The 135,939-nt window shown below is 58.1% G+C and overlaps 11 protein-coding genes across 14 annotated transcripts; 7 read left to right on the forward strand and 4 right to left on the reverse strand.

Annotated features, from left to right (window-relative positions):
• Positions 1–1,852: 1,852 nt before the first annotated feature.
• Positions 1,853–34,124, reverse strand: LOC117645729 (hornerin-like). Of its 2 annotated transcripts, none has more exons than XM_034386088.1 (4): positions 34,005–34,124; positions 26,530–26,620; positions 10,102–10,165; positions 1,853–4,981 (listed from the first exon to the last, which is right to left on the reverse strand). In XM_034386088.1, the coding sequence occupies exons 2-4, from the start codon at positions 26,611–26,613 to the stop codon at positions 2,088–2,090; spliced, it is 3,042 nt and encodes a 1,013-aa protein (XP_034241979.1). In that variant the 5' UTR covers positions 26,614–26,620; positions 34,005–34,124; the 3' UTR covers positions 1,853–2,087. The 2 variants fall into 2 exon arrangements, with proteins under 2 accessions (XP_034241979.1, XP_034241978.1); XM_034386087.1 differs by lacking the exon at positions 34,005–34,124 and adding an exon at positions 30,668–30,803.
• Positions 34,125–37,914: 3,790 nt separating this feature from the next.
• Positions 37,915–40,665, reverse strand: LOC117645730 (palmitoyltransferase ZDHHC7). The gene is made up of 5 exons (XM_034386090.1): positions 40,547–40,665; positions 40,139–40,278; positions 39,929–40,058; positions 39,691–39,849; positions 37,915–39,608 (listed from the first exon to the last, which is right to left on the reverse strand). The coding sequence occupies exons 1-5, from the start codon at positions 40,663–40,665 to the stop codon at positions 39,332–39,334; spliced, it is 825 nt and encodes a 274-aa protein (XP_034241981.1). The 3' UTR covers positions 37,915–39,331.
• Positions 40,666–40,707: 42 nt separating this feature from the next.
• Positions 40,708–42,810, forward strand: LOC117645731 (dysbindin protein homolog). Of its 2 annotated transcripts, XM_034386092.1 has the most exons (8): positions 40,708–40,828; positions 40,912–41,067; positions 41,154–41,198; positions 41,315–41,462; positions 41,595–41,727; positions 41,807–41,962; positions 42,046–42,186; positions 42,283–42,810. In XM_034386092.1, the coding sequence occupies exons 2-8, from the start codon at positions 41,060–41,062 to the stop codon at positions 42,384–42,386; spliced, it is 735 nt and encodes a 244-aa protein (XP_034241983.1). In that variant the 5' UTR covers positions 40,708–40,828; positions 40,912–41,059; the 3' UTR covers positions 42,387–42,810. The 2 variants fall into 2 exon arrangements, with proteins under 2 accessions (XP_034241983.1, XP_034241982.1); XM_034386091.1 differs by lacking the exon at positions 40,708–40,828 and having other exon boundaries at positions 41,059–41,198.
• Positions 42,811–46,963: 4,153 nt separating this feature from the next.
• Positions 46,964–55,586, forward strand: LOC117646584. The gene is made up of 9 exons (XM_034387627.1): positions 46,964–47,305; positions 48,015–48,161; positions 48,254–48,750; positions 48,839–48,934; positions 49,006–49,285; positions 49,365–49,525; positions 49,604–49,778; positions 49,854–50,067; positions 50,152–55,586. Exons 1-9 carry the CDS (start codon positions 47,168–47,170, stop codon positions 50,556–50,558), a joined length of 2,115 nt encoding a protein of 704 aa, XP_034243518.1. The 5' UTR covers positions 46,964–47,167; the 3' UTR covers positions 50,559–55,586.
• Positions 55,587–55,886: 300 nt separating this feature from the next.
• LOC117646587 (gem-associated protein 8-like) lies at positions 55,887–57,199 on the forward strand. The gene is made up of 5 exons (XM_034387630.1): positions 55,887–56,102; positions 56,192–56,237; positions 56,318–56,467; positions 56,589–56,639; positions 56,991–57,199. The coding sequence occupies exons 1-5, from the start codon at positions 55,956–55,958 to the stop codon at positions 57,173–57,175; spliced, it is 579 nt and encodes a 192-aa protein (XP_034243521.1). The 5' UTR covers positions 55,887–55,955; the 3' UTR covers positions 57,176–57,199.
• Positions 57,200–57,303: 104 nt separating this feature from the next.
• LOC117646585 (TBC1 domain family member 15) lies at positions 57,304–61,098 on the reverse strand. Its single transcript, XM_034387628.1, has 11 exons — positions 60,771–61,098; positions 60,304–60,384; positions 60,100–60,217; positions 59,803–59,995; positions 59,525–59,721; positions 59,175–59,443; positions 58,872–59,070; positions 58,572–58,789; positions 58,287–58,484; positions 58,063–58,179; positions 57,304–57,974 (listed from the first exon to the last, which is right to left on the reverse strand). Exons 1-11 carry the CDS (start codon positions 60,849–60,851, stop codon positions 57,681–57,683), a joined length of 1,965 nt encoding a protein of 654 aa, XP_034243519.1. The 5' UTR covers positions 60,852–61,098; the 3' UTR covers positions 57,304–57,680.
• A 384-nt stretch (positions 61,099–61,482) lies between these two features.
• On the forward strand, positions 61,483–62,693 carry LOC117646588. 2 transcript variants are annotated; one of them, XM_034387632.1, is made up of 3 exons: positions 61,483–61,705; positions 62,051–62,095; positions 62,557–62,693. In XM_034387632.1, exons 1-3 carry the CDS (start codon positions 61,540–61,542, stop codon positions 62,583–62,585), a joined length of 240 nt encoding a protein of 79 aa, XP_034243523.1. In that variant the 5' UTR covers positions 61,483–61,539; the 3' UTR covers positions 62,586–62,693. The 2 variants fall into 2 exon arrangements, with proteins under 2 accessions (XP_034243523.1, XP_034243522.1); XM_034387631.1 differs by lacking the exon at positions 62,557–62,693 and adding an exon at positions 62,184–62,368 and having other exon boundaries at positions 61,486–61,705.
• An 18-nt stretch (positions 62,694–62,711) lies between these two features.
• On the forward strand, positions 62,712–63,775 carry LOC117646586 (tubulin-specific chaperone C). Its single transcript, XM_034387629.1, has one exon. It carries the CDS (start codon positions 62,742–62,744, stop codon positions 63,717–63,719), a length of 978 nt encoding a protein of 325 aa, XP_034243520.1. The 5' UTR covers positions 62,712–62,741; the 3' UTR covers positions 63,720–63,775.
• A 590-nt stretch (positions 63,776–64,365) lies between these two features.
• LOC117646282 (sex peptide receptor-like) lies at positions 64,366–98,686 on the forward strand. The gene is made up of 7 exons (XM_034387125.1): positions 64,366–64,787; positions 86,296–86,500; positions 88,503–88,849; positions 89,959–90,231; positions 92,298–92,511; positions 98,116–98,354; positions 98,464–98,686. Exons 2-7 carry the CDS (start codon positions 86,363–86,365, stop codon positions 98,684–98,686), a joined length of 1,434 nt encoding a protein of 477 aa, XP_034243016.1. The 5' UTR covers positions 64,366–64,787; positions 86,296–86,362.
• LOC117646281 lies at positions 76,474–77,332 on the forward strand. Its single transcript, XM_034387124.1, has 2 exons — positions 76,474–76,788; positions 77,027–77,332. Exons 1-2 carry the CDS (start codon positions 76,474–76,476, stop codon positions 77,330–77,332), a joined length of 621 nt encoding a protein of 206 aa, XP_034243015.1.
• A 24,066-nt stretch (positions 98,687–122,752) lies between the features above and the next one.
• On the reverse strand, positions 122,753–128,254 carry LOC117646283. The gene is made up of 10 exons (XM_034387126.1): positions 128,074–128,254; positions 127,713–127,999; positions 127,361–127,584; positions 126,537–127,270; positions 126,064–126,185; positions 125,419–125,438; positions 124,951–125,116; positions 124,381–124,667; positions 124,005–124,292; positions 122,753–123,800 (listed from the first exon to the last, which is right to left on the reverse strand). Exons 1-10 carry the CDS (start codon positions 128,252–128,254, stop codon positions 123,467–123,469), a joined length of 2,643 nt encoding a protein of 880 aa, XP_034243017.1. The 3' UTR covers positions 122,753–123,466.
• Between the last annotated feature and the right edge of the window lie 7,685 nt (positions 128,255–135,939).

Raw genomic sequence — 135,939 nt, forward strand, 5'->3', positions numbered from 1 at the left:
GGCCGCGCGGCGTGGAGTATCGGCAGCTAGTGCGTCGCGGCAGAACGGATGCGAGGAACAGAAAGAGTTGCGACCGGAAGCGAAGGCGAGGGTCGGCCGAGGCACACCCCACGGAGACAACAGGGGACAGGGAAGGGGGACGGGACTACGAAGCGCTTCAGGGCTGCTCCTGCTCCTGGAGGTGGTGCAGGCGCGCGGCCAGCCCCATGCCGTACAGCGGCCTCTCCAGGTCGTCCAGCTCGGGCATGGCCACCGGGTTGCGCTTCACGAAGCTGTCGAAGCCCGCGCGGTCGATCTCGTCGAAGTTCTTCTTGGTGAAGCTGTTGAAGGAGGTGCGGTCGATCTCGTCGAAGTTGCGCTTGTTGGTGCCAAAAGTGCCTCCACTGCGAACACAAATGCAAAACGTTACCTTGGCCAAGGCCTTCAAGTGAGAGGAGCAGGAGCGCGTCCAACGACCAAAACGGGAAGACTTCTGCACTGTAGGCCAGAAGACCGGTGGCGGCGGTCAAATTGGGCCGATGTCTAATGGGGTAATATTCGGGTTTATCAAGTATGACACGAATGTGATAATGTTGAAAAGAGGTCCCAAAGAGGGTTGACGCAGGATGCCATAAGCACCCAGAGCGCCTGCAAGGTTGCGCGTAGGCTGTACTGCTACACACGCGTGCCTTGCGGACTGGCCTAACTCACAGGCGCTCCGAGCGCACAGGAGGCGGCAGTAGCCCTCCTCAGAGGTCTCCCCATTTTAGTCGGAGAAAAGTTGTTGTTCATTCTGGTTCTCACTTGAGGGAGTTGAAGCGCTTCTTGGCGCCGCCGAAGGTGACGCCGGACAGAGAGTCCAGGCCGCGGCGCTGCCGGCAGGGCAGCTGGGCCTGCTGCTGCGCGAGGTGCTGCAGCTGCTCCAGGCCCCAGGTGTCCCTCAGCAGATGGCCTCCACCTGCAACAGCGCGGCAGCGCAGCCAGACGGCGGTCAGGCCCGGCGATGGTGGCGCACCAGATGGCCCCTCCGCCGCCCCCTGGTTCCCCTCAGCTTTTTACAAAGCGCTTCAAATACCACTGCTGGAGCGTAGACGTAGTAATGCGTATATAGTACAGAATACAGTAACACCAACGGTCCGCAACGCTCTTTGGAGAACAACTTGGCCTGCGCGTCCACCCGTTTCTTGCATTGCACCCTCACTTTCCAACTTTGCATTCTGACATTCTGATTCTACAAAGAAATTGAAGCCGCACCGTCAACAAGCTTTGCTTACTGTTTAAATATGCGGCCGTTGTATACGCTTTCATCGTCACCATTTTGTAAGTACTCGTCTTCAGAAACTTTACCGCAAACAAGGCAGCCAACGGCATAATGTTTTTTTACAAGCAGCCATCACCAATACAGTAGAAAAGGAGAGAAAAATGGAGAGGGCACACGAAAAGACAAAGTGGCGATGTATAAATTTTACCTCCTTGCGGATAATCTTGCTGCTCAAAGAAGTACTCAACGCCGTCTTCCGGACCTGTATAACACATTGTATAGCCAGGTGAGTGGGGATTGATTGGTGGGCGAGGGCGAGGCTGTTGACAGTGTTGACACACCGTCGGGCCGCCTCCGTTTTTCAAGCCTCTTTGTGACGTCTAGACTGCCGCCGCGGGGGCTGTGCCTGGCTGTGCCGGGCTGTGCCGCGCCGTGGTCGCTCTTTAGTTGCGCCTTATTGGGCTGACCCCGTGACCCCCCGTGGCTCCCGAATTGTTGGTGCCTGGGCCGAGGCTAGAGACGCATCTGACGTCATGCGGAGAATTCGGTGACGTGGAAAGAAACGAGGGTCGTTGCCGTCGAGAAAAGAAGAAGAAAAAAAAAGCAGAAAAGTCGAAGCGTTTTGGTCGAAGCCTTTATTCGAGATGCCAATACATAATAACATGTACGTGACTGACAAAGACAATGCAGTGGTGACAGAGATGAAACAAAATAAGTGATGAGTGTGCTGATGATGATGGATGAAAATTTGGTTTAACAACAAATGGGGGGTTCTGTTTGTCCGATGCGTGTTGTCGATCTGAGACCGCCATGAGAGAGATCAGAGGCGATGGGGAACTACGCTGCACTACGCAGTGCCGTCGCAGTCGGGAGCCTGCTGGCCCCGCGTCATCCGCTGCCCCTTGACCCCCTCGCTGCCGTACGACGAGCCGAACGACGAGCCGGGCGTGCCCGAGGAGTAGGTGGAGTGCGAGGACCAGGACGCGCTGTGCGAGGACACCGGCGCGCTGGACGCGTACTGGCGGCTGTAGGCCCTGGAGCCGCTGTCGTGTCCGGAAACGGAAGACCCGAAGCCGCTACCAGTGGCACCGTAGCCGCTACCAGTGGCGCCGTAGCCGCTGCCTGACGCGCCGTGCGAACTCGACGACTGGTACCGGCTGCTGCTGCTGTACCCGCTGGCCGAGTTGTACCCAGAGCTACCCGACGAGTACCCCGCACCACCCGCGCCGTAGCCGCTGTCGCTGGTTTGTGAGACCTGCTGCTGCGTGGAGCCGCTGCTTCCGGCCGGCAGGATGCCGATGTCCATCAAGGAGACGGTGAGCTTGCCCCCGCGGGGGGCGTCCGGGGACGCGGCGGGGGCAGGGGGGCCGCCGTAGCCGCCGTTACCGGTGCCGTAGCCCAGCTTGATGCTGGGGGTGGCGGGGGTGGCGGGGCCGAGCGGGGGGAACTCGTCGTCGCGCGTCTCCTGCACGTCGGCCCACTCCGTCCTGCTGCCGTACGCCGAGCCGGTCCCGGACACCGTGCCGGACGACGAGGTGCCGCGCACGGGGACCACGACGGTGCCGGTGGGGGCCGCGGGGTTGACGCCGCTCACTCCGGAGCCGGCCACCCTCTGGTAGGACGACGAGGACGACGAGAAGTAGCTGCCGGAGGCCTCCGGGATGCGTCCGCCGCTCTGCTCCGCCGCGATGAAGGCCGCGTTGCCGCCCACGTCGGTCTGCGCGCGCTGCACGTCGCCGGGGACGCCGCGGATGAGGTGGCCGCCGCCGAGGCGGTCCACGTCACGCTCCTCGTTGAGGCCGCTGCTGCCGCTGGTGCTGCCGGAGCTGCTGTACGTGACGACCTTCTTGTACGTCGACGACGACGACGTCCTCGACGAGCCGTCCGACGACACTGCGGCGCCGTCGGCGACGCCCGCCTGCTGCCCGGCCGCGCCACTAGCGTAGCCACCGCTGCCGCCGCTCTGGAACGTGGAGTAGTACTTGCTGGTGCCCCCGTAGGTGGGCACGCCGGCGTCCACGGGGACGTCTTCCTTGCGGTAGCCGGGCATCTGCGACACGCTCATGGTCTCCTGCGTGGGCTGGCCGTAGGTGTCGGTCTCGCGGAGCAGGTGGCCGCCGCCCAGGGCGTCCACGCGGCGCGTGCCCTTGAACTCCGAGCCCGAGGAGGCGGCGCCGTACGAGCTCGCTCCGTACCTGGACGAGCTGGAGCCGTACTGGGAGGACTGTGTGCCGGCGCCGTACTGAGAAGACTGAGAGCTGGCGCCATCCGTGTCGCGGATGAGGTGGCCGCCGCCGAGGGCGTCCACGCGGCGCGTCTCCTTGAGCGTGGAGCTGCCCGACGAGTAGGTCGCGGAGCCGTAGCCGCCAGCGCTGCCGCTGTCGCGGATGAGGTGGCCGCCGCCCAGCGCGTCCACGCGGCGCGTGCCCTTCAGGCCGCCGTCCACGAGGTGGTCGCCGCTGCCGCTGCTGCCCTCCGAGCTGTACGACGAGACGGAAGTCACGTTCCTGGAGTGCGTGTTGGTCAGCAGGTTGCCGCCGCCGAGGTGGTCCACGTGTTGCGGCGCGCGGCCGCCCGACGACCACGAGCTGTGCGTCGTCCTGGACACGCTGCGCGAACCACCGCCGGTGCTCTGGCCGAGGTCAAGCTGGCCGGCGCCGAGCCCGAGCCTCGCCGCGTCCTCTCCGAGCGTTTCCAAGGCGGACGCGTCGAAGCCGTCGCGCACGTAGGTGTTCTTCTTGACGACGGGGGGGCCGCCGTTGACCGAGGACGACTCGACGACGGTGGTCACGGTCTTGCCGGCCTGGGTCTTCCCCGAGCGGAGGTCCTCGCGCAGGCCCTTGAGCAGGTCCTCCACCTCGGAGTGGCCGATGGTGAAGGGGCGGCCGAGGCCCAGGTCGGGGGCGCCGGGCACGGGGAGGGCCGCCACGTCCACGACGCCGTCCTTGACGAACGTTTCCTGGCGCGTGACGGGGGGGCTGCCGTTCTCCGACGTGGTGGTGGTGACGGTGGTGACGGTCTTGCCGTTCTGGAAGCGGCCGGCGCGCATGTCGCTGTCGAGGCGGCTGATGATGTCCTCGATGTTGCTGGTGCCGTAGCCCAGGTCCGACAGCTGCCACGACGACTTGGTGACGCGGGTGTCCTTCCGGGAGGACCCCGAGATGCCGTCCGTGCCCGCGGCGTCGACGCCGGTGAACTCCGGGCGCGACGCAGCGCCGCCGTAGCCGGCTGACTCAACGACGCGCGAGGACTGGACCACCCTGCTGCTGCTGGCGCCGCTGCCGCCCAGGGCCGCGTCGGAGCGGACGCCGCCGTAGGCACCCTGGCCGGCGACGTAGGCACCCTGGCCGGCCTGGCCACCCTGGGCCCTGCTGCTGTAGTACCGCTGGCTGGACTGGCTGGACTGCACCTGCTGCACGCCCTGCACGCCGGCCCCGGACTGCTCGCCCGCGTACTCCGCCGCGCTGGCGCCGCCTCCAACCTTCCTGATCCTCATCCTGCAGTTGTGGCAGTTGGTGGCCACGCCGAGCACGCCGTCGCCGCCCTCCAGGGCTTCGCCGGTGATGGTGGCGCGGATGGGCGCGCCGCTGGAGCCGGCCTCGCCGCCGCTGCCGCTCGAGTACTCCGAGTACCTGACGGACCACCGGCCGCTGCCCGTGCCGCCCGCCGACTTGACCTGCTCCTGCATCTGGCGCATGGCCTCCTCCAGCTGGCTGCTGGAGCCCGCCGCCTGCTGCACGCCTGCGGAAGGAACACGGCGGTTAGACGGCTGGGATCGCTATGTCCTCACTCCGCACAGCGGGCCGGGAGACCGGCGGAGGCGGCAAAAACTCTAAGACGCGTTTTGGGTTCCAGAGTCACAGAACAGGACTTGAACCGAACGTGTGACCCCACCAATGGATTCCTCGTGGAGGAGCAATCCATTGGCCATTAATGGTGGGGCACAGGTTCGGTTTGAGTCCCATTTAGCAACTCTGGCGCTCAAACCGCGTCTAGAATTTTGGCCGCCTTCAGCCACCTGTCTTCCGGCCCACTGTGGACCCACCTCGTCTATTATTCTCTCATTATACAGAGTAAAACTAGGTAATGAACAAGCAAGTGAAGTGGTGGGGATCAAGAAAAGCCTCCCTCTCTTCCCCTTCCTACATGCAGGGGAATGCCCGGGACCCCCATGCCTACATGCGCGCCCGTCAGCAACCCTTTGCTTTGTGGCCAGTGAGGAGCGCGGGGACCGCCTCCCTCTCAGCCGGCCCCGCTAAAACGGGTCTCTGCGGCCGGCCCCCCCCCCCCGCCCCCGCCCCCCGCAGTACGCCCTCCAGACCCTGAGCGCCCTCAGGACGGGCGTGGCGTCCCTCCCGCTGCCATGACGCTGGCGACGCTGGCCAGTCTCTTTCGGCTTCCCTTTGTAATTACGGTTGACTGCGCCACGTCGCCACTCCATAGCCCCCCCCCCCCCCCCCCCCGGCCGCAGCACCCCGATGGCGCTGGGATTGCGGCCCGGCCCGGCCAAGTCGCCGGCAAAGCCGCACCCCTGGAGTCCCCGAGGAGAGCGGGAGGGGAAGGGGAAGCCGATCATGTCAGAAAAATTGGCCACGTGTTGCGCGCGAGGTGGCTGCGCCGGGCGGGCCGGGCCAGCCCATCGAGCGCGACGTCTTCACCGCGTTTCGCGAGTCCGCGCACGCCGCCACACTGTAGGTACCGCCTCCCCGGGAAACTCGATCCGCGCGCCGGCCGCGAGAATGGCGCCGGAACGGCGTCGGGAAAGTTCCATCTTGCGGCGCGGAGCGAGCGGAGCCCCCTCTGATGGGCATTACGATACAAAGTAGAGGATCGCCCCTGGCGGGGCCTCCTCCGGCGTGCCTCCGGGACCCTCGGACACTTAACGGGTAACGAGCCACCGTGCATTCCGCGGTCCGACAGCCTGGCCGGCCGGGAACAGCCCTGAGCAGCGGGCAGCGCTGCTGCAGCGTCCTTGAGACATTTCATCGCCCCCGTGCCGGCCGTGCCCCTCGAGGCCGAGACCGAGACGCTCTCGACTGACCTTCCCCCGCACCCTTTCCTCGGCACCCACCTAATAGTGGCCCGCCGTGGCGTGACGCGGTGGTCCGCGCCGTGCCCAGCGAGTGTTGACTCTGCGCCGCCCCCGCCCCGCCGCCCCCATTGGGGCCCAGGGCTTGTTCCCGCCTGGCTGGCCTCGCGTTTTATTCCAGCCTTCGCGGCCGCGCTGTGACCCGCGACGCGCGGCCCGCGACCGACGGCGTGCTGCCCTGAACCGCCACGGCGCCACGCGGCGCGCCATGCTGCCTCCCTCCGCCAGCAGACTGGTTCCGAGAGTCGGTTTTCGTCGCTCCGTCTCTCTCGCGCTCATTGGGCGTCCCGTGAAGGTGCGAGAGAGACAGGCGACGAAAACCGACCCTCGGAATCAGTCTGCAGGCCGTGCCGGGCCACCTTGTCCCTCGCTGCTGTTGGTTTTCCCGGCCGAACAATTCAATTAGAGGCGATCGAAGTGGACCTCCTCCTCCCGAACCCCCCCCCCCCCCCGCGGGGCCTCGCCGAGAGGCTAGACGTCACACTAATTCGTTATGAGAAATTCGGGGCAGACAGAAGCAGAGGAATGCGAAATAATGAGAGGTGGCTTACCTTTGGGATGAACGGACGCAGCACGGCGAAGCAGGCGGTGGGTTAGTTTTGTTAGTGGCGGCAAGCTGGTGGCGTTGATGGTGGAGGCCTGGAGGCCATGTTAGGGGCCTCGTGCATGCGCATTCGGCCTCGACTCACGTCACACTTCACCACAGTGGGCCAGAAGACCGGTGGAGGCGGTCAGAATCCCGGACGCGTTTTGAGCTCCGCGGTGCACCCAACGAAGGTACTGCGTTGCAAAAACCAAAGCGGTCCTCGCGTGCGGGCTCGGCTTTCACCCGCCCGAGGCAATTACTCCCACTAGAAAAAAGCGAGGTAGTGCCTTGGGAACGCGCTTTGGAGAGCTAAAGTGCTCGTCTTTGCGCTGCGGGGATCAAAGGAGCATCGCAGGGAGAGGCTAGGCTCACTTATAGAGAACTCAGGCAAATTAAGGAAGATGCGCCCCGCTCGGCCCCTCGGCCCCGGTGCTCCGGGGCCACGAGAGCGCGCCGCGGAGGCTGGCTGAAGATCGCCAGGTGAGGGGCCAGTTTACTCGCAGCACCACTTTTAAGTTGAAAAACATATTTCAATGAATTTTGATAAGCTTTTTTTTATCGTGTTAATGTTTAAAAAGTGGAGAAATGGATAACTTTAGTTATGAGTGGGTAAATTGAGCAATGCACACAGCTCGCATACGACCAACACTTTTCAGGGAGGTTGGAAAATAAGCTCACGATTTGCTCCAGTCCTCTCCGGCGCCCCTCACGGCATCATTGTTCGACGGCAAGAAGGCACCTTTGCATCAACGCCCCCTACGGAGCCGGAGCCCGTGAGCCATGCATGTTTTAAAGCGTCCGCTTTTCACATCAGCGAACGGGAAACTCTGGTGCGGGCCAAGCCGGGCCGGGGCGCGCGCTTTCACGCTCTTTCGCGCGCCTTTGATGCCTTTGATTTGGATGAATGGAAGGGAACGGGACGGAACGGAACACGCGGTACTACCCGTCGAGCGAGCCACTCCTCCGCGAGGGCTCTGGGGGCACACATGCGCCTCGGCCCGGCCCCGCCCCCGCCCCGCCCCCACCCGCCAGGCCCCATTCGCCCTCCAGTTTCTTTTCCGGCGCCAGACGGGATGGCCCTAGTATGACAAATTCGGCCTTTACGGCCGCCTGGCAGGCCTGGCGGGGTTGGCGGGACTGGCAGCAGCGGGGACGGCGCGTTTACAGCGCGGTGGCCATGTGTGTGCGTCGGCGGCGGTCAGGCCGCCGTCGTCGCGCAGTGGACCAGAAGACCGGTGCCGGCCGAAATCCCGAACCGCTTTGGGCGCGAGAGTCGCTAAACAGCACTCAAAACGAACCTGTGACCCGAACAATGGATTGCTCTCCGAACGAGGAATCCATTGGTGGGGTCACACGCTCGGTTTGAGTCCTGTTTAGCGACTCTGGAGCTCAAAACGCGTTTGGAGTTTGGGCCGCCCCACCGGTCTTCTGGCCCACTGTGCGTCGGTGCGGCGATTGGCCGTCGGGCCGCGCCAATCTGGCGGCGCTTTGTGCTGCCGGGGACGGCGCCACAGGGCCGCGAGGGTCGCGGTGGCAAAGTCCGAGCGCGCGCCGCGACCGCCGGAACGCCTGGCGCGCCAAAGCGCTTAAAAGAGCGATTCGTTGCGGTGCCACGGTCGGCCTGCCGCTACCACCGCCACACAGTGGGCCGGAAGACCGGTGGGGGCGGCCAGAATTCAAGACGCGTTTCGAGCTCCAGAGTCGCTATACGGGACTCAAACCGAGCGTGTGACCCCACCAATGGGTTCCTCGTTCGGAGAGCAATCCATTGGTGGGGTCACACGTTCGATTTGTCTCCCATTCAGCGACTCTGGAGCTCAAAACGCGTCCGGGGTTTGAGCCGCCTCCACCGGTCTTCCGGCCCACTGTGCGCCGCGACGCAATCAACGCGCCGTCGCCGTGCAGCACGCTGCCCGCTAAATCCGGCGCCCCGACGCGACCTTGCCGCGCTGCCCTGCTATATTTGCTCGCCGATGCAAAGAGAGCGCGAACGGCGAATGGAGTGAGATAACCGTCGATATTGCCGCGGACGTCCTGATGGTCCTGATGCACACGGGGCAATAAAGTATTGTGCGTGTGTGTGTCGGACAAATAGCGCCCGCATGATAACGGGATACCGAACGGCACGGTGCACTAGTAAGGCAGCCAGCCAGCCAGCGAGCCAGCCAGCGAGGCAGGCAGCCAGGCGGCAGCCAGCCAGCCCCCCAGCCAGGCAGGCAACTCGGTCGGCGCGGCCCCCGTGCATGACACACGCGTCGCAGCTGCAGGGCCTGTCCCACTCGCTGCTCCTCCCCCCGCTGGTAAGCAGGCCAGGCGACCAAGGCCAGGGTCGAGGGTTCGAAACCGGCCGGGGGTCCATTTATTTTAAGCGCGCGCCCACGTCCACGCGAGGCGACCGTGCTTCGAAAGCAGCCCAGCGACAATTAGTCTTCCATTAGGATGACGGAGTCCAGCGCCACGTCCGCGACACTGTGGACGGACAGTGTGCTGCCGGAGTCCAGCTGGAGGCTCCATGGAGGCCGGCTGGAGGGAAGGCCTGAGTGGCCCGCCGCGGGGGGCGCGCCGCGCGGAGTGCCGGTGGGCGGCCGGACGCAGCAGACGGATTCCGAGAGTCGGTTTCGTCGCGCTGTCCCTCTCGCGCCTTTACGGCAGGTTATGAGAGTGCGAGAGAGACGGAGCGACGAAAACGACTCTCGGAACCAGTCTGCAGGCGGAGCGGACGCACGGACACACAAGGTGCGCGGCGGCAAACCTTCCACCCCGGTCCTGGAGTCAGGGGGTGGTAATGGGATTGCGAAGACCGCCACAAGGCTGGACACACTGCACACGGCGGGGACTCATTCCGAGAGTCCTTTTCGTCGCTCTGTCTCCCTCGCACTCATGGGGCGTGAGGGACACTGCGGAATCTATCCGCTGCCCCCGGCCGAGTTCACAGCGGGTCAGAGCCGAGAATTATTTACGTGACTCGCGCTGAGTTTAGGAGGCCCCCCCCCTCCCCCTGCCCGGCCGCTGTGATTGAACGCGCGTCTCGCAGCCGCGTTGCTTTGGTCCGGGATCGACCGGCCGGAGGAAGGTGCACTGGAAGCCGCCGGATGCTCCGATGAATAGGCATGCTCATGTTAGTATGGATTAGTTGGTTGGTGAGCGAGTGTGACGACACCCAGTGCCGTCGCGCGCCGTACTCACCTAGGCCGTCGATGTGCCTCACGTTCTTCTCGGGCGCCTGGACGTCCCCCTCGTCATGGTAGCCCTGCAACAGGAGGACAGGCGTCGTGAGCCACCGTCCACCACGGCTCAAGTGGGCCAGAGGACCGGTGGAGGCGGTCAAAACCCCGGACGCGTTTTGAGCTCCAGAGTCGCTATGGTCCTAGAACCGAACGAATGACCCAACCAATGGATTGCTCCTCGAACGGGGAATCCATTGGTGGGGTCACACGTTCGGTTCGAGTCCTGTTCGGCGACTCTGGGGCTCAAAACGCGTCTGGAATTTTGGCCGCCTCCACCGGTCTTCTGGCCCACTGCGAGGCGGCGAGCGCGGGGAAATTAAAACAAAACACCGCGGCAGGGGCCAGGGCCGCCCCTCTAGGAATCCCAGGCACTGCTTTCGCCTCGCGGTGAGGGTGCGCGGTGCGCGCGGCGCCGCGGCGGTCGGGTCGGGCTGGTCGGAGCGCCCGACGACGGCCGGGTAGGCCGCCGGGTAGCCGCCGCGTGCAGCGGGTGGTCTACCCGACTCTCGGCGGGCGCTCCAGGCGGTGCGGCGGTGCTGCGGCCGATTCCGAGAGTCGTCTTCGTCGCTCTGTCTCTCTCGCACCTTTACGCCACTCTCAACGAGTGCGAGAGAGACGGAGCGACGTATCCTTCGGTCGGAGGCAGTCTGCTCGCTGGCGGGACGGCGACTCCAGCCATTGTCGCGCGCCGCACTGCGGTCTCCTTATTGCCGGATGTGGAAGCGGGGGGGGGGGGGGTAGTTAGGTAGGTCCGCCAACAAAGGGCAATCGGAGGGATGTCGCTTTGCCGCTGCAGCGGCCTGGATGTGCCTGAATGCGTGATGGCGATGGGGCAGACTGTTGCCGCTGCCCCGCTGCCCCGGCGAGGTCGGCACTCCTCCATTCCACTCCACCGTTATTATTTGATATTGTTGTGGTAATTAGCGAGGCCGGCGGCGCGGCACGGTGACGTGGAGCCGCGGGCCGCAGCAGTGCGCCGCCGAATTTGGGCCGTCGAATCGCGCCACGGCCGTGACAGTGACAGCCGCTGTCGGCTGCCTCCCAAAAGAGCTCTCTCTCTCTCTCTCTCTCTCTCTCTCTCGCACTCGCTGAGGGACGCAGCCGGGCGCGGCGCCGCGGTATTGTGTCGCTCGTAATTCGGCTTGTCCGCTTTCATCTCTGGATGGGCGAAGGCAATAAGGCTTTGATTAGCGCGTCATGCATATACAGTGTAGTCGCCGAGGCACTCCCAGTCATCAATGGTCATCCATTATTTATCGTCATTTCGAGTCGGCCGCCTGCTCTTTCATCGGGACGCACTGAGTGAGCACGGTGGGCCGGGAGACCGGTGCAGGCGGACGAAATTCTAGACGCGTTTTGAGCTCCAGAGTCGCTAAACAGGACTCGAACCGAACGTGTGACCCCACCAATGGATTCCTCGTTCGGAGAGCGATCCATTGGTGGGGTCACACGTTCGGTTCGAGTCCCATTCAGCGACTCTGGAGCTCAAAACGCGTCTAGAGTTGGACCGCCTCCACCGGTCTTCTGGCCCACTGTGCGACGGCAGCCTCCCCCGCCCCTCCCCCGGCCGTGCCGGGTGTCGCGTTATCGCGTCCACTCCCCAGGTGTCGATTCTGTTTGCGCGGCGCCGTGCCTCCAGGACGCGGCCAGCCACCCGGATTTGCTTACACCCACTCACGGCAGCGAGACCCGAAATACAACCGCCGCGGCAGACTGAGAGTCGTTTTCGTCGCTCCGTCTCTGTCACACTCACGGGGCGCTCCGTACAGGTGCGAGAGAGACAGAGCGACGAAAACGACTCTCGGAATCAGTCTGCTGGCTCCAGTGTCCGGCTGGCGCGGGCTGGCGCCGCTCCACTGCGCGGTGTTTACTGCCGCTGATTGGTGGCGCCCGTTTTATCTGGCCCACCACATGAGCGGCCACGGCAGCCACCGCGCCGACGGACGATTTCGCAGTTTAACTGTCAGTGTCGTGTCCTCTGCCGATAAAATTTTGGCGCCGCCGGTCCGGACGGTCCGCTGTGTCGTTTTTGTCGTTTGACCTCTTCTGCCCCGCGGCGCGGCTCTCCGCAGGCTTCGTTGTTTTTATGCCGACGGTAAAATTAAATTTATGACACACCGGTCGATCTCGCTTCGCCTCAGGTGCGTGGACAGGTAAAGTGGGCTTCGGTGTCCGGGCTGCCGGCCAGTGAGCCCGCGCGGTGTGTGTGACAGTGTGACATCGAGTCATGGCGTCGTGTGCGGTTGAAGGGGGTTTTCCCCGTGGGCCGCGCCATGGGCTGTGCCACGCCACCCTCTAATGCGATGACTCGACTCGGCCGATCCGTCCCACTGCCGAGCGAGTGACTCTGCCCGCTTTGCGTCGCTTTGCTCTGTTTCTGCTTTGCAATCCGTCACGGTCCTGTTGTGTCCCCCCCTCTCTCTCATCATTCTCGCGTCGCGCGAGACCACTCCATTTGGCCGGGTCGGGCCGGGTCGTCGGTGACGCCGTTTTCGAGGGGCGAAGACGAGGCGCTCGTTTGGGGTGAACAACGTTTGAAAAAATGCCGGCAATCTTCGTGAGAGAAACAGGCCGACGGGACCTCCCCCTCGGAATCAGCCTGCAGATGGGCACCGTGGCCATCAGCGAACCCGCGGCCCAGCGCGACCAGCGTCCCTCGACGACAGGGCATCAACAATTAATCCCCCATCCCGGGTTTTCCCCGTCTATTTGTCTCCCCTTCCCGGCGCGGCCCTGGAGGTCGGCGCGCGTGGCGCGTGCGCTCCGGGGCCGCCGGCGACGCGATGGAGGCCAAGGTCGGGGGTTCGCTGCCCGCCACCCGCATCTCGCTGCACTGCACTTGAGGTCGGCGGCAGCGTCGCGCCGGGGTGCTGGCCACCCCGCCCCGCCCCGCGCGAGGCTAGCGAGACTTGCGAGGCGCCACGGACGTCATTACGCCGGAGATATGTGAGCCATCCGGACCGGAATGCCACGCTGTGGACGGCCAGGGCAGGGCGCGGCGGGGCGGGGCGCCTGACCTTCAACTTGACATGAATGGACAGGACCCGACGTCCGGCCCCGCCTGCTGCAGAAAAAGCCTCGGAATGGTCGGAGAAAGCAGGAAAGCGGAAAAGCGTCCGCGATGGAATGCCGGGTCGGGGGTCGGCCCGAGGGGGTAAACACTTCACGAAATCGTGTACAGACTACTCCGTATTACGCTGTATTACGGGTGTATTACACGTGTATTACGGCCCTAAAATGCCAAAATTTGGCACATTTGACCCAAAAATGGTATTACGATCACGTGTATTACGCGTAATACACGGTTTTTGTGTACAGGGTATTACGCGAGTGGTTCCCCCCTCGGGTCGGCCGGCCGGGTTGACGAACCCGCCAGGCCGCCACCGACGCGTGGCAGACAACGCCCCGCGTCGTCCGAAGCACCCCCAGCCTCGTCAACGCGCACCTGCACTGCTTTGTCTGGTCGGGGTTCCGATCGCGGCCGGACCTCCCCCCCCCCAAGATGTATTTTTAAATCGTCGCTGCGGAAGGGGCGGCCTGGGGAAAGGGGGAGGCCGGTCGAGCCCTCCGGTCGAAACGCCGCGGACTGTGTATCGCCGCCGCGCCCGAAATGGAACCCCCCCCCCTCCCACGCCCTCCCGGCCACAATCTCGTCTGAAAAGCAGATTTCATTGCCGACAACCAAAGAACGCGGCGGCGCGGCGGGGCAACGAGCTAATTGGCCAATTCCAGAGCGACGAGGCCCGACACGGGAAGGCGCAGGAACTACCTCAAAAAATGAGAACCGTTAAGGACCTTGAGGGACGCGTTTGACCGCAGCCTGATTAGACGCAGTGGCCGCCCTCAACAGCTTTACGTCAGCTGCAACATTTTGACAACGGCCGCAACGCACGCAACACGCGCCACGATTCAATGCGCGAGGGCCACATCATTAATGAAGCATCCCGGTTCGAATGGGCATTATCAGGGCCACCCCGCCCCATCGGGCCCGCCCCGCCCCGCCCCGCCCCGCCCCGCCCCGCCCCGCCCCGCCCCGCCCGCACGCGCCGCCGCTCGACACTCCGGCACTGTTGGCACAGCCAGGCGGGCAGGCCGGGCACAGCGCTGCCGTTAACGCCTCGCCGTAAACCGGCATCCGACACGGATGCGGTCGACTCTGTGTGCGTGTGTGTGTGTGCGTGTGTGTGTTCGTGTGCATGTGTGTGCGTGTGCGTGCGTGTGCGGTTTCGTTGTCGCAGTAAAGCACGGAGGCGTGATTTTTACGGCGGTCAGGGCGCGAGCGTGGCGTGAGCGTGGCGCGAGCGTGCGGACGTGTGAAACGCCTCTCTGCGGAGCGTGGCGGGTTGCGCCCTCGTGGCGTTTGGCGTGGGGGGCGCTGGACCGCGACATGCCGGGCGTGCGCTAGGCCCCGCGGGGTGCAGGCGGACAAAGGAGTCCGGTGGGGCTGCCAGTCGCGCTCTCTCTCTCTCGCACTCATGGCTCGTGGCACGTTCTATAGGTGCGAGGGAGACAGAGCGACGAGCACGACTGGCGGAATCAGTCTGCCTGCATCGTGCCACGCCTCGCCGCACTCAACAGGCTCCGCGCATGGCGTAGCGTGGCGTGGCGTGCCCCGCTGCTCACTGCCCGGCCGGCCACGCAATTGTGCTCCTCCTCCCCTAATGGGACTCGGACTCGGTCGCCAGAGTCACGACGCCGAGATGCAGCGAGGACTCCACGAGCCGCCCCGCCCCTCGCCTCCCCTTTTCGGGGTTCATTTCGCCATCTCGGCCGTCATAAGCAAGATTTATTCGCGAGACGTTCGTCCAGTCACGGCGAAACAAAGAAGTGGAGGGCGAGGCGGCCAGGCGAATCTGTCCGAGCGACTGTCAGAGTGAGCGAGCGAAGATGATGACGAAGTGCGAAGAGCGAAGCACGCGAAGCACGCGCCAGTGGACTGACGCCGGGGGTCGATTTAGTCGCTGTCTCTCTCGCACCTCATCGAGACGCCCCACGAGTGCGAGAGGGACAGAGCGATGAAGACGACCCTCAAGGCTGCGGGAAAACTGAAGAACACTAGAGTTTGGGCGTTCGACGAACCCTCCGCGGCGCGCGCGAGGCATCTTTCCGCATCTTTCCAACTTGCTCGCGGCGAGCAGTGGGGAAGCCGAGGGGAAGCGAGTCGACTAATAGTCCGGCACGAGGGGGGCGATCACGGCGGAGCGGAGCGAGCGGGGCAAGCGGGGCGCAAACATGCCCATGTTCCCCGCCCGGCCGACGCCGAGGGGCGCGTCTCTCGCTCGCACTCGCGGCGGGTCGCGTCTCGGTGCGAGAGAGACAGACCGACGACGGCAGCGCCCGCTCGGAATCGGGTCCTGGAACGCAACGCAGCCACAGCCAGGGACGTGTTTGCTAATCAGTGGAGCAGGCCGAGCAAGCCGAGCGGCTGACCGACCGCCGGGCTGCGCCTGCCCAAGACCCGGTGCCAGGAAAAAAACAAACAACGCCACTGGATGTGAGGCGCAGTGGGCCAGAAGACCGGTGGAGGCGGCCAAAACTCCGGAGCTCAAAACGCGTCTAGAGTTTTGGCCGCCCCACCGGTCTTCTAGTCCACTGCGGCACGCCGCGCACGCGCCTCGCAGCCGAGAGGTTGGTGGGCGTGCATTTCTTTCCGTGGCGCTGCTTCTCGCCGGCGTGTTGGTACCGCTCGCTGATGAGGCAAGGTTGCAGGGATTGGGCGGCGGCCTGGCCATGGCCTGGCGGGTCGGCTCATCCTAGGCGAGTCCTGGACGAGGTCCTGGAGCCTCCAGCCCGCACGTTGGAAGTCAAGGCGGTTAAGCCCCTGGAGCGACCCTCCTTACCTTCCCGTGCGAGGGGCCGCGTTCGGAAAGCCCCCGGGACTCTGCCGCTCTCGCTCTCGCCTGGAGAGGGCCGAGGCTTTCCGAACGCCCTCCAGAGGACTCCGGGCCGGGGTGCTTCGCCCCGCTTCGCCACCAGGCTCTGGCGACGTGTCACTTTGAATCTCCCCGGCCGGGCGGTGTGGTCGGCGACCAGGGAAGCAGCGACGCCGCTTCGTCGAGGAGGTGGCCGTGGAGGGAGGTGGTCGTGGAGGTGGTCGTGGAGGTGGTCCCCACCCCGGCTCCACAACGACCTGCTTTTTGCGCGGCCAGTCAGTTGGTTAAAGTGGCATGAGCCTAGAGGTGTTGGCGGGCCGTAATCGCCCTGGGAATGCCATCGGCCTGTTTTTGTTGCGCCGGGTTCGCGTTGCTGCCGCCGGTTCCCGTTGTTCCCGTCGGTATGAATATTCACCCGGCCACTGTGAAAGGCCCTGTGTTTACCCGCGCGCGGTCCGTCTCCGACTGGCGGCGCACAGTGGGCACGTTCGGTGCGAGTCCCATTCAGCGACTCTGGAGCTCAAAACGCGTCCCGAGTTTCGGCCGCCTCCACCGGTCCTGTGGCCCACTGTGCGTGCGCGGCGCGCGCGGCCAGGTGCAGGCTAACGGGCCAACGGGGACAGGATAAAGGACAAGATGGAGTGGCCCGCATCGGTCCTGGCGCGCCTCGCGCGGCGCATCGAGCGCCAGGCAGGGTTGCCACTCGGCTCCGTTTTAAAAAAAAAAAACGGAAATACAAGATAATTTTGTGAGTGACGTTTACGGCTAAGAGCACCAACCTCATTGTTTAAGTTGGATTTTTTCCCCTCAATTCTTGTTTGACCATTTGAATGATGAAAGTTGGCGTCGATATTGGGGCAAGGTGGCGAGGGACCTGAGAGAGTGTCCGCGACGAAACCCGCTCTGTTGTTCGACCACGCTCGACATACAATTGATTTTAACTTGAGGTTCAATCTGTTGATTGCGCCTGCTCTGATTAATTCATTGATTTAAGCCAGGCGGTGTGTGGCTCATCAACAAGTCCACCCCGTTTCCGACAGTGCCTGCCAGCCGGCGGTCCCATCTCCGGCGGGGCGGCCTTGGCGGAGGAGTGGAGAGGGATCCCTCACTCTACATAAGCTGCGAGATAAGCCTGCGAAAATGAGGACCGTCTTCGGCGTGGGCAGAGCGCGGCCGGGCGGCGGCAGCGCGCCGCGGCAAAAGGAAACCGATCGCAGCCAATAAGACTCTAAACGGCAACACAACAACGAGGCAACGCCCGCTGGTGGAGAGTCTTCTGGACGCGCGTTCAAAAGATCTCCCACCGCAGCGAGGTGCGCGGCCCCGGCCGGTTGATTCCGACGGATCGCTTCTTCGCTCTGTCTCTCTCTCACTCATGGGGCGTCGCGTAGGGGTGCGAGAGAGACAGAGTGAGGGGGCGCGGCAGGGCTTCGTGCCGACTCTCGTCGCCTGGGGGCGAGCCTGGGGGGCGCCCTGAAGGCCGCCAAGTTTGACCACACGCCGCCGCGCCGCGCCCCGCCATGCACGCGCCCAGGCCGAGGAACAGAGTGTCCGCCGCTTCCTCGGGGAGGCGCGGCGCAAGTTGGCCGGGGCGAGAAACAAAGCGAGTGCCGTGCCGCCGAGGAGGGCGACAAAAGTTTGCTGCCACTGACCGCCGCGCCGCCAGCGACGTCGTCTCCTCACTCATACGCCCGGCGTGTGTGTGTGAGTCTCTGTGTGAGTGAGTGAGTGAGTGAGTGAGTGAGTGAGTGAGTGAGTGAGTGAGTGAGTGAGTGAGTGAGTGAGTGAGTGAGTGAGTGAGTGAGTGAGTGAGTGAGTGAGTGAGTGAGTGAGTGAGTGTGTGTGTGTGTGTGGCGGAGTGCCTGACGCGCAGCCAGTAGCTGGTTGAGTGGCTCTCGAACGGTCTAGTAGTACGGACACACAGTATGGCCAGCCGGGAGTCACGCACACACACTCACACTCGCTCACTCACACACACACACACTATTGATTGTCACGCCAGAGTGGACCGACACGGGCCACCCATCTGTCGCCCGGTTTAACGGGGGAGATCGGCGCTGATAGAGATAAGCCCATCAGGCGCTTGATAAGACGCGCAAATAGCGTCCCGGCGGGGCGGGGCGGGGCGGGGGGCGGGGCGGGGCGGGGGGGGCGGGGCGGGGCGGGGTGGGGTGGGTCGAGACGAGACGCGTCGCCTCTATATCATATTTCGGGAACACTGGCGCGCATTAAAAGTCGGGCCTTGATGAGCTTCTCGGCGCTCCTCGGTGACCTCATCCACGCCGGTAATTGTCGCCCGTCTGGCCCCGGCCTCGCTAGGCCTCGCCCCTGCTGCAGGTCGACCAGGTCGGCCTGGCCGACGGCCTGGAGGGCGGGGCGGGGCGGGGCGGGGCGGCACGTGGAGGATGATCCGCTCATGTTACTCTGAGTGCCCCGCGAGCTGGGCCGCGAGTGCATGCTTTGCAAGGCAACGACGCGATGCCGTGACGTGTGCACCTGGCGAGGCGGGGCGGGGCTGGCGCCTCCACTGCTCCGCGGCCCCCTCGCGGAGGTCACGGCCGCCAGCGGCACGCGGCAGCGCCGCCTCATCTTTATTCGGAAACTACGTCGTCGAGTTGGCCGCGCCGAACTGGCGGCAGAACCGCGAGACGAAGGTGACACGCGAGTTTCAGTTTCGGCGTCCCTCGCGCGGCCCGGCGGTGAGTCTGGCCATGAGGTCTGGCGGCGACGTGGTGAGGCCCGTCGGCAGCAGCCCGCGCCACGCGCCGAGCCACCTGGCCGCCTGCGGACTGATTCCGAAAGTCGCTGTCTCTCTCGCACTCATGGGGCGTCCCGTCACGTTCCGTGCAGGTGCGAGAGAGGCGGAGCGACGAAAGCGACTCTCGGAATCAGTCCGCTGGACGCCAACAACTTCGCGCGCGCCAAGTTTGGCCGCCCCCCAGAAGGAGAAGGCACGGGCCGGGCGGCGGCATGACGGCGTGCTCGTGGTCCGGCCCGCCGAACACCGCACACCCCGCCGGCCGCCACGCGTCTCCATTCCGCGGCGGCGCGGGCCAGCGGCGCACAGTGTGCCGCGGATGAGGGAAACTTTGGCCGCGCTGCCGGAGATTTTCCGCCACTCTGAGCGAATTACAGCCGAACAAACTACAACGGGGCGGGCCGCGCGTGTCCGTCGTCCGTGCGGGAAGAGGCCCCGCTGCCCCGGGCTGCCCCGCCGAGCACCGAGCGGCGTGCTCCATGGCGGGGAGCTCGGCGTGCTAGTACGGCCGGCCGGCCGGCGGGACGCGTTCAAAAATTCACGACGGCGACCACTCTGCGAAATTAGCGGCGCCCCCTCCCCCTCCCCCGCATCGGCTGCAAAGCGGATGTTTTTAGCGGGGGCACTAGGATCGCAGTAGTAAAAGGCAGGCTGAACTATCTCCGGGTGAGGGGGGGGACACGCACTCCCAGGAGGACGACCTGCGCCACGACCGAGTCCATTCTACTGCACACACTCCATCCGGTGGCTGTAGGGACCGACGGGATAAACGACGGCAACGACGGAGACAAAACTCTGAACAGAAAGCGAAAAACTTTTGTTCGAACGAGACAGGCGTCGCTACGGGAGGGAATCGAATCCGAGCCACAATAGCAAACTGTCTACTTAATGCCCTTCGCGCTGTCACGCTGTCACACCTGAGGCTGAGGCCGATTCAGTGGCAAGCCCAGCATGCGGCATGGCCTTGGGGTTGTCGGTCCTGCTGGCTCGCGAGGTCTCCTCCCCCCCCCCCTTCCCCCGCCGTGGGAACCGGCGGCTCGCGTGTGCCAAGCTGCTGCGGGGCCTTCTCTTTGAAGGGGTGCGCTCGGCCGAGCGCGCCGGCAGCGGCAGCGAGGCGGGGCGGGGGCGGGCCGAGGCGTGTGCAGCAAGCCCGAAAACGATGTCATCGCCAAGTTTTCGTCGCCGAGCACCGTCGCCCCGCCCCGCCACGCCCTGCCACGCCCCGCCCTGCCGGTGCCGGTCCACGCCGAGAGTGTGTATACACGACCAGACTCGTCGCGCGCGCGAATGCGAGCATCGCGCCTCGCCGGCGGGCTGCTTAATCGCATTTCCCGGCTGCAGAGGGTACTTTCCTCTCTCTAATGACGCCGACCTGCACCCCCCCCCTCTCTCTCTCTCTCTATGCACTCTCTCACACATGCACACGCGATTCCCGCCAGGCCGATAATCACTCAAAGCGAATCGCACGTTGATGACCCAAATGGGTGTCGGAGTGAATGCATGCGTGCATGTGCGAGCATGCGTGAGAGAGAGAGAGAGATTGAGGGGGTGGGGGAGGTGTTGGACTCTAGGGCAGTTGATGCGCCGCTACCCCTTTCAACCTCCTTTTCCAGGAAAGCCCCCTGGCTTTGCCGCCACACACGTGGCGCCACCACGCCGCCACGAACACAAAATAGACTGATTCCGAGAGCCGCTTTCGTCGCTCTGTCTCTCTCGCACTCATGAGGCACTCCCGTACAGGTACGAGAGAGACAGAGATAGAGAGACTCTGCATCAGTGTGCTGGGCGCGGCGCGGTGCGACTGTCTCTGTCTCCGTCTGTCTAACGTAACGAGGTGCGCCGCTAGTTTTCCAGCTTCCCGGCGGCATGTCGCAGTAATCAAGTCAAGTCCCTCTTATTCCTAACTTTGCTCCACTCCGGCCTCCTCGCCTTGCCTCACCTCGCACAGAGCATCGCCCAGCCTCGTCGGGAAAGTTGCCGCCGCCAGCCGCGAGGCGACGCGCCAATCCCACTGGAGGTGGCGGAGTGCGTCACCGCGGCGTGGGCGCGCCTATGACGGCCAGGGTGCCCGTCGTCGCGCACCTCCAGCAGACTCATTCCGAGAGTCGTTTTCGTCGCTCTGTCCCTCTCGCACCTGCACGGGGCGCCCCATGAGTGCGAGAGAGACGGAGCGACGGAAACGACTCTCAGTGTGCAGGCCGTCGTGGCGCGAAAATGGCCGCGGATTCAATGCCAGAGCCGAGTCACCCGCGTTCTGTCACGCGCGGGGATGAGGACCAGAGTCAACGCAACGCGCACTTTTTCGGTTTTTTTTTTGTTTTTTTTTTTTTTTTTTTTTGCGGAGGCGGCGCTCGCTACGAACTGCGAGTGTCACAACATGTGCCAACTAGGCGACCTGCAGACTGATTCCGAGAGTCGTTTTCGTCGCTCTGTCTCTCTCGCACCTGTACGGCACGCCCCGTGAGTGCGAGAGAGACAGAGCGACGCTGCCGGGCGAGGAGCAACAGCAGCGAGCGAGGCAAACGCTGGAATAACACGAAGACGGCACGCCAGATGGGGACAGCGATAGGGCCGAGGCGACAGGCGCCCCGCCGCCCAGCCCGAGCAGCCAGCACAGACAGACGCGGGGGAAATAATTAAGTTACGATCCCGGCGGCCTATGCGCGGGCAGGCGGCGGCGTCCGACGCGACCGCGGCGCGTCCGTCCAAGTGTCCGAGTCTCGGCGGCGCAGGCGGCGCAGGCGGCAGACGTGGATGTCGCCGTCCTTGTCGGAGAGGGAGAGCAGCACGACTTGGGGCTCCTTATCGTGGCGCTAATAAAACGGCAGGGTGAGCAAGATGCAGGGGGGAGGGGGGGGACAGGTGCAGGCCGCTGTATCCATGTCGGCCACCGCTGCTCCAGTATCTCCCCCTCTGCTGCGCCGCCACTCAGCTCATCAATTTTCTGCTGCTGCTGCTGTGCCGAGCCGAGCCAACGTGATCCCGTTATACGGCAATCACAATCAGAGTAACGGCGGGGTCACCTGGGCCCGGCCTGGGCCCGGCCTGGGCCCGCCGGCCGGCCGCCAGACGGCGCGTTATTGCATCGCCCGCTTTATGGAGTGATGAAGCGGCGAGGCGGCCGTGCCGGAGAAGAAGAAGCGAGGCGAGGGGTACCTCACTTCGTCTAGTCAGTGTACACCCCTGACTCCAGTCACTGCCTTGTTTCAGTCTAGTCACTGAAAAAGTCGGCAAAACCACGTAATTTTTAGTATTTTTGCAACGCATTTCGTGATATTTTCAGTCTAGTCAAAGTGGAAATTGAGTATAGTCACCAGTCAGTGTACACCTGTTTTCGAAGTGAGGTACCCCTCGAAGCGAGGGCACGCTGACGAGATGTCAGAATGTCAGAGGCGAGGCGCGTGGGGCGACGCCAGAGAGGCTTTGGTCCGCCCGGCGGACTGACGCCGTCCTCGCGACGCCGTCCTCGCGACGCCGTCCTCGCGACGCCGTCCTCGCGACGCCGTCCTCGCGACGCCGTCCTCGCGACGCCGTCCTCGCGACGCCGTCCTCGCGACGCCGTCCTCGCGACGCCGTCCTCGCGACGCCGTCCTCGCGACGCCGGCGACGCCAGCATCCGGCCGGGGTGGCGGCACTAGGCGGCGCGCCGCGGCGAGGCGAGCAGACGGATGCGCGGTCCCGAGACACAGCCTGCCAGGCCAGGCCCGCCAGATGAACCCAGCTAGAGATGTGCGAACATGTTCGGCTCCGAACGAACACGAACGAACCGAACACATAATTAGTTCGATCGGTAACGAACACTTAGTGCTCGCACACGAAATGTTCGTAAAATTATTGTAAGGTGCGTTCGAGTCTGAACAACGACCCGATACGCTACGGACACGTGTGAACAAGCAGCGCAGAACCAGGATTCTATGCATGTCGCTCGACAAGTTTCGTGTCCCTTCTAAAAAAATTATAATGATAAAGACAAATCATAGCGATTTTTTTGCGGAAGCATATGAGAACTGAAATGAACCAATATTTACATTTGAGTCCACATTGTAGTATTTCTTGTTAAGAGGACTGTTCGAGCCTTGATCGTTCGGATTCGAACAACATTGTGTTCGGTTCGGTTCGTTCGAAAAAAATAGTGACGTGTTCGGTTCGGTTCGAATTAAGTTTTAAATTTCCTGTTCGTGTTCGTTCGGATTCAAACACAGCCTGTTCGCACGTCTCTAAACCCAGCCAAGGCCGCGGCGGGGACGAGCAAGAGGACAAGCCACAGTGGGCCAGAAGACCGGCGGAGGCGGCCAGAACGCCAGCCGCGTTTTGAGCTCCGGTCGCTGAATAAGACTCAAACCGAACGTGTGACCCCACCAATGGATTCCCCGTTCGGAGAGCAATCCATTGGTGGGGTCACACGTTCGGTTCGAGTCCCATCTAGCGACTCTGGAGCTCTAAACGCGTCTAGAATTTTGGCCGCCTCCACCGGTCTTCTGGCCCACTGCGGCCCACGCGCGTAGCGGCGGCGCCTCCGCCGCCAGGTGCCTCGGCGCGCCTTGGCGCCTGCAGAGCGCAGGGTAGGCCCGCCCGCAGCACTCGCGTGTCTGGCGGGCCGTGGCACGCAGGTGCCTCCAGGGGCTCGCCGCCGGGACGCCGCCCGGGCTGCCCGCGCGCCTCGCCTCCACAAAGGGCACAATGGTGGACGCACGGCGGGAAAAAATGGTCGACACGGACGCGCCAGTGCGGAGGGCACCACACGCATGGCGTGGCGGAGGACAGCACCTTGTCGCCATGGCCCTCTGTGCGGGTGCGAGCGCAGGTGGCCTCTGCCCACAAAATCAGTTACTTGGAAGGGCCTTGTGGCCGGCAGAGTCCCCCCACCCTGGAGCCTGGACGCTGGACCCTGGCGGCCGGCGGCCCCCCGCGCCGATTTCGCGCCCCCTATTCGGGCCCCCCACAGGGCCCCCCACGGGGCGGCACGTGGACCTACGCTAAGGCGCAAGACCATCGGCAGGAAAAGATTGGGGTGGCCGAAAAGCCTCGCACTCACACACACGGCGCGAGTAAGCCAGGCGGCCCGGGAAACGAACACGACGCCGGCCACAAACAGGACGCGGGGGAGGACGAAAATCCCCGCTTTCAGCTCTCGGATCCACTCGCACCGAAACCCCCGGCACTCCGTCCGGCTGCAGCAGCAATGCAGCCGGCCCGACAAGAATGTTGCACAACAATATCGCGCGGAATGGAGTGCGCACTGCCGCGCTGCCGACTGTCTCTCTCGCACCCCGACGCGGCCGGCACGGCAGTGCGAGGGAGAGGGAGAGGCGGCAGCGCTCGGCTCGGAGCGCGACGCGCGCGGGCAATGCGGGCAACGCGCTCGCCAGGTTTAATAACCAATGGCGATGATGTACACCGCGAGGCACTGCAGGGGGGAGCCGGGAACGGCATATTAAGCGGCGCGCTGTTTATGGAAGCCTTCGCCCTCGCCGTCCTGGAGGTCCTGAAGGGCCAGAAGACCGGTGGAGGCGGTCGGAATTCCGAACCGGTTCTGAGCTCCAGAGTCGCTAAATGGGACTCGAACCGAACGTGTGACCCCACCAATGGATTCCTCGTTCGGAGAGAAATCCATTGGTGGGGTCACATGTTCGGTTCGAGTCCCATTTAGCGACTGAGCTTAAAACGCGTCTAGAGTTTTGGCCGCTAGCGGCCTTCTGGCCCACTGTGGCCTGGCGGCCCTGGCGGCCCTGGCGGCCCCTCTCCGCGGCGGGGCGAACACGGCCATCACCGCGATGGGCACGACGCACGCCGCTTCCGCCATTTCAAACTTTCCCGCGCACACGTCAATTAGGCCCGCATTATCCGGCGCGCCCCGAAAAGTGCCAAAAAGCGCCCAAAAGTCCCGAAAGTTGGAGGCGAAAATAAAATGAAACAAAACAAAATCGATACGGTAATTAATAAGGCCGCGGCCCTCCTCGCTTCGTCCAATTAGGACGCGAGGAAAAATCCCAAAGCAAAAGCCAAAAGCGGGACGGAATCCGAAAAAATGAAATAAAATAAAGCGAAACGCCGCGCGTCTGTCTGTCTCTGTGAATGGCAATGAATGGCCCTGAATTGTAACAAAACGGCCGGACGGCAGGAGAGGGGAGCCCCGTCCGAGGCCGCGGCGCACCTCCACTGTTTGTGTTTCTGTTTCACGGTGGCGTACTCGACGGCTTGATTAGAAAATTTTGTGTCGTGATAACGCTTTGGGCGACGTCTACAAACAAACCAACAAACAAACAAACAAGCAGACGCGGTAGGAGAGCAGCGCTTATTTGAACAACTGGCTCCTCTCGTCCTACATCAGGACCGGCTTGGCGAACCAGAGCACCAGAGCAGTCGTGCGAGGGTCTCTCGGCAGGACTGCGTTGCACGAACGTGATCCCCCCGTCTGCCGCGTCGCCCCGGTGTTTGACTCGGGTTCGATTACAGAGCAGGGGGATGCTTTTTTGCTCCTGGTTTGTTTCCGTCTAGCTTTATTCTCCGCGACGCTGCAGGATAGGAGTCGTCCCGGGCGGGTTCCCACGCGCGGACGACGGCGGCGTGCTTCGCGTCGCCGGTCGGTTCGTGTATCCCTGAATGCGATACCACTGTCTGTTTTTCCGCGGCCCGGACCGAACCGTCCCGACGACGCCAAGGCTGCGGCTTAGCCCAGGGCCCAGGGCAGTGCCGGCGGAGCGGAGCGGACCGGACCGGGCGCCCTCCGCCAGGCCGCAGGGCGCTAAGAAGCCCCCCGCGCCGCCAAACCGTTTTCGGGACGTGCCGGGCGCCGTCCGCCCCGCCGTGCCTCCCGGACCCGCAGACTGATTCCGAGAGTCGTTTTCGTCGCTCTGTCTCTCTCGCACCTGCGCGGGACGCCCCGTGAGTGCGAGGGAGACAGAGCGACGAGAACGACTCTCGGAATCAGTCTGCGGGTCCGAGCCGAGGGACTGGCAGACTGGCCCTCTGGTCGGCGCGGCAAGGGCAGGGTGGCAGGGCGGCAGGGCGGCCAGGGAAAAGATTGAAAGCAAATACATTTATTGGTGTGAAAGGCTCTGACATGGCTGCCATGGTGTTGCGGGCCGGCGGCCACGCCCCACCCCCACCCCACCCCTCGCCTCCAAGCTTGCCTTGCCCTTGGACTTGGCCCTCGCCTCGGACTGGCCCTTCTTGTGGACACAGCGGCACGGAATAAGCGGTGTCGGAGTGTCTGGCCGCCCAGGCTGCTGATTTGTACACCAGCTAAGACGATTCAGATGCGGTGATGGGATCGGGGTGGGGCGTGGACAAGCATGTGGGGGAGTTGCTCTGTCTCTCTCACACCCCTGCGGAGACCCTTACCCTACACGAGTGCGAGAGAGACGCAGAGCCCTTTGGGATCATTCCGCTCTGGAGACTAGTACACGTCTTGAGGGAGACGGACCCAAAAACCGGAACGATTTGAAGAGAAACTTTTCCTCCTGAGATTATATAGAACTTTGATCTCGCAGTGTGTACGCGATCGCTCGAGACGCGAAACTACGGACGGGGAATTCCGGGGCCTTCCGCCGTGTGTGACATCAGGTCAGGAAGTTGTACACACACACGCAGACACACACAGACACAGATACACACGGACACACACACGGACACACACACACACACACACACACACACTAACACAGGCGCGCGCGGCACGTGCCTTCCTGACGCGCCTGACGCGGCTGACGCGCCCACTTGGGCCGATTGGACAGATAGGACGTCATGGACTCACCCTGTGTGGGTACGCGGTCGCCAGCCCCAGCATCAGCGACACCGAGAGCAGCAGGACCACGGCGGATTCCTTGATGGGTGCCATGCTGAGCCTGGAACGCGAGACCGAAATTGAAAACGAGCAACAACAAAAACAACAACAACAGGAAAACGAATGGAAACGTGCCGCCAGATCGCCATCGCCGGCCAAGTCCGCCAATTATTTTCCGGCGCCCCAGAGCCGCAGAGCGCGCAAAGCCGCCCAGAGCCCCCGGACTGGCGGGCTGCCCCTGCCTGGTGGCGCCGCGCTGCGCCGCGACGTGCCGCCAGCGCTGTCGCCCCGTCTCTCTCGCACTCACGGCGCGGCCCGTGGGGGTGCGAGAGAGCGAGAGAGACGGAGTGACAGCGCGCGGGGGCAGAGCGACCGACGGGGCCGCGCCGCCCTGGAGGACACCGTGCTGCTGGTCACTCTGATAGGGGCCTCGGACCCCACTCGCGGGGACGCGTCGCTGTCGATCAGGAAGCGTCCCCAGAGCCCCCGGGGCTGTCTCTCTCGCACCCAGACCGGACGCCCCACGAGTGCGACAGAGACAAGCGGCGAAAACGACCCTCGGAATCGGTCTGCCGGAGCTCGCCGTCGACGCGGCCAAGACTCGGCAGTCGGCATGGCTCCACGATCCGGAGGGCGTGCGGAGGGCGGCACCAAAGACTCCGCAAACACTGGCGCCAAGTGGGCCGCCCGGCGATTGTCACGTCAGCGTGGACCAATGACGTCGTCGATGACGTCACCGATGACGTCACGCGGCGGAAAGGAACGGGCCGTTCAAAACGGCCGGCTGCGCTGAAGCGAGCAGCGCCTGGTCGGCGACCAAGTGGTGGTCAGTGCCTCCAATCGGCAAATGGACGAAGGGGCCCGAAGGGGCATCGGTGTCCTGGATGTGCCCTGCCGAGGCCGCCGCCGAGGCCACCGGCCGCCGGGGCAGAGGTCCATTAGGGGGGCCATCTTGGGGGACGGCCAGCCGAGCGGCCAGCAGAGCGGCCAGCGCGCCGAGGCGGACCAGGCCAGAGCGCGCACTGCGCTCAGCTCATCCCCTTCATATACGGCATCATTTGGCTCATTCAAAGGCCATTGCCGGTCGCTTTGCCGGCCCTACATGCCCGGTGGGGCCTGCCCTGCCGCGCCCTGCCCTGCCCTGCGCGCCCCGTCCACTGGCCGGCCGTGGCCTCCTGATGGCGGGCTGAGTGGGTTGTTCCACTAGCCGGCCAACATTGCCAATGAGTATGGGTCGCAGCCAGCAGCACCAGCAGCGAGCACTACACCGCGATGTGCAGGAAAAAGTCGGCGAGCGGGGAGTCGGTCACCGGGGAAAAAATAGCAGCCCCATATAGTGGAGCCCCCCGCACACTACACCCTAAATAACGGGGCCGCGGGTGCGCCTAGGCGGCCTAGGCCTCTGGGTGGGGGAGGCGCACTGGCGGAGAACGAGCACCCCGTCGGGCGTTCTGCTTTTTGCACTCCTTCATGACGGAGAGGACGCCGTCGGCCGGGGCGCCTCGCTCACGGCGCACCACCTTGGCGACGCCCTCCACGTCCACGCGCTGCTGCAGACTGACTCCGAAGGTCGTTTTCGTCACTGTCTCTCTCGCACCCATGGGGCGTTCCCCTTAGGTGCGAGAGAGACAGAGCGACGACTCTCGGAATCAGTCTGCTGCACAGCTCCGGGGAAATCCAGACGCGCTGCCACGGCCAGTCCCTGGCCTGCCGAAGCCTAAACGGACCGCCCCCGCGCCCTCGCGCCCTCGCGCCCCGCCGTGCGGTATCTGAGTTTGTTCACCGCTGGCTCCATACATCTTGTCTAACGGCAACACGCCCCCGCTGCCCCCGCCCCGCGCGCGCCCCGAGGACCCGCAGGACCCGGAGGGGCCGTGCGTCTATTTCGCGTGGCGTCGGCGGCGTGGCTGGCAAAGTATGTTGTGCTGGTTTCATTTTTTCGGCCAGGGAATGGACGCGCGGCGCCACGAGAACAAAGGTTCAGCGGGGGGAAAAAAACTGCGGTGGGGGCGGGGATCGAACCCGAACCTCTACTTCTCCATCTAGCTATGCACCACCAGGGTTCCCTCTCAGAATGCGCTCGGGGAAGACGTGGTGTCACAACGCAAAGCAAAATAAAAAAAACATTGCGGCCAAAAACGCGTCTAGAATTTTGACCGCCTCCACCGGTCTTGTGTCAAATCCACTCCACTGTGCGGCGCTGCGACGGTGGCGCCACCAAGGTGACCGGGAGGGCAATTAACGGCCGGCTTGCCAATTACGGCGGGGAAATGTTGTCCGAAGCTGTTGGCGCAGTTTTGCGCGGCGAGCGGCGGAAAGCGCGGAAAGTGTCGCCCCGCGCAACGCGCCGTTCCGTTTATATAGCGAGCCTTCGCGCGGCCAAAGTGCGACCGCGTCGAATGCCCACTGCAATGCCCCACGCGTGAGCACGGCGCACAGTGGGCCAGAAGACCGGTGGAGGCGTTCAAAACTCTGGACGCGTTTTGAGCTCCAGAGTCGCTAAATGGGATTCGAACTGACCGTGTGACCCCACCAATGGATTCCTCGTTCGGAGAGCAATCCATTGGTGGGGTCACACGTTCGGTTCGAGTCCTGATTAGCGACTCTGGAGCTCAAAACGCGTCTAGAGTTTCGGCCGCCTCCACCGGTCGTCTGGCCCACTGTGCGGCGTGAGCCGGCAGTCACCTCCCGAAGTGTGACGCGGCACGACCGCGAGGCAGCCGCGCCGCCGTGTCCTGACCGGGCGGGGCAAAAAATGACAGACATAGCGGCAGACACAGAGAGGAAGGGGGAGGGGCGCCGTGCCCCGCCGTGCCCCACATCGCTATCACTGTCAGGGCTCCAGAAGAAAGGCGGCGCGAGTGAGGGTGCGGAGAAATGGAGCGAGACAGTGCACAGTGCAGGCAAGGAAAAACGCGAGCGCGATCAAAGGATAACCCAGAACAAGCCGCCCAATAAAAGCACATCCCCGGGTTCGACTCCCCGCCGCCGCGGGCGGCCTCAATTTAATTTTTTTCGGTGCGCTGCGAGGTATTTTGGCTTATCAATGGAGTCTTATTGGATTGGAGGCGGAGGCAGCCGGAATTGCAGGGAGCAGAGGTCGAGAACCTTCCCTCCCCTAGCCGGTAGGCCGCCTTGGCCAGCCTATTATGCGCTGAGACCCACGGACGGCCCACGGCCTACGGCCCACGGAGGGACGCGTACCTGTGGGCGGAGCGCAGGGCAGAGCCTAGCGCGGGGATGGAGCTTAGTCCTGACAAGGCCCAGCCTGGAGGCCCCCTTCCTGGCCTGGCGCCCCCGGCGACCCAAACCGCAAACCGCGCTCAACTTGTCGAAGCAGTCTTGAGAAAAACAAAATCGGACGACACAGTGGCGGACGGCGCGCGAGACGCGAGAGGCGACACAGCAGCCGGGCTGTATCACCCACAGCAGCGAGATACGGGCCCTTCATACAGTGAGAGTGAGCCGGGGCGGGGCGGGGCGGGGCGGTCGAGTGTCCTTCCCGTCGACACACCATCCGTCACGCCGACAACCCTCCGGCCGGCCCGCCCCGCCCCCTGCCGGACAAAACGCGCTGCTCGGGACGGACGCCAAGTGCCCCGCCAAGTACGCGAGTGGCCACCACAAGTTTTCCGAGCCGCTCCGCCGCCACGCCACTTTGCGCAACAGCAGCGCGATTACGGTCATCTGCAGCGCCTTGCAGTGTGGTGGCGGCCGGCTGGGTCGCCGCGCTACAGTGGGCCAGAAGACCGGTGGAGGCGGTCGAAATCCCTGACGAGTTTTGGGCTCCAGAGTCGCTAAACGGGACTCGAACCGATCGTGTGACCCCACCAACGGATTGCTCTCCGAACGAGGAAGCCATTGGTGGGGTCACACGCTCGGTTCGAGTCCTGTTCAGCGACTCTGGAGCTCAAAACGTGTCTGGAGTTTCGGCCGACTGCACCGGTCTTCTGGCCCACTGCGCACTGCGGCCAAAGGGATTCGGCTTCCATTCCGACAGAGTGCCGGCCGTTGGCGGTAAATAAGGAGCACGCACTCGGTAAAAGTTTCAGCGTTTTAGGACGCTGCAAAACCGCTGTCCCGGCCCGCCATACACCGTAAGCCGTACCTGTGCCCGTAAACCGGGTAAAGCCGAAGCCGCGGGTGTTCGTACGAGTGTGGCCGCTGGTTCGCTTGTTCTCCCTTGACCATCCGCACTGAAACTGGCCGCGCCGCGGGGACCGCTTCGCCTTTGAGCGGGCATGCCTGGCATGGCCGCCAGTGTGCTGCCAGCGCGGCCGGGCCGCCGGGTCAAAGGGTCACCGCGACGACCCGCCACGGCTGGCGGCGGCGGTTTTCCGACAAGAGAAAAAAAAAGTTCATCGCCAAGACGCGATCCCCGAGCTATGAACAAACACACTCGGGCAGCGCGCCAACGCCACGCTCGTCTTCGTCGTCGCTTTCTTGTTATGGCGGGAAAGTACGCCAGAAGAAACAGGCAAGTGGCCGATCAAAACCAGTGCTGCTAGGAGTCGTGCCCTGCAGCTGTACTACTTGCGTGGCAGTCCTGGGAATCCTTTCACTGCCCCGCCACACCCCGCCACGCCACTGCCACGCTCGGAGTGGAAAGATGAAATATTAATGCCCTTTTGCATGGCTTGTCCTTTCGCTGCGACGTTCGACGGATAGGACGGCGAGTCAACAGCGGCGACAGAGTCGTTGCGAGCAGTGCCACTGTCCGTCTCCCTCGCACTCGCGGCGCGTGCCGGCGTGGCGCGGAGGCCCGAGAGAGACGGCATCCATTTGCATCCTGCGACGGACTTGTTATTTGGCGAGGACAAGCGCGGCGCCCTGTCCGCAATCACTGGATTCTGCATTGCATGGCGACACGCGCAGCGCACCGGAGTCTGCGGCCCGCGAGCGCGGTGACGCGACGCGCGAAGTCGCTTTCGTCGCTCTGTCTCTCTCGCACACGCACGGCTCTCGCCATGAGTGCGACGGAGACGGAGCGACGAGGCGACTCCGAGCAGTGGGGCCTTGGCACGACGGAGATAGTCAGTCCTCCGCGGGAAGGCCGCGGCGCGCGTTCTCGGAACCTGCGGCCGCCGTCAACATTTCGACGATACGAGCGATGGCGCGGCGATTGCTCCCTACGCAGAAAATTTCGTGCGTCTGGGTATCTTGGTCGAAAACTAGTTAGTCTCTAAGTGGAAACGCCGCACAGTGGGCCAGAAGGCCGGTGGGGGTGGTCAAAATCCCGGACGCTCCAGTGTCGCTAATCTGGACTGGAACCGAACGTGTGACCCCCACCAGTGGATTCCTCGTTCGGAGAGCAATCCATTGATGGGGTCACCCGTTCGTTTCCAGTCCCATTTAGCGACTCCAGAGATCAAAACGCGTCCGGGATTTTGACTGCCACCACCGGTCTTCTGGCCCACTGTGCGACGCCTTTGTCTCTCTATCTCCCACTTTTCGCTCGCCCCACCAGCCTCGCGCACTCCAAGTCAAGTGTCAGCGGGCGAGAACGCCTGGCTTTCTGAAAACAAGAAAAAGGTGGGGTGGATTGATCGGACTGCCATCTTCAAGACGTTTCCGAATGTTATCGCCGTTTTTACGATTCGGCCGGGCCGGGCCGGGCGGGGCCCCGTGCAGCGAGTGGCGGCAGCACGGCGACAGGGTTGGTGACACTGGATTCGACGGACGTGAAGGACCAGACGGCCTACTAACCGATTGATCTTGTTGATCCTTGTTTATTTTTACGAGAGGCACAAAGGGGCCGATAAGACGAGGCGGTGGATTGGCATTGGCTGCGCAGCGCAGCGGAGAGGAGAGGGGCGCCACCTCGCGGGTCAAGGTCGGCCCCGCCCTGCAGCAGGCCTGCAGCAGCGGGACAACTTTTGGGCTGCTTGTTGTTGTTGTCGCCACTACGGGTGACAAGAAACGAGGCAAGACGAGTGATTACTCTGACGCGTAGGTAAAGGTGAAAGAGATGGGCGCATTCACTGTGTCCCACGCATACAACGCTCAATTACGCCTGAAAGTAGTTGGAATTCGGCTCAATTCACCCCCAAAAATAGGTAAAATTTTGATTTTTTTTTTGCGGCTATTACGCTACTATTACGCATCCTGTCACGCGCTATGAGGGGCAAAATGGTCCGCTTATTATGCGAGTGCATACCACCCTCTCGGTTAACGTTTCTTCATGATTGCTTTCTCGACAGTGCGCCACCAAAGCGGATCAGTAAATTAGAGGAAAGATGATGCTCTGGCGTAATCATCTCTCGTGGCGTTCCGTTCCGACTTTCCGACCCGAGTCGAGTCGCGTGGAGCCTAGCGAACGGAGTGCACTCGGTCGACTTGAGGACCTCGAGGTGCGCGCCGCGCCGCACGCGCCGAGAGTGTAAGCCCTGCTTAGGCGTGTGCAGCGGGCCGGGGCCTCGTCGGGGTGCTCCGGGGCGCGCCACGCCGGGCTGGTAAGGAGATGAGCACACAGACGAGACGCGCTAGGCGGCGCCACGAGCCCGACTGGCGGCGAGGGGGGCCGCTCTTTGGATTGGAACAAGGCGGTGGTTAGTTATCAAAGAAAAATCGCCTCCAACCTTGGCCTGCAAGTCTCGGTCGGGCGCTGCACAGTGGCCCAGCCCAGAAGACTGGTGGAGGCTGCCGAAATCCTGCACGCGTTTACGGCCCCAGAGGCCTTCGCTCGGCCTAAGTAGACTGATTCCGAGAGCCGTTTTCGTCGCTGCCTCTCTCGCACCTGTACGGGACGCCCCACGAGTGCGAGAGAGACAGAGCGACGAATCAGTCTCTGCGGCGCGCACGGCGAGGCAGCTTTTGCGCTTCACGCCCGGGCCTGGCGCTCGGTCCTACGGGCAGCACGGCGGACGGCGGATAGTTGAGCACGGATTGGGTAACTCAGTTACAAAGAACATCCCAGGCCGGGCGGCCTCCGTTCGGCAGGTGCGCGGGCGTCGCGTCGCGGTGCCGCCTGGTCCGGCCCTCTTCGTCGGCACGTCGGCACCCCAAAGGCCCTCCGGGGCCCTCCGGGGCCCTTCGGCGGCGGGACGGCCCTAATCCGCACGCTATACTTTGCTTGCCCGGCGGACCGGGTGATTAAGCTCTCATCGTGAAGGGCATTAAGTGCGGCATTATGGTGCCCCCGTGGGCCTGGCCGTGCTGGCCGTGCTGGCTGTGCTGCCGGGGCCTGCAGCCCTGGAGCCCCGGGCGGCCCAGACGGCCCCGCGGAGGGACGCCGACGCCGCCACGCCGCCAGGGCATCCATAATTACGGAATTGCGTGAGTCTAGACGAAAAGGGCGGGACTTTTAAAGTAGGGCGGCAATTATAAAACTCGTTAAAAAAACGTGAAAAATTTAATCGTTTTTAAATAAAAACGGAAGCGGCGTGTTTCTCCATCGGCCACTTTGTGGTCCGGCGTTTCGTTTTCGCAGTGTAGAAGCTACTCACCGCCTGGAGAGAAGTGGAGCACCGAAGGGTTGCCTGCCTGGTCGCCTCGCCGAGCCTTGAGCTGCTCCCGCTGCACTGTGCACGCAACAACCACCTGTACGCGTCTGAGGGACGAGCCGACGCGCGCCACCCTTATGTAGGCGCGCCGGGCTGGTGGGGGGTGGGGCGGCTCCGGGGAGGGGGCGAGGCGGGGCAGGGCGGGGCGGGGCGGGGTGGGGCGGGGTGGGGCGGGGCGGGGCGGGTAAGTGTAATGGGATGGGCGGCCACATGGAACGGGATGCTAGTTTTTCCCCCAAGCCGTGACTCGTCGCCTTTCTTATTGGCCGCTTCGACAGCGATCAACTGGTGCGGTAGCGTCGTGGCGGAGTGCGGGGTGACGACGAGGAAGGGCACAGTAGGCCAGAAGGCCGGCGGAGGTAGCCGAAACTCGAGACGCATTTCGAGCTCCAGAGTCGCTGAACAGGACTCGAACTGAACGTGTGACCCCCACCTATGGATTCCTCGTACGGAGCGCAATCCATTAGTGGGGTCACACGTTCGGTTCGAGTCCCAATTTAGCGATTCTGGAGCTCAGACCGAGTCTGGGGTTTTGACCGCCTCCACCGGTCTTCTGGCCCACTGTGCGCTGGCTCAGTCTGGCACAGCCGGCGGACTGTCCTGCGTCCTGCGGCGGCAAGGAGCGCCCGCGCGCGCCAGGATGGGCCGGCCCGGGCAACGGGCGCGTGTGGCGGCTGGCCCGCCCCGCCGCGCGCGGGCGCTTGGCTGCGCTCGGCCTCGCCCTCGCCCTCGCCATGACCGAGGTAGCGGTGAGATGGAAGGTGGTACGGTGGAGTCGAAAGTTTATGTCCCCCAGCGACGGGTAGAGCTCGCGGGGAGGTAGCCGCAGTCGTTGCGGACGCACAATGGACCAGAAAACAGGTGAAAGTGGCCAAAATCCCCGACAGGTTCTGAGCTCCAGAGACGTTAAATGGGACTCGAACCGAACGTGTGACCCCACCAATGGCTTGCTCTCCGGACTAGGAATCCATTGGTGGGGTCACACGTTCGGTTCGAGTCCCGTTTAGCGACTCTGGAGCTCAAAACGCGTCTAGAGCCTTGTCCGTCCGCCTGCGCCGATCCTCTGGCCAACTGTGCGCCAGGGCCAGGGCCAGGGGCAGCAGCAAGGCAGCGCCGCCGCGATAAAAGAAGGTGCATGCCGGCGGAAGGAGCGAGGCATCCTTGGCTGCATAAACCGTGCCGCAATATCCATAAATGCGCCGGACCGCCTCGTCGTCTAGCTTGGCGTCGCGCAGGGCGGCAAGGCGGCAGGGCGGCAGCGCTTTGCAGGTGCGCTCCCGGGTGCCCGGCCGGCGGCGCGATCACTGTTCTGCTCGTTCTGCTCCTCTGCCGCGGCTGCGCTGACGCCGGCCTGACGCCAAGGCCGGGCTGACGCAGGCGGCCGGAAGGCGGTGTAGGTCGCGGCGGTCGTGACGTCCAGCAGGGCGGCCGAGGACGCCGCCGCCGTCCGCCGCGTCGGCCGCATCCACAACGACGACGCCCACACGCGAGGGACGGGAAGGACTGAATTCCGAGAGTCGTTTTCGTCGCTCTGTCTCTCTCGCAACTGTAGGGGACGCCGCATGTGCGCGAGAGAGACAGGGCGACGAAAGCGACTCTCGGAATCAGTCAGCTGAGTGCCGAACCGACTGCAGCCGCCTGCAGGCCCGCCACACCCCGCCCCACGGCCCACGCCGGGCCGGAGTCAGATGGCTCGCCTCCCAGCCCCGCACCCCTCACCTGGAGCCAGCCAGCCAGCCGAGCGCTCCGTGCTCCTGCACGGCCTGCACGGCCTGCACGGCCTGCACGGCCTGCACGGGGGCGGGTCACGGATTGGCTCTAAACACACAGCCAGTCAAGGTTGGCACAGGGGCCCCACAAGCCTCATGAATACGGGCCGCTTTTTGCAGTGGAGGGGGGCATCAGGGCGGGGAATGGAATTCAATACGGAATACAGCAAACAGCACGCGCGGGGAGCAATGCGGAGAATGGAACCGGATATGGCAAAGAGCGTCGGCGGGATAGCGCGGACACACACACACACGCACGCACACACACACCCACACGCACGCACGCACACACAAGCACGACCTGACTCATCACAGCAGCGCGCTGTTTCGGGGGAGGATAATGTCGATCCAGAAAGCCTTTCTGCAATCGCTATCACCGCTGCCCACTCGCGTCCTCCAGCCACCTGCCCCCCCCCCCCCTTGCCCGCCCCTTGCCCCCCTCGCCCGTAACGAAACCTCGTCCGCGCGGCATACGGCATACCAATTTCGAGAGGCGCATGTTGGTAGCGGATTAACTTTCGCGCGCCGCGCCTGATTGATTGCGTCTCTTTGTTTCTCTCGCTCTCGCAGTCGCACGCTGCGACGAGGCGAGAGCGGGGCGCACAGTGGGCCACACCGGTGGAGGCGGCCAAAATCCCGGACGCGTTCTGAGCTCCAGAGTCGCTAAATGGGGTTCGAACCGAACGTGTGACCCCAATGGATTGCTCTCCGAACGAGGAACCCATTGGTGGGGACACACGCTCGGTTCGGGTCCTGTTTAGCGACGCTGGAGCTCAAAACGCGTCTAGAGTCCCCCGCGAGGAAGGCATCCCATACCCCATCCCCGTCGTGGCCGGTCGAGTCGGCCGCCCCGAATCGGTCTATTTGGGGAGCAAATCCCTCCGGCTGCCCTGCCGGCGAGGCCCCCACGGCCCCGGCGGCCCCACGGCCCCCACGGCCCCCACGGCCCCACGGCCCCGACACGGCACGATGCCTGTTGGGGGCGTGGCGGGCGTGGCCAGCGGGGAAGGGGAGGGGGGAGGGCTAAATGGCTAATGCACACTTCCGTGGACACAATGCGGCTTATCGCGGCGTGTGTGAGAGTGAGTGTCGACGGCGCGGTCCGAGCCACACACGCGGGCCGCGAGTAGCCCGCCAAAGTGACTCGCCGGAAACGCGCCTTGTCGATAGTGCCCCCGCGCTATCGCCCCCCCCCCCTTTCCTAACACGTCGCGAGCGCCGCGTGCGTTAATTGGTGGCGGTAGCACTCGGCCGGGCCCCGCCTGGCCCCCATCGCGCACCGCACCGCGCCGCACTTGGTCAATAATTGGTGCATCGTGACCCGGTTTCCAATAATTGCGGAGCCACGCTGGTTCCCCTTGTTTGGCGGGCTTGCCGGGGAGGTCTCTCTATCTCTGTCTCTCTCTCGCACTCATGGAGAGTCGTCGGAGCGAGAGAGACGGAATGAGCCTGCAGCCACGCCGACATGGTGGCGATGGTGGTGACACGGGCCATCCGGGCCCTCGCCCTCGCCCTTGCCGCCCTTGCCCCCAATGTACAGAGATGGCCTACCGACTCGCCTACCGAGGAGCCCATGGTGGCAGGAGGGATCAATTCGAGTCAAGTTCAGTTTCTGTAGAAAAAAAGGGCTTTTATTTTAAAACGGACGAACAACAAGAACATATTTTTTTCTTTCAACAGCAGTAGGCAACACGCAGAGAAGGGCACTGTCTGTGCTTAGCAGACACCTAATTTAGCGTGATGTGGATGGCAAAAACCCTGGGACAAAGCAGCCAGGAATAGAAAGGCAGAGAATGAGAAAGATCAATGGAAAGATTCCGAACCTATGACAAATGTCCACCATACAAGAATGTCTTTGCACTATCTTGAGTTCATTCTAGGTTGTTGACAAGAGTCAACCCCTGGAAAACAACAGCCGCCTAAATGACAGTCTTTTGAACATACATACAGAATAAGAATAAAAAATAACTCTACAAGATGCCTGCGATTAACAGGGTAAGCGAATAATGAGGTAAAGCCCTAATAGTTCAATAGGCTTGCAGTACAAAATCAGTTCACACAATGTGTTGATATTGCAACTATGGTCTTAAAATAAAAATCATATTAAGTATAAAAATGCGGGCAGTCAACTATGTGTATTGCTTCAATTTAGAAAACATTACAATTCACAGACTCACAACTTTCACATTATGTACCTAACTCTTTCATACCATACATGAGCTTCAGTTTTTGGACTGAGATAAGTAAGGACAAGTAAGTACTTATATGACACCATAGTTAATTAAAATGTCCTCTATAAATCCATGATATGTCTCACCAAACAATCCCAAATACTATGCTTTTAATAAAATATTATAAACACAAAAAGACGCTTTACACACATGATGACTAGCTAAGACAAGAAGTCAGAAAATATTCGAAAGCTATGAGGGCAAGATTGAAAGGAATCACCAAAAATCTTGACATAAATAAAGTAAAAGTACCCTCTAAAAAATTGCACAAAGATCCGACTCACAAGGTGTAGACAGAAAACATAACATTAACTTTTGACTAACTCCTCAATATACTACCTCAAAATATTATAATTTACAAACAAGCTTAACAACAAGATAAAGTAATGCAACAATGATGTGCATTCGAAAGGTTATCAAACAATCCAGACAATTTTTGAAACTAGTTAGAATTAGTTAATTAATTTTTTATTTTTGACATTTAATTAAGTCTTGAAGTCAAGAGTATAACAATTTTAATAATGTAAGAAACAGATGAAGTATAGGCAAATAGATCTTGCAGAAAACCATATCAACAAAAAAAATTAAAAAAAAAAAGCTGTGACAATTACTTTTTAACAGTAGCATTTGTCTGAATACTCTAAATGTTTGTTCTTTTTGGAATGTTCTGAACACCCAAAAACATTCAAAGGGGTGTGACTGATGTGACAGAGGTGTCTTATAAACTACGAAGGAGAATGTTTAAGTTCTGTGATCACACAGAGTCAAAGAAAAAGACACTAATGAGCCAAGTGAAAATATACTACAATTACTCCCAACGCATAGTGGGAGTAAAAAGACAAGTGCATGGATACAAATGTAAAACCCATCAAATCTGATAAAGACAGGATGATGTCCAGATTAAGAATATAAATCTAGATATTTCATCTCTACAGCATACACACAAAAAAGGAAAAGTGATGCAAATAGACAAAGCAAACATGAATTGAACAGTATTAAATAAACCACTAATACAAAATAAAGTACAGTAATAATAAAACTCAGCATCAATTCATAATTGCTTACATGAGAATTTATATCAGGTATTGGAAATTGCTTCAGAACTAACACCTATAAATGGAATCACTTATAATTTTATCACAATGTTGTAAGTGCCGTGATCTTACAAAATGGGACAACAACAACACCTTAGTACATAAGGTGGAATCCAGCAGGCTGGAGCATCTGAAGTAGCACTGAAATAAAATAATGACACAAGCACCCAATTGCGTCATACTTCATGAGTTAATAGTGTAGTTGAATCACTTTGATAGGAACTGTATGGAACTCCTGTGTCGCATGGCAGGAGCCAAAGAAGCGGATGAGTGCGGCCACAGACTTCTGTAAGTAGTGCCAAACGAGGCTTATGGGGTCGGTATGGACCGAGATCTTGGGCTTGTTCCACAGCAGTTTCATCACCAAATATGGCTTGTAGCTGATCAACTAACATAGCTGCTACAAACAAACCAAATAGTAGGCTTTCCACTAATACGAGGACTGTGTGTAATCTAAAAGGGAAGAATGGTTCAAAATTAATGCATTGATTCAATAAATAAAAAATTTCATTATTATTCTAATAAAAATACTCACATTCGACTCTGGCGGACTGTTATGTCTATAGGGCAGCTTGGACACTCTTCCATCCACGAAGCCATCACAAGAGCTACAGCATATACTACTAAAACAGCAACATACATCAGAAACTGCAGAAAGTATTTTTGATTCTTTTCTCCAACACAATTGTTAATCCTGAAAGAAAAATATGTATAAGGGTACAGTATCCACTGTCATGCAAAGATCATTTAAACTTCTCTGTCAAATTACATACCAAGGGCAATGGTGATCCATACGACGAATGCATCTTTTGCATATTCGACAATGGTGCGCCCTGGGTGGCCTGTAAGTCTCACAGCGGGTGCAAACTGTCCAGTCCTCTTGTTCAGTTCCATTGTTGCAATCTAAAAGAAATATTCAGGGTACACAGATTAAAGAAACTTCTATGAGATCTGATGTAAATGAAAATTAATACCGTCAATACCTGAATGAATGTCTGAGAAATCCATCCTATTGTGAGGCAGTGGGACTGTGCCCGGATCAGAGCACATTGCCCGAAAATGCGCCAATGACGCCAGGAATGCTATTGTATTAAACATGACCATGTGAAAGGACCCCCACAAGCTGGAAAGAAAATATCAAGTCATAAACACAGCCAAAGTAAACAATTCTTAGCAATACAGTATAACTTAACAGAATGTTACAGGACATGTAAAACGGTTATTTCAATTAAAATCATGAGATGCAGGGTATTTTATTCGTATGGCCAAAAAAAGAATCTATTGGCAATTTTTTTCGAAATAAAAGATAACAATTACGAGACAGCTACTGCGATAATGACAGCAGAAGATGCTTAAAAGGAGGTTAGGTCCTGTCAAAAGATTAGTTATACCTGTTCTGCATTGTTTGGAGGATCACCCATTTTACAACTACGTAGTCGGCATAAAAAACGGCTAAGTACGTCAAAACGATGCAAATGATTCCACATGGGTCTCTCAATAAGAAGAACATAACTGTAGTTAACCAAACTTCAAGAATCGAATGCAAACACAAATGTCAACACCAAACCGCAGTCGCAGTCTGCGTTCCGACGGGGCGTCACTGTCCGCGTCTGAGTCGGAACGCCTCCATTTCAATGTTTGACAGGGACGGTTCACGTGGCCCTTAGAGCTCGGTGATATTCTATACTCCAGATAAATTTATGAATCATAGTTTAAATCAAGTATTCTGACACCAATTTTTCTCACTGCATTTCAGAAATTTCGGATGCGTTGTCGTCTGCAAGTAGCCTCGCCGCGGCACAACCCGCTATGCGGATACGAATAGCAATATGATTTCTCGTCTGCAATGAGGACCTTCCCTGCATTTTTCTGCTGTCGTCTTGTTCTGTTATTGTTTGTTTGAGATGAATTTGTAAGCATCATAGTACATTGAAACTGAATAGCACGCTGCTATTCGACGTGAACCGTGCAAAATATTTAACCTACAATGTTTGACAGTTTCAGAGATAAAATCCAATCAGTTCAGGAGGGCATTTCTGCAAGGTACTACCAGGTCTAACCTTTGAGACTATGCTGTAAACAGTGGCCTGACGCCCTGACAGACATCAACCGATAACGCCGAAAACCAACCAACCTGTCATCGTTTGTCTATTTTCCAGCTTCCACAGAATTTCCTCAGGAGAGACGTCTCGTCCCATTGAATACAGGAGCGTCAATCTTAATGCGGGAGCTGAAATTTTGCAGCGATACCAAACCGAATGGCACGATGGCCATCAATTGGCGGAGGAAAATGCAGCCAAAGCTCAGGTGTGTAATGTCTTATTTAGATTCTATCTGATATATATTTTGTCACTTGACAAACTATTTCTTTACCATTGTTTTGCACTTTGTATAGTTTCACATAAGCCGTAATACTGATGTTTGGTTTTCTTTTTTTAGGCTATTGATGAAGTAATTGGCAGTCTCCATGCAACTTTTGAGAAGCAATGGACTGGTATAACTCAGTTAAATACTACTATGGCAGCAATTCCTAAAATTATATCATCCACACAAACGTTAATGGAACACTTAGGTGAGGATAAATTGTGACAACCCATTTCCAAGCGGGAAGCATTGTTAAAAAGTACTTAAATCAAAATTTCTCCGAACAGGAAACCTTCAAGAATTATTTGATGAAGTGGAACACAATCTTCTGCAGCTAGAGGATGTAGTTGAGACACAAGAGCATCAGGAGCGTCAACTAGATCATCGTTTCCAATTGGCTATGTACAAAGAGAAAAAGTTGCAGGAACTTGAAAGAGTTAGAGGTTTGTCTCAACCCCAGAGTTATCATCTTCTTCATTTTAAATTTTATTTTAACTATGTTTCTTTTTTTTTTCTGTTGCCTCAGAAAGCCTGGTGAAGGAATATGGAGAGAAAATGGCGAATTATGAAAGAAGACAGTGTCAAACCATGAAAGAAAGACAAGAAACCTTCGGACAAGTTTTCCAAGAAGATCTAGAACAGTTTAAGCAGTCTGGAAAATTACCAGGTGAAATTTAATGACATTTTAAAGATAAAACTGTGGATACTGTAATGGGCCATGTTTGTCACAGCTTTGTTATAATTTGGTTTTATGTGTTGACAGTTACTCCCATCAAGTCAGCACAACCTGGTCCATCTTTGGAGGAAGTCACTCTTGATGATGACTCTGTCGCATTAGATAATTTTCTAGGGGAAAGCCAAGCGTGAAGAAAACTTCTTAATGTTTTGAAATGAAATACTGTAATTGTTATGTTCCATAATTTTCTGTTATTTCTGTGCTGTGAAAAATTGTTTAACTTTGTCTCCTGTTGTTTTGTTATGGGGCATGGAGAAAATTTTGAAACAAAACTCTCTTGCACTGACTGATTAACAAGTAAGAGGCTATCTTTCCATCGTATGCTGTGCCTTCCTTCAACATGGCATTGTTCATACATTCCAAAGTAAGTGATAACATGTCCAATTTGCTCATTCTCTCATTTTTGTCAGAGTAATTCTTATTAATTTTTGTTTTCAAGTCTCCCCTATGGAGTGCTTAGGCGTGCACATTCGAATTTTGAATCGGAAGCACCCAAACGTGTTGTTTTCTCGTTGACATTAATGAATACAGATTATATTTATCTAACCACCTCGACTTGCTTCACTTTGACTTTGACCCCCCGACGCGCACGTGCGACCGTGCGGGTACTTTCCCCTATCCTCGCCGCGCTCCCTGCAGCACCCTGCAGCAGACTGATTCCGATCACTGCTCCCGTCGGTCTGTCACTCTCCGACCCTTACGAGACGCCCCACGAGTGCGAGAGAGACAGACTGACGAGGGCAGTGCTCGGAATCAGTCTGCAGCCAGCAGCGCCGCGCGGCTTCCGTTTGCGGTGCAACAATGCACACGGGGCGGGGCGCAGCGCCATCACGTTTATTTTGGGCTGGGTCCGGCTGGGTTCGGTGCAGACCGGGGGAGGGGGAGGGAGGGGGCACCGCAAGCCGTTCGAGCCCCGCCGCGGCCCCGCCTGGCCATCTGCGCCCGCCAGGCATGAGTCTCCTTGTTGTGCTCCCGGCTTTCCACAACACGGCTGCGCAGGGCCACAGGGCACCGCAGCCTGCCTCCTAGTGCTGTCGGTGCTGTCCTTGACGGCGGCGGGGTGGAGGTGGGTGGCGGCGGTGCCGCGCCGGCATTCCCCGGTGCTGTGGTGCTGTCTGCTGTCACTGAGTGCCGGGCCCGGCCGCCAGATGGCGCACGCCGCGTCTTCCCGAAGCTCTGCAGCCTTGCCTTGCCGTCGTCGTCGCCCTGCAGAAGAAACCGTCCTCGTTTGCCAAGCCATGTCGCTGCGGCTCTGCAGACTGATTCCGAGAGTCGTTTTCGTGGCTCTGTCTCTCTCGCACTCATGGGGCTCTCCACGAGGGTGCGAGAGAGACCAGCGACAAGCCGCCTCTTCTGAACCGCTCGGCTCGGGATACAATGGACCAGCCAGGAATTCGGCATTCGGCGAACGCTTGTCCTTGTTCTGCAGCTGCCTTAGCTGGCCGATGCCGACCGGGCCTTCGCCGTCGCGGCGAGCGGCGAGGCCCTTGCCCGCCCCGTTGGAGCCCCAAGTCCGAAGAGCCGCCTGAAGGATCGTTTCGTCGCCCTGTCTCTCTCGCACCCCTCGTGTACCCCTCGTGGAGCGTAAGGGTGCGAGAGAGACTGGTGCGGGCGTGGCGGCGTGCAGCAGACCGCTTCCGAGGGCCTTTTTCGTACGTTTTCGTCACTCTCTCTTTCTCGCACCGATTCCGGACGCGCCTGGAGTGCGAGGGACGCCGAGGGACGAAAATGACTCTCGGAATCAGTGTGCTGCTCGACGTGCGCCGTGACCTCATTCGCCCTCATTTCCTGCTCCAGAAGATGGAGAAGATGGGAGGAGAAAGGTGTGCTACGCTGCTACGCCATCGCCGCCCCCCTCCCCGCCCTCCCGGCCCCGCCGGCTGCTATCGGATCATTGGAGGTGCTGCCATGCCGGGGCCGGCTTGGCCCGTCCACAATCAGCCCTGAAGGCTGATCCTGGGAGTCGTTTTCGTCTCTCTGCCTCTCTCACTCCTATACGGGACGCCCCATGAGAGGGAGAGAGACCTCCCCCTCGGAATCAGCCAGCAGTCCCGGAAAAGCTGCTTCATCGGGGACGTGTGTCGTGCCGGGCGTGAATGGAGCGGCGCGACCGACGAGTACGACGCGGACCTTATCAGCGCGCCGCCCCTATCGGTGTGCTGCCTCGCCGGGGGAAGTCCCAGCGCCGCTTTCCGGCTTGCCGCCTCAACGGCCTCAACGCCGCGTCGCACGGCGTCGCATGCGGTCCATTCATTTGAGTGTAACGATGGCGGATACTTGCCGCCGGATTTGGAAAAGGCGCTCGAGCCGCCTGCCGTTCCGACCGCGGTTCCGACTCCCTTCAGGGCCCCCGCCCCGACGGCGGCATGGTGGCGGGCTGCGGCGCGCGGTCGGACTCCGATATCGCCTTTTAAAATTAGAAAGTTGCTTCCAGATGGTGCGGGAGTCTTGAGTCTTGCCACGGACGCTAACGTGCGGTGGGGCCGCCGCCTCCAAGCGCCTCCCGCCAGCGTGGCCCCTTGGGCCGGGGAAAGGGGTAAAGAAGGGGGGGGGCGTCGAAGGGGCCGCCGGCGTGCACGGGCGTGCCGCACGCGAGGGAGGAGCGCAGCCGCGGACGCGCGACGCTACGCGACGCCATGGCGACGCCGAGGGGGACCACGAGAGCGACGAGGACAGGCGACGCGGCATCCGGCGGCGTCTCTGGGTCTCTTCTCGGCACCGCCAGGAGCGGTGACCGCCTGGCCGGCGGTCGGCCCGGCGGAGGGGGAGGAGTACCTCGAGTACCACAGCACCGCCGGGCCGGGTACCGCCCCGCCTGCGACAGCGCGACGGAGAGAAAGACGACGCCGTTGGATGCTGCGCTGCGAATCACTCTCATGGTGCAGCACATGGCGATTCTTTTCGCAGTGGAGCTGCAGCAGGCTGCAGGCGCTGCAGGCGTGTCGTCGCGCGCAGCAAGCGCAGCAGCGTCATCGACTCGGCGGCGCGCGGCGACGAAACGTGAGAAGCGGCTGGGCTTTTCGTTTCCGGCCGATGGCTTGCAAAGCAAAGCGACACCGTCTCGGCTCGGCTCGGCTTTTGGCCCTCGGCTTGGCTCCGGGCCGCGGGGCCGAGCTTACCGCGAAACGGGCCTCCGCGGCACTACGCGGCACCGGGCGGAGGGCGGACAGGAGAGGCTCCTCTACACCGTTACTCCGTTCCTTGTCGGGGCTTTCGTTCGACACACGATAACGCCGTCGGCATGCTGTCGGCGCGGCGGAGCGACGGACGGGCCGAGCGGCCGAGGCGCGGCGCTAGCGCCGCCCCGCCGCCCACGCGGCACTCGAGACTCCAGTGTCCTTGCATCTTCTGCTTTCCCATGCGGAGACGCCGGTTTTCCCCGGCATCCGCCCACGCACTCACGCACTGCAGTCTGCGGTCCGCCCGAGTGGACGGCGGGGCGGGGCGGGGCGGGGAGGAGGCGGTCGCAGGGCTTATCGCCGAGCTCAGGAGGCTCAAAGGAACGCCGGCGGCCCAGCGGCCCAGCTAGCTCCGTGTGCCAACTTTCGGCGAGGTCCGCCTGCCAAACGGTCCCCGCGTCCCGCTGGCTGTGCCTGGCTGTGCCTGGCTCTCGCACGGCGAAAAGAGAAAAACGTTTCCTCGCTTTCACCCGGCCTGCCAGCGGCCGGGCCCCCCGGGCCTGATAAGAGGCTAAGGTGCTCTGCAGGCCGCGCTGCCCGCCCGGTGCTGCCTCATGATGGCCGATGGCCGCTCCGATCGGGAATCAGGGGTCCGGCCGGTCCATCCGGTCGGAAAGGCTGAGAGGCAGCGCGGCGTCTCGTCTCACGCGTCAATCCTTGAAGGATGTGCCAAGGACCCCGGCCGCTTCCCCCTCCCGCCCCTCCCCCTTTCCCCGTCAAGAGAGAGGCTCGGCTCGCATCTCAGCCAGCTCAGCGCGCTTCTCCGATGCCTTACTCTGCCTTCCCCTCGCCTCGCGTACACTGACCCCGCCCCTGGCCGCAGGCCCCGCGGGCCGTACCCATAGGCCCCTGCTGCCATGCTGCCCCTGCCATGAGGCCATCCCGGCCGTCGCGTCCGTCCGCAGCCACCTCGCCACAAGACACGTATATCATCGCCAGGACTCAGGACTCGGCGCGCTTGTCTTTAGGAGGGCTGACGGCGTGGTCTGGCTGCGTTCCGCTGCGTTCCCCTTCCCCACCTTTCCCCGCGGCCAGGCGAGCAACTCCCCGGGCGCGCCGGGAATGCCCCTGCCCCAGCGCCGCCACTGAAGGCCCAATCGCGGCCCTCCAGGACCCCTTCGGCCGACGGGGCTGCTGCGCCCGCACTCGGAAATCCCGATCTTTCCTCCGATAGACAGGACGAGCCGGGCTTTCGGAAATTGACAAATCCTTCCATTGAGAAATCGGGCGGACCTCCTGCGTGGAGCGCCCGAGTCTGGTGCTTTTCGGTTTTCAAAGTTGCCTCTCGCGAGTCACGGCCTCCTACGTTCACTGACGTCACACCAGTATTTCGCTGTTTAACTTCCGATTGCGAGCCGATGCGAGGCTCTGGACGGTAGGATAATGTTCCAGTAGTCTGGTTTTACAGTTTAAAGTAAGCTGCGGTGGCGTACCGGCTGGGAACGCCTCCAAAATCCCAAGCAACGCTCGGTTCCTGCCACGCTAGCGCCACCTATAGGGGAGCATCTGAAGCTCCCTCGTGCCGTAATCCATTCACTGCAGTCCAGGAGGTCGTGGTCGTGGTCCGATAGTCTGATGTATTCCTTGTCTAACAATGAGAGGTGATAGTGACAAAAAAGTTTTAAGAGTTGTCAACGACAGGAGAAACTAGATACAGGCCGATACTAATGACAGAAACACAACTGTGATGGTGCAAGGAAATATAAGAAGTTTCAAAGATAATAGAAAGCAATATGTGCAGTGTTCCGCAGAAGTTTTATGAACTCTGTCGTCTTTGTTTATCCTGTGATGGTGTGAAACTGTCTATTTTCGACGATGAGGGTATACAGCGCAACTTTCCTCTCAAAATTATGACCTGTCTGTCAATTGTGGTAAGTTTCTGGGTGTCGTATCAGCTTGTACCTGTTCTTTAGGACAATTTAGAGTGTATATTTGGTCGCCGTGTTATGTGTGATGGTTCTTTGAGGGCTGTCCTACTTTGGAAGGTGCGATAAGATAACGCAGCGATAAGCCGCCATATCAGCCTTTTAAATGGAATAACCGATAAGAGTCAGCTGCTTTTATCGCGGAGCGGGCTCGGCATGTTCCCTCCTACCCCAACAATTGCTTTAGTACGGATCTGTTGACGTTTTGGCCACACAATCTAGGCAAATGTACACACCGGACGCCTGGCCGAAGTGTGCCTATACAGGAGGTTATGTGGCCGCCCAGGGTTTACTCACGATTTCCGAGAAAGCGAGCTTGAACCGCGTATGACTATTCTTAGAAAGTGTGATGCCACCGCAGTGCCTGTCATCGGTCGTTCTTCGGTGCGACCGAATTGTGAATGGTGATGGACGTACAGTCGCAAGACTGTCATCTCAGAGTAATGGAGATATGAAACTTTTCACCAAGTGTGGTTTTCTTAAAGTTGTAACAACTCACTGGAAAATCGACCAATTTTTATACTAGAAAGAACATTGACTGTAAATGTAGATATTAGAAGATAGGTAGAAAAGAAGTTTCCTACTGTCCCACAACATCCTTCCCACTTTTCATTTAAAATCATCAAAATAATTATTATGTCTCTCTGTTTCTCAGGTATCAGAGCAAGATCTTTTACCTCCATTGGTTTGTCAGCGTTGTGTGTACAAATTAGATGTGCTTCATGATTTCCGGGAAGGAGCAAGAAAATCTGATGCCATTCTTAAGCAATACCTAAACTATGCAGAACAGGAATCGTCTAAAGTAAGTTTCTTTAATTCATGATTTTTAACAAGCTTAACTAGTTTATGTATTACACTTTACTTTATTTAAACTCAATTTTATAAAATTTTCAGGATTTACATCATGAAGAGCTTCCATTGCCAAAACCTATAGATCTTAACTCTAAATATGGCTCCAAACTGAATAAAAGCCTATTTGAAGAAAGAGCTCCTTCGCCAAAACCTCTTGATTTTAAGAAGAATGGAATTGTCGCGCCATCGAAGGATGAAGGCAGCCCAAAGAACAGGAGCCCAATTCCTGGATCTGAAGCAACAAGTGACTTGCCAGGAAAACATAATAACCAAGCTGATGATGAGTACTTTGATGATGAATGCAGCAACAGCTCCAGGTTGGTTGTAGCTGAGGGTGAGGAGGGTGAAGAAAGTCAGGGTGAATGCGATGTTGAGAATGGAGTGATTAAATCGACTGGCAGTGGAGTGACTGAAAATGGAGAACAAAGTGACGGTGTTGGGCTTGACATGTCCACAAAGCGTGAGGACCGCCGACAGAATCTGCAGGATAGACAGACCGTAAATGAAAAGGTTATTCATATGGATGTAAAGCGTGATATGTAAGTACATTTGCGATTTTTTTCCCTCTTACTAGCGAAATTGTTTTTCTACCACTAGTGGAATTAATTGGACAAATCCCACTTTTAGGGAACCAGCCAGTCCAGATTATCTCTCCAGGCCCTTGCTTGAACCTGAAGTTCAGCTGAAAGAGGACAATGGCCATGTTTGGACTTCCCCGTCGAGGTAGTGCTATACTAGTTAATTGTGTTAGCAATTATCTTTGCATGAAATAATAATTTGTAATTTAATTTCAGAGCTGATGAGCAAGACAATGCCTCTGGAAATCTCCTTCGTTCATTGATTACCAACCGTAATGAGCGATATCAGCCTCCACCCACATCGTCTTCTTCACCTTCTCCTTCCCTGTCTTCATTTCAACAAACATTGCAACGTTCATTTCTCAAAAAGAGCAGTGAAATTTTGGCCAAAGCACTTTTGCATGGACCTGCACCAAAGAACTTCCATCATGTTTCTTCTACATCGTCACCTGCTTCTCATCCCTATGATGTTCTTTCTCATGCAGCCGATGGACAGGTAACAAGCTTATAAAAAGTAATGATGCTGAACCAAAACTATCTAGGGCCTAACTATTCAATTGTCTCTCTTCAATCAGCACCCAGATCCACCCAAAGACCACATACCACTCCTTATTCGTAACAATGTGAGTGTTTTCCCGGTTGCTGCTGGGCGAACGCAGGGGTGTGGCAGGCGCAAACAGAGTTACCCATCAAGAGCTTCTGATGCATTGGCAGTAGCAAGTCCTTCCTGCAGAAGGTAAGGCTCCCTTGATGACTCAGCATTGCACAACTTTGATCTAGCTTGCAAGTTTTTCATTTAAATTTTTTTTTTCAGCCCAGTGAGTTTGACTCAAGAAGCAGCAGAGGAAGAGGATGGAGTTGATGGAGGAGATGCCGAAGACGATGTTGAGGAGCCAATGGAAGAGGGAGAAGAAGGTGAAGAAGAAAATGCAGAAGCTCAAGATGCTAACAATTGGTCCAATTTTCCTGGGGTAGTTAAGTCTGGCAAAGTAAGTGGACAGCTTTCATTTGCTTTTGATATTTAAAACATCAGTTCTCTTAAGTGATAAACCATATTTTTCCAGCTTGCTGCTCGGCGTGTGGATTTGTCATGTACAAACTGTGGTACAATGACTACAACTATTTGGCGACGCAATCCACTTGGGGAAATGGTGTGCAATGCTTGTGGCTTGTATTATAAGTTGCATGGGGTTAACCGCCCTGTCACCATGCGGCGTGATACCATTCATACAAGGCGCCGTCGGCCTAAAGGAGAGAAGTCTCCTCGTCATCGCAACAGTAAGTAGAGGTGTTGTGTTGTACATTTTATCAAGTGTTCTGAATGAAGCAAATCTTTTCAATCTTTGATTACTTTCGTAACAGAAAATAAACAACCTCCTGTTTCTACAAGTGGAAATGGAGTTGCAAGTGCTAATGCTCAAAGTGGGAACAACGTCACTCCGAGGTCCTCAGCTGTAGAAGATCATGATGAAATGTTGGCTGCATTACGTCGTCAAATTCAGCCACATCTGATGCTCGCTGCTCTTCAGCACAAGAATAACAACAGCTCAGCAGTAGCCAATTTGGCACTACAGCGACATCAGCTGAATCTTCCATCTCTTTCGCAGCCAAATGTAGTCCGAGCTCATGCAGCATCTCCTTACATTTCAGTGCCAAACTATGCCACAGTCCAAGTCAAAACTGAAGCAATGAACTCGGGAGAGAAGGAGTCCTCCAAGAATTTGGCTGATGTACCGCTCAACCTGGTTGCTTCAACTCAAAGCGATTGATACTTATTCCAGGGATGTTCCTTCTTATGAATCAAGTCATGAGTTCAATGATGTCCTCTTTTCTGAGTTTACTATGTATATTATATGTATATGTGATCAGTATTGTTTATTACAGCAGGTCCATACTAATTTCAAGTCAAGGTTGCTAAAAGATAATCTCACTTCAGTGCCTTGTGGTTTGATTTGGTAGTTTTGTTTGTATGCCATTGTATCAAGCCTGTCAATGTTCCTTTCTTAGAGTATTTTGTCTGGCAAGTATTTTGATGGCAGTGTAAAATCTCTCTTTAGTACATTTTTCTATTTCCAATTTAATGGACTGTATGCAATGTACTTGGACAACTCGGATCAGTATTTGCAAGAGGCTGCAGAATTACTCCTACAATCATAGCATTGTAATTTTTATTCCTTTTAAAAGTTATGTGTGTTGTCACACAATGTTATCTGTTTTCTGTGTTGTTTCTAAACAACTTGTTATTGAGGGACACAGTCTGCTCTAAAAATTGGAATCAGATACAGGGTTTTTAAATTATAAATATTTTAGAGTATGTATTAATGATAATACTCATTAGAAATTATGATCAAGAGCCGATTGCCTCGACCAAAACTGTACCTGACTCTTTGGAAATAAGTGATTTGCCTTTAAATCGTGATAACATTTTGGCTTTTCAAATTTTTTTTCTCTTTTCAACAATGTACCAAGTACTATTAGTGGCATCATTTATGTTGCACATGTGGCTTCTAAATCGTTGCTGCAAATTTTAGTTACCTAGACTAGAAAATCTTTTTGCTTTGGACTATGTTCACATTTATTTCCTTGTCATTGCTCTCGGCTCTCCTGATCATGGTGTTTATTCTGTTGCTTTAAATTATTAAGAATACTGTTTTTAAAACGTTCATGACACAATTTTTTTTGTTTGTTTTTTCTTTGTTGTGATTGAAATACTGCATCTTCATGCATTTTGTTTTATCTCTCTCTTTCTTGTTGCCATGAACATTCAATGGCAAAAGATTCTTTCAATGAGGAGGCAATAATTTTTCTACTTTTGAGAATTTGCTGTGATTTTGGTAGAAACTCAGTATCATACATTCAAGGCATCTGCATCTGAGTGAGTGTGTTGCCTGTAATTTACTTGCTTGGAAAATTTCTCATGCCTTGCCTCCCCTGTAATTTTGGTTTTATCACAAGTCTTAAATGTGAAGGATTAAAGAAAGGGATATTCTTTTTAGATAGCAAATGTATACGTGTAAAGATATGGCTTAGTTTTGGACTATTCCTTTTGTTTATGTTTTAGTTCCTCTCCTTTTTGTTTTGCATTGCTGTTATGCAATTCTATGTAGAAATCATGGATGCATGGTCATGTATTTACAGTTTGGCTATGGTTCCAACTGCTTTCATGCTCTCTATTTTGTGACCTCTTCTCAAGATTTTCAGTCTTTTGACGCATCCCATTCTCATTTTTTATCATTAAAAGTTCAACTTTTTTCATTCTTTGCTCTCTAAATTTTTGTCTCATATTCAATTTTGTCTTATTGACCTCTCACTCAGTGTTGGTTAATTGTGACTGGAGTCTTTTATATCTTGGCAGGCATTACTTTGTGAAACTGTCTCAATTGCTTTATTTTCATGCTCTTTATTAGACATTATTTGGTGAAGCCTTATGTTGCCATTACTTTTGCGAAAAATCTGGCTTGCGACTCATGACCATCTGATAAAGTCCTAAACAGTTACTTAAGATGAAAATTTGATGTGTGTAATAATTTGTGATAAACATTTTTGTACTGTGTCTCAAAGAATACTCTAGACTCACACTGTCTTAAAATTTCAGTATTGATTAAATGTAGTGTTTTTAATGAAAGAAACTTAGTGCCTTGAAATACCTTTTATGTGCAAGACAATAACCTAATGTTAAAATGTGGTGATCTTACACTTGATGTAACATTGCATCCACACCCTTAAACAGTAATGTCTTTGTTTGAGGAAATGTTTTACCTGTGGAAGTCATGGTTACTTTGTATTGAATTGTCAAGTTTCTTATGTACAACTCCTCTGAATAGTTGTGCCTTGATTATCTGCTCTCTCATTTTGTGCGTTGCTCTCAGGGATAGACGCAAGTCATTCTTATTTTCATGTTTACTGAGGAGGCAATATACAGATTTGTTAACTTGTCATGCTGATGTCATACCTTTTGTCAAGGTCTGTTCCAAGAGAGTTTTGTTATTAGCTTTTAGTACTGTGTGTCTTTGATTCTCTTGCTTGTTGTCTTAACTTATTTTTTTTTGTCTTGTTGCCATATTGGACAGCATGCTCAAAGCTTCATTATACTCTTATGTGGGAATGACTTTTCATTATTAAAACACTAGGAATACAACTTCATCAACAATTGTGTAATTAAGGTATCTGTGTGTTGTGCTGCATCTAGTATGTCCATTGCAGTAGTTGTTACTGAACTAAGATGACCTCCGTATGTATTGGAAGTTTACCTTACTAATCAAAGAAAACAAGGAGATTTCGTTCGTAAGAGCAGTTATTTTTATGATGATCTGAAAATTAAGAAACTTGTTTTTCCATTTTACTTCTTATGCATTTTCCTCTTGGACACTGAAAATAGCTTGAGTGCTCGTGTGCCTTATATTTGAGCAAGGATTGTGTGTATTATAGTAGAATATGTGCCTACTTAAGAACCTAGTTGTCAACTATTGTTGTAAGGGTTTCTGTTCAGTGTGATATACGTTATTCGATTCAGTCTTCTCACAGGAATAGTTCTTGGTTGAAATCAAGGCCATCAGTTAAATTGATATTTTGTTTAGTGTGAGATGTACTTCATGCAGCTGACAGTAACCATGACTATTGGAGGCATAGTTGTTCTGCCATTTACTTCTGGGTAATGCAAGCCATATGCAATGCAACTGCTCTACTTAGGTGCCATTTTGTTAGGGGCATCTGGACTTTTGTAGCAGTATCAAGTGTCTGAAACAAAGTTTTGTTGCATATTTGACATGGCTGGTTCTCACTTTCAATCCACTTAAGCATTAATCCACTGTAGACATGCTCAATATTTACTTCTTCGTTAGATTCAATTTAATTTTTGTGATCAAAGTTTTTAAAATGACACTCCAGTAAGACATGATGCAATTGCACTCAAAGCCTGACCCCTCTGATTCAGGATGTGAAAGTGAAAGCCATGGTGTTACAGACTGACTAGTTTTAATAAGTGTCCAAACTTGGAGTGTGAAACCTCCGAAGCCCTCTTTAATTGTTTCAGTTTTGAAATTTTTGCCATCTACACTCAGTTAACAGGAAATGCTGGTTACTTAATCTGAATTCAGTATGTTGCACATCTCCAATGAGCTATGTACAAATTGGGTCTCTCTTTTTTTTTCAAATGTTGTTTTTGCCTCTTGTATGTACATAGTACATAGTTACAATGTTTACTTAGCACCAATACTCAACCCCTCTGACTTTTCGCATGAAAATTTTCAGAGTCTAATTTTAGTTTATAGTGTTTTCAATTGAGGCTTGCTATAAATTGGCCATGTTGTGTGATTTTTTTTAAAGAAAGAAATTGAGTGAGATATCTATTTATGTGTGGGTTTTTCTTTTTTTTAACGATCTTGTTATGTTACGTTGTGTAAGTTAAATTAATGCTTGTTTTCTGTACTACCTAATATTTAAATCCTTTTTTTCTTTTATTTATTTTTGGGTAAGTAACATAGCAATTTAAGGCTCATGTTTGAAAAGGTTACATGTTGTGAAATACAGTCTTCAAGTGGGAAGTATTCAAATCATTTCTTTATCGGATGTTATAAAATGTTATGTGATTTCTGCTGCTGTTCCAGATTAATGGCATGTGTCCTTTTTAAATTATGTATATTCATTAGTTCATTCATTCATTCATTCTTATTTATTTTTCTCATGCGCTATAGAACAAATGTTCCTATTAAGGAGAAAGCAAAAATCAGTATTATTTTTATTGTTGTTTTATTCTTGTATAATTTCATGACACGCTTTAGATCTGGCACACATTTTTTAAATCATTCAGTTGGCTCTAGCCATAACATAACAAATACTTAACTACTTCCTTCTCTGTTGCCTTGCTGTACTTCTGAGGTGTTCTGGTGTATGGAAAGCGGTGTAAAATCAACTTTCCTGTTTTGTCAGAAAATTATGTCACTACTTTTATCCTTAATCTGGAACAGCATCTGTTGTTGAGCTTTTGCTCGTAATGTGTTAAACAAAGTGTTTGATAGTATTGACAACAATTAACAATTGTTGCACAAAAGTCTACTTAACCTTTATTGTTGGACTTGTGGTGTTATTTTTCTAAAAGAGAATATAACAATGTACTTCAATGTTATTTATTTTTGTTGTTCTTGTAAAATCATGTGTCCTCTCACAGCAATGGTCATCATTGTTCATGGCATTCTTGATTTCTAAACAGGTCTTCATAAAATTGAAAATGTGTCTATATTGATAGAAACTTTCAATTTACTCATGTACTTACATTGATGTTGGGATTTGTCTTTCTTCATCAATATGAAAGGAAGACATTCAAAGAGAAATACAATTTCAGTGAACAAATGATAACCGTAATATCAAAGAAGCATAATATTATAGTGTAATGACTTGGAATCTGATGAATTTTGTTTTGCATTTATGTTTTCATAAAATGTTGACAGCCACTGTTGCTTTGAAATCCTGTTGCAGGTGTTGTGAAAGAAGGATGATAAAAGATCTCGAGCCACCTCTGTATTTATTTATTTATGTACGATGTTTGTTGCATTTGATACTTCTATGAGTTGAAACGATTTGTTTTAAATTATTGTGGGTTGAGTTTTTAATACCATTAAACTGGTTAACATTTTCTCTTGGTTGAAGTTTATAGACTTAATGTGGTAATAACACGGTTAACTAAAAAAAGAGTTTTTGAAGGAGTTTTGTTCTTTTTATAGAAGAAAATAGTTATAGTTAACTTGAAGACTCACAGGAATGTAGGACTGACGAGTAGTTATTATTAATAAAATAAAATTAAAAAAAAAGTGTTGGTACTTTTACATTTTGTTGTTCTGAACCCTCTCATATTATTGAAAACCCAACTGAAACCCTTCACCGTCAAAACAATTGGTCATAACATAAATAGAAAGAAACCAAACCAACCAATTCCCCGTCGTTTGAATTTTCAAGCTCAAAATCAAGGGGACAGTTTTCCCGTACCATTTTGTGGCGATACTGTTCGGCAACACAACTTACGACCCACTTCGAAGAGTTCACGCAGTTGACGGCGTTTTAAAGAGCCCGCCTCTTGCAGACAACATTTCCCCTCCCCCTCCCACCTACCTCACCCCCCCCCCCTCTCGCCCTTTGACAATAACAACAACAGATTTGAGAGTTGCTCGGAGATGAACGAAAAAGGTTTTAATTTCTATTGGGAAAACTATTACAGGGCCTATGAATGGCAACAAAACAGTAATGTTTCACATTGGAAAGCCCGGGTTAAAGCATTGGAGGTTGAAAATTCCCTGCTGCGAGATTTCATCCACCGTGGGGTATTATAACCTGATAATTTCTGTAGTGTTTTTCTTTTGACCTTTGAGAAGATTGCTACAAAAAATTGATTTCCACATTTGCTTAACAGCTACAACCCACGGTCGAGCATGGGTGTGTCGTTGCTAGTCCCTGTGGTAAGAATAATAACCTATCTTATTCTTAAATCTGTCTGTTGTAGTTCCACAAGCATTGACACAAATTCTTTTTATGGTAGGTGTTCGGAATAGTGTGATAAAAACTACTGAAACTCATTCAAATGGAGACGAAGACCAAGAGGATGGCGTTTCAATGTATTCAGAGTCTGAAATTGACGAAGAACTCTTAGCCTTTTATGAAAAGACAATTCGTCACAAGATAGAGCGCAGTAAGTGTTTAACTTGGTATCGCTTTGTCGTTTGAGACAATTTTGTGGCTCTTTACGGTACCCTTTTCTCACACTGTCTCTATATAGCTTACAACCATTTATACAAACTAATCTTCTACAGAAAAACTTCAGTCCATGGAGCAGATGAGTGATGACTGCGAAAGTGATGCTGGTGAGTAGACATTTCCTCGTCCCCTTACATGTTAGATGTCATGGGGATCGGCTATCGAGAAAAGGTTTTAGCTGTGCTTTAGTTCCTTTTTTAGGCTTGGTAATTAAAACCTGAAAATTTCGCTCGGAAAACCACTCTATTGAAAAGTTAATTAGCTTTTACTCTTGTGAGTTACACATTTGGCTGCATTTGTACAAAAATTCAATAAGGAACTTTAAGACTATTCTTTTGGTTTTTTGAACAAGGCTTTTCAACTCATTTAAAGCACAGCATAAAAACCAATTATTAGAAAATGACTGCTCTCAAGTGCCACTGATATTACTAACTCCTCCTTTTGTTTTATTTGTATAGAGAAAGTCTATTCTATGGGGCCTATTTCTTCCTCTCATAAGTCAAAGGATATGGCTCTATTGTATGGAAAAGATGCACCTAAGATATTAAGTATGGAGCTGTCGATGCAAATTAATTTTGACATGAACCACAACAAGTCTAATGCACAGTTATGGCCTAACATACCTCTTAGACTCTCAAGATGATGTATTAAATTTGTTAACAATGAAGTCTGACTGTTCATTAATTTTAAGTCTTCCTCAGTGGTTATGATTTTATGGGTTTTACTCACTGTGTATGTAATGTTTAAATAAGCAATAAAATAATAATTCTATTTAAATTTTGCAACAGAAGTGTTTTTGTTTTTTTAATATCACATTATAAACATATACAAAATATTAGTGCCTCAGTAAATATTACAGTGATTCATAGATAGGATAAGTGATCACAGAGTTTCATACTCCTAAAAGTAGTGCTAATGTAAAAGTCTTTGGATTATTAAACATTTCCTTTCATAGAGCTACAGCAAAGGGAAGCCCGAGAGCAAGGCATGAAATAATATACAATTAGTTCCTCTCTGATGGTAGGTTCAACAAATACTCAGGTCAAAAAAGGCATAATATAAAGAAAGGCAAACAAAATGTTTTTTCCAGGAACCCATTCTATGACTATTAACTAGAAAAACTGAAGTTGGCTGTATGTAATCTCTTCTCACAAGTACTGGAGATTGATACCTCGATCAAAGGCAACTTCTCCACCTAATGCTCCAAGGGTCACTGTTTCAATCGAAGAGTCATGCTCCGCGTGAGTGCTAGCATCCCCATCATCATCTTCAATGTCATCGTCTTCAGAGTCTCCAGCAGTTGCATTCAAGGGTTCTAAACCAATTATTATTCTCACTGCATCCGGCAGATTGCTCTCAATACTGAGAAGTTGGGCATACAATCCTTCTGCTTTGCACAGAGTGCTGTCGATGTTTATAGTCATAGACAGTTCATTTACATGCTGCAAGGAATTGATATTATGTACTAAATGATAGGCAGACATCAAGGCGCACAAAATATATTCATATCTTAGTTATTGTTTCTCCTACCTTCAATATTTCTGTGAAGCCTGAATTATTAGCATAGAGTGTCTCCTTTTCAGAATCAAGAATGGCAGCACAGAATAAAAGGTGGAAGTTGGGGCATGGCAAATCTGACCAAAACACCTAGAAAATAGTGAAAAAGACATTCACGGTAATTTATGTGCTAAAAATATTTTTTGAAATGCATTAGATTTATATCATCATGATACTGTATAATAAACTCAACGTACCTCCCATAAGCGCATGATATCCTCCTGAGAAAACTCTCTCTTAAACAAGACCAGTAACCAACGGAAACAGAAAAACATGTTGCCTGAATCATGTCGATCTAAATATTGAGTGAATTGAGGATCAAGCACAGACAGTAAGGTGTGCAACTGTTGCAGTTGCAGCTTCATGCCGGCCTGGTCCATATCAAAATTAGTGCACTGTTAAGAAATCAATCAGCTGTATTAGAGAACAAACAACTAAAAGAAACAAAACGAAAAAACGGGAGAAGGAAAAAGTTAACTTACTACTCTCTCCATGAAACCAGCGAAGCACCAAAACGTGTCAGCTTCATTTGACATTAACTGGAGTATAGGAGACAAGAGATCACTCATGCCTTGGACGTAGCCCAAGTCAAAGTTGTACATCAGGTAGGTCATAAGTATGCTATTTAACACTTCCACATTTGGGTTATCGTCACCAGCAAAGAAAGGTAGAACCCGATCAGTTCTTTTGACATCCTTGTCTGAAATTTTGAGTCATGGACTGTAACAACACGCCAGCAGTGCATGCACATCTAATGAACAGTTCTTAAACAAATTACTCACCAATTAGACTTTTGCGGTCTCTGAAGTCAGAGAATCTTTCTTCTTGCCCTGGAGTCATACTTTTCCACTGTTGTTTCATTTTGAAATATTCCTCCACCTTTGCTTTTCTTAAATGCATTCTTTCAGCATACGTTGAATTCCATGGATAATATCCAAGTAAAAATTTCCACACTTCATACCGCAGAGTTGGACTTACTCCCTGCAGAAACAAACCAAACAGGGTGATGAACAACACATCAACATTACAACGCTGAACACTCAACATAAACTGCTTCTTTAGAAAAATGGCGAGTTTTTTCTTACCCCATGAAAGACAATTTTTTTAATGGCTGCAAAATCGGTGACTTTGCCCTCCGCATCCATGGCTTGTGCCCAACGGTCAACAGATAATGGAGAGCCTCGAGTTACTAGAGGTCTTGAAGGCAAGACAGGAGTTGTGTGGCTTCCAATTACCTCGTATTCCTCACCACTTACATTTGCAATCACTGGATCATCAAAGTTGTTAAGAGACTGATTGAGCAACTCTGCAACATGGTTTTCATCATCTTCATCATCTTCTGCAGGTCTGTACACTGGAAAACAAATTGTAGATATTAATTAAAAAATCAGTGAAATTTTAAGGAACACCATATGTAGGTGGCAAAGTTACTTACATAATGCGTCAGTTATTTTGCAAAACGCTCCCATGGTGGTTTCATAAGGTCTCTGTCTAAACTGCCCAATAAAGTTCCACATGCCATAAGGTGTGGTTTCTGTGAATAAATTCAACTCTGCAAAGGAGCGCCTTAGCTCCTGTGTCTCTTGGTTGTCATCTTCATCCAAATGGTACAGGTTTTTGTCCTTTTTCGACCTGAGAATAAATGAGCTGTCAGCTAGACAATTAACTTTTTTCCTTGCATAAGAAGTAAAAACAAGGGTAAAATGAAGTCACCTGTAAATTTTCAGATGGCCCATTAAGGATTTTACAAAAATGTCAGCATTTGCTTGATAGAAGATAAAAGTGATGAAAGAGCGGCTTTCATCTCTTTTAGCAAATGTAAGATGTTGCCCATGTCTATGACGAGACACTTTAAAGCTCTTTAAGTTAACTGTGTTGAGCCGTAGTGGTTCTGCACGAATGCATTCTGCAAAGACATTAGTGAGAGAATGAGAGGCAATGAGGTTGCATTGTTATAATAATAATGCATATAATGCAATAATATTGTTTGAAATATGAAAATAAGCCTACCACTGTTGCTCCGATGGCGAGAGCTACGACCTGTGCTCACAACTGCCCACTCTTGATCCTGAGTGTCTGAGTCCACATTAACTTCTGCTGCTTTCCATTCTATGTACTTGACAGGTCCCTAAAACATATAAACATTAAATAAGTCATGAAAGAGCATTTGCAATATGCACAGAATGTGATGAAATAAACTTAAACTGTACTCACATATTGGACAAGGCTGAGGACCCCAAAATTGTCATAATTTTTGTAGCTTTTCAGAATCACATTATGATGACTGCAAAGCTCCTGAAGAATAGAAACAAGAGTAAAGTAGGGGATAATGATGTTTCACCAGGATTTGAAGGATTTGATTTTGGGAAAACATTGGAAAACATTCCCCACATGTTGAATTTTGCAGGTGTGTCTGAGCAAATGGCATCTAAGGAGAGCGTTTCATGAAAATTACAGTTTTCTGCTCGCAATCAAAAGTCAATGAAAGGAAGAACAGAACAGTACACAATGAATACACCGTGGTTGTGAGAGAGGATTAAGGTTAAGTGTTAAAAACTAAACTCAAAACACTGTGCCTATGAGTCAGAACAACGGAAAGAAGATAGCAAAAAAAGTGTTAAAAATTCGATTCAATTAAATAGGCAAACGAAACAATGGCAGAAGTTGACGAAATTCCTTACCGTTCCTTGTTCTCCAGAGTCCTCCATGGTCTCTGTCTTATCTGTTTCTGCTGTCCTTGACAGCTTATCTCCGTTGTTCATTGTTACGGCATCGGTGCCAAGGGCTTAAAGTATCAATTTATGTTCGCGCTCAGGAATGCACGATCGCTCTTCTCTCAAAATTGCACTCTGTGTACACTGTCAAGTACGATGTACGCACAATCACAATGTTTGTGTTTGTGTTGTGTTGTTGTTGTGTCGCCGCAGACGAGTAGACGTGTGGCAGCAGTGACGGAATCGACGGAATCGAAAAAAATCGCGATCGCAACCGCAATGCCGATCACACAAGCTCAAGACTGACTTCATTCAAAAGTTATCTTCTTCTGAAGACCAAAGGTTTGCTTATAAGTCACCCTTTTTCTTTGAGTGGGAGGGGAGGAATATTCTTCATAGTTGGCAAACATGTAGACGACGGAAGCAGCCGAGAACCGAGAGTGATTATTTTATAGCAGACGTTGCAGACAGTCGCAGGTTTGTTCCTGTCTAAAACAAATGGTTCAAGTTCAAGGTTATTGAAAGCAGTAAAACAAATGACAGCAGTGTGCACATACTCAAAAAGAAGCGTTCGTTGCGTCACCTCGAACTTCAAATTGAAGTTCCCGCCCGGAAATGATCTCTCTCTCTCTCTCTTTCACCCACACACAAGTTTTTTTTTCTGCTGTGCCCCCCGCATCCCCCCCCCTCCCCGCCTCCCGCCCCCACCCACTCCACCGTCACCACACTATGCACTATGCTTCCAAAGAACGCTAGACGAACTCCTGTTGTTCAGGCTGTGAGAGCTGATTTGAAGCCTTACTTCCACGCTGCCAAGAGATTTTTAATCTTCGGTGTCGTTGCAGAAATCTCTCTTTTGGCTGCTAGCTACTACGGTTTTCGCGAGCTTAACAATTCCATCGGTAAGTCATAACCTTACTTTAAGCAGAAATCACGTCCCAACTGTTCACATTTTCGCTGATTTTACGTTACTGGGAGGGTTTGTTGTGTGTATTAACCTGTAGATTTAGTCTTTGAGTTTCAAATATTCCCTTTGTCTTTAATTGACTCTTGATACACCATTGGGTTAGCTTTTACCATGTCATTCGTTATAGGCGATGAATTATGTCACTGGCTTATTAAACATTACTGATTTTGCATTTGGTGGGGCCAATAGTTTGATTTTGAGCATTCTGGTTTGTTTTAATGTGTAACACTTTTCTCTCTGCAATCTTGTAGACTAATAGTCATTTTCAATTTTGTTTCAGAAACTCGTCATTATTTTGCCAAGAATTACCCTACTATTTTAGAAGGTAATAATTTTGAATTTTATTTCTTTCCTCTATATATATCCTCAGTAGTTTTGTTACTATCTATTATGTCAACACTCTTTTGGTTTAGGTTATTATTACGTAACTGATAAAGTGGCTGGTCGTAATTTCCGCGAGGAAGACCAAGCCATCTGGTCTCAGGCAGATCTATCTTGGAATCAAAATGAATAAGGCAATCATATCTGGAATAATCTCTTCTGCTGCTTTAAGTTACTTGGTAATGCTAATCCTTAGGCCTGATGAGGTGAAAATCGAGGTGAGCACGGCTTTTCTTCAAAGTTTGGGGCAGAATTCACTTTCTTGATGTTGATAACATAGTCAGACCTCAGATGCAGCAGTTAGCTCTGTTTTTTGTCTTGGTGTGCTTTATGTCATAACTGCTCCTTGAAACTTCTTTAACATTGAATCAATTATGTCTTATGGCTTTTCTCTTTTTGTTGCAGAGTATGGACAAATCTTTTCAAAATGCTAGGAGCAAAGTATCACAAGTTGATGTTTTGAAAGCAGCAGCTCAGAGTGACAAGCCCCTTTACCTGCTTAGCAAGAAAGAAATTGAAGAGCTCGTCTTTTCGAAGGGTGACAAGTGAGCATTTAATGAAATTGTAGTAATATTAGACGAAGAGGAGACATGGAAGCTGCTGCTGCTGACCTTCTTCCTGAAAGGTTGCAAAGACGAGGTCGAGAACTTCAGCTTGAGCGTCAGCGCCAGAAGCAAGAAAGAGAGCAAGAGGATAATAGAAAAGCTGTCAACTACTTCTTAGATCAATTTGCTAAAAGTCATCTTGCAATTGAAAATGATATAAGTAAGCTGGCCAGTGGAATGATAGAAAATTCCCTTATCCCTTCTACAATTAACAAAATCAGCAAGGACATTCAAACACTTCAGAAGTATTTCTCTGCATCAACTATGATTTTATGTTTGCATGATGTTCGTGTGTCACAAGAACGCATTCAGGTTCTGCAGCAAAATTTACAAGAGCTTGAGGAAAAACTTATCCCCAAAAAGAAATTTGGATTTAAGACCAGAAAGCCTCAGATCAAAGAGCCTATTCAAGTTCATGTTGCAGATGAAACTGACTGCAGCAAAGCTTTGCAAAAGATCTTGGTTGAAAGTGACTTTGGTATTAAAAATAAGGAAAATGAAATTCTTGTTATGAGAGCAAATTCTATTTCTGAGAAAGATGTAGCACTGTCTAATTTAGTAAGATGCACTGTGAAATTAATGGGATCTCCTGGCACTCTTCACATTTCCAACATTAATGATTGCACTATTTTGTCAGGACCTGTAGTCAGGTCAGTTTTTATTGAAAACTGTAAAAATTGCAAATTTGTTCTGCCTTGCCAGCAGCTGAGAGTTCACCTTAGCCAAGAATGTGACTTTTATTTGCATGTAACAAGTAGAGCCATTATTGAAGATAGTACATCAATCAGGGTTGCTCCATATAACTGGAATTATGAAGGATTTGATGATGATTTTGAATCTTTGTGTTGGGATCGTAAAAAGAATCATTGGGACTCTATTGATGACTTTAACTGGCTGGCTAGTGATAAACCATCTCCAAATTGGAGTATATTGCCTGAAATCGATCGATTGACTTGGAGTTGACCGAACTTGGGATTGACTGATGCTTTGTAAATAAAATTGACCTTTAACAACTGTAACTTTCTCCTTTTTATTGTTTTATTACTTTTCCATACTCTCTCAGGTCCAAGGTGAGATACACAGACAATAGCCATACACATAAATTTTATCTCTTTTACTTTAGATTGGAACGTCAGTAGGGGACGTCAGTAACAATGTAGTGAAACAAGATTATTCAGTGTTTGGTCATAGACTTACTAAATACAACAGAAATTTTTTCGTGGCCGACGCGAGGCGGGGGCGCGACAAAACGAGAGAGGCGCGTAGAGCAGCAGACTGATTCCCAGAGTCGTTCTCGTCGCTCTGTCTCTCCCGCACTCATGGGTTGTCCCCCACAGGGTGCAAGAGACACAGAGCGACGACGAAAACGACTCTCGGAATCAGTCTGCAGAGCGCACCGTGAGCACCTTGAGGCGGAGGGCAGCGCGAGCACGGCGCAGACCCCGCAGACCCTTGCTGTCTTTCGCTTCCGGGCCGCAGGAGCCGCGCGGCGCAGGGCGCAGGGCCCAAGCTGGGCGCCTGCTAGCTAGGCAACCAGTCCCAGTCCGACTCGGGCGGCCGAGCGGAGCGCAACGGAACGGTGCGGCGAACTGGCAGCGCGGCCGGCGTACGGCCCGGAGGGCCCGGAGCGACTCGTCTCGCCAGCGCGGCAACACGCTCAACACGTGCGGCAGACGTCGCGTCGGACCGCCACCGACTCGGACGAGACGTAACGCGAAAGCCCCCGACGCAGCGCGCAACTCTCGTTGTTATCTGCTTGAGCTGACTGAGTGGCGTGGCGCATTCCAACTGATGGTGACACTAGTTTCACGGGCAAATTTCGGTTCAACGCAAGCAAAACATTTGTTTTGAGTTGGCTTGTGCCTGGCAGTCTGCTGCACTGAAAAATAAGACGAGTGTCGATTGCGGCGACTTCTGCTGATACCGAGCGTAGTTGGGAGTGGAAGTGTCGTCAAGAATGAACAGCTGGAGGTGCCCCGCGTCGCGCCGGGCTGTGTCGGAGTGACCACCAGCCACACACACTTGGCGGAGGTAGGTGGGGGTTGTGCACGCGCGTGCCGCCCTGATGACGGTAGCCAGTGACCAGGGCCACTAAGCGGCCGCGGATGCATCCTGCGAGGCATCCTGCATCCTAGAGAGCAGTGCCGCCGCCGGGACTCCTCGCTCTGTCTCTCTCGCACTCATGGAGCGTGCCGTCTCGCACCTCATCTCGCCCCATGAGTGCGAGAGAGACAGAGCGAGGGTGCAGGACGCGCGGCCCTCCCTCTACGGAGGGTGAACCGGGTGGCGCTTAACGCGTTCCGAGTTCCGAGCAGTTCATAATGCACTGTTCGGTCCGCTCCAAATGAATGGAACCAAACCGACACAGGAGAATGCTCTCATTTCGGTCGTCTATGTGACTCAAAACACTCACACGTGGTACAATTTTCGGCAAACTTATTTTTTTGCAGATGATACCTTTACACCTTAACTGCAGTCGATTGGTCGAGACTTTCTTTTCGACAGTGTCGCGACGCCAGTCTGCCGGCCGTCGTTTTGCGGAGGCGACTGGCGAAACAATCACGCCGACATTCGGAAAGAATCATCGACCTCACAACTCGAGTGGGACGAGGGCACTTGTCGATCAAATTACAAATCCCGTAGGGTGGACGGGGAGGCCCCCTGCCAATAACGAGAGCCCCCTCCCCCTTCCTCCTTGTCGGGGGAAAGACCATAGCAGACTGATTCCGAGAGTCGCTTTCCTCGCTCTGTCTCTCTCGCACCCATGGGGCGTCCTATGTCGGTGCGGGACCGACGAAAACGACTGGAGAGGCTCGGTAGTCAAGGGTTCTCCGCGGCAAAGCGGATTCTGTTCGTGTTGCGAGGCATCATGAGGGAAGGGCGTAGTAGGGACCGCAGGGACGCCAGGAATAGCCACGGCCGCGTACTCGCAGAGGCCAAAGCATGGCAAAGCATGGCAAAGCATCGGTAGCGGACAAGAGGATCCGATTTGCCCACACTCCTACACCGTTCGAGGTGCGCTCTCCGAATGGGCGCGACTTCGTGTCACGTTTCAGGACCATGGATAATGCAGGTCACGCCAAGGCGTGCCATGAAGTCAGTCCAAAAATCGGCACGTCAATGTCTTCGAATGACTCAGTCACGCAACGGTTTTTGGAACGACTTTAAACGCCTGGAAAGCCCCAACCCGCATGGTGCATTCACGCCAGACATCGGCGTGACTGTTTGCCTCGCCTTCATTTGGCCATGGATAAGACCATTCCATTTTCAGTGCTCACCCATGGTCCTCCTTCACCAGGCAAAGTTCGCACTTGGGTGTCTTAGCGCCTAGCCTTTAATGGTAATGGTCTGGCGGATAGGTAACCCGTCGCGGGTCCGTGTGAGGCGCGCTGCCTATCCCACACTTCGCAGGGGCTCCTTGTGTGAGCGTTAGAGCTGCAGTTGAATTCGAATACAAAAATGTGATGAGAGCTCATACTGAATGTGTTTGTAAATACTTTCTTTGTACGAAGAAGTCTGTACCAATCCTGAGCATGCGAACTTTTCTCTCACATAAATAATGGCAGAAATTGGTGCAAAAAGCCCGCTCACTCGAAATTGTACGCGCCCTCAAAATTGGCGTCCATTTTTGCGGTGTCGTGTGTGGGCGTTTTTCGGCGTTTTTTTTTTACTTTTTTCCCGGTGTGGCGCTCGTAATGCGGCGGTCAGGCACGCCCAGGGCAGGCCGAGGCGCCGAGGCGTCATTACTCGAAAGGCACCCTTTGTGCTTTCCACCCGTTCCCACCGCAAATTAATTGCTGCACCACTTCGCCAAACAATTCGCCGTCGCGGCGCACTGCGCCCACTGGCCTCCCTCTTTCACCCTCACTATTTTTCACCATTTCTCCGTTCCGTTTTTAGCCATTCTATTCTTTTCAATCGTTCTCCCTGGGTGCGGAGAGCATGCGGATATTTCAAAGCCTGCCTCGATGAAGAAGATCCATGCAAGTGTTTCCGGTTTACATTTCATCATTTTCTTTTTCAAAGAAAGCCCCGTTTTCATCTCTACCTTTTGGAAAGTTTGTTTTAATGGCGGCACAGCACGCCGGTGTGTGGTGCACGCGGCAGGATGGAGAGGGGAGGGGACCCGCCGGCGCGAGAGCTGTTAGCTGAACGACACCAACTACTCCCCGTTAGTGCGGAATGGAGAGCCTACCTCACGCCGGCGGTGAGCCGCCAGCCGCTTTTGATTATTTCCAGCGAGGCGGGCTGGCTGGCTGCCTGGCTGGCTGTCTGCATGCCCGCCTGCCTGCCCGCCTGCCTGCATGCCCGCCCACTCTGGCCTTTTATGACGAGCACATTCAGCCGAGCGTTTCTTCTGCCTTTATCCCTTCTCCGAATGACACTACTTGCATGCATTATCTTCTCCGCTCATCCCCAGATCCTTGTCTTCGCGGGAGTACCCCGCCCCTTCTCCTGCACCCCTTCCCTTGCTTCGCCCCTCCATCCCCCCGCGTTCCCTGGTTAAAACCTCTAAGACGCTGTCAGCCACTGCAAACAAATTCAGTGAGAGGTCACTATACGTGAGGAGCTGTCAAATTTTCCCTCAGTTTTTCTACCAATACACTCCGACTTCCTCATCCTTACAAAAGGGAACAAAACAAACTCATTGCTTGAGTGTACTTTTCCTACGTTGGGTTTCCTACCTACCTGTTGGGGCGCCATCTGTTGGCGACGGTTGGCGACCGTTGGCAAGGCACGGCGATGCGCGGCGGAGGGCTGCGGAATCTGTTCCAACTGCTAATGCTGGCATTCCGGTCGTGCCGCACACGCGCCGCGTGGCGTTTGAGGGGGCGGGCCTCAGCGGAAAGCGCCGGACTAGGAAAGGGGCAGCCTTCGAGGGGAGGACACCGGTGACGCGGCCTGAATGGCGCTGAATGGCGCGCGGACGTGCGCGGCCCGGGCGGAGCGGGCAGCGCGGGGCTGCAGCATGCTGTGTTCGGAATCGCATTATCCTAATGACGCCGACGGGGAGGAGGTGGTGGCGGCGGTGCGGGGGCGCATCGGCAGCGCGGCCGTCACGTACCGTTTGCGAGCACGCCGCTGTCCTGAAGCAGGGCCGTGGCCAGGGGGGAGGACGACGGCGTCCTGCCGAGCACGCCGTTGTCCAGAAGCAGAGGACGACGGCGTCCCTCCGAGAGCGCCGAGTCGACTAGACACGAGGCTCGACTCGCATTGAACGACGATGTGACGGGGTGGTCGTCGGACGAACGTGACACGATTCGCGTTCAAGCGAGTGTGGCGTCACGTTACGTTGCTGGAATACCAGTGCAAGGAGGCCGAGCAGCTCGCCAAGCAGGCCGGCTGCGTCGCGGCGAAGCGATTCAGTGTTTGGCGGCGGCCGGACCGCCGGACGTGCCGCGGCTCCCTGATCGGCGTGGCGGCGTGGCGAGGCGTGGCGTGGCGAGGCGTGGCGTGGGTGGACGCGGACGAGGGACAAGGACACCCGGCTGTCCCGGGGGCAAGCCTTAGGCGCCCGGAGGTCCCCGTCGAGTCCCGGCTGCATTGGACGAACGTCCCCAGGGACCCCAAGACGTGATCCCCGCCATCCTATCACCTCGGCCCGGCCCGGCTCGGCCCGGGCAGCCAGGGCAGCCCCGGCCCACCCCCTCCTGGATCCCAGCATCCCCGCCGTTTGATTCCGAGACAGTGTCGCTCTGTCTCTCTCGCACCCCGGCACCGCATGGCAGTGCGAGCGAGACGGACCGCCGTTCGGAGCCAAGCTGCTGCGTCGCAACGACACGAAGCTGCAGACTGACTCCGAGGGTCGTTTCTCGTCGCTCTGTCTCTCTCGCACTCGCGGGGCGCCTCCTACGGGTGCGGGCGAGACAGAGCGACGAAAACGACTCTCGGAATCAGTCTGCTGAGGCGGAGCTCGGCGTGCCGGACGAATGAGCAAAGGTTCGGTTACCCTTCCCTCGCCGCGCGCCGCGTCGGGGCGGCGGCGGGATTTTCAACTTTTATGCAGAGGGTGGCGCGCGGCTCAACCGGGCCGGAGCCAAGTGATTGGAAACAGGGAGGATGCGGGGAGAGAAAGGAAATAAGGGAGGGAAGAGAGGGGAGGGGAGGTAAGCTGTGAATGCGTGGAGCGAGAGGGCCGATGGGTGCTTCCGCAGGCGAGTCACGCGTCTCTCAAATCGGCGCCACTTAATTCTCGGAGTAATTTCTGTCACGATATGCGAGCCGGGGGCAGGCCGGGGGCAGGCCAGGGGCAGGCTGCGGACTGATTCCGAGAGCCGTTTTCGTCGCTCCGTCTCTCTCGCACCGAAAGGCACGCCCCATGAGTGCGAGAGAGACAGAGCGACGGAGGCGACTCTCGGCATCGTCTGCTGGGTCCTTGACTCGCAGCTACAGGTTGCCGTGCCGTCTACAGACAGAACTTTTGCTTTCGTCCTCGCTCCACAGCTCGCCGGGGCGGGGCGGCCGCCTCTGCCCCTATGTCACGGGGCTTTTAGCCCACCCGGTGGTACATCATCATGTGCGCAAAATTCACAGTGCATGGCGGTGTGCGCTTGCCCGCGACGAGCGTCCGGCGCGCGACCCGAGCGGGCCGAAGCGGGGATGGATGCGGATAACGAAGCGAAATTGATTGCATAATTTGATTGAAAGTCCGGGGGTCCAAGTACAGCGGCGGCGCGTGACGCCTGGTGTCGGATTATCGTGTGTGTGTGTGTGTGTGAGAGAGAGAGAGAGAGAGAGAGAGGAGAGGAGAGAGAGAGAGAGAGAGAGAGAGAGAGAGAGAGAAAGAGAGAGGAGAAAGAGAGAGAGAGAGAGAGAGAGAGAGAGAGAGAGAGAGAGAGAGAGAGAGAGAGAGAGAGAGAGAGAGAGAGAGAGAGAGAGAGAGAGAGAGAGAGAGGATTAGGCATGCTGGAGAGGCCAGCGGGTGGGTGCGGGATCGCCTCCGCACACAACCAACCCGTGCAGAGGCAGAGCCTGCATGTCCATTTTTCACGAAACGGACAACCGTGGCGCACCCCGGCGTGCCTCGCGGCCGTGGCTGTCGCTGCTGCCGTGGCCTCGCCGGCCGGTTATTACCCTCTGGATCATTTGGCGCGGTTCGCTCGCGGAAGCGCGGCGCGTGCACACCGCGGCCCGGCAAACCGAGCACTTACAGTGCACATTCCGTTTTCCCATCCCGGCTAATTGAATGGGTAATGCGAGGGCGAAATTGTTCTCGTTTTTTGAGGCGTCGGCCTGGGTATGTCATGCGAATCAAACGTCAATTGGGAGACGCGTACTTTGTCTTGTTCAAGCATGCGACTACCCTGCAAGACTAATCTTGAAAGTCAAGCGCACATAAGGAATTCCCCGAGGGGGTAGCGACTGTTTCAGGCTCGTCCAGCATGAACGTTGTTCATTGTCAATTTTTGGCTGTGTCGTTTTGTGGTGTAACTTCATTTTGCGATGCCGAAGTCCGACCTCGTCTGCGACCTTTCCATTTGCATTGCTCGATGCCGGCTCCAGAGAGTGTCGCGGGACCTTGGCGGCAGCACTGCGCCAGCATGGCGGCAGCATGGCGGCAGCCTCAAGATGAGTCCGGGGCCAGGACGACATTCTTCCCAGGCGCCCGGCCATATTCCACTCCTTGGAGAGACTGTTGTTTGGGTCAAGTCGGCAGGCAGTGTCTGCTGTCCAGTGCCGCCTGGGGCGTTCGGGAGGCACGAGGGGTAGTGGGGGGAGGGGACCATCAAGGGCTGTAAGTAGATTAAAGGGGTGGGGGTACGACGCTGCACCCTCAAGGCGTGAGTCTATCCATTAAGCCCATCCGGTTTGTTTCGCCCCGTCGTGTGTGTGTGTGTGTGTGTTTTTGTCCGTCGAAGGCTCAGCGGGGCACTGCACGAGGTCCGCTGCACTGCAAGCGAACGTGCTGCAGGAGTCCCTGCACGTGACCGAGGTCCTGGACGAGGTCCTGGAGGCCCTAAGACTCGCCCTAAGGCCACCCCTAAGGCCCTCGCGAGGCGCGCGGCATCGCTTCGTCTCCATTAAGTGGGCCATCGTTAATCGAGCGGGCCGGCCGGCCAGGCTGATTCCGGTCTCTCTCTCTCTCTCTCTCTCTCTCTCTCTCTCTCTCTCTCTCTCTCTCTCTCTCTCTCTCACTGGGGCGCTCGGCGAGGGGCGCGATAGAGACGAAGCGCTCTCAGGATCAGTTTCCAGGATGCAAACCATTACCAGGCGAGGCGTCGGCACGTACGCTTACTCTTACTTGCCCCGACGTTGGTTTATGTCTTTATTTCGCGGCGGAGGCGTCCTTCAGCGGAAAGCACGCGGCGAAAAACCAAAGTGGCTGGTTTTCCGAGGAAATCCCGAGGAATTCGCTCATGTCTTCACTTCGGGCTGCAGGGTGGCCATCGTTTGCGGCCGAAGTTGGCGCTCCCATTCCTCAGGGGATTCCCCGCGAGTGGGAAAAATGGGCGTGGGAACTGCGCCGCATGCCTCCACGCGCTAAGCGTCATGAGAAATCACGTGACCTTCCAAGCGCAAGCGTCGCCCTCCAGTGGACCAACTTGCCATGTCGCGCGTCGCCCAACGAGTGGGTGGAACACGATGCCCGCGATGTGCCAATGGCCAACCCCAACGGCGCGTCTCGCAGAGGCGCGAGAGAGACAGAGCGACCAAGCCTTTTTCGGAATCGGGCTACACAGGTCACGTTTGCAGCGTGACATTCACCCTCCGCTCCCGCCTCGCGTAGCACGGCATGGGATCGGAGAGAGAGAGAGAGAGAGAGAGAGAGAGAGAGAGAGAGAGAGAGAGAGAGAGAGAGAGAGAGAGAGAGAGAGAGAGAGAGAGAGAGAGAGAGAGAGAGAGAAGGGGCTCATCCTCTTCCTCTCTGATTAGCCTTGTGCGATTTCGATTCGAGGGGCAGTCATTGGCGCTCGCAATACGAGGGCGACGCCAGTGGCGCGTCGACGAGCACGAGAAACACCGACGGACCGACGGACAGACAGGCCAAGTGAGACAGATGTGACCATTCTTTTTCGAGTGTGTGGGTCACCGTGGCGTACCGCTGCCTGTAGCACAACACGGAGTAATAAATTGGTGGGCCTGTGTCCCGCCTCTCTCCCTCCAAGGGTGGACGGCCTGGCCGCTCGGAGCGATTCGTAGCATGTCGCTGCCCAGCGTGCCCCCCCTCCCCCCCCTCCCCCCCTCCCTCCCCTGTCCCTCTGCCCCTCTCTCTCCCCCTCACCCTCTCTCCGCGCCTCTCCCCTAATTTCGGACACCCACCCACCAGGCCGCACCGCGACCAGGTTGCGGGTGGCTCAGATTAGCGTTGCTGTCCATGAAAGGCATTACGGCATCACTGTGTGGCCGCGGGTACACGCGGGTGCCGCTGCACCATGAGGCGGCCATGGACACGAACGGACATGGACAGCCATAAGCAGGAAAGCCGATGTCGATGTCGAGTCGGCAATCGGTGAAATTATAATTTGTTCGAAAAGTGCGTGTGGCTGGTTTCAAACAGCTTAAAACAACTTTTAAACAAATTTAACCTTTGTTTTTACACACGTTATTCGAGCATGGTGACGCCTAAGGAAGGCAGGCAAAGTCAGTATTGATGAGGCAAATTGAAACTGGAGCCTCGGAAACGTAAAAAAAAGGCGAACACTGAGGTATCGGGAAGAAATCACGAACGAACGAACACCGCCAGACAAAAACCAATAAACTTTGCTTCTCGAACGGCAGGCCGCAGATGCGCTTCTTTTTAATGACGGAAACGAGTTCTCGGAAACGCCTCGAGTGCCCCTCTCCGGGCTTGGGGCCCGGGCTGGCCCCGGGCTGGCCCCGGGCTGGCCCCCGGTGGCCGGACTGGCCGGGTGTCCCCTGCCGGCCCCTCGCCGTGGGGGCCCCCAGGGGACGAGCCGAGGGGCATCAGTCGGCTGGCCCCTCGGTGCCCCTCGGCGGGCGGGTCGACGTCATCTCGGAATGGCCGAGAATCGCAAGGCGGACACGGACAGCCGGTGCAGGGCACACGGGCTGCTGCCGCAAGAGATCGCTCTGTCTCTCTCGCACCGCCACGGGCACTGCGGGACGACCCGCGAGTGCGAGAGAGACAGAGCGACGGAACGATCCTTCGGAATCAAGGGGCGATGGGGCTGCGGGGGCTGCTGGCCGGAATGCATGGTCTGGCTCGTTTGGGCCGCCGGCAAGCAGCCCGCCACAGCCCGCCCATCGGCCCCCGGGGCTGCCCTGGGGCTGCCGACGGCTGCCAAATGGACCCTGGGGCCGAACCTTCTCTCTCTCTCTCTCTCTCTCTCTCTCTCTCTCTCTCTCTCTCTCTCTCTCTCTCTCTCTGACGCACGCCGAGTGCGGAGCGAGGTCGGCCTCTCGGACGCAGCCCGGCCGCCATCTCATTTGAGCGCGAGGTGGCCCCGCCAATGGAAAAACAAGAGCAGCCGTTACGCGGAATTAAACATTCGGCGCGAAACAACGGGTGTCGTTACACTGTGCAGGCGCCGAATAATCCGCTCGGCTCGGCCAAACACGTTGCAGGCGGGGCGGGGCGGGGCGCACAGTGGGCCAGCAGACCGGCGGCGGAGGCCAAAACTCTGGACGCGTTTTGAGCTCCAGAGTCGCCAAGCAGGGCTCGAACCGAACGTGTGACCCCACCAATGGATTCCTCGTTCGGAGAGCAACCCATTGGTGGGGTCACATGATCGGTTCAGGCCCACTTTGCGGGGCGGGCCGAAGACAGATTCCATGAGTCGTTTTCATCGCTCTGTCTCTCTCGCACTCCCACGGGACGCCCCACGAGTGCGAGAGAGACGGGCAGACAAAGCGTTTCCTTCCCACTCAGGTAAGTGGCTTTGCCCTGCCGCCATCCAGACGTGTATCTTATTGCAGGAAGCGGCGCAGGCCGGAGTGTGGGTCGGGAGGGCAGGTGGCGTCCGTATCCGGTGTCGCCGTCCCTGTGATGTCGCGTGGGTTATTAGCCCACCCAGCGCGCCGCGGCTTTCGCGGCACCCTGTGGTGTACAGTGTGGCACAGGTCGCGCACACTGCGAGCGCGCGGACGCGGTGATGGCCCTCTGTCGCTCTGTCTCTCTCGCACTCATGGCGCGCCCCGTGCAGGTGCGAGAGAGACAGAGCGACGAAAGCCACTCTCGGAATCGGTCTGCTGGGAAGCCATGGAGCGTTGAGCGGGCAGGGAAAGGCACCGCCATGGCACCGCCGTGGCACACTGGCGGGGCGCCGCGGTGACGCAGCGCGCTTTTTTGCGGCGACGCCATTGGCCCGAATCCATGCGGAGACAGTCTGATTGGGACGCTGCAGGGCGCGAGGCCCTTTAACGCTGGACCATTTCGCGAGAGCCCACTGCACTGTCAAAAGTGTTCGGAGTTTTATCATTTTTATCATTCGTCAAGATTTGTGACGCAAACTGAACCTACGGACTGCTGTACTCTGGTAAAACTTTGGCCTTCCATCAAGCACACAGCCCGAAAGGGCAATCTATCGGTGGGGTCGACACGTTCGGTTCGAGTCGTGTTTAGCGACTCTGGAGCTCTGCACGCGTCTAGAACTTTGACCGCGTCCTCCGGTCTTCTGGCCCACTGCGCGGGGCCGTGGGGCCCGGAGGATGACTCAGCCCTGCCCTGCCCTGCCCCACCCAGGCCGATCCGGCGGCCGAGACGCCGCGAAGCTGCGCCGCCGCTTGATGCTCCATTTGAGGCGCGCGCGGAAAAAAAAATCCCAGCAAAACCAACAACAACAACAAAAAGGGCCCTCCTTTGCCGAGAGGAAGAGTCGTCACCGCACTGTTAAAGGCGAGTGGCGCGCCGCCTTCGCGGTAGTCGTCGGCGACCCTCCTCCCGGGTGACACCTCGAAGCCCCGAAGCCTCGGCTGACATGGCGCTCGTTTGACTCGGCGACGTTCGTCATGTCGTGGTGGCCGCTCGCCGCGCTGCTCGCCGTGCTCACCGCGCCCCGGGCCGCCGCCGCCCCCGCCGCCTCCAACGAGTCCATCTCCGTGACGCTGTCCGCGGGCCCCATCGCCGTCATGGAGTCGCCGACGGCCAGCGGGGCGACCACCACCACCACCAGCCGGAACCATCAGGTGAGCCACACCGCGGTCGACGTGGTGAACATCCGGCCAGCCTTGCCGTGGCTCACCGAAATCCGAAGCCGCCTGCACTATCGTTTCATGGATTGCGCAATCCGCAAACATTGCGGCGCCCTGTGGCGTTTCCTGAATGCAAAGGCCACGCCGCGCGTCAAGAGTTTTCACTTTCCTCAGCATCGTTGATTTTGGGTGTGCGCGGCAAGGCAGGACCCGCGTGAATCCTTGGGCGTATTTGCTGACGCGGCTGACGTGGCCCCCGCTCCAATATGGTGCAGCCACAGCTGGGCGGCCAAGGCAGCTTTTAGGCCTCGGCTAGGGGCTCGCTGCAGACTGACTCCGAGAGCCTCTTTCGTCGCTCTGTCTCTCTCGCACCTATGCGGCACGTCCCGTGAGTGCGAGAGAGACAGAGTGACGAAGACGGCTCCCGGAATCAGCCTGCAGGGTCTTCGGCCCGTCCTTTGGGGGGCTCGGCCCGGGCTTGGCTTCGGCTTGGCCTCGGCTCGGCCGCCCAATGGAACCCTCCTCGATGAAAGCCTTCATTCTTCGCGGCCATCTGTCACCGCAGGCGCTGGCTCCGCTGGCGGGGCCCGAGGCCGTGGAGGCCGCGGCGGAGGCGGCGCGTCTCCGGTCGTGGCCGGGGCCGTGGCCGGGGCCGTGGCAGGGCGGCAGAGGCCGGCCCGTCCGCGACCTGGCGGGCCTCATCCGCAAGGCGGCGCACCGCCTCATCCGCAGCATCGGCGACGAGCTGCGGGACTTCGCCGAGGGCGCCGGACCACCTGCAGGTGAGATCGGTAAACAAACGAAACCGTTGTTGCGGCCCCAAGGAGAAGTAAACGAAAAAAAAAACAACCACCTAAAAACCACCGCGGTTCGGAAAGAGGGGGTCATTAGAGTTATGCCCGCCGTGATGGATCGCTTCTGATCCATATTGCATGCGGCGTGGGCGGCGGGGCTGGCTGAAGGGGGGGCCTTGATGCTGGCTGGAGCTGAAGGAGGGGAAGGGGAGGGAGGATCGGCATTGTTGCTCTCCCGCAATCGAGTTATTCCATGTAACGCTGTAACGCGCCTCCTCCCGAAAACTTTTGCTCCCTGTCTCGCTCGCTGCGTTGCCACGCGCGGCGCGGCGCTGTCTCTCCGCGCGAGGCGGAAGGAAGGAAGGAGAGGGGGAGAGGGAGAAAGGGGAGGGGGAGAAAGGGGGGAAGGTATTGGTTGTAAGCTGTAAGAATGGATCGCGACTCACCCGTTCCGCTTGCCAGCCGTTAATAATGGTGTTAGCGAGGAGAGCGATTGTTCCTCAAACAGCGTTCGTCTTCGCTCTGCACAGTGGATTTGCCAGAAGACCGGTGGAGGCGGCCAAAATTCTACCAGACTCGTTTTGAGCTCCGGAGTAACTAAACAGGACTCGAACCGAACGTGTGACCCCAGCAATGGATTCCCCGTTCGGAAAGAAATCCATTGGTGGGGTCACACGTTCGCTTCGAGTCCCACCTAGCGACTCTGGAGCTCAAAACGCGTTTAGAGTTTTTGCCGCCGCCACCGGTCTTCTGGCTCACTGTGCCCCCCTTGCCCCCCTCGCACCCAAGTGGTTGCTGCAGGCCGGCGCAAGAAGAACGACGCCTGGCCGATGCTGGGCGCGGGGCTCATCATGGGCGGCACACTGCTCACCATCGGGCTGGGCGCGCTGGCCGCCATGTCCGGCAAGGCGCTCATGTCCGCCATGCTGGCGCTCGGCATGTCCCTCATGTCGGCGTTCCGCGGGCCGCCGCGCCGCTGCCGCCGCAGTGACAACAACGGCTGCAACAACGGCGACGGCAACGACAACTACGAGATCATCGCCAGGCCCGTCATCACGCACGGCCACACGCACTCCGCCGTGCTGCACCACGACCCCGCCTACCCCTCGGCCGGATACCCCGGCTACGTGCGCAGCCTCGTGCAGGTGGGTCTCCTCGGCCTCGGCCGGTCCACGCCACGCTCAGGGTCAGCTGGTGGACAGTTCATGTTTATGCACGTTGTTTCGTAGTCAGTCGCAACATATCGACTGTCTTATTTTCTTGTTTCAAAAATTTTGTGTACGATATCCTTGCTTTGCAACTTGTGACTTGATTTGTGAATCACTTGACCCCGCCTCTCCAGTTCGTGTCCCGTTTCACAGCCTGCTTTGCCTTTTCCCACAGCCGGACCAGATCCAGACCATCCAGGCTCCGGCCACCACCACCGTGGACGTGACGGACTTCGCCCGGAGCGGCGCCACGCGCCTCGGCGCGCCGTCAACCTCGCCGGACTCGGACGGTGAGGCAACGCGAACCCGGGCCTCGGCGTGGTCTTCGTCGTCGAGGTCCCCGTCGCACAGTGGTTCAGAAACAGAAAAAGCTGTGCAAAAGAGATTGGTTGCAGGCCGTATAAGATATTGGTGTGAAACCTTCATCCTGGGGGTTTTTGGGGTCGCCGAATTCATTCCTGAAGTTATTTTGAACCATTGACGTAACGCTTAGTCACTAGCGTTACTTTTTTATTTTATTTTATTTTTTTTTGGGGGGGGGGACTGTATGTGTACTGTACTTGTACATTTTCGGGGTCGCTGAATCTATCCCTGATGTTACTTTGGACCATAGCCTAACGTTTAATTACTAGCGTTACTTAGTTTTAATTTCAGTTTTGAACGCTGTGTTTATTCCTTTGCTTCTACGTTTTTTGGGGTCGCTGAATTTATTTTTGATTTTATTTCAAATCGTGGACGTGCCCCTTTCATACAGGTATAACGTGTATTTGTGCATCACCTTGTCTTTCATTATTTTTGGAAAAGGTTTAAGATATTACTAAAAGAGACATCAGTTACTATTATCCATTTAATGTCGGCTATCGGCGCGTTTTGAGGCCGGATATGCAGGTATATGCAAAAACGGTGAAGTGCGCTCGAAAGCTGACATGATTAGCTTTAATATGAGCCCAAGATCTCCAGGTTCCAACAGGTTCCACAAAAGTTACAGGCAAATCTTTATGAAAAGTTGTCGAAAAAACAGTGATTTGCATTGACACAAAAGAAAGGGATTTAACACGGAACGGAATGAGTGAGCGCAAATCTGAAGGCACTGTTGAAAAGAGGAGAGTTTGGACTACCTAGCTGAATGTTTAGATTTTAACCAGCCTGTCATGTTCGTCAAGGAGCGGCCGCCAAAAGAGCGGAACACTTCGCCCGCTCCACTCGCTTCGCGTGCGTAGCGCCGAAGCGGAAACGGGCTCGCCTGTCCTGGCGAGTGCGTGGGGTACCAGTGCAAAACAAACTCGGCTTTGGGCCCTCCTGACATCCCTCTTACCCATTGCAAAGTCGTTTTCGACAAATCGCAAAGTTGAAAAAAGGACTTTTGCACAGCATTTTCCGTTTCTGAACCACTGTGCGTCGACGAGGTCTTCTTCGTCGAGGTCGTCTTTGTCGAGGTCCCCGTCGATGAGGTCCCCGTCGACGAGGTTCCCGTTGACGAGCTCTTCATTGTCGACGAGGTCTTCTTCATAGAGGACCGACCCGTCGGGGGTACCATCGAGGTGCCCGTCGACGACCCGAAATTTAAACATCCGCTGTCTTTCCCGCGCAGTGTTTTTGCTCCCGCGGGCTCACCTGGGCGCGGGCACTACAACCTGAGGCTTGCGTTGCAGAGTCCGGCGGCTGGCTGGGAGGCGTGGTGGGCATGCGGGGCCCCCACCAGTCCCCGTCCCACCAGCCCACGCCCCACCAGGGCTCCACGGCCCCCGGCGGCGGCGACAGCGTTTTGAGCCTCACCCTGGGGACGTGGGGCCAGCAGCACGGCCAGCACGGTGCGGCCAAGCACCGGCCCGCGGCCGGCACACGCGGCCGGGCGGACTCGGCCAGCAACGTGGCCAGCACGGCCTCCTGGGAGTCGACGCCCTCGCCCTCTTCCTCTCCCTCGGCGGACGGGGCCGACGGGGCGGACGGAACGGGCGGAGCGCCGCAGACTTGGACGTCGCAGCATCGCCAATACCCATAGCGGCCGATGTGATTGTACGGGGCGGGGCCGCGTCTCATGGGACGCTGTAGACACATCGCTCTGTCTCTCTCGCACCTCAACGGGACGCCCCGTGAGTGCGAGAGAGACGGAGCGACGGAAACGACTCTCGGAATGAGGCTGCGGCGCGCCGGGCCGACACCGGACCGGGCGGGGAACTCAACTCCCAGACTTGACGACGCCGCAAACAGGCCCCGACTGGCGGCCGGCCGCCGCAGCCAAGCGCCAGCGCCGCCTCGCCACGCCTCGCCACGCCTCGCCTCGCCCCCTTGGGCCTGGGCCTGCGCCCCCCACGACTTGCAAACTGACCGCATCGGAGCCGACACGTCTGCGACCTGACCCGACTGGACAATGCCACGACCAACATTCCACTGCAGACGGACGGACGGACAGACAGACAGGCAGACAGACAGACGAATGGACTGAAGGACGGACGGACGGCCGGAGCGGGCAACTGACTCATAGACAGACACGAGACGGACAAGAGACGGAACGATACGGACGGAAGGACTACACGGACATCAAATTATATCCTCTCGTCAACCGACTGTATTAATTTTCATTATAAGTCAATGTCACACTATTTATTTTAGTCTGCCGTGTAATCTTAGTTATTTAATTTTAAAAATAAAACAATATTTATTTCACCGGTCTTCTGGCAAATCCACTGTGCGCCACCGCTCCCTGTTCCTTCCCTACACACACCATTCGCTGGCCGACAGTAACTCTGCGCTGCTCAGCGCCGCCACTGTATGCCGACGCGTATTTCTCCAGAGACTCTCCTTTCCCCCGGACGACACTTACTTGAATGCGCGCGCGCCAGTGTGCTGGTGTTGTGTGGGGGCACCTGCCTGCGCCGTTTGTGGTGTGTGTGTGTGTGCGCGCGCGCGCCACTAGGTACTCCGTACTTTTGCCCGCGCTGCACCGTCTTCGCTTCGCCCTCCTTCATCCCAATCGTGCAAGGCAAGGGCACCGTAAAAACCAGCCTTCTGCACCGGAAGTGAGAAGAACAAAGAAGTGCGAGCCAGAAAATGGATAGATCTGTATCCGGTTGTCCGTCCGCCCCGCGTTCGCTCGTGGATCTGTCATTTTCTAGTTCACTTTTTCGTTGCTTTTTGCTACTTCCGGTGCCGAGAAAGCAGACCAGTGTCCAGCGTTTCGCTTTCGAGAGCATCGTCGGCCTTTCACTACACGAACACCAGCAACTATTGTATAAGAAAAGTAGATAAAATGAAATGTCACTCCGTGCAACAATCCTACCTTGTTGGAATGACCATCTATAATAAATACTGGAGATCGTGACATCGTGGATATAGAGCACCGTGGAGATCCGTTTGTCGCTCTATCTCTCTTGCACGCTTAGAGAGAGCCCCATGAGTGCGACAGAGACAGAGTGACGGCACTGCTCCTCCTGAATCACCCGGCAGCAGTGGGAGCGCCTGCGAGACTCGGGGTAGGCAACGCGGTGGGCACGGGCGCCGGGCGGGCTTGCCTATCCTCCCTTCTGCGGGCGCTACAGGTCTGCAGCGAGAGAGAGAGAGAGAGAGAGAGAGAGAGAGAGAGAGAGAGAGAGAGAGAGAGAGAGAGAGAGAGAGAGAGAGAGAGAGAGAGAGAAGGAGAGAGAGAGCTTTGGGCTTTCAGTGTCGCGCCCCTGGCAGCGGGCTTCCGCCCCACTGTTGCTCTGCCGCCGTACGACTTCGTTTATCTCCAACTTGTATTAATAAAGAACGGGCCGTGTGCGGAAAGCAAAAGGAAGTTTGTATCTTCCCCACGCGCCGCCGCCACCGCCACCGTCGTTCCGCCCCGCCGACCGGCCGAGCCGAGCAGCGGCAAAGAAATAACACTCATATTTCTCTCGCGCATCATTGGCCGGCCGAGCGTTGCGCGCGCTCCCCTCTCCCTCCCCTCCCTCCCTCCCCCTCCCCTCCCCTCCCCTCCCTTCCCCCTCCCCCTCACTCCCCTCTGACCGCTCGCCCTTCACTTCGGCTGCAAGACTGGTGTCGCAAAGGGAAAGTAACGGTTCGGCTTTGCGAGCGCAGCGCGCGGCGCCACCACTGCAGACTGATTCCGAGAGTCGTTTGTCGTCGCTCTGTCCCTCTCGCACCCCTACGAGACTCCCCATGAGTGCGAGGGAGACAGAGCGGCGAACACGAGTCCCGGAATCAGTCTCCACTGCGGGTCCGTGCCCGGGGTTCAATCTGCCTGAGTTTACCGTGGATCACGGCCGCGCCGTCCCGCGCCGCCGTCGCGGTGCAAGCGGATTGGGGGGCAAAGCGGAAAACGTGCCTCGTTGTGTTGTGTGGATTTGCGGCGCGGGGCGGGGAACGCCAAAGTGCAGGAAAAGTGCAAAAAGCGTTTCTGCAGGAAGCGCGCAAAGGCGGCAAAATGCATAGTAATCCGCTTTGGATGCCAAGCTTGGCGTGGCGTGGCTTGGCGTGGCACCGGGGATCCACTCCAGGCTTTAGGGGTGCTTGGGGGCGCTGCGGTGCGACCCGGCGGCCCCTGCTGGCAGCGCCTGGCACCCGGAACCGGGACCCGGCACCGTATTCCGCACCCTGCCGCCTGATATGGAGGAACGACAAGAGCGAGCTGCCGGGGTCGTCGGGCGGCCCGGACCCACAATTTAGCCAATCGCACTGTCGGTGTCCGGTGCGCCGGGGTAGCCGGTCCACAGTGGGCCAGAAGACCGGTGGAGGTGGTCAAAAATCCCGGACGCGTTTCGAGCTTCAGAGGAGCTCACACGACAGCGCGCGATTTGTACGTTATCGCGCACATTTTGACAGGAATTCGCGCTTTGGCCGTACACCGCGTCCCTCCACCACATTACGAAATCCCTTCCCGGAACCACACGAGATGGACGCCAGATTCCAGGCCCGTTCCACGCGGAATCCCGTGTTGCGTGATGTGAGATATTTAGACTTTGGGTGCGCCGCTCTCGGCCGCTCTGGTGAACGCTGGTGAGCGCTGGTGAGCGCTGGTGAGCGAATCGGGGCGAGTTCTGGCGGCCTGTCACGCTCACGCCGACGGCACGCCGGGCCCGTTAGCGGCAGACTCGCCGACTCCAGTGGCCAAACACCGCGCACTCAAGCAAAAACAAAAACGAAAACCGAAACAGAAACAAAAACAGAAAAGCCTAGCCGCCGCCGCCGCTTTCTCGTCATTACGAAAAGCAGGCCTTTCTCAAAGTTGCCGAGTTTAATGCGTCCTTTGTTGGCGACACTTTTAATTACCCTGAATTGCGGGGAAGCGCGTGGCGCGCCGCGATGGCGCGGAAACAGTACAGCAGATGTGGCTAAAGTCAGTGAAAACCTCACCCTAGTGTTTTCCGCGTTTGGAGGCGCAGAGGTGAGGTGAGAGAGGGAAAAGCACTGCAAAAAGGGTTGCCATCGTCACGAGGCGTCTGGAAGGCCTGGAGGCGGCTGGAGGCAGCGCTTCCACACCCCTGGAATAATACGCCCCCCCGTTTCGGCTTCTGGGTCATCCGGGACGCCATGCCAAAGTGCGGCCTCATTCCAAACGTCTAAAGAAGAGAAAGAAAATAAAAAATAGTTTTAAAATTGGTGTATGCTGTGGTATGCGGCGAAGCAGGCTCGCTCCGTTAGGAACACGCTGGTAATAAAGGGCGAAGGAATGGAGAGGGATTGCCCACATGAGGGCGCGTTACCCCCGCACTGCTGGCCGGCACCGCCTTGGAGTGGCCGCCCCGTCCCCCTCCTTATTCGAGGCGGGGGAAAGTATATCCTGGAAATGACGTCATCAAGCTGCAAGTGTCATTTCCCTGCTCTCCCTCGCTCTCTCTCACTTTTCCTTCTCTGTTTTTCGCCTGCTGTTTTCTTTCTGCGTGTGTCAATGCCACGCACGGCTCGGTCTACCCCTTCTTCGACTTAGTGGAGTGACTCGTGGAGTGACTGGTGGAGTGACTCGTGGAGTGACTTGGTGGAGTGACTCGTGGAGTGACTCTGGTGGAGTGACTCGTGGAGTGACTCGTGGAGTGACTCGTGGAGTGACTTGGTGGAGTGACTCGTGGAGTGACCTGTGGAGTGACTCGTGGAGTGACTCTGGTGGAGTGACTCGTGGAGTGACCTGTGGAGTGACTCGTGGAGTGACGGGCCTGTGAGTGACGGGAGGACTGAGAGTGACCGGATGACCTCTGACGGCGTCGTTCTCTGCGGGCGGAGGCGGCGCCTGTGGAGTGCCGGGAGTGCCGGAGTGTCGGAGTGGGACGCTTGGGTGCTCTGGGTGCCCTGCTGCGCAAACGGACGTGCCATGAGAATGGTCAGAGATGACGGCGCCGCCTGCGGGCGGAGGCGGCGTCGTACAGGCGCAAGCGATTATGGGACGCTTGACCGGCTGTGTTGTGACTTGGAGTGCTGAGGAGGAGTGGGAGCGTGCAGGCGTCGCGGCTCAGCGAATGGCACGCACCCGGGCTTTGTGCTGATGAGAGCATGTCCTGGAATGGGTCATTATGCGAGGATGTCGCGCTGCCGCCTTGATCGGTGGCCGCCTCGCAGGGATGGACCCTGGCCTCGTACTACGGCGGCAGGATTTCGGGATTGACCGAGCAGTTTAACGATTTGACCTTGGTTTGACCTTGAGGACGCCCGACGTGGTGAGTGTCCAAGGCGTCCGCCTTAATTCAGTCAGCAACTGAGTCAAACTCACGAGCCGGTTCCACGAACGTAGTTTCTGTGACTGATTGATGAAAACAGTCCTGCAGGATAGTTTGGGCGGAAACCGAGGCAGCGCAACCCGATGACCGCAACAGATCGGAACGGCGGCTCCAAGTAGTTTGCAGTTCGCGGCCTTGTCACGCCCCTCTAGGGCGGCGGCGTCAATGGGCTGCAGCTGGCAGGTCGGGGCGGGGGGCGGGGCGGGCGGGCGGGCGGGGCGGGGCGGGCGGGGCGGGCGGCGGGGCGGGGCGGGGCGGGGCGGGGCGGGCGGGCGGGGCGGGGCGGGGCGGGGCGGGGCGGGGCCCAACGCAACCGGATTAGAGCCATGCGCGTCGACGCGCGACTCCCACAGCGCGACGCGCGGACCAACAAACTGATTCCAAGAGACGCTTTCGTCGCCGTCTCTCCCGCACCCATACGGGACGCCCCATGAGTGCGAGAGAGACAGCGCGACGGAAACGCCTCTCGGAACCAGTCTGCAGGCCGGACTTAATTTGATTTGTCCGTCCGCTGCTCGCCAGTGGCGGCGGGGCGCGCGGAGCGGCGTGTGTGCGCCTCTGGGGGCGTGGCGGTGGTCCTCGCAGTCGCCGTCCTTGGCGGCAAGTGCAGCGTGCCAGCAGACCGATTCCCAGAGTCGTTTTCGTCGCTCTGTCTCTCTCGCACCCATGAGAACGCCCCATGAATGCGAGAGAGAGAGCGACGAAAACGACTCTCGGAATCAGTCTGCAGGGGGAGGCGGGAAGGACCGCCTTCTTCTAGCATTATCGCGATTAGCCCTCGTCATTATTTTGCTCTCATTTACGGAGCGGCGGGGTGGGGTGGGGGTGGGGGGCAGCGCGGGGAGGAACCTAAGGGAAAAAGGGGATTCCGGGAAGGGAGGCGGCAGTGGTGTGGGAAGTTTTAAGGGGCTTGGGGGTTCCTCCCATTTCGTTTAATTAGGTATGTCCCCCCATCCCCTCTCCCCTACCGAACCTCCTCCCAAGTCGCGTGCGTCGGACCGGGGGGCGTCCACGCGACAAATAGCGGGAAAACGATTACTTGAGTCGAGGCGCCGCGACGTCGCTTGCCCGCGAATGATAACCGCGGGGGGGTGCGCACAGTGTGCGCGCCGTGGCGGTTCTTTGTGGCGCCGCGCCGCTTATTTCTCGGATTGCCGCGGATTGCTTTCCGTCGAGCAAAGCTGAGCCAAGCGGAGCCAAGCGGAGCGGAGCCGTTTTTCTGCGGGAGAAATATTGCGGGGTAATTACTGTTTCGAGGAGAGGAAGGGTCCAAAAACCGCAGACCGGGGAGAAAAATATAGCTGAGCACAGAATCATATTTGTTGAGGTTCCCGAGCAGTTTAAAAAAAAAATTCTTGCATTCATCAATTTTAAATTTGAGAACGGCCGCTGCTGTCGACGGTTGGGGTGGAAGGGAGTTCAGTGCATCAGGTTTTCACTTGCCCTCTGCCAAAGTGATGAGAAATTCCTGATGCCATTTATATCTGCGTGAGTTTCCAGGGAACGCCGTGTCCGGCCGGACAAGGAATTCGCTTCGCCGTCTTCAGCGCTCCGACAAATTATAATGATTTCCTCGCAAACTGGCGGAGCGTCGCTTCTCGACGCTAGGCTTCTTTGAAAACTCTGGACCCTGGATACCATTTCACGGATTGGGTTACTCTTCTTCTTCTTTTTTGCAACTAACTTCCGGTACCAGGTCTTTCCGGCCGCCGGAAACTGTTCTGGCCGTACCCAGTTCCGACGCAGAGGGTGGCCGGCTCACAGTGGCCCGGAAGGCCGGTGGAGGCAGCCAAAGCCACTGAGCCATGGGGGCGCGAGAGAGACAGCAGAGCGGCGGCCGGCCGGGCGACGAAACGCTGATCAAAATCAGCCTTCAGCCCGCGTGGCGCTGAGACCTTTTGTTGTTGGAGAACGCCCAGCCCAGTTCCATTTGAGTGTCGCGCCGCCCCGCAGGCTGCCTCTCTGTATTCACTTACTCGCGTCTAACGACCCCCTTTAACCCCCGTCCACCCCCTCGAGGGGCCCTCCCCCTCGACCAGACAAAAGTTTTGAGCTGACTTGCTCATCCGTTCATTAGGCAGGCCGGCTGAGGCACGGTAAAAGTGCTGCCTTGAAATCCAAGGGGATGGCTCGGTTTTATTTTGCCTAGGGGCCTGAGCGAATTTTCAAAGCTGCCCAAATCGGCATAACTTCACAGAAATGGATCCGCCTCGACAAGAAAAACAAATAAAAATTGTCAACAGATGTCATTTGGTGTAGGGAAATGAAAAAGGCATGGAGCTTCAAAAGGGTTCAAATGGCCAAAACGACAAAGTCCTTATGAAGCCCGGTGACTCTTTCATTTCCGATCCAAACCTGCACTCAGTGTACCAAGTTTGGAACAAAACATTAACTTACGCCTTCGTTTAACCAGTGAAGAAAGTACAGTACTCACCTCTGCTGCTGTGCGTATGGGCTACCAAGATGGCGGCCTGTCCGAATGGGCTATCTATACTACTGTGCGGTTACACTCGGCACTTTGGGTCCCCTTCATACTCCTGCTGGGGTTTGCCCGGCACGCAAAGTTGAGTTTGCCGAGTGGCGGTGTTACGCAGAATGTGAACGCCCTCAGTGTAAGGGGTCGAATGATCCTGGGTATCGCGGCGCGGCGCGGCCCATGGCGTCCCCGCCCACGGCGCCCATGGCCCATTCAGGCGGCGAACAAAAGGGGCGGCTTGAAAGCGGCGACCAAACGTGCCACTCTCCGTGTTGGCAGGTCCGCGACCGAGTCGGTGACCCAGTGGGAGACCCAGCCCGCGACCCTGCCCGCGGCCCAGGCCGCGATGGCCGGCGCGGCGATGGAGCCCGACGACTTCCGGCTGCTCAACCTGAGCCACTTCAACCTGACCATGGACGACCTGCAGCTGGCGCTCAACCTGAGCGCGCAGGCCGAGATGGCGGACTGCTACTGCCCGGCCGCGGTGAGTACGGGGCGAACCCGAGGGGTGAGTTTGAGTTTTCAGCGTAGAGTTTTCACCTGAGTTTTCAGCGCAGAGGGGGACACTGCGAAAGATACGCCGCGATCGCCATAGCCACAACAACGGTCTTCGCCGCGAAAAGCGACACCCGTCGTCGGAAATACATCAGTTCGCCTGTTTGCCGGACGCCAGCGTGGAGTGCGTCCCGCCAGTCCAGCGCGTCGCGTTGGACGACGTGGACGACAGGCGCAGTGTTTGCCACCCTGTCCGAGTTCACTGGCCCGCAAGGTTGCCAACCTCTGCCATTCAGCTGTGTATCTCCAGCGGCATATCGCCGCAGTTGGACCTCGGAACGGCGCAGCATGGACGAAGGACGAAAACGCGGACGACGCGTAACTTGATAGGCTTGGTGGGAAGGGGACGTCGGGGTGGAGGCCCTGCTGGCCCTGCTTCGGGGTCACAGACCGTCACAGGCCGTCACAGACAAATAACGAGGCCACACTTCAACGATCTCTGATGCCCCTCTCGCCGACAAATTAATAAAACGATTGGCGCCTCCGCGAGGGACGAACATCCTTCCAAAGAAATGGAGAGGGGCTTACGGCGTGTGGCTTCAGACGCAGCGGGGCGCCCGGCCCGGCGAGCGAACCCCCGTCCCTCGGTCTGTTTCGCTTCGAAACAAGGAAGATCTGGAACATTGGAAATGTTCGTTGGTTTGGACAGAAGTAATTTCGGACAGTTATTTACCCCCGTCGACTGGTGGTACCCGATGAAACCGCCATTTGTGGCCGACCAATAACACGCAACGCGGCACTTACTGGGCCAGAAAATGGTCGCGGCGCACTGTTTTATAGGTTCGCCACGCGGGTGCCGCGGATGCGCAATGACATTGCCGCCGCCCTTGGGGACGGGTAGGGGACGCGCACCCCGTCGCCTGGGCCAGGCCAGGCCAGCGCGCTGGGCGGCCAACCCGCGCATGAAGGATGGCTGCCGAGGGCCCCTGGAGGCGGGGCGGGGCGGGCCAACGAGCACCCCGATGACGGCGACGGCGACACTCGTGCATGGCGGCCTTGTGGGGCAAGGTCGGCGCATCCAGGGCGGGGCTGGTTGCGCCGCCGCGGCGCTGCGATTCGTGAAAAGTGACATGTTTATGTCGAGCGGGGCGGATAAGCCGACTGCATTTCAATCGCGGGGCCGGGCAGCGCAGCGCGGCGCTCGAAGTCTTGTGTTTTTCTTGGCGGGAGCCACAGTCACGTCGCGCGACGTCGTGCCACGCCACGCTGCCACGCCTCGCCACGCCGTGGCGTGTGAGAAGTTTTTGGCAGCCGGCGTCCCGGAAGGCACGGCCGGGCAGGGCCTGCATTCTTCCCGGAGCACTCTCCGCTCCCCCTCCGGCCGGAGGGGTGGCGTCCGCGAACCGAAAAACGCACCCCCAGCGGTTGCCGCCTCCGTCGCTCTGCCGACTGGCTCCGAGAGTCTTCGCTCTGTCTCTCTCGCTATCATGGTGCTCCCCACATAGGTGCGAGAGAGACAGAGCGACGAAAACGCCCTCGGAATGTTGGTGGGCGGCGGTGGCGGCGCGCCATCTTCGCACGCGGCCTCCTTCCCGGCGCGCTGCTGGTTGACTTAGCGCCTCCCCTTGGCGTGGCGCTTGGCGTGTCGCGCGGCGTGGCGCCTCTCCTCCGCCAGCCACGCCGCGCGGTTTGTTTGCAAATGAAGCGTGTCAAGGCGAGCGCCGCCGACGCCGCCGACGCCGCCAACGGCGACAAAATGCCCCTAAATTATCACCCCGTGGAGCGAGGGCCCCGAGGCGACCCGCAGAGAAATTGAAACCGTCTGCCGCGAGCCACGGCGCGTCTGTGTCTTAATCCCCACAGTGTGTGGGCGGGCACTGGGAAATTCAAGTCAGGGAGGGAAAGAAAATGGTTGTTTTGAAGCAATTTTGAAAATGGCCTCATTTACTGGGCTGGTCATCGAATCATTCATTGGCGCCGACGGTCGACAGGTGAGCGACATCTCCATGGCGTACCGGCGCTACCACGGCTACGTGTCGCTGGTGGTGTGCGCCTTCGGCATCCTGTCCAACGCCATCAACCTGGCCGTGCTGACGCGGCCCTCCATGGCCACGTCGCCGGTCAACCGGCTGCTGACGGGGCTGGCCATGGCCGACGTGGCCGTCATGGTGGAGTACGCGCCCTTCGCCGTGTTCCTGTACCTGGTGCCGCCGCGCGCGCACTCCTCCGAGCTGGGCGCCACCCTGCTGCTCTGGCACATGCACTACTCGCAGCTCCTGCACACCGCCTCCATCTGCCTCACGCTCGCCCTGGCCGCCTGGAGGTACATCTCCGTCAGGTGAGTCGCAACCGAACGTGTGGCCGGGTGAGTCGGCCTAAAAACTCCACAGCGCTGCAGGCGCTAAAAATATGGTGTAAGATTTTAAGAGTGCTGTGCGGTGTGTGTCTCGTGCAGGGATACAACCACAACGATATACCTATTATTTCATTTGTCTTTCGGTCACTTCACGGAGACCCTTCGATTCCAGCCACACCCACTCCTCTCACTGCCTGCTTGTGTACTGGTTTATGGGGGTCGGAGAGAGAGAGAGAGAGAGAGAGAGAGAGAGAGAGAGAGAGAGAGAGAGAGAGAGAGAGAGAGAGAGGGGGGGGAGGAGGAGAGAAATGGGGAGGGTAGCTGGGTTGTGGAGGACTGAGTACTCCCAAGGTGAGGTACTACGGGACGTCACGCGCAGATGCACGCCTGTCAACCGACTTCCAATTGTTCTGTCGTCGTCGTCGGGGTAGGGGTGTGGGATGTCCCAGTCGCCCCGCTTCTTCCGTCTGGCTGTCTCCCAGTCCGTCCAAACATGGCACTCCGTGCTTGGCCGTACTGGCCCACCAAATGCGTGCTACCGGCTGGCTGGCCGTCTCAGCGGCTCTAGTGTTGGAGGGGCTTTTCCGGGCGTCAGGGGGCAGAAATAGCGCGACGGCCGCTGTTCCGGCACTGCGAGTTGGGAAGGGGGCACCCAGTTCGGTGCAGCCCGCGTCGCAGCGCTGCGCCGGCCTCGGCGCCTCGACCACCGCCACTGCTTCCAGGGCAATCAGTGCGAGGCCAAGGGCTCTCTGCCGCTCCTCGCAAACGGGGTACACGCAAAGAAAAAAAGTATTCACCCTCCGAGTGTCCTCTAAGCCCCTCCCCCACCCCCATTCGTCACAACCGCCGCAGCGTTAGGGAAATCAGCCCCGACGGCCCCAAAGGCCCGAACGGCCCGAAGGCGAAAGCATGTCCTTCGACCCGCGCGCGGGGATCCGAACGTGAATCTGAAAGTAAATCTAAAATTAAATCTCACCACGTGCGGCCGGTCGGCGTGCCGTTTGGAGCATATTTGTTTTGTTATCAATCCGCGGGAGTCGTTGGCTACCCCTCCTCGGCCTCTGACGGTGTGGTGGTGGTGGTGCCCGCAGGTTCCCCGCGCACGCGCCCAAGCTGTGCACGGACGCGCGCTGCTGGTGGGCGCTGCTGCTCTCGCTGCTGGCGCCGCTGCCGCTGTGCGCGCCGTCGCTGCTCGTCTTCTCGGTGCGCCGGAGCAGCCGCGCGGGCGAGGACGGCCGCACCGCGTACCACGTCGACCTCAGCGACCACGCGCGCCGCCACAACCAGCTGCTCTACGAGAGCAACCTCTGGCTGCACGCCGTGGTCGTCAAGATCCTGCCCTGCATCATCCTCACCATCATCAGGTCAATGGGGCTTATTGCATGCTCCTGGAGACCCATTTGGTGGGGGAGGGGGTCTCCAGAGATCAAACAAAATTCAATTTAAAATATCTAAGGAGTATGATTATAAAATCTTACAACAGCATCTTGTAAAGCACTTGGGGGGATTGAATAAAAATTTTAGATTTCCAACGGGTTATATTTAAAAATTGTATGGTCCTCGGCGCAACAAGATATTAAGTTGTTTCGACTGAGCATTTCTGCACGTGAGTTGCTCGAATTTTCTCCACGTGTCTCCGTACCGTCGGTACCTTTTCGCCCAGTGCCCCGCCCACGTCCTGCCAGCACTGCCGCACCTCGCCACGTGCCGAGTGCAGAGGTTCCCGGAGGTTCCCGGAGGTTCCCGGAGGTTCCCGGAGGCTGGAGCCAGTTGACTTTCCGGCGAGGCCAGAAGGCAAAGCAAGGGCAGCAAGGTGACAGCCACGCCTCTCCTTATTTGGGTCGCAGGCGAAATGCAAATTCCACCTCATTCACGGCAAGGGGCGTGGCGGCGCTGAGGCACTCTTTGCCGACTGTCAGGAGTATCACTCGAGTGAACGAGATAGCAGGCAGCCTGGCAAGGCAGGCAGGCGGACAGTAGAGTCCCATACAGTGTAGGACGGTAGAGAGCAGACAGGTGCGTCAAAAGCCGGCACGGCGGAACATATTCACCCGCGACATTTTTACCCTTTCTTCATCCAACGCCCCTAGCCCGCGAAAGGTGGTAACCAACCAGCCGAAAAAAAAAAAAAAATGAAGAAGAGACCACAAAAAAAGAGGCTCATAACAACCTCGGATATTTTTTTCCGCCGCATATTTCCTGCGCGTTGCTAAACGGTCCCCCCGGGGAAGTATTCATTGCGGGTGATGGCCGCGTCAGGGATCCGGAGTCACACAAGGGAGGTCCCGGCCCGGCCCAGCCCGGCCGGGGTAGGGGTCGCTTTCGCCAGCGTCTTTTCATCCCCGACTGCCCTGGCGTGCCATCACGCCAACGCCTGCTCGAAAAATTGCCGGGCATTTTCAAAACTCGCGTTATTTATCACGTGCCAGGGCAGCAGCTACATTTGATTAGTTCTTTTGTCTCTTTTTTTTGCGGGTCCATGTGAATGATTGCCCTTTGGTCTGCTGGGCGGCTGTCGCCCATGATGGTTGTTGAAGGAAACCCATATCGTTGTATAAAATCAAGACTTAAACCATTGTGTTTTTTTTTTCAGGAGTGTTTGCGTATTAAGAAAACTGTCACCAGCAAACGAACAAAACAAAGACCAACACAAAGTGTGGGACAAAAACGAAGCATTTTTTCCTGTCTCTTTTTTCTGTCTTTTTTTTAAAAAGAGAGCTGAGCCGAGCGCCTAGAGCGTGGCGTGGGGCAGCTCCTTCCGCGCAGGCTTTTCCTCTTTCCTGTTCACTCTGTTAATTCGGAGCGCTTCTCGGAGCGCGGCTCTTTAAAATTCCGAGCGCGGACGGAACTGCGCCAAAGTTGAAGCGTCATTAACATGGCGGGCCATGCGTGGCGCGCGACATCATGCATCCGCAGCACTGCCCTCGACATGCAGGGAAGTGCTGCGGATGCATGTGGGCAACTACCCGACCAAGTCTCTAGTTGGAGAACTGCCCTGGTGGGCTGAAAATCCAATAAAAGTGTGTCATTGCACCTTAAATTTCCAGTGTGACAAAACTAATAGTAACGCTAGATTTAACGCTTTTGAGGGCAGGAGTACGCCAAGCTGTAGTTTCACCCGAGCAGTCCATTCGAGTCCTCATTCTCAGGTCTCAGCTCCAAACGGAGAGCTAGACGGTGAACGGACGGAAAAGGCATGTGTCGCGTGGGGAAGGAAATCCCTCGGAGATACACTGTTACGTCCGGTGACAAGCGAGTTATGTCCGGCGGACTACGACTAGCAGGCCAACTCCGAGAGCCGCTTCCGTCGCCCTGTCTCGCTCACTCTCACGGGGCGTCGCGTACAGGTGCGAGGGAGACAGGGCGACGGAAGCGGCCAGCTGGCTCGGCGCGTTAGGCGCGCGGATTAATCACTGCTGTGTGTCGACAGTATCTCGCTGATGAACGCCCTGTACACGGCCAAGCAGCGCAAGAAGAAGCTGAGCGGGCAGCAGGCGCAGGCCTTGGCCCCGGCCTCGGCCAAGCCCGCCAAGCAGCAGGTGCAGCCCAGCGCGCGCCGCTCCAGGGCCGAGAAGCGCGCCGACCGCACCACGCGCATGCTGCTCGCCGTGCTGTTCCTCTTCCTGGCCACCGAGGTGCCGCAGGTAAGCCGGCAGGAAGCCTTCCTGCGCCCTGTAAGCAAGGGGGGAGGAGGAGGAGGAGGAGGAGGGGAGGAGGAGGAATCCGTCCGTCAAGTGGCGTCGTAGCCTCTGCTCGTCCGTCAAAATAAAAACAACACCGCTGGGAAAATCGAAAAAAAAGACGCGTCACAACAAGCGGACCGTGTGAGAGCGAACGCCCACGACTAGCCTCGTTCCAGCGACCCCCGCAAAGGACACCCCTTCCCCCTCCCACGCAACCACCTTGCCGGCGAGGAAGCCGAACCCTTTACGGAATTCGCGCCACCGGCCGTGCTGTCCATCCCGTCTGTCTGTCCGTCTGTCCGGCCGGCCGCGCCGTCCGTCCATAACGTGGCCGTCGTCGCGCCGGCTCGGCCCGGCCCGGCCTGACAGGCGCCTTGTTTTATATGCGTCCGGCGGTGCCTTGGGCGGTGCACGGCGCTATGCAGAGGCACGCTGCGCCCGGATGCCGCGGAGATGGACGGCGAGGACGGGGAGGACGAGCAGGACGAGCACACGCTCAAAACCTTACCAAGTATTCAGAGCATAGTACAAACTAATTTTTGTCACACGAAGTTCGTAAATCACCAAGTATTTTCTTTGTAAGCTTATGTATGCTCAATATACTTTGTTATAACAAGTCAGGCCAAAAATTGTTTCCAAGATTTTCAGAGTGCAGAACGAATAAGACGAGCAAGACGAGAAAGCAAAAGGGAGAAGTAAAAAGTCCTTGGACCCCACAGAAATTACTCTTTGTTAGAACAATCACTGGTGTCCCTTCTGTCGCACGCGGGGACAAGGTAAGACCTGGCATGAAAGGAGAGGAGAGGAGAGAGAGAGAGAGAGAGAGAGAGAGAGAGAGAGAGAGAGAGAGAGAGAGAGAGAGAGAGAGAGAGAGAGAGACGAACCGGCATGATTTATTAGTGGCCCAGACGCCGCTTCGCCGCTTATTCCTGGTGACTGGAGACTGGAGGGCGGGCGAGGATGTGAAGATGGAGTTCCCGATAATCTCTGTCTTCCTGTCCCGACAGCCGAACGCGCCCGAACGCGCGCGAACACTGCTCGCCCGATCGGGGTGCCGGGCTCGGCTCCAATAGGACACGGCATTTTTTGATTGCGGGCCCCCTTTCCTTCCCTTCCCTTTCCTCGATCGCTCCCCGTCCCACGCCGCCCCGTCACATTCCTCTCCAACCTGCCAATAAGAATGGCTCCACCGTGCATGAAACATGGCCGCGGAAAAAGAGGACCAAAAACGCGGTGGCGTTGGTGGCGATCGGGATGAAGTGTATCCACTGTATCCGCTGTTTCCACTTCTTCTTCCACTTCATCCAACTGTTTTTACTATACACTTCACTATCCACTTTGCTTCCACCACCCACTTGTTTCCACTAACCCCCGTTTCCACTATCCCCTGTCCACTGTAGTGTATCCAACTGAGTTCAGGTGTGGCGCCCCCTCCCACTCGCGGCCCGCGGCTCGGCTGACCCACGTCCCGCCGATATTGCACAACTTTGCCCCTTGACTTTGCCGCGTCCGACCGGGCCGACCCGCCGGCTGTCTCTGCCACATCAGCGGCCCCTAGTTTATGCCAGGCCATTGATTTGCGGGCAGCCGTTTCGTCGCTCTCTCTCCCTCCCTCTCGCCGCCACCGGGACGCCCCGTGAGTGCGACAGAGGCAGAAGCTGCTCCTCTGGCCGAGCCGCGCCCGCCGCACAATGGCAGTTCCAGAGTTCCAGCGAATGAAAAGCGATCGGCTATCGGGTAGCAGCCCCACTTTGGTGTGAATCAACAGCTGCGGGCAGTGACGAGCCCCCCTCTCTTTCCCCTTTTCTCCCCCCTCCCCCCTCCGCCGACTCCACAGGTCGTTCCGGCATTCCGGGCCGCGGCTCGGCCGGCTCGGCCTCGGCCGGAGGGCAGGTGGCCTTGGGGGAGAGCCGGCCGAGACAAAGCGAAGCGGAGGCCCAGCCGCGCCGAGGGCAGCCGAGGGCCTGAGTCGCGATGATGTGTGTCTTGCCGAGCGTTGCCGCTGCCCGCTCTCTGTCTCTCTCGCGCTCATGGAGTGTGCCGTCAGGGTGCGAGGGAGAGGGAGAGACAGAGCGAAAAGCGGAACCGCGCGACGGCTGCAGGAGTCGCGATGATGTTTGCCCAGCGCAGCCGTCATGGTGGCCATTCACTCGTGATCGCCCAGTATTGCAGCACCCATCACGGCGGGTGTCGTTGCCGCCGTTTCGCAGCGTGTCCAGAGACACGGCCTCGGACGACACGGCTATGGCGGCGTGGATTTCCCCGCCACCACACCGCTACTGCCGCTACACCGCGAATATCGGCGGCCGGCGTTGCTTTCGGATCAAGAGCTTCGCCTCTCATAGGAACAACAGAGCCGGCGGGATCCGGTGGCGGAAACCAATTCGACGTCTCTCTCGCACTCTCACACTCGTCGTGTAGAGTCCTAGATCCTTTATCCTGGCGCTCCCCAGGGCTCCCCAGGGCTGCCCAGGGCTGCCCCCTGTGGGCCCTGTGGCCTTCGGAAAAGGACTGTGACGACTTCTCTTCGAGAAATTGAAAAGGCCGCAAACTGTCCGCTCGGCCCGAGAGAACAGAGCAGAGGACCGTGGTCACGGTCCCGCACCTCAGAAAAAAAGAAAAAAGATTTCTGATTGAGATTTGGTCCGATTGATACCGTTCTCTTCCGGAATCGGAGCATTGCCGGATTTTCAGCAGCCACTGTAAAAACAATCCGATACGTTACCGTCACCGATCTGGCGTGAGGTCAGGCAAGCCCGCAGCACCGGCGCGCGGCGCGCCAGATCGGTTTAGCAGTCTTTGCGGTGTATACCCGCCTTGTGCCGCAGCGGCCAGCTGCAGGCACTACATCAAGCTGTCCTAGACGAGAAGCCTAGGCCTAGCAACGCCTAGCCACGCCTAGAGCCACGCCTAGCCACGCGCCACCGTATGCGCTGTGCCGTTTGATGGTATTTGTGTTTGACGGCTTGCCCGCTTGTAAGTGGAGCAGACGCGTGGTGGCTCTATTGACCAGAATTCCCCCCCCCCCCTCTCTCTCTCTCCTTCGGCACCTGCCCATGCCAACCGCGTAGTCAAACACGCAGAATAATTTAAAGTTAGGTGGCGAGCGCGTGGAGCCAGGGTTCTCGCGCGTTGGAAGTCGGCGCGGCAACGTACTGAAGCGTGTTTCGGAAGGGGGAGCTCTCGCCGCGCCCGACTGGGATGTGTCGCGTCCGTGTCGTGGCTGTGGGCAGGGAGAAGAGCACTGGCACACAGTCTGTCAGCAGCAAGTAACCAATTTTCTTCCTTTTTTTTCCTCTCAAAATTTATTCTGTTCAAATGGCTTAACTTTTTCTTGGGGTGACTGAAATAAGCTTGGACGACATTTGACCAATTTAAAACTGAAGCCGAAAAAAACTTTTTGGAAAAAGGCAAACTTTATATATTTTCATTTTGTCCCCCTCTTCAGCTGGCTCCCATTTTCCAGTGTGCTCTCATGAAACGACGCCGACTTCTTAAGGCTTTGCGCTCACTGTCTCCCATCTTACCACCCCTTCGCACCCCCCCCCCTCCTCTCTCTCTCCCCCACCACCGGACCCCGACCCCCCCTCGTCTTACTCACGAATTTCCGTCCCTCCAACTGCCAGGACCGCACCAAGCAGTGTTCGTGCGTGTGTGTTTGTGTATGTATATATACATGTGTGTGGGTGTGTCAGCAAAAATATTTTTTTGATTAAATTCTTGGCGCGAAAGCTGGACGCCAAAGTTTAGAGCTCTGCCTCCCTAGTCGGTGTCTCGCAGGGCAGGGCCCGCCCCGGCCCCGTCGTCCTGCCCCCAGCCCTGCGGTCCGACCGGCCGCCGGGCCGGGCGCTGCCACTGGCTGCCACTGGCTGCCACTTAGCGAAGCAGTCCCGCCGGGGCGCGCTGGCATTCCAGCCAAAGCTGCAGCCAACCTGAGCCAGCAGACGGTGCGGCGTGGGCGGAGCGTGGCGGCGCGGCACCCACACCAGAACTAGCGCGCAGACCTGCTGCGCCTCGCCCCGTCCAAAATCCCTTGCCAAGGGTGCTGGCAACTGTTGTCGACATGCTGAGCAGCTTTCGGCCACGTACCCGACACTGCTTTGCGTCTCGTGGCTGCCGCGCCTCTTGGGACTCTCGGCGCCCCGTGTTGCACGTGGCCGACTCGTCGTTTCCTCGTACCGGGGCGGACCGAGCAAATGTTTTGAACATCCGAGCGAAATTTCAATTTTGGCTGACCACATCTCTCACTTAAACGGTTCGCGTGACGGGCGTCATGCACACGCACAAAATAAGTAAAATTTCTGAAATTGAATATGAAAAAAAAAAAACTGTTGTTGAAACGAGGAAATTTGTGGCGCCAGAGGTGGAGACTGGAGCGCGGAGTAACGAAGTGCATTCCGTTTTTCCGGGTGCCTCGTCACGACATGTGCACGAGCTGAAGGGGACCGGGATGAACGAAAAGGGGAGGGGGGGACAGGCGGAGGGAACTGGACAAATTTCACCCCGGTCTTTATACCGTTTCCAGCGAGCGAGCTGCACGTCGCATGGGCGGGATTCCAGGGAAAGAGAGAGAGAGAGAAGAGAGAGAGAGAGAGAGAGAGAGAGAGAGAGAGAGAGAGGGGGGGGGAGAGAGCATTTTTCCTTTTTCGAACGAGAACGTTTTTACGGTGGCGCGCGTGTGTGCATTGAGCAGTGCCGCTTTTATATCGCATTCGTCCTTTACATCGTCGTCCGGATCAAAACCCGCGCGCGCGGCCTGGTCGGGGCCCCGGCCGCCACGGCCCCAAACCGAGAGCAAGCGGCGCCGAGCAAACCGCGACCCAAGGTAAAGCCTGTCCCCGGCACAAAGCAAGCACGACTCGTGCCGCCTCCAGTGGCCTGGCTCCCGGGTTCGACTCCCCGCCGATTCCGCTCCGCAAAAGACTCTCTCGTTCCATTGTTGCCATATTTTTCCGCGTAAAGTTCCACCTGCGGGCAGTTTGCTCGTTGTTGTTGTCAACGTGTGAAGGTCCCAAAATATCCCCCAAGGTTGTACACCATAACACATCCCTTCCCCCCTCCCCGGTTTTTGAAGCAGCTCCATGTCCTTCTCGTCCTGTTTTGCTGAGCAAGGACACGAGGCGCGAGGCGTGCAAAGCGTGCCGTGGGTGCGGAGCAGCGCGGCGTTTTGTTTGTCCCCCAGTGTACTGCCCGAGGCTGCAGCGCCGCGTAGCGCCGCGTAGCGCCGCGTAGCGCCGCGCCGGAGTCCGTCTGCAAATAAATGCGGCTTCCCGACGGGAAAAGATGCCGCGTTCTAGCGCTCCGATTTGCGAATCGCAGGTTAATTTGGAGCAAGATGCCGCTCAACAGCGAGGCGGACATTCCCCCCCCCCCTCTCTCTCTCTCTCTCTCTCTCTCTCTCTCTCTCTCTCTCTCGCTGCAGACCTGTAGCGCCTGCAGAAGGGAGGATAGGCAAGCCCGCCCGGCGCCCGTGCCCGCCGCGTTGCCTACCCCGAGTCTCGCAGGCGCTCCCACTGCAGCCGGGCGATTACTATTACTCACCGAATGTGACGCTGGTTGCCGCAGGGCGTGCTGGGCCTCATGAGCGGCATCCTGGGCCGCTGCTTCTTCCGGCGCTGCTACCAGCTGTTCGGCGAGGCGCTGGACCTGCTGGCGCTCCTCAACGGCTCCATCAACTTCATCCTGTACTGCGCCATGAGCCGCCAGTACCGCCAGACCTTCCGGCAGCTGTTCGTCGCGCCCTGGGCCTTCAAGGGCTCCAACAACGCCTCGCCGGCCTCGCCCAACGCGTCCACGGCCAAAGGGTCAGTAAGCTTGGACACTGATGAATAGAGCGGCAAGGAAAACGCTTGTTTCAAAAATTGATATCGGCTCGGTTTGTTGGATTGATGAACTCTTTTTTTTTGCTTCCAGCGCCCTGCCGAACGGCTTTGCGCCGAGGGCACCTGCTGCAAACGGGGTGCCGTCGGCGGCCAGCCCCAAGGCCAGCCCCGCCGCAGGCACCGCGACCGCACGTCCCAGTAGGGCGGCCGTCTCCAACGGGAACGGGTCCGCCACCGCGGCCGCCTCCACCGCCCCCGCCGCCCCCGGAACCTCCGCCCCCGGCGTGCGGCCGCCACAGAGCACGGCGCTGTGACTGCCCGCCGGCGACACCTGCGCGACGACGCGGCGCCCCGACGATCCCGCCTCCGTGCCCGCGAATAAGCGGTGACTTTCGTTGTTGTTTGTCCAACAACAACAAAGACACGTGTGTTTAATGCGGGGGAGCGTGCTGCAGTGTGCCGGACCCCTGGTACCTGCAGACTTATATTCCGAGAGTCGTTCGCCATACCCCCTGTTGAGAGCGAGAGAGACAGAGCGACGGAAATTACTCTCGGAATCAGCCCGCCCTGGGGCCGGCCTTCCTTTCAAGATGTGCCCGACAAAGCGGTCCACGAGACACACTGCCGGGCCGGGCCGTTTGCGCCATAAAGGCACACTACTTATTTCGCGACGAAGAAATGGGGGCAGAAAGTGAGGGAAAGGAAAAGACATCGAACGCCATCAAAGTACTTATCTGTGCTATAGAACCGGACCCACAAGCTCAAAAGTAGGGCAGTTGTTGACACTGCGGAAACTGTCGAATAAGTGTCTTACTTTGTGTCAGTTTGGCTCCAACCAGAAAAAAAAATTATCAGAAATTATCGTTTATTACTGTTGTTGATAAGGTGATATTGCTTCGCGCGGTTTGTGTACACTAGCTAGCAGAGCGTTTACGTGTAGTGAGGATGTATGCTTTTTTGGACGAAATGTGCACGAAGAAAAGATAATGCCTGAGAATAAAATGTGAGCCACACTATAAAACTGAAAATTTAAATCCGCGTCTTCCGGCCGGCTCCTCTAAATCCCTGCCGCTCCGCACCGCTCCGCACACATCGTTAGTCTGAATGAACCGGCCGATGCCTCATTATGCAGCCCTGCAGGCTGATGCCGAATAGACGCGCGCTCTGTCTCTCTCGCACTCGCGGGATCTTGCCGACGCGGTGCGAGAGAGACGGCGACGACTGTCCCTTTTCGGCGGCGGCCCGCTGTCCCGCGACGTGCCGCCGAGACGCGCGTGCTGCCGCCGACGTGGCGAGGATCACGGCCTCCAACGGCCGCCCTGGCGCCATCACGCGGGGGCAGCCGGCACCAGGCTGCGCCTCGCCAGCGCCTCGCCAGCGTCGGGGGTAGCGACGACTCACAGTGGGCTAGAAGACCGGGTGGCGGCCGAAGCTCTGGACGCGTTTCGAGCTCTAGAGTCGCAAAACAAGACTCGAACCGAACGTGTGACCCCGCCAATGGATTCCTCGTTCGGAGAGCAATCCATTGGTGGGTTCACACGAATGGTGCTAACGACTGCTGTTCGGACGACGGATATGAGCCCAGAACATGACCACACTCGGAAAAATTAACTCAGCAAATGTGCTCCCAAGCATGCAGCTCGAGTGTGACAGCTCGTGTCACAAGTATGCCAAGTTATTCAAGCAAATGCATTACACGCGATACACATTCTCAATCGTCTCGTTGAGCATTGACTTGTTGCCTGCTGCACAACCTTCGCCCGCGGCGCGTATACCCCGCGCCGAGCCGAGCAAGGGGTAGCGCCGCCGTCGGGCACTTCCAGCGGAGGCTGCTTCGACCAGTACCGCCCCCTGCAGGGTGCGGGCGGAACCGCCGCCGTGTCGCTACACTGCAGACTGAGAGTCGCGTTCGTCGCTCTGTCTCCCTCGCGCCTTCATGACGGGGCGGTCCATGAGTGCGAGGGAGACAGCGCGACGACAACGACTCTGGGAATGAGTCTGCCGCCGGGCCGGGCGGCCTGGTTCCCCTAATCGGATGTCGTCGCGGGGGGCGCGCCGCACAGTAACAACACCATCCATTGGCGGCATAATGCGCCGTGTTTACATCCGCCTCTTTCCCGCGCCTTTTCTTTCTCGAGGCGTGCGTCTCGAGATGGCGGCGCGGAGATACTCCCCGCTTCATAAATCGCGCCGCGCCACGCCGCGCGCTAAATATTGCGAAAGGGTGTGCGGCGGTGGGGATGGGGGATCAGGCAGCGGCGGGGAAGTGCCTATCACATTCGCACACACCGACACCACCCGCACGCGCGCGCGCGCGCGCACACACACACACACACACACACACACACACACACACACACCTGCCCCGCGAATCCCCTCGTTTAGCCTCGTGCCACGCCGCCAAACCTGGCCATATTTCGCACTCCAGTCTGCCCTCCCCCCCCCCCCCCCCCCCTCGGCAAGGCCGGCCCGGCCGCTGCTCTTTGGCATGCCAGCGCGGCGTGGCGGAGCTGCTGGAGGCTCCAGCGTGCTTCCTGGAGGGACTGATTCGTCGCTCTCTGCGAGAGAGACAGAGCGACGAAGACGATTCTCGGAATCGGTCTCCAGCGTGCGCCAGCGGGAGGGCGACCGGGGGCAAGACAGACCGCCTGGCTGTGGCGGAAGGCGGAGAAAAAATTTTCACGACGCGGCGTGCATTTGCATGTGGCGGGCCGCTGCTGTTGCAGTCTTCCGTTTCACCTCGTTCTGTTCCGTTCCGTCCGTTTCGTCCGTTCCCCCGGTCCGCGTGTCCGTCGCTGCGCTGCGTGAGTTATTGCAGGCGCGCCGTGCTTCGTGCCTACACCGCCGCGCCCCCTGCAGGTCCTTGACGTCCTTGACGCCGCGGAGCTGGCCCCGCTGGAGACACCCCGCCCCCACCCCCCACTCCCCTCTCCCTGACGCTTTTACCGTTTTCCCGCGTGTCGCACGTCGCGCTCAACGACCGGCAGCGCACGTGGGAATCTTGAAAAATACACACGCCGCGCCGTGCCGAGCCGCGCCGCGTCGGCCACGTCCCTCGCGACGTCAAACCGACGCCACGCCTCGCGACGCCACGCCACGCCACGCCACGCCACGCCACGCCGCGCCACGCCACGCCCCCGCGCGACACGCGGCGGCCTAAGCAAACAAAATGTCATATCAAGGGGGAGGCCCGCGTGGCAGATGAGCGGGATAGACCCTTTCGGAGTGGGCAATATGGAGGCGAGGGGAGGGGGAAGGGGGAGGGGGAAGGGGGGGGGAAGGGGGAGGGGGAAGGGGGAGGGGGAAGGGGTAGGCACCAAAGAGGCAAACACGCGCCGCCGGCACGGGAGTCATGTCCTGGAAGGAATGGCAGGGAAATGAAAAGGCCTGATCCTGGAAGCGTGTGGAAGGGCTGCTGCTGCTGGAGGCTGGAGTTTGAGGCGTGCTGGAGGCTTGGCTGGAGGCAGGGGCTGGCTGGGGTGACTGGCTGCCTGGCGTGCTGGCTGGCCCTGCCCAGTAGAGCCGCGCTGACGCGTTGACGACAGTGAGGTTGAACGCTGGCCGCGGTCTCATACAGCGTGGGCCAGCAGAGCGATACCGAGAAAGCGCTCCGTCTCTCTCGCACACCTATTCGGGGTACGCGCCACGTGAGCGAGCGAGGTCACGAGTCGAAATCGACTCTCAGAACCAGGCTGCAGTCTGGTCGCCACGATGGCGAAGAGACGAGGCGTCATCGCGCCCCTTGCATTCCATTCCATTCCGGTCGATTCGGCATTTACCTCCCGGATGACGATTATGGAATAGTTTCGCGGTTTCCCGGCCTTTGTCGGCCTTTGCCGCCCCGGCCTCGCCAGGCTGCCAGGCCGCTCTCGGCACGTCCACCGCGGCCACCGCGGGGCAGGCCGGGCAGGCCGAGCCGGCGGAGCCAGGGGCGTTATCATGCGTATCACGCTGCCGTCAGGGGGAGAGGGGGGATGCGGCGGGGCCGGGGACAAGCGTTCTGATTGCCCGTTCACCAATGCAGCCCCCCACCATGCCCCGCCAGGCCCCGCCATGCCCCACCATGCCCCGCCAGGCCCCGCCTGGTGCGCTGTCTCTGTGGGGTCTCTGTGGCGCGGCCAGAAATATTGCAAATGGAAGTATTGGCGCACAGAGGCGAGTCTTTTGTTCCCGTTGTCTGGGTCGGCTCTGTTTTCTTTGTGCGCGCGCGGGTGTGTATACACGTGCATATGCGTGCACACGTGTGTGTGTGTGTGTGTGTGTGTGTGAGCACGCCTTTTCCTCTTCCCCCCGGTGGTATAGCGTAACCCAATGACGCACTCGCGTTTGATCGTTGATTTCGAAAGAAATTGTACGGCTGGTCGGGCCGCGGATCGAGCCAGCCCGGCCGACGAGCACTGCCAGAAAGGATGCAGGCACTGCCGGGCTGGCAGACGAGCAGGTTCGCGTGACGCATCGCACAGTGGGCCAGAGGACCGGTCGCAGGCAGTCAAAATCCCGGACGCCCCGTGTGGCCCGAGACCTGGTAAAGATGGTGTTATTTTGGCGTTCTTCGGACTCCAAATGTACTTTAAATTAACACCAAAAGGACACCATAAAAGCACGCTAAAATAACTCCGTAATTACATCAAATGCATTTGGTGTCAACGCGGCGTTATTATGGAGTTTTTTTAGTGTAAAATGGCTCGTTTTTTCACCAAAAGAACGCCATAATAATACCAAAGCAGAGGACAGCCATAGAGAAAAATGACAAAAGAGAGACGGCAGGTGTTGATCCCCAGATCTGCGACACGGCAGTTTCGTGCGGAACCGCTTGGCCAGAGCGACTCCGAGAAGATGAGCCGCACGGCAGCTATATGTCGTGCGTTGTGCCGCGCTCGGACTTAGCCCGAATCCCCGCGGCTGGAGCCCAATCTTGTTTCTATAAACATGTACTCGTACAGTGTAGCAGACCATTACAGGTTCCGTCATGTTTATAGAAACAAGATTGGGCTCCAGTTCTATGTTTTTGGTGTTAATTTGAAGTACATTTGGAGTCCGAAGAACGCCAAAATAACACCATCTTTACCAGGTCCCGGGCCACACGGGGCGTTTTGAGCTTCAGAGTCGCTAAATGGGACTCGAACCGAACGTACGACCCCACCAATGGATTGCTCTCCGAAAGAGGAATCCATTGGTGGGGTCACACGCTCGATTTGAGCCCTGTTTAGAGACTTAAGAGCTCAAAACGCGTCTAGAGTTTTGGCCGGTCTTCTGGCCCACGGTGCATTGCTACCCGTCGCTACCTCATGCTCCGTTTCGGTCCGTTTCCCTGTTGCGATAAAATGGAGGTTCAGCGCGGTCTGCCCTCCTACCTACCTACCTACCCCCCCCCCCCCCCCCCCCTGCGGCCGCGTCGCGACGCGTCGTCGAGATGCGCCGCCTGAGCCGTGGGCCCGCCAGCCTCCGCCTCTCCACTCGGCCTGTGGCAGCCCAAGCCCAAGCCCTCTCGCACTCCACCCGAAAAACACGAAAAAAAAAAATGTTTCTTTTCAGCATTTCAATGAGAGACCAGCACGGCGCGGTCCGCACGACGACGCCCCGCCGCGCGACCACCCATTCCCCATTTCGGCTGCGGATATTGACGGGAGGGGAAGGGGGGGGGCCACCGCGGGGCCGGCAAATGAATAATGTCGAGTATGAGAAATTGAAGAGAACGCGCGCGTCGGCGTGCAGCAGCGCCCGTGCAGAGAGACAGAGAGAGAGAGAGAGAGAGAGAGAGAGAGAGAGAGAGAGAGAGAGAGAGACGCGGCCGCATCGCTCCGAAAAAGGGAACCGAAAAACGGGTCTACTTGAGCTCGGCGTCCTCGGCCGTCGTCCCGCCGTCGGGCCGCTCGAGTGCCCTACATTCCTACATTAATCCGATGACCAGAGGACATGCGGAGCGAGGCACGCCCGTAATGAAGTATGCCTCTGCCACGCTCCCACGCTCCCACTACGCTCTCTCCCACGCCCCGCCGCGCCACGCTCTCACTCGCGCCGTCGTGGTGTGCGCCGCACTCATAAATCTCTTTTCCCCACATTTCCATAATGGGAGAGTCACGATGTAAGCGCACGGCTTTTCTTTCATTCTCGCTGCACGCCGTCCGCCGCCCCGCCCCGCCCCGCCCCGCCCCGCCCCGCCCCGCCCCGCCTGGGCCGGAGCCGCCTGCTCTTTCCGTCGTGCCGTGTTCTCAGCCCACCCGTTCCAAAATTGGCGTCACTGGCCACGGCCTTGCCACGGCCTTGCCACGGCGCACAGCACTGCTTGGAAGCTGGAAACCCAGGCCAAACCTCGCCCACGCCTTTCTCATCCCTCGATGTCACAAAGAAGCCTGTTAGCTATTAGCAGCGATCCAGGTGGTCCCCAAAATGCAACACGTTCCGGGCCGCTTGGAGGACTGGAAGAAATCGTGGCGTTTGAGACCCTCGGTGACGGATGGGCGCGCAGCCTCGGCGACGGTGGTGACGGCGACGGTGGCGGCGGCGCAGCGGCGGGTGGCCCAATCAATTATTCAAATATGACTTGTGCGTCTGTGTGCATGTCCGGCTCCCCCTCCCCCTCTTCCCGGTTTTCCCTGTCCGCTGAACGTGAGCGGGAGGGAGGGGTGGGAGGCAAGGGCGGAGCATGGGGCGTTTCCTGGGCATTTTACCCCAGTGCCTTTTTGGCCTCACAGCTTTGAAGGGAAAGGCCGCACCAGCCAGCCCTTGCCTCGCCTTGCCCCTTGCACTGCACCCTCCCTTCGCCCCGCCGCCCTCGGCAGCCCTCGGCAGCCCTCGGCCCTCCAGCACTCGCTTCAAGAGTCCCGTCTGCGAGCAACCCTTCCCGTCGTCCTGTTGCCCTTCCGTTTGACCCTCTGATTGACCCCTTCCGCGACAACGCACCGGGGGAGCCGGCAGAGGCAGACAAGAGAAGCGCCCCACCCTCCGCCGCGACGCGCGTGCCCTCCAGGTATCCTTTCACATGCATGGAATACATTTTTTTGTTGGGTAATCCTCGCGCGCTCCGCACGGCCGTGGCGGGACTTGGCGGGGCGTGCTGCGCGGCTGGCTGCGGTGGGGCGGGGCGGGGCGGGGCGGGGCGGGGCGGGGCGGCCCGGCACCGCGGTCCGCGACTGCTCGCGGTGCCGGCCACCTCCTTCCACGCCGTCACGGCCTCATGCCTGGCGCCGCGCTGCGCTGCGCGCCCACAAGCACGCCGCCACGAGCGTCGTCGCGCCGTCCGCCCGGCGTCGCGCGCGTCGCCTCCACACTTCTTCATTTAAATGATAATATCCTCACCGAAGACGCGCCGCTTCGGAGCCAACTCGCCGCGGTAGATGAGGACGGCCCGAAGGAGGGGCGGAGAACAATGCGGACGACGAGGAGGACCAGGACGAGGACGACGGCCACGGCCTACTGGAGAAACAATAAGGAAAGCAGACGACGCACGCCACGTGCCGAAAGTAACCAAGCCTAAACTCACCGGTAGAACAATTTCGTTCAAGCGTGACTTTACGCAGACTTTACGCTCTTTTTGAAAGCTGAACCATCGAATACTTCGAAAAAGAGCGTGAAGCAGAGACAGTCCATGCCACGTGCTCAAATCGACTCAACCTGCCCTAACCCCAGTGGCCTGCTGGAGACTGTATCACGCCATGCGAAGCCACATGAAAATGATCCCACCCAACTCAACCGAACCTACCCTGCTGCTGGAGGAGCAATAAGCGGAGCAGACTCGGCACACGCCGAAACTGAAATGGGTCAAAGTTGGCGGAGCGAACGGCCCAGGTCGAATACGCCACGCTCCGGCACGCTCCGTCACGCGACGCACGCCGAGACTCCTTTTCGTCGCTCTGTCTCCCTCGCACCTATACGGAAGGCCCCATGAGTGCGAGAGAGACGGGACGACGAAAGCGACTCTCGGAATCAGTCTGCAGCATGAGCGCCTTGTAATTAGGTTAAATGGATTTTCAAGACGGCGAAAGAGTTTCGGCGTCGCGGGAGAGGCTTATGGTGGCTTGGAACTTTGCGCCGTGGGCCGGCGGGTCGGCGGGTGGGGCAATGGCAGGGCCACGGCGGGGCTGCGTGGCGAAAGGGGCCGCGCGACGGCCAGCTGCGCGCGCCGAGCACGGCCGGGCACGGCCGGGCATCGCGGGACGAACTTTGCCAGTAAACTGCCGACTTTTTAACATTGGAGTATAAAATATGCTGCTGGATCTTTCAATAGAGATCTGGGGCGCACGCGGCGGGAGCAGGACGTGGCGGGGCGGGGCGTGGCGGGGCGTGGCGGGGCGTGGCGGGGCGTGGCGGGGCGTGGCGGGGCGGGCGTGGCACGCCGGGGCCCTTCTTGTCCAGCAGCAGCGCGCCCCGCCCTCGAGGGGTGCAGCCGCACGCACGGCCGCCCAGGACTTGTTTACAGGACAACGGCGTAAAAATGTGGCGCCACCACGCGAAACCAGAGACTCCTGCCCCACCTCGTGGTGGAGGTGGTTGGAGGTGGAGGGTGCTTTGTGCTGGAGGTAGCATGGTGGTGGAGGTGGTCATGGTGTTGGAGGTGGTCATGGTGGTGGAGGTGGCCATGGTGGTGCAGGTAGTCTTGGTCGGCGTCATGGTCGACATCATCGAGTCATGGCATCACCGTCATGGTCTGTCGTCGTCGATTTCAACTTGGTCGCGATCTTAGCTGTCGCCAGTCCCCGCCGTCGCCGTCCTCGCTAGCGGAAGGGGGAGGCGGAAGGGGCCATCGCGAAACGGAAAATTGGAGTTTGCTGGTGCACGTGACTATGTTGCGCGGAAGTGTGTGACGCGGCCACGGGAGGGAGGGGCGGCCGGCGGCGGGTCCGCGACGCGAGCGGGCTGAACGGCGGCGGCGTGCTGGAGGAGAATTACCCCGTAGCGGAAACGGGGGTCACGTCGTCGAACTCGACAAAGTCGATGAGGCCCCCCTCCTGGACCACTTGAAGAACCTCCTCCTCTCCTTGCGAGTCCGCTTCGCGCCGCGCCGCTCCGCCGCCGAGGGCGTCATGATTTAGTTTCCAGGGAAGTTCCACAAAGAAGAGGCCGCGTGCGACTCGGATCGCCCGCCCTTTTACGTTCGCGGGAAAAGGCACGAAATTAATATTAACGAATAGAAGCGCAAGAGCAGTGGGGAGAGGGGGAGGGAGGGAGAGAAAAAACGGGTCCCCTAAAAATACAGCTTCCTAATTAACATACTACCACTTATCGCAGTACCGAAGTAGAACCAGCACAGAAATAAATTACTTACCGAACCACACGATACGAGCTCCACGCTGGCACACACCAGCTCTCACACACAACACTCCTACTACTGACCCCCCCCCCCCTCGCCTCCCCTCTCTCTCCCACACACAGCAGCTTGCGCGCGCACAGGCGCCAGCAGTGCAACGTTGTTGGCATTTATCCAGACGGCCCTCATTTCGTTAGGTTTTCGCCAACCCCACTTGGCCTGCTGGTCACCCCTATTATGAGAGCCGGCCGTAACCTCACGCGGGGCGGGGCGGGGCGGGGCGGGGCGGGGCGCAGGTGTGACTCTGGGCGGAATGGCTGCACCGGCCGCCTTTTCGGGCTGCCTCACTTCCGGCTGCCCAGCACCAGGCTCATTCCAACACGCTGAACAAAAATCCCGAATTCCGAGTCGAGTCGCGCGACTCGGTTTTAAAGACTTGCGCCTGCGTCTGGATCTGCTGAGTGATTCCGCCGCCACACTGTCTCACCGCTCTCTCTCGTACAGTGTGCCATGTGGGAGCGAGAGAGGCAGAGCGACAAGCAGCAGCAGCGTGCACCGCACGGCCGCCCGGCCAAAAAGTGCACTTCCTCCTCGACGAAGCTGACCCTGTGGCTGGCGGCAAACCTTCCCGCTGCTGTGGCTGGTGGCAACCGAGGCTGGTGGCAACCCTTGCTGCCCGCGCTGGCCGCGCTGGATTGAATTCAATGTGTGGGAGACCGCTCCGTGGTAACGCTCACAACGTGACCAGAAAGTTGGCCAGCCCAGAGCCCAGATACCCCACCCCTCCCTCCACGCCGCTCCACGCATGCGAGGCTGGAGGCGGCTGGAGGCGGCTGGAGGCGGCTGGAGGCGGCTGGAGGCGGCTGGAGGCGGCTGGAGGCGGCTGGAGGCGGCTGGAGGCGGCTGGAGGCGGCTGGAGGCGGCTGGAGGCGGCTGGAGGCGGCTGGAGGCGGCTGGAGGCGGCTGGAGGCGGCTGGAGGCGGCTGGAGGCCACTCCTCGAGGAGGCTCCGCCAAGCTCCGCCAAGCTCCGCCAAGCGCCCCGTGCCGCGCAGGCCGCACGGAGGCCGAGGGGTGGGCCCAGGCCACTGGTGGTAGGTATCTCTCTCGCACTCGTGGGGCGCTCCGTACCGGTGCGAGAGAGACAGACCGACACTGCGCGGAATCAGTCCACAGGCCCAGGGCCCAGGCGGCCACTCCTCTCCCTTCGCAGCGAGGCCCCGGAATGCGGTGGGTCTACTGGCCTGGACTCGGGCGGCGCGGGTTCGAATCCCCGTCCCCCAATATTTTTACCCCTTTTCCGGTTTCTTTTCGTTTGGGAAATGCTCCCAAATAATGTTTCGCGTTAGCTAGTCGCGTGGCGGCTGTGCCTCGACTGCCCTATGCAGGTTGGCTGCTCGGGCTGGCTGGCTGCCTGGCTGGCTGGCTGGCTGCTCGGGCTGGCTGCTGCGGCCGCAGAGAAGGAATAGGATGCAGAGCAATGTGGAGATACCAGTCGGGATTGGATTCTTTTATCTCGCCGCCAACAAGGCGCTTGCTCGCCTTGCTAGCAGCATCCCAGCAGCGCGCTGCGTTTCCGCCGCGACCGTCTTCTTCTTGTTGTTGTTGTTGTTGATGTTGTTGAGGTTCGCTGTTGTTGCTGTTTATATTCTTGTTACTGCTGACCTTTCACAGTGCCCAGTTCTCACCCGATTGAAAAAATATTTGCTTAATCTGTCCAGCAGGCCGTTACAGGCTGCTGCGGACGCGCCGCCGCGCGCCACCCCGCCCCGCCCCGCCCCGCCCCACCTCTCTGCTTTTTCCCCGGGGAAATCTGGGCACGCAAAGCACCCCGCTGTGTAGTGCGGGGCCGTGCGGGCCGGGCCGGGGCTGCAGCACCTCATCTGGATCGAGAGGAAGGTTGTTTATCGCGGAGCCTCTCGGCGACAATCATGCGTGGCGGGGTATTCATTACCACTCGGAGAGCCGGACGAGACACACAGACAGACGACAGACGAATGATCAGGCAAACCGCGACAAGCTGACAGACAGGAAGAACAAAGTCATACAGAATACCTACCTATAAGAAATGCTAGCGACGCAATGCTCCAGAACGATTTGAAAGTCTTCAATGGCACGTGTTGAACTGCCGCCAGATTGCCCACAAACTAGTTACAACACTAACCTAGGTCGCCAGCGCGAGCGGGCGGCGGCTCGGCGCGCGCAGCGCCATCTCGCGGCGACTCGCGGAACCTCGTCCGAGCGCGAGGCCAGTTTGAGCGGTGACACCACGACGACATGACGTGGACGTGACTCGGAAGAAGAAGAAAAAGAAGAAGAAGAAAAAAAAGAAGAAGAAGATGAAGAAGAAGAAGCATAAGAAGAAGAAGAAGAAGAAGAAGAAGGAGGAGGAGGAGGAGGAGGAGGGACTGATCCGGGCAGCAGCGCCTATCCGGTAGAAATGACACGGCCGGGACACACGCACCGACCCGGCCCGGCCCGGCCCGGCTCGGCTCGGCTCGGCTCGGCTCGGCCGGTCTCAATCCGACCCCCTCGACTCGACTCGGCACGCACACTGCGACAAATGCGAACAGATCTCTGAGACAATGACCGCCGAGGGTGCCAGCGGGGGTGGACCTGTAGCTGTCCGACTGTCTCTGTCGGGAAAGGGGGGGGGGCTGCGCGCGGGGTGGAGGCAGGGACCGTGGCGTTAAAACTAAATGCGTGGCCATGCAGGCCGTTAAGATAACACAACGCATTCAAAGGCAGCGCCGTGGAGGACAGTGCCGGGACAGAGGGGAGGGGGGGGGGCGCGTTGGGATTGTCGCTGCTCTATTTCCGCAGGAGAGGGCGTGGGGAAGGGACGCGGCGGGGATTCGTCATAATTTTGGGCCCCTGTCCCTGTTGCCCCGACGTCCCTGCCCCGCGGTCCGGCGCCGTCAGGCCGCCGCACGCGCGCGAGCGAGCGTGTATACACGCCGTCGAGCAACTTTTTAAATACATTTTTTTAAAATGCCTTCCTTTTTTGCGCTCGTTCTTTTTTGCTTATCGCCTGGGTCTTATGACACGGTTACGAGCACGCGGAAGGCGGCCTGGGCCGGGCCGTGGTCGGGCGGTCGCATCCTCCGGGCAAGGCCCCCCCCCCTAAATACCCCCGTCCGGAGCGCTCGGTTCCACGATGCAATAATTAATTCATGGATGCAGAGACGCTTCTCGCGCGCCAAGCAGGTGACAAAGCGACGATAATTTTCATATATTTTTTTAAGTTTGTTTTTGTTTTATTTTTACCACGCGGCCGCGCTCCGCAGCGTTTGCGGTTCTCTTCGATGTTCGCACCGCAGGCGACGGCGTGCGACCGCAGGCCCGACAACACGTTTTCCCATTTTGGCTTTCATTTCGGAAACCAATCGAGGGGACTTCCTCCAACTATGATTGACAGACAGGGGGCGGGGGGTGATGATTCGAAACAGTCAAACAGTCGTCGCTCTGTCTCTCTCGCGCTCGATGTATCGGGCTCGTGCGAGGGGGACAGGGAGGGTGTTGCAGGCGGGATGGTCTTTGTGGCCGGCCGACGGTGCCGCTCTGACTTCAATGCGACGTCTCCCGTGCGGAGTTCGGATCGGTCCAGCCACGGCGGCGCGCCGACCCATCATCGAGTCTCGGTTCTTGTTGCTGTTGTTTCGGAGTCTCTCTTTGTTTCCGTTGCTCGTTTTTTGGCGCGCGCGGCTTTTAATTACTTGTATGGCTTCGGAGTGACGTCGCCGCGACTACACCCGCAAACTCGGTGATCCGCAGCCAGCTCGAGGGAGGGAAAAGGGGGGGGGGGGGCGCTTAAGGGAAGTGTACTATGTGGAGGAGAGATTTAGAGGAGATCACGGTGAATCCTCAGGAACCTGAAACCCGTTTCCCGCACACGCCGTGCCGTGCCGTGCCCAGCAGCGCAACACCAGCTTCAGCAAGAAGTGCCCGCCCCCTGCGAAGCCCGAAAGCCCGCGAGTCAGCGAGTTGCAAGGCTGGGCCTCTCTCTAGGCCGCCTGGCAGGTGGCTCAAATCCCACCTAGTGTGACTGAAACTGGCGGCACGCCGCGGGAGGCAAAAAGGGGGAGGGGGGGGGTGTCTTACGCTCAAACAATGTTTGTCCGCCACACGCTAAACAGCGAGCGGGATGACGTTCAGTTTAGTACAAAACAGAAAATTAAAAAAATAAAACATGTTTCTTTTTGGAGTATGAAAACTCCGCGTCTCTGCACTTCGGTAGCATCGAGCACGACAGCCCCCCCCCCCTCCCTTTCTCTCTCCACCCGGTCCACGGACTCGAAGCGCAAGTGTAGGCGCTCGCGCTTCTCGAGACGCGGCCTGTACGTGCGACCCCGCCCGGCCCGCCTGCCCGGCGATGCGAGATACGCCACGCACACCGCCGTGGCGTCGGCTTGCCGTCGGCTTGGCTCGGCTCGCCGTCCGCCAGGCATCGACAGCACGTTACACTTTCCCTGAAATCACTGCCGGTGCGGGGAATAAACCAACCAGCCGCGCCCCCCAAAAAAAATAAAGGTGCCCGGGTATTTCATAAATTTTATACGTTATAGGTGAGCTTTGAATGACGACCAGGGTCTAACCGAAAAATATTTGTTAGGACTCCCTCCCTCTTTCTATCCCTCCCCCCTCCCCCCACCTTTTCCCCCACGCCTCTTTGTCGTCCTTCGTGCGCCCTCATCGAAAATGAAACCTCATATCCAAAATCCAGAACTGCTTCCGCCAATTTAAAAATGCGTAGAGCTTCGCTGGGAAAGTGAATAAGTAGTGTCGCAGCGATCGTTCTTAGAGAGACGAGCGAGTCCACCTCGAGCCCACCTTGAATTTCTTTCGGTTCACAGAACAAGATATCAGAGCGGACACACACACACACACACACACAGATAGAGAGAGGGACACACACACACACACACACACATTAGGGCCGTTTGCGTGATAAAGTGTGGCGTGAGGCAGGGGCATCCGTCACCTGTTCGCAGCGTGTTCGTCTCCGCGCGAGGCGCCACGTCCCTCAATGTCGCGCAGGTGTGCTCACCTGTCAACGGGACTGTCACTCCGCTCGCGTGGACAGCGCGGCGCCGCGCAGCGCAGCTAGCGCGGGGAAATTGCTTTCTGCTCCTCCTTCTCCCTTTTTCTCCCACCCTTCGACGGCTGGGCTTCGCGGCTTCGCGGCTTCGCCTCAGCGCAGCGCGGCAGACTGATTCCTCTGTCTCCCTCGCACTCACGGGGCGCTCCATGCAGGAGGCAGAACGACGAAAACGACTCTCGGAATCAGTCCTAGGCGCAGCGGCGACGTTGCGAGCGCGGCGATGGCGATGCAGGGCCAGGTTCTCCATGGGCGAAGCGCGGCCAGGGCCGGCGGGGTCGGAGAGCGGGGTCTGCGAAGGCAAGCCAGGGCAAGCCTCGCTTTGGCTCGCTTTGCCGTGGAAACGCAAACCGAACCCTCGAACCCCAAGTCCGAGCCCCGCGCCTGATTGAACGCAAGTCCCGCACCAGACTCCCTTCCTGCCCCCACTCCCCCCACTCCCCCCCACCCCTCCCCTTTCGCCTCGCAGCCCCGCGACCCTCATTTGCCGACACTTCAATTGGCCCTTCCTGGTGATAAATAACCGCAGCCCTTACACGGTCACCGCGCGGGCACGGCGAGGGGGGGGGGACCCCCTCGGACTTCCGGTCCCCATTTAGGCGGGGTCCCTGCGGGGTCCCTGCAGGGTCCCTGCCGGGGCGCGCGTCGTGCGAGGCACGGCTTCGCTGGAACCGCGCGACGGCAAGGCGTGGCGTGGCGTGGCGTGGCGAGGCGTGGCGAGGCGTCGGCGGAGCGAGGCACCCCGCATGCATCAGCACATTAGCGCGGTGCCCCCCACCCACCCGGTGCGCTGCGTCCGAACCAACCATTCCGAGAGTCGTTCTCGTCGCTCTGTCTCTCTCGCACCTACAGAGGACGCCCCATGAGTGCGAGAGAGACAGAGCGACGGAAAGGACTCTCGGTCTGCAGTGCTCATTCGCGTCGCTCCGTAGGAGTGCGAGCGAGACAGGGCGAGGGAACCAAGCTGGCGGCACGGCCACGGCGTGGTGCACCCGCCCTGGCCGCCCTGGCCGCCCTGGCCGCCTAGGAGACGACCCGCACGCGTCACCGCGGGAGGTTTAGCCGGGGGTTTATTAGTGTGTGTGGTTTGCGTGTGGCGTGGGCCGGGCCGGCCGAGCGTGGCCGGGCGGCACGCCCAGCGTCGTATACCCAGCTTTACATTTACGGCGCGATTAAACTGAGCTGCCTTGTAAGGGCCACTGGAAGAGAGCGCAAGCCTTGCCAGCCTTGGCGCACGTCGCCTTGCTCGAGTCTCACTCCGGGTTTGTCAGTGTGGCTGTGTGTGTGGGAATGGTGGCAGTACTGGCCTGGAGCGAGCACGGCCAGCACTGCCATAGCACGACGGCCAGCACGACGGCCAGCAAGGCGAGGATGCGCGGGGAAAAGAGCGGCCCAGGTAAGGGCCGCGCACCGCTAGCGCAGCCAGAGCAGCCAGAGCAGGGCGATTGTCCCGCCGGGCACTTAAGGGCCGCTGGCACCTCGCCACCGACCCTTACTCATAACTTACCCCCGGAGTGCACACACACGCACACACACACACACACACACACACGCGCGCGACACACACACACACACACACGCACATGCCTCAATTTTGGCGCGTAGGGAATCTTCTTATTCGCGCGTGATATATGTACCGGGACTTTGCCGGCCGCCATTATTGACTTAGCAAATAATCCGGATATGGGTCAAGAGAAATATTGCCGGGCAATACATTTCAATGGCGAGGTGCGAGGCCCCTAAGGGCCCCCGTGGGCCGAGGCGGCATGGCGGGGCCTTGGCGGCGCGATGGTCGCCGCCGTCTCCCCTGCCCCGGCCAGTGCACGTCCGGGTCACCCCGGCGTCACACACTAGAAGGGGGTGGGGGGATTATACAGGGGTTCCCACTAATTTTCTTCTTAGCCGTTGTGCGACTGTAATCGAGCTTGACAGAGCACTTTGTGGGCGCGGCCGGAGCCCCAGCAGACCGGCTGGAGCGGGATGAGCTATGGCGTCGCCCCGCCCCGCGCTGCCCCACCCCGCCCCGCCCCGCCCCGCCCCGCCCCCAACGCCCCACCACACTACGCCCCGCGCTTCTCCCCGAAGTGGCGAGGACGCGCCGTCGGTGAGCGGGGTATTTTGTGACAAGCACGCATTCACTGCGCGGTCCGGAGGTCCCATCAGCCGGCGAGGGGCGCGCACAGCAGACTGATTCCGAGTCGTTTTCGTCGCTCTGTCTCTCTCGCACTCACGAGGCGTCCCGCACAGGTGCGAGAGAGACAGGGCGACGAAAGCGACTCTCACACGAACTCATCCTACTCAGGCAGAGAACTTGACCCTCCGCCGCCCCACACTGGAAGGCCCGCGACCGCCTCGACCGCCGCGACGCAGTAAGTCAATCACCTCGGCGGTGCGCGTCCGGGACCATTAGACGACATGGCCTCGGATGGCGGCGGGGCGGGGCGGGGCGGGGAACGCTCCGCAGAACGAATAAAAGAATAATGAGGCCATGAAGCGGTTCGGTGAGGCAAAGCAGGCCGGGCAGGCTCGGCAAGCTACGCAGGCCCACTGCGCGGGTCCTCTGTCTCGCTCGCACTCACGCGGCGTTCCGTTTAGGTGCGAGAGAGACAGACCGACGGGCACGCGCTGGCGCCGCCCAGGCCGAGCCCAGCCAGTGCGTTCCTTCCCTGCGCTCCGCGCTGCTCCGCGCGGCCGCCGGCAAGTCGGAACCACCCAGTTGAGTCTGTCGTCGTTCTTTCGATACGCCGTCCGCGTCCCCGTTCCCGTCCGCGAAGCCTGCACGCCCCCGCGGCCGCGGTTCCCTCCGTCCCCCCCGCACCCGCGCGGCAGGCCGGGGAGTGCGACAGAGAGGACCTCCCGCTCGGAATCAGTCCGCCGCGCCGAACGCAGCGAGGCGCAGCGAGGTGTACCGTGACTTATGGTTCCCAACAGGCGCGCTCGCCGCGTCTCGCCGCGCCGCGCCCACCGCCATTTGTCCGACGCCAACTGCTTCGATTTTTGCACACGAATAATCCATGCGTGGTGCGGCGGGGGGCGGGGCGGGGCGGGCACTGTCGCGCGGCGGGTACCGTGGCGCGGCGGGTGGCCTTTCGCTACACCTGACTCGGGTCGTATTCTCGTCCGGCGCACACACGGTAAAAACGGTACCTGGTTTTCCCTGGAGCTCCATGGAAATCGCCTATGTCTTTACCACAGGCTTCCTGAGAAAACCAGGGACCGTTTTTACCATGCAGAATAGCACACAGCACCAACCGCGACCGACTGACACCGCACTGTTAAAAATATTTACGATTCGTAATGAGTCTGCTGCCCGGGCCTGGGCCGTGCGCTGTGGCCGTGCCTTGCCTTTGCCTCGGCTAGGCGGCAGGCAACGCGACTCGCTGCACCGCCCGGCGGCCCGGCGTGCGTCCGGCCGCCTCAAAGGCCTTGCAAACAGCGCCATTCAAACAAGGGCCTGGACGCGCGGCCACGCGGCCCGTGAGGCCCGTGAGGTCCGTGAGGAAGCGGGTGGAAGGCCCAAGGATCCCGCAGGCCCGTCCGCCCCTCCAGGCCCCTCCAGGCCGCTCCAGGCGCGTTCCATCAAATCCCATTCCAGCGACGTACGTTTCGCCGAGCAGACCAGACCGTTCGGCGACCACGTCAAAGGCCTTACGCCGCTGTTTTTTGGTATGTACTTTCTTTTCTTGTATGTATGAGTGTGTGTGTGTGAGTGTGTGTGTGTGTGAGTGTTCGTTCGCGCGTCGTCGGGGCGCGGAGGTCGATTGTGCGCTCGCAAAAGAAAGACACGTAGAAACGACGCGGAGTCTATTATTGATGGTTTCAAAAATCGCATGGAGACGTTTCCTTTTTCCCCCCTCTTTTTTTCTCTGCGCTCACCTGTTTCCTGTTTCCGCTCTCCAATTTGTCTGCCCTGTCATTCGGCCGGCAGACTTGCCATTCCCAAGTTGGATGGCCTTTTTTCTTTTTTTTTCCCGGAGTGCTACTTTTCAACCCATTCCTCAGGCCAGCAGGAGGATTGGGAAGGGGGTGGGCGGCGGAGGGGGAAACTCAGTGAAACTTGGCCAACCAAACATGACACATGCTGCTTGCCTACAACTTGTTCCGCGCACGATATGAGCACCGGGCGCCAAACGCTCAAAAAGCTCGCCTCGCCGGAGCCGAGGTCGTTCCACAAAAATCAACAAGAAACAAACAAACATAAAAAAAGCCGTGTTCCTCCACCTCAGCCAAACCCCGTCGCCCCGCTCACAACAACGGGCGAAATCGGCACGGAAAATTCAATTTGATTTCCTCCTAAAAGGATGAAAAGTTAATTGATATTAAGCAGGAGTGGCAAGCCGACGCCGTTTCACCTGTTGCAGAAGTTACACAAGTATTGCGGCTGCAGATGCTGCACACTGAGAGTCGTGTTCGTCGCTCTGTCTCTCTCGCTCTTATGGGGCGTGCCATGTGGGAGCGAGAGAGACAGGGCGACGAAAACGACTCTCGGAATCAGTCGGCGGGGCTGGGGGAGCCGAGCGGCCGGGATCGAAGAGCTGTAACATCCCCGGGCCGGCCGCGCTGGACTGGGCCTGCACTGGGTGCCCCGGCAAGGCGCGCTGGAGTGGCTGGAGCGAGGGCCGCGAGGGGTGGGAAAGGTATCGGGCTAAGCTGCCTAAATAATGCAACAACGGGCCCTGATCACATATCACTATTAAGAAACGGCTCACTTCGGGAGCGCGCGTTAGGGAAGCCGAGGGGAGGGGGTGCGCTGGCAAGAGGGTCGTGGTTTAGGGCGTGCCGGGGGAGGGGGGAGGGGGGGGGCATCGCGGCGCGGTTCGCGCGCCCCCACCTTTGCCGATTCCCGGTTCGGCCGACCCGATTCAGAATGCGGTGCGGGAAAAGATTATCCGGGTGCGGGCCAACAAGCCGCCGGGGAGGAGGAGCGAAGGAGGGCCAGACTCGAGTCCGAAAAAGGCTGGTATTGCATGTCTCACCCGCTTTCAATTTTCAGTGGAGTAAAGATGAAGAACGGACTTTGACCGATCGAGACACGAAAAATTACTTGATTGTACACTTTAAAGACTCTAGAATAACTCATTTTCCAGCTTAGGTGTGACGGGTGGAGCGTCTACCCTTTCGCCGTCCCCTAAAGAAAACTCTGGCTAAACAGCACAGCAGATTGTCAAACATGCGTGCGGAGAAACCTCGGCCGCAAACGCACCACTAGCGAGCCGCCAAACGCGGCTGTGAGCGCCACAGTGACGTCACCGCACTCGGCCATTCTTCTTCGTCGGGAATTCCCCCCGCCGGCCGACCGACTCCACGGCTGCGCCACTGCGAGCCATCCTCCGCCTTGCACCCCTTTACCCACGAGCAGGCACTCCAGCTTTACGACTGGACAACGCCAACTTTTTTTTTTACGGCGAGGACCGGCCGAGGGGATGTGGGGTCGGCGGCAAGAGGGGGAGGGAGTGGGGGAGATGAGGATGCACACGCGTGTCACGGTGGAAGCAGCGCGAGAGCAGAGGGCAGGACGACGAGGACGGCGACGAGGAAGCGACGCCAAGAGCCTCGTGTAAAGTGGCGGCACTCGGGTGCCCCCCCCCTTTTTTACTCCCCCACCGCGTCGGGCCGCCCTGCGACTCCGATCGCCTCCACTTCCGATCACTTATTCAGCCTCTTCGGTAATGACTGCCGGCTTATTAAAGCCGTGCACCTCCGCGAGCGCCACTCCGAACGGCGCGGAGAAGGGTGGCCGGAACGGGAGGGGCGGAAAAAAGGGGGAGGGGGAACCTCGTGCCGGTCGCTGGACCGTGGCCTGCTGGGACCTCGCCGTGTGTGTGTGTGTGTGTGTGTGTTCGTGCACCCAACACCTGAACAGCCGACCTCCTTTTTATGGCCCTCTCCGTGAAGGTCAGTCTCTGTCGTGTTTGTTCCGTGCGTCTTACTGTGTCGTGTTCGACGCCAGCGCTGCAAGGCTTTCACCATTTCGGACAGAAGGGTGGTGTCGATTTCATCTTACAAGGGGGAGGGGAAAGGGCAGAAGGCAGACGCCCCTCGAGGAAGGGGTTGGGGCGCCGCTCCTTCCTTCTTTCCTGCTCACTCGACAGAAACGGAATAATTAGTGCTGAAAGCAGACAGCGCGCTCTCCTGGACGGCCGCAGCCAGCCAAGCAGCCAGCCAGGCAGCCAGGCGGCCGGACAGGCAGGGCAGCCAGCCGGGGCGGCTAGGCAAGGCAAGGCAAAGCAATAAGGCTTTGCAGGGCAGACAGCCAGAGACACAGCAAGGAGCGTGTTTTTAATTTGGTCTGGCTTTGTACGGCCAAGACGAGAGGCGCGCCGTGCGGCGTGCCGGCACACTCGCGGACCCCTTTGCGCCCCGTGGGCCCCGTGGGCCCTTTAGGCCTCGAGTGGACGGACGCGAATGCCTCCCAACTACATATCTCAGAGCAGGTAAAAATTAAAACAAAAGAGAAAAGAAAAACAATTCTGTTTTCTTTGTCGTCTCGTTGACAATCGTCCGTTTGTATGATGCTTTTTGGAGGGAGAGTGTCTTATTGTTAATGTGCGAAGTGAGATCCAACACCCGGATTGGAAACTCGATGTGTAGACAACACTGACAAAATTTTCCTGGATATTCACAACAAAACATTTATAGTGCGTTCGGATATTTGTTACTTAGTCATGTTTTTGGGAGCTTCTCAAGGCTGCGTCACGTTTTGCGCGGGGATCGTCTCCGAAAAAAAAAGTGGCGAGGAAATAAAAACAGAGGGAGTGGGCGGGGCTTGGCTGATATAGGAGTTGTGCAGCAGCGGTAAGGGAGACGGTGGGGCTTATGGGGGAGAGCAGAACCTGAGCGGCAATATCAGGCCTGGAGGCGGCAGACTTACTGGACGAGACATGTGTGTGTGTGCGTGTGTGTGGAGGGGGGGAGGGGGGAAGCTCGCGTTGGCCTGAGTGTTATGGCCGCTAAGTGAGGGCCAAGCCGTAACGCCGCTAGACACGGCGCAGGGCGCCTGCCCGCCGCCGGGTAGGCAGTCCCGCCGCGCTCGGCAGCCGGCGCGTGGCCTACCCTCGACTTCACAGGCGCTCCCGGCGAGACAGTCGCCCATCGCCGATGACATTTAAAATCGTGCAAAGAGCATGATACGGGAAGCGGCAGGTCCCGGGTTCGGGACCGGTAGTATAGACAATTTTTTCGGCGACCAATTGCTTGGGGAGGTATATTCAGAGAAAATTGAGTACCAGCGCAGGCAGGGCGGGTGCCATGGCGTCCCGGTGGCTCAGTGGTTAAGAGCATGTTGTGGGAAGCAGCAGGTCCCGGGTTCGGGACCGGTAGTGTATACAATTTTTTCGGCGACCAATTGCTTGGTGAGGTATATCCAGAGAAGATTGGGTACCGGCGCTGGCAGGGCAGGTGCCATGGCGTCCCGGTGGCTCAGTGGTTAAGAGCATGATGCGCGAAGCAGCAGGTCCCGGGTTCGAGACCGCTCAAAGCACCATTTTTTCGGGACCAGATTTCTCGAACGGCAGCTCAAGAGGAGTAGCGACATCGCCGCTGACAAGCTGGTTCGGTGGCTGAGCGGTCAGGGTAGAGGAGTTGACTAGAGTCGGCACTCGGGGTCGCGGGTTCAAATACCCAATGTGACCCCTCTGAGGTAAGGCCTCTGAATCTGGACTCTCACTGTACCACAGAAACCGCGCGCACTTCGGGTGGGCCAGCCTAATACGAACCCACTAATCTGTCGAATTGCGCGGCAGGGAGCGTCGGATGAAGGCCCGGTTCCCATAAGAACACCGAAGCTGATCGGCGGGTCTCCTTGAGACTTTCGTATTGCCACTTTTTGCCGCCGATTTTTTCGTTTTTTTTGTTGAATATTTTTATTTAAGTTTTTATTAGGTAGGCGAAATAAAGGTAGGCCAAATAGACAGGTAGGCGAACATTTAGGTAGGAGAAATGAACAACTCCCCATCACTCGGAAAGTAGTTTGGAGTTTTTAAAGTGGAATAATTTTACCCTCCATGCCCGCCGCGCCGCTCCCAGCTGTTCTTCTTCGCCGCGAATTCATGTGCGCGCCATGCGGAGATTCACGACCGGTGTCGTCCTCTCTGTCCCGTCCGCGTCCCCGAGGTTTTTTAAAGGCACTATCTGCAGCCGCCTGCGCTGCACGTGTGTCGCCTGGTGTGTGTATGTGTGTGTGTGTGTTTGTGGGTGCCCCGACTTTTCCAGTGCATTGGCTGTGTGTTGCTCCCACTGCGGTCAGAGTCTGCATGGCTGAGTCCTACCAGCGTGGCACGGCACAGTGGGCCAGAAGACCGGTGGAGGCGGTCAAAACTCTAGAAGCGTTTTCAGCTCCAGAGTCGCCTCACAGGACCCGAAGCGAGCGTGTGGCCCCACCAATGGATTCCTCGTTCGGAGAGCAATCCATTGATGGGTTCGGTTCGAGTACTGTTGAGCGACTCTGGTGCTCAAAACGCGTCCAGGATTTTGACCGCCTCCACCGGTCTTCTGGCCCACTGCGCGCGGCGACAACGGAGCAATGTCGAGCCGAAGCGAGGTGAACGAGGCCCTCCTCCTCTACACGCCCGGAAGGCACATGTCCAAAAGGCGCCGCACGACGACCTGGCAGTGCTGGCACACCGCGCGCCGTGGACAAGAGCGGAGAGGGAGAGAGAGACACGAAAAAAAAGGGAAAGAAAGAGAGGGGGATAAAAAAACGGGGACGTCGCACCGCAGAGGCGGCCAGGACACAGCCTGGCACCGCATATGGAAATCTCGGCAGGCAAATGTGTGCGGATGGGCTGAGGTGCCGCGACGTTTTTACTCCTAACTCAGCGGCCGCCCCGCCCCGCCCCGCCCCGCCCCGCCCCGCCCCGCCAGCTCCTCCTCCCTCCTCGTTCATTCTCCGCTTGGCACGGCGAAAAATGAACGTCACCGCCAGGTTCCCCCAGCACCGCGCTCGCCCATATACCACCGGCACTTACTTGCTGGAGCCACCAGCAGCAGCCTCAGGCAGCCTCCGGGCGGGCGTGCCGCTGGAGCCTGGAGCCCGCCTGGAGGCTGCCTGGAGGCTGCCTGGAGCGTGACTCGCGGAGTGGCACGGAGTGGCACGGAGTGGCCTCGGAGGGGACTGCATTTGTAAAACAACACCCCGCAAGTGGCGCTGCCGCGCTGCGCGCCGGGGGGCCAAGGCGCCCCGCCCCGTGACTTGGCACTGGCAACCCCTTCGCCCGGCGCTCCGCCGCGCTCCGCCGCGCTCCGCCGCGCCGTACCGTGGCCGCAGCCACGCCGAGCGAGCGCGCCCCGAAATTAAAAGGTGGCTGGGCGGGGCGCCTCTCCATAAGTACCCCGAACGTCCCGGCCGGCCGCGGAGCATTTTACGGCGATGTCTTGATTCATCATTCATGAACCGGGACGCGGTGGTGGTGGTGGTGATGGTGGCCGTGTTGGTGATAGTGGTGGTGGTGAGGCCCCTTCGCGGTCCCACCAGAGAAATACGGCGGCGCGTTTTTAAAAGTAACGTCATTTCGCCGCCCCCTGGCCGTGCTTCGCCGCGCTTTCCTTGCCGCCGCCTGCAAGCGAAAGCCAGAAAGCCTCGCGGATGCCAACCGCGGACCACATTATTTCTCAACCCCCCCCTCCCCTCCAACCCCCCACGCGATACTAGTCGTGGATGGAGGTATCAGGGCCCAAATGGGTTCTGATGCCGGTAAAGTGGGTTGCGGCGGACTGGGATAGGGACGGCCGGGCGAAAAGGGGGGGGGGGATAACCAGCTGACTGTCTCTATTATCTGCGGCTGATACTGACTCCGCCCTCCCCGCCGAAGCGTCTTACTCGAAGCTCGGCGATAGCCACTGCCTCAAGGCTGCTGCCACGCTCACGGTCACGTTCACATTCACTTCCGGTCCCCCCCCCCCCTCCATTTTCGTTTCGGCCACCGCCGTTACCCTGCGCGCCCCAGGCACCGTCTGGCAATCCCAGTGCCGAGGAGGCCGAGGAGGTCAGCAAAGGTTGCGAGAACCAGGGAACACGAAAAATGAAACGGCTCGTCCGGTAAATAGAAAACACGCCTCCGTCGTTTAATTTATTTTGAACCAAACGGACAGTAGTAACAATGATACAACGAGACATAGCGCGTCGGGTCACGAGCACAGCGTGACGACGCGCTACAGACATATTTACAAGTCATGTACAGTCACAGAGATAAGTCGAACAGAGTGGGAGCGGCAGCTCGATGGAGCAGTTTTCTCCTCTTTTCTTTCCTTGTCGCACAGCGACCGTCAAAGCGGGACCCCGGTTCGGTTCCAGCCGTCGCAGCGTGGAGTCGTCCATCGTAGAATGGACATTCCAGTCGATAACTCAACGTCCAGCACATGACGCCAGAGTCGACGTTATGCCGTCCACACACACAGTTACACACACTAACACTAGCGTTCTCTTTCTCTCACCGACTCACGCACACACACACGCCGACACTCATGTGTCACGCTGGGGGTCCATCAGCACACAGTCGACCTTTCACAGACCGGGGGTGGGTAATTAACCTGATTGGTTGGCACATGGAAGGATGCGCCATCTGGCGAGGAAAAGTAAAAAATAAAAAAAGAACGAAACAACAACAGAAACTTTGACAACACAACATCAACGCGCGCGCAGGTGTTCGATTGAGCGCTGTTCAGTTTATATCCTCTCAAGAGGCGCCGTTCGAGCTCCCCCAGCTGCCCTCTCGCTCTCGGGCCCGGCCGGCCCGGCCCTGAGGTGCCTGCTCTCAGCTCGGGTAGAAGTCGCCGCCGCTGTAGCGCCTGGCCAGGCCGGCCAGGCCGGAGCGCGGCACCCAGTAGGGGTGGTCGGGGCTGAGCGGGTTGAGCCCCAGCGGGACGCCACCCGACTGCGCGCCGCCCGCCAAAGTAGCCTTCTTCTTGAGGATGGACTTGGGGTTGGCGCCGGACAGCGAGTCGCACGTCTCCTTCATCTTGGCCAGCTCGCTGTGCAGCGTGCGGTACTCGTCCAGGAAGCGCTCCAGCTGCGCGGTGTGGTAGTCGTAGCGGTCGTACTTGTCGAACGAGCCTGGCGACGCCACGCCTGCCACGCCCTGCGAGTACCTGCCGACCAATTGGCCGTGTCATTCCACGTTCGCGTCATGGTCGCGAGAGCCAAAACAAAACACCAGTGGCTGATTCCAAAAGACATTCTCGTCGCTGTCTCTCTCCCACCGTCACAGGCCGCCCCATGAGTGCGAGAGAGACAGAGCGACCAAGACGACTCTCTGAACCAGTCAGCAGCAAGCAAAGTAAAAAGAGAGGCACCTCTTGGAGGACGGCCCGTTGAGGCCGGCCAGGATGGGCGTCTCGCTGGGCCGGTCCCTGCTGGGGGACCCCGGCAGGCTGGGGTTGCGGCGCGATGGCCGCGTCGCCGCGCCGTGCGCCGCCGGGCCGTGGGGCGAGGCCGCCGCCAGCGAGGTCCCCGCCAGCGAGGGCCCCGCCAGGCTGAGCGACGACGACGACCTCTGGTGGAGCAGCGGGTACGCCGCGCCGAGGCCCGACAGCCCCGAGGCCGCGAGCCCCGAACTCGAACTGCCGCCCGACGACCCGTACCTGAGTGAGTAAAGAAGAGGGTGCGAGGGTTTACGCCGCACGGGAATTCTCCCGGCACTACACTGAGAGAAGCAGATGAAGCACGAACCTCGAGTCGGCCAGCAGCGGTGACTCGGAGCCCCGCCTGCTGCCGTGGCCGCGGTGGCGGTGCGGCCGCCGAGGCAGGGTGCCCCACAGTCCCGCGCGCAGCCCGCCGCCGAGGCCGCCACCAAGGTCGCCGCCAAGGCCGCCGCCGAGGTCGCCGCCGACGCTGCCACCGAGGCTGGGCGGCAGCGACTCGGGCTGCGGCTGCAGCAGGTCCGGGAAGGGGCGGTCGTCGGCGCCGTCGTCGCCCAGCAGCGACGTGTACAGGCTGCCCCCGCTGTCGCCCAGCACCTGCACACGGCAACGCACACCGTCACGAACCGGATCCACAAAGGGTGGCGAGGTCGAAAGGTAGTTGCGCAGAGAGCAGCGCAGGATTAAAAACGCTACACAGTAAAAAGTGCTACGTCAAAGTGACGAAGACGTCGGTATTTTTGTCAACCACAGAGGTATTTTCCCGGTACGTAGTGCACTACGAAAAATAAACCTACCAATTACTACTTTTAGTCAATACTTTCATTTTTCGAGAGAGCACAAGGAGGGCCCGGGCCGGGGCCCTCGCGACGACGCTCACCTTCTTCCTCATGACGTGGTGCCGCGGCCCGTCGGGGACGAGGCCGTTCCGCGGCAGCAGCAGCGGCGCCAGCCTCGACTTGGCCGCGGACTTGGCCTCCGCCAGCGCGGCGCCGTCCGCGGGCAGCCGCGGGACCGCGTCCACCTCGCGGGGGGCCGCGTAGCTCCTGTGGCAGGCGAAGACGCGGTGAAGCAGGGGGCACAGTGGGCCAGAGGGCCGAGGGAGGCGGACAAAATCCCAGACGGGTTTTTGAGCTCCAGAGTCGCCAAATGGGGCTCAAACCGAACGTGTGACCCCACCAATGGATTGCTCTCCGGACGAGCAATCCATTGGTGGGGTCGGTTCGAGTCCCCCATCATAAAGGACGCCGTTCATGTCGCCGAGGGTGTGACGCCGACAGTGAACTAGACGCTCCCCACCTGATCCCTCAAGCCGCGCACCAAAGCGAGAAATGCGAGGCGTGCGTACTTCGCAGCTTCGCGACTCCACTTGAATAATTTCGAGCCTAGTGGCTGCAGACGGGGCAAGTCCGCGCCGCTCTCGCTCCACGCGGGGCGGGGCGGGGTTCGGTGCGGTCGGCGGTTCGGTTCGGCGCTGCGGCACCGCGCCACCCAGCGCTTGATGAATAGAGTGCGTTCCATCTGGAAGACGCCCCCGCCCCCTGCCCCCGCCCCCTGCCCCCGCCCCTGCCCCCGCCCCACCCCCATTGCCTTCCTCCCTCGTTCCCCCGTCCGCAGATAGCAGTAGAGGGAAGGTGTGATTTATTAGAATAATCAGGCCCCGTTCGAAACACGCCAGGCTCATATCCACGGCCGCGGAGCAGGCCAAATTAATGCACCACGCTCCCGCCGCGCCACGCGCCACCACGCGCCGCCACGCCCCGCGGAAACTACTCGAGATTTTAGATCCAATTAATTATCGCAGATCCGGCCGGCGGCGTGGAGGAAGGTGCGGGGTCACGTGCTCGATGGCGTCCTGGCGCAAAGTTGCCGCCTCCGCCAAGTTGGCCCTGCCTCTCGGTGCTCGTCGACGCCGTCCTCACCTGGCCTCGGAGTGGTGGCTGCTGAGTGTGTCGTCCGAGGCACCGCGCGGCGTGGGGATCCACGGGCCGCCCGCGTTGCTCGCCGTCGGCGTCATCTCCACCTCGGCGTCGTAGCCCACCTCGTCCACGTCGTCGTCCTCGTCGTGCGTCGGCACGCCCCGGTAGCGCCCCTTGGCGCCGCCGCGGCGGTGCAGCACCGCCATCTGCAAGCAGGTCGACATCGAGGACACGCGATACTACAGCGCGCCCGACGGCCCCGTGGGGAGGGGGAGGTAGGCGGAAAGGGGAGGGGGGAGGCCACCGCAGTGCGCCTCCTCAACTTTGATCGCCATGCGTGAAATCGGTGAAAATGGGAGGGAGCTGTGGGTGACGACACCGCGCAACCCACCCGGCCCGTCCATCAACTACGTCACACTCTAGACCGTGGACGGGGAGGGTCAACAAACCTCCCGTTGCGTGCGGCGCGTATCGGCGATAAGAAAGATTCGGTTGGAACGGGGCGACGGAGAGGGACCTCTCTCTAAGGGTGTCGGAAACGGCCTTTCTGAAATGATTGCAGCTTCCCCTACCTCCGCCTCCTTCCTGTCGGCGACGTGGTTCACGCTGCTGGTGGCGGTGCGCGGCTGCGGCGGCGCGGCCGGCTTGTGGTTCATCATCTCGATCTTCTCGTAGTGGTTGGCGTCGTCGGGCCGCAGCCGCGACATGCGCGCGCCGCCGCGGGCCTGCTCCACCCACAGCGAGTGGCGCTTGCGCAGGCTCCAGAGGCAGAGCGCCACCAGGCAGGTGGACAGCACGAAGAGCAGCGCCACCAGCACGCTGGCCGCCACCACCTTGCCGGACAGCGGCGCGTCCTGCGGGGCGGCGCGCCGACTCACGGACAGCGTCACGCTGGCGTCCACCTTGCCGGCGCGGTTGTCCGCCACGCACACGTACACGCCCGCGTCCTGGGCGTCCAGCGCCACGATCGTCAGGTTGCTGGTGTTGGTGCCGTTGCGCACCAGCAGCGTCTTGCGGTGCGGCAGCGCGAAGGCCTGCGTGGCGTTGGCCACGGCGCGGTTGCGGAACAGCCAGCGCACCGTGGGGCTGGGCGCGCCCTGCACGCGGCACGACAGCGTCACGTTGTCGCCCTCGGCCGCGTGCTTGGCCGCCAGCAGCGCCTCCACGCGCGGCCCGCACGCGAAGTCGTCCAGGTCCAGGCGGTCCCAGCCGCGGCCGCGCAGCCGGCCCGGCGCCACGCACACGGCCGGCACACTGGACGGCACGTTCTTGCGCAGCATCCTGGGGAAGGCCGACCCGTCAGTCACAGTCTCCGTCTCGCTCGCACTCATGGGGCGCTCCAAGGGGTGCGAGAGAGACGGAGCGACTCACCAGTTCCGGAAGGGCCGCAGCGCGCACGTGCAGTTCCAGGGGTTGCCGTCCAGCTCCAGGCCGTGCAGGCTCTGCATGTCGGCGAACGCCTCGGGCCGCACCGTGCTCAGGCGGTTGTGGTCCAGCTTGAGCCACTCCAGGCTCTTCTCCAGGCCCAGGAAGGCGCGCGCCTCCACCGAGGCGATCTTGCAGTCGGACAGCTCCAGACGCACCAGCTGCGGCACCTGCAACAACGCGACGTCCACGTCAGAGTCCAGGGTGCCGAACAGCGACTCCGGAGCTGAAAACGCGTCTAGAGTTTGGGCCGCCTGCGCCGGTCTTCTGGCAAATCCACTGGACGCCCTTGCCTCACCTTGACGAAGGCGTTGGTCTGCACGCGCTGGATGGGGTTGCCGCTGAGGCGAAGCTCCCGCAGCTCGGCGATGCTCTCGAAGGCGTGCGACGGCACCGTCTTCAGCTCGTTGTGGCTCAGGTCCAGCTCCACCAGGTTGATGAGCAGGCGGAAGGCCAGGGCGTCGATGGCGGCCAGCCTGCACCGCGCCAGGTACACCTTCTGCAGGTTCACCAGCCCCGCCGACGCGAACGTGTCCTTGCCCAGGCTGGCGATGGCGTTGCCCGTCAGGTCCAGCAGTTGCGTCCCTGGCGCACGGAGAAGGCAAAATTTGGCAGGCCGCCTCCTCGGGGTGCTCTCAACGACGTGTTCGGGTACTCACCGCCGTCAAGGCCTTTGGGCAGCGCCTTGAAGTTGGCCCCGCGGCAGATGGCGGACTCCTTGCCGCCGCGCCACTTGCACTCGCAGTGCTGGGGGCAGTCCGCCGCGCCCGCCACGGCCACCGCCAGCAGCAGCAGCAGCGTCAGGCACCGGGGCAGGCACCGGGGCAGGCACTGCAGCATGCTCGGGCCCCCCGCCGGGAGCCCCCGCAGCGCCGCGGCGCCAGGCCCCGGCCTCGGCGTGGCCCCGGCCTCAGGCAAGCCGCGGCCCCGGCCCAGGGAGCCTCAGGGCTGCCATCGGGGGCCATCCGCGCCCCGCTCCTCGCGCAGGCCGTGCTCACGGCCGCGGGCCGCGCACCACCACGGCGAGGGCCTCGACCATGGCGGCGGCGCCACCACGGCCCGCGACCACGGGCGCCGGCGCGGCATCACGCCACCATGACGGCCTGCAACACCACGAGGCACGGCGGTCAGACGCGCAAGACATAAAGACAGCTAATGTGCAGGGGAGTCGTCGTCGGCGACCCCGCGGGACGGACGTCACCGCTCCGACCCACGTAGCCGCAGCACTGCAAACAGAACGGACGGGCAGACCGCAGCACTACAGGGAACGTCCTTTAATCAGCCCTAAAGAGCGCGGCGTGGTTCATCTTATTGGACAGACGGATTTCGCATGGACAAGGTTGCGGGTCTCCGTCACACCCAAGGCCGCGGCGACGAAATTTAGCCAACGAATAGGCGTCCTTGATGCTGCCGCGCAAGAGAGCGAGAGAGAGGGAGAGAGAGAGTTACGAGGCACGCGGGCCCACCTCGCGTGGCGAAAGTAGTTTCTTTATTTCTCTTCCCGTTTCCGGGCCGTCGCGCGCGGGCCGCGCCGTCCTGCGCCGCACACTGCAGGCGGCCGCTGCACTCTGCCAAAGTACCGCGGGGGCAGCGGTAGCGGCGGCATGCACTCCGGGCTATTGCTGTGGAGATGCACCGCGTTTTGAGAGAAAACGGCCTTGCGTGTGAGTGTGTGTGTGTCTATGTGAGTGTGTGTGTGTCTATGTGAGTGTGTGAGTGTCTATGTGTGTGTGTTTGGATGTGTGGATGCAGTGAGCGTCTATTTGCGTGTCTAGCTGTGAGTGTGTGTGTGTTCAAGTGAGAGGGGGAAGGAAGGCTTCTGCTGTTATCAGTCACAATAAGGACGCGGGCCCGTTCTGCGAATATCGACAAACACGGCGAATAAGCGCTGCTCTCGAAAAAAGAAAGAGCAAAGTGTATTGTTAGTCGGTGGACCATAACATTGTCGGCGGCACAAAACGACAAGTGAAAGGCTATACCACTACAGAGAATGGGTTCGATAGGATTAATCATTTCTCTTTCCCGGCAAGCAAAGGTTTAAGACAGCGCTTTGTGGACAATGTTGTCACTAGCTCATTTTGTCACCGAATTGAAGTGCCAAACCGTGTATCAAACACATCACCTCCGACGGTTAGAGAGTCGACTGCTTTAGAGCCACTCAATTCGACCCAACGTAAATGGGTAGACTTCAAGTGACTCAGTGTAGACTTCAAGTGACTCTCGCGTTGCCAGCACAGCAGCCAGTCCAAACCAAAAATACGAGGCTGCTCCACTGGCGAAAGTGGGGCGGCACGATGTAAGTGCGGCTCAGCCAAGCGCGCGGACCAAGTTAGTGCGGCACTGTCCGCCGCGTCATCAACACATGGCCGCGCGCAGCTACGCGCAGCGTGCTCGCCGTGCCCGCCGCGCTCGCGCGTGGATGGCGCCCCTCCCTCCTGGCTTTGTCGCCCGCCCTGGCGGCCCTGGCGGCCCTGGCGGCCCTGGCGGCGCCCTCCCTTCCCATCAGGGATGCAGCGAGATGTGAGCTAACTTGTAAAGACAACACGGAGTCCGATGGAGGAGCCTCCGCCCCCCCCTAATTTCTCCTTTCGCGCGAGAGCCTTGGCTGGCACTACCCTCGACCTAACCCTTTGAGGCCCTCCTACCCCCCTCTCCCTTCACCCCAACTCAAGCTGCTCGACTTTGACCGAAAACTCAATAACAGTCCAAGTTTGAGTTGTCTGTCGACGCATTGTGACTCGGGGCGGCGACGCTACAGTGTGACCCCCGCCCAGTGGCGTGAGGCGATTCCCAAGCGACGACTTCTGTCTCTCTGTCCCTCTCCCCTTCCCCCTTCTCTCACTCTTTTCAGCGACTGTTGCGTTTTTCATGCGAGAATCGCGGTAATATCTGCCGGCCGCCAAATAAGTGCAACTAAGCCGCCTTTCGCGCGGACCGCCGTGGTAAAGCGGGAAAAATGGGGACCTCGACCCCGGCGTGCACCGCGTGCACCGGGCAGGCAGCCAGGCGGGCAGCCCGAGCAGCCGGCCAGCAGACTGACTCCGCGCAGCGTTTCGTCGCGGTCTCCCTTGCACCTACCAGGGACCTACCACAGTGCGAGCGAGAAAGCACTTCTCTGCGGCGGCCGTGGGGCGGCGCACCGCGGGAACGCAGCAAGCCGCCGCATGCGGTGCCTCAATAGCGCCTCTCATTAGGCCAACCGATAAGCACCTCGTCCTCCACCGCCAGATTCAGATTCAGGTTCAACCGCAATCCGTCGTCAGGCGCGCGCGCCGCAGCGCCGGCCGCTGCCGCCGCCTCCAAGACCCTCCCGGTCCGCCACAACGACGCCCCCCGACAGAGCCCCCGCGGGGCCCTTCCTGCGGCCGGCTGGCCTGGGCTGGCCGCCACTGCACCGTAAATGAGAAACTTTGGCGGCTTTGCCCTGGCCGCACGGCGCGCTGCTGCAGGACGACAAGAATGGCCCGGGCCGCGAGGACGGCGACGGCGCTCCGAGTTCGAGGCCGGCCAGATTGTCCGCGTGCAGCGTGTGTGTGTGAGTGTGTCACTCACGCTCACCCACACAGGCACACACAAGTGCACACTCACATTCACACACATGCACACACACACACACACTAACAATACACGTGCGCCCGCCGCTCTCCTGCAGGCAGTATGGCGTATGGTAAACTCCACAGTGCATGCATATTCGAGTGTGCACTAATTACACAAAGGTGAGATGAGAGGGAAAGGAGGGGAAGAAGAGGGTGGATGGGGAGGGGGCGGAGGCAGGTGGAGAGGATGGAGGGGGAAATGCACAGCCTGCTGTATAAGCAGCCATGGAGAGTGGTCTGAGTGATGGGGGTACTGGCGGGTACTGGTGCGGGTGCTGGTGCGGCTGCGTGTGCGGCCAAGTGTGAGGGCGGCCACGCGTGCGGCCACGCGAGCTGACACGCGAGCTGACACGCGAGCTGACACGCGAGCTGACACGCGAGCTGACACGCATGCGGCCACGGGAACGGCCACGTGTGCGGCCACGCGTGCGGGTGAACGGATTTCGGCGGGTCTGGGCGAAAGGGTTCTACCTGGAGGGGAGAAGGCCAGGGCAGAGAGGATCTCTAATTAATGGTGCTGCCCAGTGTCATCGTGCACCCCATTACCTTATCGAGTGGCGCCGAGGACGCCGACGTACTCGATCGTGTTCACAAGGGCCTGGAGCCGGGGTCGGGACCGTCGGGACGGAGGAGGGGGTGGGGGCCGAAATGAAGGCGTACCTGCTGAGCAATACGACTCAATAGACTGAATCACACAGCGTCCCTCGGCACACTTCATCGCACTCCATCCCTCTGCCGAACTCGCCGGACTCACAGACACGCACACACACCCAGAGACGCGTGCGACAGGGGCAGGGCCGCTGGCCCCGGCGCGCTCCACGCCGTCCACACCCACCGCGCTGGGTCCTGGGAGGGAGTGCCTCCCTGCGCCGCGCCCGGGCGGGGCCCTGCCGTTGGTGGGGCCTGCTAGGACCCGCCTGGTGGTGGGTACCTGCTGATGGTGATCCTGCGCTGGACCTGCCGCCGCACAGTGGGCCAGAAGACCGGCGGCGTGTTTTCAGCTACAGTCGCTTAATGGGACTCGAACCTAGCGTGTGACCCCACCAATGGATTCCTCGTTCGGAGAGCAATCCATTGGTGGGGTCACACGCTCAGTTCGAGCCCCATTTAGCGACTCTGGAGCTTAAAACGCGTCTAGAGTTTTGGCCGTCGGCGTGGGTCTTCTGGCCCACTGTGGTGATGGTGGTGGTGTGGCCCCTAGTGGTGCCCCTGGTGGTCCCTGACCGGCGCCACAGCTTGTTTGTCAGCTAAAAATAATTGCGCGAGGGAGGCCCGGGCCGCCATGCGTTGCGTTGCGTGTTTGCTGGCGCAATGTAAGGCGAGGCCGTCCCTCACGACGCCTCGGACGCAGCCCGGCCCGCGACGCCCCGCGGACGGCTCGCTCGGAGGCAGCCCCGCCCCCCAACCCGATGCGGGGCCGATCTGCATGCACACACGCTTCAATTTCGCACAGTTGTCGAAATAGACTAAGGCAATATTCGGCAGTCAGGCCGCGGTGGCGTTGCAGGGTAGCACGGTGGCGCGGAGACCGGGGGGTGGTAACTCACATGTCATGTTTCATGCATGAGAGACACCGCCCCGCCCCACTCCCCCCGCGTCGTAACGCCGGGTACCCGTTACGGGTCCGCGTTTTTCGGGGCCCGCTTGGGGTCCTTAGTTTCGCGTGTGGGGAGACCAGGTGAAATTGTGCGCCAGTTGAGGTAAACTTCGAGGTGACTCGGTCGCGGAGTTGCGGACCAAAGAACATTCAAATGAAGCTGATGCTTCCTGATTAACTTTCTGACGTGCTGCCTGGTGACTCTACCCCTCCCCCTTTTTCGTGCACCCAGTCATACACACACTGGGTCTCCTTTCCCTCCTCTCTCTCTCTCTCTGACAAACACACACACGCGCACACGCGCGTGCGGGCGACGCATTTCGCAGAAGTGGCTACTGTTGTTCCTGTTGCTGACACAATCAGTAGCTCCCCCCCCTCTCTCTCTCTCTCTCTCTCTTATCGCCTCTTCATTCGCTGGCCACTCTTCCGCGATCTCGGTTCTGCCTTCCTTTCTTTAAAGGAGAGGCCGGCAAAGAGGCGAGCCGGGAAAAGAGCGCAAAGCAAAAAGGGCAGCAGACACAATCCGATAGCAATGAGTATCGGCACAGCACAGCCTGTGCTGTGGATGACGCTCCGGAATTGCACACGAAGGAGGCGGCACAAAGCACTGCAACTTGTCTACCTGGATAACCGGCGAGAGAGAGAGAGAGAGAGAGAGAGAGAGAGAGAGAGAGAGAGAGAGAGAGAGAGAGAGAGAGAGAGAGCAAAAAATTGTTTGGAAGTGTGCTGTCTCGTTTGGTCCAGCTTCGGTTCGGCCCCAATCTGGGCCCTGACGAGCCGGGCGGCAGATTCGTCGGGCCGATTAGCGCGTCTGTGGGAAGAGTCCCCTCCGGGGGCTCCCCAGGGCACGGCAGGGCACGCCGGGGCCCAGGTGTCTGGCGGGGCTGGAGGCTGGAGGCGGGGCGGCCTGCCAACCTCTTCCCGGGAAAAACGATAAGGCGGCTTCGATGGCTGCGAGCTTTCGATGGGATCACTCCGTCAATAAAGACAAGTGTTGGTATGATTTAGCAGCCTCCGGAAATGTTGAAACCCCTAGGCCTCCCTTACTGACTTTTACAACGTCGCTTGAATTTCAACAATTCATTATTTTTTTCAACGCGATTCATTATTTTAGTACATACGTTATGAAGGAAAGGGACTTGATCCAGTCACCGTACCGCGCTGATTAGTTCCATGTTGCGTTATGTTTCGTTGTTGTTTTATTCGGATGCGCATCTCCTTCTCCAGTGCGGTCGCGTTTTACATTCTCCGCCCGGGTCTGCCCTCGGATTTCCATCGTACACGCCCCGTATTGTAATGCTAAGCCCAAAGCGCGAGCCCGGCGCCCGGCCCGCGAGCGGCGAGAGCGGCGAGAGCGCGCCCAAAGAGCCTGGAACGGCCTGGAATCTGAAAGGACCGGCGCGGATTGACGCGACAGGTCTGGCAAGCGCGGTGGAGAGAGAGAGAGAGAGAGAGAGAGAGAGAGAGAGAGAGAGAGAGAGAGAGCGGAGTCCCTCCCAGAGGGATGCCTATTTGGGCCGGTGGTGGGCCCGGTGGTCGGGTGATGGTCAGTCACTGCTACTTTTCTGCAGGAACCCACACGAGAACTTTGCCACATCAATATTCACCTAGAATTTTTTTGAAAATGTTTCCTTATTACTTTTGGTACCTTGATAATGCAACATGTTATGTATATCAGGGGCCTAATCAGGTGTTGATAATTTTGTCCAAGGAAACAGTCTGTGTTCAGGTACCTGATATTTGATGTGTTACATCGACTTTTCCCTTTGGTTGAGTGAAACGCTTTTCTGGGTGTTGTTTCCTCACAAAACAAAAATCCTTGAATACTCTTGCCTTCACTCCCCGACACTTTCACTGATTTTTCTTCGGCCTACTTTGGAAATGCCCGCCCCCTGCGGACTGATTCAGAGAGTCGTTTCCGTCGCTCTGTCTCTCTCGCACCCACAGGAGCCGCGCCAGGAGTGAGAGAGAGACGGACTCGGAATCAGTGTGCCGGTGGCCCCTGGCGGCCGGGACCGGAGAGCGGCCCCAAAGAGCCCCGCACTCTGAAAAGCGGGGTCGCGTATTGACGCGACAGTGGGCCCGCGCTGCCGGGGCCTGCCCGGGCATGCCGGGGTCCCGTTTGTTTCTTAAATTAAAAGCTTTCCCCTCCGAGCGTGCACCTTGCCTGTGTTTCGGGGCCGTTGTTATGGAAGGGAGGGAGGGGAGGGGAGGGGCGTTCCAGGTGATGGGGTCAGGGCAGAAAGGGGTCCGGAATGGGGTTGGAAATCACTCACGCGCGCTCAAACGACATGCATTAGGGCGCGCGACCGCGCCAGCGGGCCGGCCTCAACTCTGCCCCCCTCGCACTCGTGGGGTGGGCCGCATGGGTGCGAGAGAGACAGAGCGACGAAAGCCCCGTTCGGTCTGCCTGCTCCACCTCCACCGTCGGTGATTAAGCTGTCGCGAAACAACGTCAGGCGCCAGAATCAATCGGGAGCACTTTTGGGAGAATGGCGGCGGGAGGGGGAGTGTAAAAATGAAACGCGGGCTGGAGGGGGGGCTGATCGAGCTCAACGAATCTCACCCGCGCTCCCACCCGCGCGCCGCCAAATTGGTGTTATAACTTTAGATGAAATGGAGATTCCCGCTAAGCCCCCCCTCCCCCGCCCGCTGCGGCGCACGAAGCACGCACCCCGCACGTGCTCCCCCCCCCCCGCAATGCCCCCCTCTGGCCCCCCTTTACCCCGCGTCACGGCCCACAGCCGATACCAACTGATTCGAAAGAATTGAATCCTCCTCCAACGAGGCAGATGTAGCAAAGGCTGGGGCCACACGGCACTGTGGGGGTGGGGCGGCACGGCGGCCCGGCGGCACGGATAGGGGCGGTGCGGCCTCGTGGGCAGGGCTGAGAGATAAGGCGCCGCTTTTGACCCGCGACCGCGCCGCGGCCGTGAGTCTGGTCGTCATCGCACTGTAGAAGCCGGTAAAAACCCTGGCGAAGTATTTTTTACATCCTGGGAACAAACTACACCAGAAAAGGATGATGTAGATACGAGTCATGTTCTAACACGGCAACGGAGGGCGGCAAAACGTGCCTCGCCCTTACTCACCGTGAAAAAATAAAAATGATCATGACTCTCGTTCCACTTGCTGACGGTCCAGTCGCAATAGTGGTAGCTCGCGCAACGCGTTGGCAGTGTAGCGGATTGCAGCGGCTTTGGGCGACGCCCGCCGCAGCTCGCCCGGCGCATGACCCGCACATCATGTGTGGCAACACACTGCATTGTTTGGGTCCACTCGCGTGTGCGGCCATGTGTGAGTGCCACTCGTCGCCATGACAACGGGCACCG

This window comes from Thrips palmi, unplaced genomic scaffold (assembly GCF_012932325.1).
Source record: "Thrips palmi isolate BJ-2018 unplaced genomic scaffold, TpBJ-2018v1 HiC_scaffold_19, whole genome shotgun sequence".
NCBI lineage: Eukaryota > Metazoa > Arthropoda > Insecta > Thysanoptera > Thripidae > Thrips > Thrips palmi.

Coding starts and splice junctions, on each gene's coding strand:
- LOC117646283 (XM_034387126.1), bottom strand. CDS start 128,254: ATGCTGCAGTGCCTGCCCCGGTGCCTGCCCCGGTGCCTGACGCTGCTG. Junction 127,271..127,360: donor CTGCGGCCCTTCCGGAACTG/GTGAGTCGCTCC, acceptor GGCCTTCCCCAG/GATGCTGCGCAAGAACGTGC. Junction 124,668..124,950: donor ACCACGTCATGAGGAAGAAG/GTGAGCGTCGTC, acceptor TGCCGTGTGCAG/GTGCTGGGCGACAGCGGGGG.
- LOC117645731 (XM_034386091.1), top strand. CDS start 41,143: ATGTTTGACAGTTTCAGAGATAAAATCCAATCAGTTCAGGAGGGCATT. Junction 41,728..41,806: donor AACGTTAATGGAACACTTAG/GTGAGGATAAAT, acceptor TTCTCCGAACAG/GAAACCTTCAAGAATTATTT. Junction 42,187..42,282: donor GCAGTCTGGAAAATTACCAG/GTGAAATTTAAT, acceptor ATGTGTTGACAG/TTACTCCCATCAAGTCAGCA.
- LOC117645729 (XM_034386087.1), bottom strand. CDS start 30,750: ATGGTCAAGGGAGAACAAGCGAACCAGCGGCCACACTCGTACGAACAC. Junction 26,621..30,667: donor TACCCGGTTTACGGGCACAG/GTACGGCTTACG, acceptor CTCGCGTTCCAG/GCTCAGCATGGCACCCATCA. Junction 4,982..10,101: donor GAGGCACATCGACGGCCTAG/GTGAGTACGGCG, acceptor TTCCTTCCGCAG/GCGTGCAGCAGGCGGCGGGC.
- LOC117646586 (XM_034387629.1), top strand. CDS start 62,742: ATGGAAGCTGCTGCTGCTGACCTTCTTCCTGAAAGGTTGCAAAGACGA.
- LOC117646588 (XM_034387631.1), top strand. CDS start 61,540: ATGCTTCCAAAGAACGCTAGACGAACTCCTGTTGTTCAGGCTGTGAGA. Junction 61,706..62,050: donor CGAGCTTAACAATTCCATCG/GTAAGTCATAAC, acceptor ATTTTGTTTCAG/AAACTCGTCATTATTTTGCC. Junction 62,096..62,183: donor TTACCCTACTATTTTAGAAG/GTAATAATTTTG, acceptor CTTTTGGTTTAG/GTTATTATTACGTAACTGAT.
- LOC117645730 (XM_034386090.1), bottom strand. CDS start 40,665: ATGTTCTTCTTATTGAGAGACCCATGTGGAATCATTTGCATCGTTTTG. Junction 39,850..39,928: donor ATGGATCACCATTGCCCTTG/GTATGTAATTTG, acceptor TTTTTCTTTCAG/GATTAACAATTGTGTTGGAG. Junction 39,609..39,690: donor ACAGTCCGCCAGAGTCGAAT/GTGAGTATTTTT, acceptor CTTCCCTTTTAG/ATTACACACAGTCCTCGTAT.
- LOC117646282 (XM_034387125.1), top strand. CDS start 86,363: ATGGCCGGCGCGGCGATGGAGCCCGACGACTTCCGGCTGCTCAACCTG. Junction 86,501..88,502: donor ACTGCTACTGCCCGGCCGCG/GTGAGTACGGGG, acceptor GACGGTCGACAG/GTGAGCGACATCTCCATGGC. Junction 92,512..98,115: donor TGGCCACCGAGGTGCCGCAG/GTAAGCCGGCAG, acceptor TGGTTGCCGCAG/GGCGTGCTGGGCCTCATGAG.
- LOC117646585 (XM_034387628.1), bottom strand. CDS start 60,851: ATGAACAACGGAGATAAGCTGTCAAGGACAGCAGAAACAGATAAGACA. Junction 60,385..60,770: donor ACTCTGGAGAACAAGGAACG/GTAAGGAATTTC, acceptor TCTATTCTTCAG/GAGCTTTGCAGTCATCATAA. Junction 58,485..58,571: donor CTGGTTTCATGGAGAGAGTA/GTAAGTTAACTT, acceptor ATTTCTTAACAG/TGCACTAATTTTGATATGGA.
- LOC117646587 (XM_034387630.1), top strand. CDS start 55,956: ATGAACGAAAAAGGTTTTAATTTCTATTGGGAAAACTATTACAGGGCC. Junction 56,103..56,191: donor GAGATTTCATCCACCGTGGG/GTATTATAACCT, acceptor TTTGCTTAACAG/CTACAACCCACGGTCGAGCA. Junction 56,640..56,990: donor TGACTGCGAAAGTGATGCTG/GTGAGTAGACAT, acceptor TTATTTGTATAG/AGAAAGTCTATTCTATGGGG.
- LOC117646281 (XM_034387124.1), top strand. CDS start 76,474: ATGCTGGGCGCGGGGCTCATCATGGGCGGCACACTGCTCACCATCGGG. Junction 76,789..77,026: donor ACGTGCGCAGCCTCGTGCAG/GTGGGTCTCCTC, acceptor CTTTTCCCACAG/CCGGACCAGATCCAGACCAT.
- LOC117646584 (XM_034387627.1), top strand. CDS start 47,168: ATGTGCAGTGTTCCGCAGAAGTTTTATGAACTCTGTCGTCTTTGTTTA. Junction 48,162..48,253: donor CAGAACAGGAATCGTCTAAA/GTAAGTTTCTTT, acceptor TAAAATTTTCAG/GATTTACATCATGAAGAGCT. Junction 49,286..49,364: donor CTCATGCAGCCGATGGACAG/GTAACAAGCTTA, acceptor CTCTTCAATCAG/CACCCAGATCCACCCAAAGA.